Raw genomic sequence first — 144179 nt, forward strand, 5'->3', positions numbered from 1 at the left:
CTCTCTCTCCCTTTACTCCCTCCACTCTCTCTCTCCCTCTCCACTCGGTCACTCTCTCCCTCCACTTCACTCTCTCAACTCCCCTCTCTCGGTCTCTCTCTCCCTCCACTTCACTCTCTCTCCTCTGTCTCTCCCCCTCCACTCTCTCTCCTCTTGGTCTCTCCCTCCCTCCACTCCCCTCTCTCATTCTCTCCCTCCACTTCACTCTCCTCTCTCTGTCTCTCCACTCTCTCTCCTCTCGGTCTCTCTCCCCCTCCACTCCCCTCTCCCCTCTCTCGGTCTCTCTTCTCTCTCTACCGGCTCTGTCCCTGCTCTGTTTATTGCAGGGGTAATCAGTCTGGTAATACGAGACTACTGTTTATTCACTGTCAACAGTGTTTAGGTTTGACTTTCTTCAGGGGAGAGCGGAGTGTTGAACAGAGAGGGAGATAGGGACATGGAGGTGAGAAATAGTACTACATGGATATGCTGTTGTAAACGCAACACAAAATGTTCACATTTCAGTGGAATTGCTGTATACAGTATGAAATGTCATAGGCTACTGTGAACGCAACATGTTCCACTTTAAGTTGCCAGGAGTCCTTTCCTCTCAATGCTTCTCAAGGCAATTATTCTGGACCAGCTCTGATAATAACAGTGTAATAATCTGTGAGCGTGTGATAAACGAGGGACTGTAACTGTGAATAGAGACTGTGCTCCACAGTGTGTAACCAGGCATCATGCTGCTCTAATGACCACCCCTCCGCAGGCAGCTAGCTCTACACCAGTCAGCCAGGCAGATAGCTCCTCCACCCTGGCTCAGAGTCAGGTAGTCAGGCAGGCTGCACCACTCAGCTGTCTTGTCAGCTATTACAGTCCCCTTAGGGAGCTACTCAGGGAGGGGGGGATACCATTATATCAATACAAATAATAATCTATTCAACCCTTGATAAACGCTGAGCAAAAAAAGACTGTATAAAACAAATACCAAGTTATTGTATGCTCCAAAAATGTGAAAATTATATTATTTTATACCAATACAATTGCTAAGAGAAAGAGATTGTTTAATAACAAGTTGTTTTTTTAAATATCAGAAGATTCATGTCAAAATTGCCACACCTAAAGATTCTTGTAAATAAAATACATTAAAATCTGCATTAACATTCAACTTTAAGTTAGTCTCATTTTAAGGAACCGTATTGCAGCCTTCCATGGCTTCCTGTTTCACTAGGGTATAAAAACGAGGTAACACCCATTTAAAATCTGTTTGTCATCCATCACCATTGGGAAAGGCAAAGAACTCACAAATTAAAAGAGACAAATGGTTGTTGACCTTCATAAATCAGGCAACGGGTTTAAAAAAAACTAAAGAAAAACCAAATATATAATTTACCACTATTAGGGCAACCATTAAGAAGTTTAAAACCACTGGAACAGTGGTAAACTTGCTTGGTACAGGACCCAAGAGTATCTTGTCCCCACGCACAGTGGGGAAGATGGTTCGGGAGGCAAGAAATGTCCAAGAGCCACAGAACTTAGTTGTATCTTAGGGTAACCAAGTTGCCAAATCTACAATTTGACACCACATCCATGCCAATAGGCTATTTGGAATGGTTGCCATGAAAAAGCCTTTATCGAGAGCAACCAACAACCAACCGGGTGCTATGGTCAGATGAGAATAAAATAGAGCTCTTAGGCCACGTACATCAGTGATGGGTTTGGCCTCGAAAGAAGAACGCATATGCAGAAAATAACCTCATACCTACTGTAAAATATGGTGGTGGATCTTTGATGTTATGGGGCTGTTGTGCTTCCACTGTTCCTGGGGCCCTTAAAGTCAACGGCATCATGAATTCTACCAAGTACAAGGACTTTTTAGCCCCCCCCCCCCCCCCCAAAAAAAAAAAACTGTCTGCGGCTGCAACTTGGCCACAAGTGGATCTTCCAGCAAGACAATGACCCCAAGCACACATCAGAATCCACAAAGAAATGGTTAACTGACCACAAAAATGTTGCAATGGTCATCTCAGTCTCTGTGGTTTGAAGTCCACAAGTGCAGACCGAAGAATATCAAGAATAAGGAAAGAGTCTGTATGGAAGAATGGCCTAAGATCCCTCCCAATGTGCTCTCCAATCTCATTAAACCTTATAGAAAAAGGCTAAGTGCCATTATCCTCACAAAGGAAGGGTGCACAAAGTATTGACAATTGGGGTGCCAATAATTTTGACACCAAGATCTTTTGGATATTCTTAATTTGAAAATATTTCTCTCAGAGCAACTGTATTACTATAAAATGATATTGTTTTTGAGCATACAATATAGCTCAGTATTTGTATTATAATGTTTTATGCAGTCTTTCTGCTCATCTTTATCAAGGGGGGGCAAACACTTTTGGAGGTGAATGTGTCTGTATGCAGCCTTGTGTATTTGTGTGGGTTTTTTTGTGTGTTCAAGGTGGCGATGAAGGGTACGTCCTGTTCTACGAGGAGCAGATTTTTAGAACTGTTGTCTGCTATTGACACACGCATCCGTACCATCCAGGAGAGGGGTGGGCAGAGAGAGGGTGACATACACACACCGGCCGCGTGAGTCTCACCTGTTCCAGAGAGGCTCTAAATAATTAAACAGCTTAACTGATAGCAGGAGGTGAGCCGGTAGTTTGATGCCTCATCCTCCCCCCTTCAGTCAAACCTCCACCCATGCCTCACCCCTGACGCTCCACCTTCCGCTGTCATATTTTTCTATTTAACCTTATTTATCCAGGTTAGTCTCACTGAGATGAAATCTATTTTCCAAGAGAGATCTGGTTAATGGACACGGAAAACCCGCTATACCCTCCACACCCATTAACATCCATCTCCTCTCTCAACCTGTTTCCTCCCTACCTCCACACCACTCGCCACCTCCCTCCCGTTGACCTGAGGAGTGTCGGCATAGTTATTCGTCTGACACCATCCGCCCTGGACAAGGATGCCGTTCAAATGAAGCTAGTCAGGCTCACACAACGATCCACACTAAATACTCTGTGATGTCAAAGTGGAAGACAAATGCTAACATTTGTTTCAATTAAAATGTAAAATAAAACAATAATATTGATGTTAGAATCACCTTTGGCAGTGATTAGCGTGGTCTTTCTGGTTAAGTCTCGAAGAGCATTGCAACCCTGGATTTTACAATATTTGCCCATCTTTCTTTAAAATATTCTTAAGTTGGTTGTTGATCATTGCTAGACAGCCATTTTCACATCTTGTCATAGATTTTCAAGACGATTTAAGTCAAAACTGTAACTAGGCCACTCAGTAACATTTAATGTCATATTGGTAAGTAACTTCAGTGTATAATTGGCCTTGCATTTTAGGTTATTGTCCCAGTGTCTGTTGGAAAGCAGACTGGGCCAAGTTTTCATCTATGACTTTGCCTGTGCTTATCCTAAAAAACTCCCTAGTCCTTGCCGATGACAAGCATACCCATTACATGATGCAGCCACCACCATGCTTGAAAATATGAAGAGTGGTACTCAGTGATGTGTTGGATTTGCCCCAACCATTATGTGTCGTATTCAGGACAAAAAGTTCATTTCTTTACCACATTTTTTTGCAGTTGTACTTTCGTGCCTTATTGCAAACAAGATGCATGTTTTGGAATATTTTTATTCTGTACAAGCTTCCTTCTTTTCACTCTATCATTTAGACTAGTATTGTGGAGTAACTACAATGTTGTTGATCCATCCTCAGTTTCTCCTTTCACAGCCATTTAACTCGGTAACTGGTTTAAAAATCACCATTTGCCTCATGGTGAAATCTCTGAGCAGTTTCCTTTCTCTCCGTCAACTGACTTATGAAGGACGCCTGTATCTTTGTAGTGGCTTGGTGTATTGATACACCATCCAAAGTGTAATTAATAACTTCACCATGCTCAAAGGGATATTCAATATTTGTAAGGCAATGGAAGACCTCCCTGGTTTTTGTCGTTGAATCTGTGCTTGGAATTCACTGTTCGACTGAGGGACCTTACAATTAATTGTATGTGCGGGGTACAGAGATGGGGAAGTCATTCAAGTCAACAAAATCATGTTAAACAATATTATTGCACAGAGTTAGTCCATGCAACTTATTATGACTTGTTAAAAACATTTTTACTCCTGAACATATTTAGGCTTGTCATAACGAAGGGGTTAAATACTTATCCTCTTTAAGTCATTTCAGCTTTTAATTTTGTATTAATTAGTAAAAATGTCTAAAAACATAATTCCACTTTGACATTATGGGGAATTGTGTGTAGATCTGTGACACAAAATCTAAATGTAATCCATTTTAAATTCAGGATGTAACACAACAAAATGTGATAAAGTCAAGGGGTGTGAATACATTCTGAAGGCACTGTGCACACAAAGTCACACACACCAGGTCTGCAAATACTATGGGAGACAGGAGAAGTGAGCAGACTGGTTTTCCTCCCTCATTTCCTCACTACCTTCTATTTCTCATCAAATAGTGCTCAAGGACCCCTGATCTGTTGGCTTCTGAGTTGAGTTGACACTAAACTTAAAAATGCTGGGTTAAAAACAACCCAATTTGGGTTATTTGGTAACCCAGCGGTGGGTAAATATTGGACAGAACACACGCTTGGTTATTTTACCCAGGCAGCTGGGTCGCGTGAATAACCCAACACATTGGGTGTTAGGATTACCCAAGCATGGGTTAATTTAACCATCAGTTAAATCTGTTTTACTCTCATGCTGGGTTGACCTAGCAGCTGGGTCTTAATGTAATACTTGGGTTATTTTCAGGAGGCGTGGCTTATTAGGGGCAGGCCTTTCAGCTAGATCTTATTGGCCACCGGTGAGAGTAAATGCCATTCCTGTTCATCATGTTAAATGTACCTACTGCAGATTGACATTTTCTTTATTTTCTTATTGCATTTGACACATTGTTCTATAATATTAACATTTTTTATTACATATTATAATATGGTATACCACCTTATTGTATCCCAACAATGGGATTTAAATAGGATTTTAGGGTACTCATGCACTTCTGTAAGCCTCAACGAAACTACAACAATGTAAATGTTCCACTTTAACATGTGATAACTATACAACAGAACGGAAGAACAGGAATGACATTTACTCTCATGGGTGGGTAAAAATAACTATCTGAAAGCCACACCCCTACTACACTATGGCTCCGGTCTTCTGATCTGACACGCTGGGTCATATCTCAATAACCCAGCACCAATAACCCAGCAACCAGCACCAATAACCCAGCAGTTTTTAAAGAAAACTTAGCTAAGTGACCCAATGGCTGCAACCCAGCATTTTTTAGAGAGTAATAATGTGGAAACCACATCTTTCTCTCTCTTCACCTCACCTGCTTGGCTCTCTATGTGTGTCTCTGGCTTTATCGTGTTTCTCATACTGTTTCATTGGCTCCTCCAGCAGCTCTGGGCTCTGTATGTGTTGGTTCTTCCTGGTTGTCTCCATGCCCTGGCACCCTGCCTGCCTCTGGCTGGGAAATGTTAGCTAGCTGCTACAGTCTGGAGGAAGTCACAATCAGCCTCTAGTTTATTACGTATACACCAAGACCATACAGTATGATTGAATGGAACAGTATTATAGCCTACCCACCATAATACAAGCAGTTACAGAAATGGCATATTACATTGGGAATTCTCGAGTTCATACACAAATTCCAATCCGGATTTGATCAATATATCTAGGCCTATAGGTTTGTGCAGAATTGAAGTGTATTGTTAGAACAGGGCTATTAGTAGGCTATAGCCTAAACATTATGGACTGTGCAGAGAATGAATACCAACACATTTTCCCACCTGCTGAATTCAAATAAGCCTATTGTCCTACTATAAAAACACTTAATGTTAAATGTTTATAATATCTTAAAACATAAGCGTTCAATAATTTTCAAACCAATGTTTGATGTGCAAATACAAATGTCAGTACGACGTTCAACGGACATTTGTATTTGCACATCAAACATCTCTACCTAGAGAATGCCATATTATAGCGATTTGATTGTCATTTCGCAACATCAAAAACGACTCACGCATATCGCAAATAAATAGGCTCACATCAAGTCTATGTCAGCGCAGTTAGGCTGGATTAAAAAAAATGCAAACCATTTCATCCTGTCTTCACTTCTGTGTTAAATTGCAGCCTAAACTACGACAGGAGTTATCGCTAGTGGCAAATACGTGGGTGCATCGGTCACATTGTAGAAATGATGAACAAACTTGAGGCAAAGGTGGTCTGTTTGATATAATTCCTCGCTGCATGTTAACTACAAAAATAATAACTCGCATGGAGCGCGGCCGTCTTTAAATGCCTTTCAGAATTGACATGGTATATATCCTTTCTTGGAATTAGCCTGCTAAAAAAAATGCTGCCGTTTACATATGAATATTCTCATTCCTGATCGCATAGCCTAGACTCGCAGCAAAATTAACGGTTCTCTTAAACCGCTAAAGTTTATTATGTTCGTTTTTCTGCAAATAAACTACAACTAAGTATAGCAAAGTATTGCGTAAGAGCACGCCCAAAATTATTATTATTATTAACGTTGAGAGAAACGCAAAACATTAGCCTAGCCTACAACAAGCCAACTTCGCTCCATCTGTCAAAATAGAGAATAGCGCACCTGGTTGGTCGTATCTTGTGGCAGGTTTTTAATGAGGATTTTCCTCCTGTTGCTCAACTCGTGGCGAGTTTTCTCCAGCCTCTTCTCAATCTCCTCCGGTTCCAAATCGGGTAAGTCTCGGAGACTGGTCCCCTCGGAAACTGCGTCCTCATCCTGGCGGGTCTCCGGGCTGTCAGATTCCAGGAAAGGTGCGTTTGCATGGTTTAAAGAGTGAACGATCGGCGGCTGGATGGAGGAAGCTGCCGCCATCTTGAGTAGCTGTGAAAGAAAGTGAGTGGAGGCAGCGGTAGGTGAGCTATGAAAACCGTGGGGAATATTTTATCGCCATCCTGTGGTGGACTATACCCTATGGCTAATTAACTACACGCTACCTGTCAATAAGCACATCATAGAGAGGCTATAGCAATACAGAGAAGGGGAAACGAATTTACAGGTTGCGTAATTCGATTTATGATCAAGCATAATGCATGCATATACTCTATTTCAAATAAATATTGCTCAAATATATACTGAACAAAAATATACAGTCAACATTTCAATGATTTTACAGAGTTACAGTTCATATATGGAAATCAGTCAATTTAAATAAATGAATTAAGGCCCTAATCTATGGATTTCATATGACTGGGTTGGCTTGGGAGGGCATAGGCCCACTCACTTGGGACGGGTTGGACCTACTGCGAAATTCTCTAAAACGACGTTGGAGGCGGCCTATGCTAGAGAAATGAACATTAAATTCTCTGACAACAGCTCTGGTGGATATTCCTGCAGTGAGCATGCCAATTGCCCTCTCCCTCAAAACTTGAGATATTTGTGGCATTGTGTTCATACATGGTGCATCTGTGTAATGATCATGCTGTTTAATCAGCTTCTTGATACCTGTGAGGTGGGTGGGTTATCTTGGCAAAGTAGAAATGCTCACTAACAGGGATGTGAACAAATTTTTGCACACAATTAGAAAGAAATAAGCTTTTTGTGCATATGGAAAAATTTGGGGATCTTTTATTTCAGCTCATGGAACATGGGACCAAACACTTCACATGTTGCATTTATATTTTTGCCCAGTATACATTGCAATGTAGGATAAAAGCCCCAGGCAATACTTTATTTAGCCTATAAATAAGAAATAAATAAGCCTAAAATTAAACCAGGATGAGGAAAATGGAATACCATGTCCCCCTGCTGTACAGATTATAAACATGAATGGCCAGGACCTTTCCCTCAGTCAGCCAAAGTCAGTCAATCCTTTTCCTGTGGGTGGAGACTGTGACTGAGTCAGACTGAGCAGTAAATGGCAGCTTTCCTTCAGGACCCTCACAATGTCCATGTATATGTGTGTGTCAGTGTGCGCCTCAGATCAGAATTTACACATTGCAACCCACTTAGGAAATATTCACAGCACAATTATGTTTATAAAAAGGGATGAAAAAAAAAAATCATCCAAAATAGATATGATGCTCCTTTTTCCTCGTGTGATTTTTGGCAGCTAAATATGTAGGGCTATACGCACTCTCACAATTAAGGGATGGAAAAATCCTGCACGCAACTGGTAAATTAAATGACAGGCTTTAGACTGAAGCGGAACTATACCTCATTTATGCAAAAATACAGTAAATCAAACTAACCCACCTGATGTCTGACAGGAGGGTGAATGGAATAAAGGGCCTATTCCAGGGATACAGGCTATTTACCTGTACATAGCCCATCTATAATTTAGCCCAAACAACTACCTCTCCCCCTACTGCATTTATTTATTTTGCTCCTTTGCACCCCATTAATTCCCTCTACTTTGAACATTCTTCCACTGCAAATCTACCATTCCAGTGTTTTACTTGCTATATTGTATTTACTTTGCCCCCATGGCCTTTTTTTTGCCTTTACCTCCCTTATCTCACCTCATTTGCTCACATTGTATATCGACTTGTTTTTCTACTGTATTATTGACTGTATGTTTGTTTTACTCCATGTGTAACTCTGTTGTTGTATTTGCTCTATCTTGGCCAGGTCGCAATTGTAAATGAGAACTTGTTCTCAACTCGCCTACCTGGTTAAATAAAGGTGAAATAAATAAGAGGGCTTAAATGAGAGCATTCTCTAAACTGTACTGTGTGTCTGCCTACCTGCAGAATGACGTGAAACTGACAAATTGGAAGACGTGAATCGTTGAGAACAGTGTTTTCTCTGAAATGATGGTCGGTGATGCTTGTCAGTAACATAATAATGGACAGCCATGATTCATTCAAAGCAGTGATAAACAACAGAAACTCCCCTCAAGAGAACAATTAATTCATCTATTTTTCTTTCTCTCTCTCTCATTTAGACATGCACACACACACACACACACACACACAGTATCTCCCCTCATCAAAGTCTGTCCCTGTGTTCACCAATGCGAATCAGAGATTCTTTGCACATGTAAAAGGCAACACAGGAAACCCAACTACATAGGTACAATGATACAAATGGGGATGGGGGTGCTGGGTTGAACTGCTATGAGAATGATTCACAGCTCCACCGAGTGGGAGTATGAGAAGACATGAGGAAATTTCAGTGCTTGTTGGGACCTGTGAGTGGGTGTCAGCGAGTGACTGAGCGGGCAAAGCGGGTACCTGGGAGGCATGTATAAGTGATGTAGGCGGACAGAACCTTGAACCCTGAAGGGCTGTGAGCGAGGAGCTGTGTGTGTGTGTGTGTGTGTGCCGAGTGTGTGGGAGTGGAAGAGGAACGGTTATCTCAATTTTCGATCCAGAAGAAGAAAAATTCTTATTTGTAGACCTATCCATTTCATTAATTTACATGCGCTTCGGTCATTTCTTGCTTTTCATCCACGACACTGGATGGTTGTCCTCGTCACACATTTGCACATATCTGGGCTTGAAGAACAGAAAATCACGGATTTCAACAAGATCACGGAATAGACTATGCATGAGCAGGACCACAGTCCGCTCTCATCTACTCAACGCCCTTCAACACAACTTACCCTATGTCCCCTGACGTTACAATTAGTAATGGTATCAGCCTCAACCGGTGGTCCTAAACCACATAGATGAATAGAAGGAGCAGGAAGCAAATAAGTATAGGCCGACTTCAGAATATTGTGGCCGGTTTGATCATGTGTATAATATGCTTACTCCCAAGTTGGCTGGGAACGCCTTGGGTGCACCCAGAATGGAATAATGGCCCGAGGAAAGTAGGAGAACAGTGAGAGTGCTCTAATTCCCGAGCAGATCCCTGGCAGAGAGGGGGAGAAAGATTGAGACAGAGTGGAGCTCCTCTCTTCTCCCTGATGGCCCTGGCCCAGCCTTTAGCACTACAGAACTATAGCTGGTCCACTTCCCTGTCCTGCTACCCACGGTCATTAAGGAAAAAAAAACCTTCAGCATGTCCTTCTCTGCATCTGAAGGAGAAACTTTGTTTAGAAATATGGAGAGACCTGGTTAAATAGAGGACAGACTGGATGGCACTTGAGTATTCACCCATTATTCATACCTGATGAATTATGCATGTCCTCCTCAACCGCTCTACATTCATATACCTACCTATACATTATACTTTGATCATATATATATATATTTTTTTAAACCTTCCAAACAGTGATGCCAAAACATCACTTTGGACGTGCATTCACCACCTCCAAACGAGACGGACTATAACGAAACGTGTTCTTTATTCTACATGCATCAAAACATGTCTTCAAGCTGCAAGGCTGTTCGTTACAGAACTCTATATGGCAATTCAGATAAATAAATGATGCTCTCAGGCAACAATGCATCGCTCTTCCCCAAACCTCCCCCCACCATGGTCAACTGCTAGCTAAAACACGCCGTCCGGGATTGAAAAGTCATTTTGTCTCGTACCTTTCAGTTGACCTAAATGACCTTCCCGACCCAATCTAGTTGGGCCAGTAGCCGAAAGGTTGCTAGGTCGAATCCCCGAGCCGACGAGGTTTAAAAAAATCTGCCGCTCTGCCCCTGAACAAGGCAGTTGACCCACTGTTCCTAGGCCGTCGTTGTAAAGAAGAATTTGTTCTTTAACTGACCTGCCTAGTCAAATAAAAGGTTAAAAGAAAATAAAAAAATATCCAACAACAATAAATATGGGTTGGAGACACACAGCAATTTGGACCGGACACTGAGGATGAGGCTGGATGGCGGAGTAGGTCGTCTCCATCAGTTAACTCCTACTGTATCTGTACTGGGCAGACACGACGTGGTGCCCCACTGACGAACCGAAGAGCATGATGATCCAGTAGTAAAATGTGTCACTTTGTAGGCCTGCCATTGTGTCTGCCATGGGTAGTGTTTAAGGGGTCATGTTATTGCCAAACTAAGAGGAACACTGTCTAAACTAAAAATGACTAATGTTGAATTGAATATTGAATGGAGTAGTACATTATGGTACACAGTGAATTAAATACTGAGGCAGTACACGGTACACAGTGAATTAAATACTGAGGCAGTACACGGTACACAGTGAATTAAATACTGAGGCAGTACACGGTACACAGTGAATTAAATACTGAGGCAGTACACGGTACACAGTGAATTAAATACTGAGGCAGTACATGGTACACAGTGAATTAAATACTGAGGCAGTACACGGTACACAGTGAACCGTAGCATAGTAAATGGACAACACATTGAAAGAGGCACGGGGTTTAAAATGGACTTTTCTTTTTATCACATTCACATTGCAATAAATCTCCGTATTATAACTGTATATGTTACACTGGAAAAAAAGGAATGATATACACACATTGAAGTTCCTTCAGTACATGAATACAATTCATAACGTTCGGTATAAACAAAATTATACTTGCTTACAACAGCTGGTAAATACTGTTAATGCTCTCACCTGTTAAAAATGTTGTTACTACAACGGAACTAAAAACAAAACAAAAAACAACTGTAAAGACAGTTATTCGCAGCACTACTCGGTAAATGTAGCTCCTGTTTTTCCAGAATCAAACCCACTTATGCTTTGGTACCATCCTGAGTAGGGAATATGCACCGACATGACAAAATCAGGGGGTACATTCACCAGAGCGGTGACGTGTTTGGAATAATGTTCAGGGCTACGATATCAGTGGTGGTAGTTAAGAAGAGGACAGTAGATGCTAATTGTGACTAAACCAAATGACTGCTTTTAACTACATTGAGAGGAGAGTACCACAACATCCCATAATGTCAGCTTTAGGGTTAAAGCGACATTGGGGTGAATTCTATTTCAGGAAGTAACCCGGATTAAAACATTTCTAAATTGAAATGAAATTGACCCATAACCTGTCTAGAACTCATTCAAGTCAACAAACAGGGAGAAAGTTCCAATGCAGTCTAAAATGAAATCACTTCCTGTCAACAGATATCGTCATTTGGACCCTACGTGTAATAACAATGTGAGGCTTTTAATTAAAGACGATTGCTCTCCAACTGAAGTGTGTAAAATACCACAATGGCAGTCTGTTTTCCATCCAATATGGACCTAAAGAAAGGTAGACCTAATATCATCGGAATCTCAGTGTATAGTCAGATCGATACCATGTGCTGAAAAATAGCTAAATATACTCAAATATCCGAGCATCATTTTGAGCATTTTCAGCATAGACATATGGAGTGTAACAACACATTAATAGCTATTGGTAATATTTATTTTAACATATGTACACTTTATACTATTCGTTCAGGGGGAAAAAAAAGAGACATTCTTTACCCAAACTAAATGAATGAGGACTAGCACACAGTCATAGGGGGAAACAATTAAAACATGTAATGATGCCTTCAATGGAGATGCTCTGACCACCTTCCTACAATCAGACCAAACACACGCACAAGCAGAGTACACACACACACACCATGACTGTAGCACACGCAGTGTGTACACACACACACACACCATGACTGTAGCACAAGCAGTGTACACACACACACACACACACACACACCATGACTGTAGCACACGCAGAGTGTACACACACCATGACTGTAGCACACGCAGAGTGTACACACACACACACACACACACACACCATGACTGTAGCACAAGCAGAGTGTACACACACACACACCATGACTGTAGCACAAGCAGAGTGTACACACACACACCATGACTGTAGCACAAGCAGAGTGTACACACACACACACCATGACTGTAGCACAAGCAGAGTGTACACACACACACACCATGACTGTAGCACAAGCAGAGTGTACACACACACACACCATGACTGTAGCACAAGCAGAGTGTACACACACACACCATGACTGTAGCACAAGCAGAGTGTACACACACACACACCATGACTGTAGCACAAGCAGAGTGTACACACACACACACACACACACACACCATGACTGTAGCACACACAGAGTGTACACACACACACACACACCATGACTGTAGCACAAGCAGAGTGTACACACACACACACCATGACTGTAGCACACGAAGAGTGTACACGTACACACACATACATCATGACTGTAGCACACGCAGAGTGTACACACGCACATAAACACACACCATGACTGTAGCACACGCACACACACCATGACTGTAGCACACTCTGCGTGTTAATATTATTAATTGACCGCAAAAGGAACATAAAAATGGATGCAGCCACAACAGCTCTCTCTCTCTCACACACACACACACACACACCTCTGTTCAACACTAATAGGTCCCACTCAGGCATAGAGACAGAGAGAGCCATAGCTTGGTCAACCAGGTCCAGATGCCAGTGTGAGGTCCGAAGACAGACCAACCAATTCCACCAAGCCTCATCATTACTCATCACCTTTCTTTTCAGGCAGATAACAGGACACCAAAGCATGGGCACTGTACTTCCTGTGTCTGAGTCATTCTGCCAGGGTCCTTGCATGCCCCTTCCTTATTCAGTCATACAGCAGCCCCAGTGACTGACGGTAGGCCAGGTGATCGGAGTACGACACATCTAGTTCAGACAAGTGGGTGGGTTTCTCAATGTCTTCTATTCAGCTCGTCCAGTCATCGCAAAGAGTTTATCTTCACAACGACTTCTGATTCTCAACTGAAAATAATCAAAACGATAGCGTGAATAACCACTGCCTCGATGCATCCTCGACAGAAAGCGAGGGCAGTGTGCAGGAGAGGCTCTCTGTGGTCCATGATCAGCCACTCTGGTTACCTTAGCGACCAGAGTCCTTTCAGTTCAGCTCCAGCCACACTGTCAGTCTCTACTCTGATCCATCTCAAATCCGGTTCAATAAATAGTCGAAAAATAATCCTTTAATAATCCTTCCTTTTTTATCGCTGTTTACACTTTTAAACAAGTTCAGACCCTTTTAGAATAAGGCCAGCAGCTGCATCTCACCCCCCCAACCCCCAACCCAATGTTCTGAGCTGAGCTCTCAAGGGCTAGTGTTCCTCCTACAGTCTATGATCTTCTAAGGAAACTTCCAACAGGGGGGTAAGGGGGGGGGGGGGGGGGGGGGGGGGTCTGCCCTATTCTCTCTCAGCCCACCTCCCCTCACCCTGGCTGGGCCCAGTGGGAGCCTACATGGTGGTGGAGTCTGGAGGTGACGGTAGTGGTAGCATTGTATGTCAGGGACCCCGCCAATGTAGCGAGGCATAGCCAGGTGGAGGAAGAGGGCCGGTGGGAGTGGAGGAGAGCCCAGGCCTGGGGGGGGGGGCGGGAATGGAGGTTTAGGATCAGCACTCTGCGTCCACACTGTGCACGGTGACGGCCGCCTGCAGGCGGTGCGTGTGGAGCGGGTGGTGGTAAGGCGGGTGGCGGTATGGGTGGAACTTGTGGCTGAGCAGCGCCGCCGTCTGAGGGGGCGTGTCCAGGTCCAGGTCATCGTCGTGGTTACCCACGTCCACGCCGGCCGACAGGGGGTCATTGTTGCAGGGAGGGTTCTCGCTGTCCTCCTGAGGACTCATGGTGCTGTAGCCTGATGTAACAAAACACAGGAACACACATTCAATTCACATACATACATACATACATACATACATACATACATACATACATACATACATGTACAAGCACACAGAAGCACAGTGATGTGTCCCAAACTTGGATGCCATGCGATTGCTTCGCTGCCTCTTCCTGTAATCTGAACAGCGTACTACGACAGAGCAGTAGAAACGTCTGAAGCAAATAAGACTTTTACACGCCAGAGGAGACTCACGGCGATCTATAATTACAGTCTCGGGAACACAATTCTTGGCCATCACGCCTCATTAATTACATCCGTGTGAAATCTCAATCGTTGTAGAAATCTCTGGAGAAAGGGAGCTGTACGTGGGGTGGTTTGAAGGGGCGAGCTAAGGGAAAATGTGTGCCCCCGCAGTGGAGGGGATGAGCGCGCATTCAAGGGGGGGGGGGGGGGGGAATCGTCTACATGTTTGAATCAATCCCTCCATCTTCAACGTCTCTCTATTTATTCCTCCATCCATCTCTCCTCTGAATCCCCGCAGATTATTGCCACTGCAACATCGTACATCTCATCTCTGCCTCAAACTGCCAAACGCCCAACACTCAGCAGCCCTCAGGCCCTTTAGACTCCGGAGAGAAAACATAAACTCTTAGAAAACACCAGAACTGTCGAAAGAAGAGAAACTTGCTGAGCGTAGTGGAAGGTAGATCGGAGTGGATGATGGGTTTAGGAGTGGGCAGTGGTTGGGCATCTATCGGAATCTATCTAAGCGAAACAGAGAGGTACTGAGATAGACTTGCTAGCAGAGCTTCTGAATGGGATTTGGGCTTTCGAAATGTTCCACTGAAAACAGTCAGAGGGAACTTCAATAGGATCCGGGGGAGAGGAAAGATACTGACTTCAGCGCCAACGACTGTATAGCTCCTCTCTCCTACCCAAAACTCCTGCCATCTCCTGATGAGAAGACATTTCAGACAGTGCTACTGCTGTTGTCCTTCGGCGTCAGTCCCCCCCCAGAGGAGCACAGGGTGTGAGAAAACAGAGACCGTGACTGAAACGGAGGATGTGAAAAGGTCAGGAGTGAGGTAATAACTTACACAAAGACATAATACACAGAGAGAGGCTGAATTACTAATGCCCATGGCAGGATGTCTGTTTGCCTGCAGGCTGTTAGACAACATCCTTGACCCCGAACAAACACCAAATGCCCCTCCAATTCCCTGACGGGTGTACCAACAGATACCAGCTCAGTGTTTCCACACACTCAAACACTGTGTTAAACCTGTGAGTGTGTGTGTGTGTGTGTGTGTGTGTGTGTGTGTTCAGAGACCCTTCAACTGTGTGAGTGCGTGGACTGTGGGAGGACACCTCCGACTGGGCCGAGGAATAGAACCGGAACACTTTTCCGTCTACCCCGAAGCCCTTCAGTCCCCTTTCTTACACTCTCTCTCTCTATCCATTTCTCAACTGCCTCTCCTCCACTTCCCTCTCTGATCAGTGGTTACACAACCGGCGGCAGCTAGAAAGAGACTCGTCTCCAGAGGAGAAGCGAGGGAACAACAAAAGGCAGCGTGTTCTACCTGTTATGTGGGTTTTCAGACTTATCCCCCCGTTTAACCACCCCGCTTCCTCGGTGGTCGTCTTGTGGTCTTACCGTGGTCACTCTCCGTCCCTGACCGTCCCCAGTACCTCCTCCGGCGTTCAGGGCTGTGGGTGTGTCTCTCGATCACCGCCGCGATGAACCGGGTGTTGCTGACTGGAAGGCAAGGAACAACAAGGCAACAATCCAGGTCAACTCGAGGGCAAAGGTTAGCGAACACACGGTCAGATCAAGTTAGAGGTGCAATATTTATTCGCTGCTCAGCGGTCATTTCAAGCGGGAAACTAAATCAGGGATTGTGCCTTTAACGAGGGCTCCAAGAGTTCCTTTCAGGATTGCAACGGCTCACCGCCTTACAGAACACTTGAATTACTATTGGAACCCATTGGTGAGGAAAAGCACACGGACACTAATCTACACCGAGTGTACAAAACATTAGGACATAGACTGACCAGGTAAAGCCATGATCCCTTGTCGACGTCACTAGTTAAATCCGCTTCACAAATCAGTGTAGATGAAGGGGAGGAGACGGGTTACAGAATGATTTAAGCCTTGAGACAAATGCGACATGGATTGGGTGTGTGTGCCTTTCAGAGGGTGAATGGGCAAGACAAAACATTGAAGTGCCCTTGAATGAGGTATGGTAGTAGGTGTCAGGCGCCTGTCAAGAACTGCAATGCTGCTGGATTTTTCACACACTCAACAGTTTCCCGTTGTGTATCAAGAACGGTCCACCACCCAAAGGACTTCCAGCCAACTTCACAACTGTGGGAAGCATTGGAGTCGACAAGGGGCCAGCATCCCCGCGGAACGCTTTCGACACCTTGCAGAGAGTCCACGCCCTGACGAGAACTGAAGTTCTTCTGAGGGCCAAAGGGGCTGCGACTCAATATCAGGAAGGTGTCCTGTCCACCTCGGTGTATACGGCGTACTTACTGATCCCCCTGTCTTCGTGGCTGTCCTCGTCTCGCTCGTCTCTCTCGTTATCCAGGTTAGACATCCTGACGGACATCTCTGTAGGGGGGAGAGAGCGATGGATTCTCTTTAGCCAGGGTTAAGAATGACAGATATTACATTTAAGAAGAGGCCCCTCTGTGCCGCAGCGTCTAGGAAGGTCAGCAGTTCATTTTTACATATCATTCCCATGGCGGCCGTAGCAGCTTCCTCTAGCAACACTAAGACTTAAGGCGCTCAGGCAACATCGGAGCAATAATGGTCTTGGAGTTGGCTACACCTTCATAGCGGACTTACACAAACCACAAAGTGGTCTCGAACGACAATAACATTTCCTGTGCACGAGACTTGAATCAAACCTAAATCGGAAAAAGGTCAACCGGCGTCACCGACGTTGTCCAGCTTGCATGAGCCAACCAGCTGCATTTACACAGTCCGTTGTTTCTGGGCGACGGTCATCCTAAGTACGTCACGGTTGTCTTACCCTGTGCAGCCAGAGGGGACATGTGTTGATGTGAGCGTCGGTGGATCTGGTGTCTGTAGGCGTAGACAGCCAACACCAGCACCATGATGCAGCCCATAATACCCCCGGCAACCGGCCCAACCGGGGCACTCTTCATCATGTTCAGAGACACTACCTCTTCATCTGGGAGAGGGGAGAGGGGGAGAGGGGGGGAGAGGGGAGAGAGGGAGAGAGGGAGAGAGGGAGAGGGGAGAGAGGGAGAGGGGAGAGAGGGAGAGGGGAGAGGAGAGTGGGAGAGGAGAGAGGGAGAGGAGAGAGGAGAGAGGGAGAGGGAGAGGGAGAGGGAGAGGGAGAGAGGGAGAGAGGGAGAGGGAGAGGGAGAGAGGGAGAGAGGGAGAGGAGAGAGGGAGAGGAGAGAGGGAGAGGAGAGAGGGAGAGGAGAGAGGGAGAGGAGAGAGGGAGAGGAGAGAGGAGAGAGGGAGAGGAGAGAGGGAGAGGGAGAGAGGGAGAGGGAGAGAGGGAGAGGGAGAGGGGAGAGCGAGAGAAGGGCGAATGGTTACATTCCATCTACAAAAGGAGAAAACTCACCGGACAAGAGTCTATCCCACTAGCTCATTCTGTTTGCATGACCTCGTGACAGCAAGGTTTATGTGAAAAACTCACCCAGCATCCCCATGCCGTCCATGTAAGGGCTCTTGGCCCCCACGATGCCCCCGAAGCACTCTTTCTGCAGGGCACAGTAAGGCTTGTCCAGGTGGGTCTTCCCATCACTGTCCACCATGCACCACTCACAGTCCAGCACGCCAAAACAGTCACTGAGGACCACAGGGTAAAAGGTCAGAGTTAATCAAGTCTATGACGTACAAGGGATTTCCTTCACAGTTCATCCGACACGTTGCTCTTCTGAAATCAGCGTCACTACATTATTTAATCCATCCATGTACCGACAGATGACAAGGTGAGGCCTAAATTAAAGTATTTCCTCCCCGTCGTTCCCCCAGGTTGGTGATGTGGGCTGTAATGGGTCACAATTTCTTTGGCATAGTCCATCTGTAGATGTTATACAAAATGGTCATACTAGCAACCGACAGTCTGTCAATAAGCAAGTGCTTGCTAAGGTTAGGATTAGGTTTAAGGTAAGGTTTAAAAAACAAGGGATTAGGGTAAAGGTTAAGTTGGAGATTAGTAGATTGTGAGTTGAAATTGTTACTGTTTGGTCCGTAGAGCATCTACAGATGGACTACCCAAACAGAGTGTTAAACCCCTTCGTGTGCTCTACCTGCTGGTGAAGAGCATCTACAGATGGACTACCCAAACAGTGTTAAACCCCTTCGTGTGCTCTACCTGCTGGTGAAGAGCATCTACAGATGGACTACCCAAACAGAGTGTTAAACCCCTTCGTGTGCTCTACCTGCTGGTGAAGAGCATCTCTCTACCTGCTGGTGAAGAGCATCTACAGATGGACTACCCAAACAGAGTGTTAAACCCCTTCGTGTGCTCTACCTGCTGGTGAAGAGCATCTACAGATGGACTACCCAAACAGAGTGTTAAACCCCTTCGTGTGCTCTACCTGCTGGTGAAGAGCATCTACAGATGGACTACCCAAACAGAGTGTTAAACCCCTTCGTGTGCTCTACCTGCTGGTGAAGAGCATCTACAGATGGACTACCCAAACAGAGTGTTAAACCCCTTCGTGTGCTCTACCTGCTGGTGAAGAGCATCTACAGATGGACTACCCAAACAGAGTGTTAAACCCCTTCGTGTGCTCTACCTGCTGGTGAAGAGCATCTACAGATGGACTACCCAAACAGAGTGTTAAACCCCTTCGTGTGCTCTACCTGCTGGTGAAGCGTTGGCTGCAGCGGGTGTTGATACACTGGGGCAGGGTGTCCTGCAGACTGGAGTCCATCACCGTCAGAGAGAGGGGCTCCTGGTGCACCTCGCAGCTGGGGTTCCTGAAGAACAACCGCACGTGGTCAGACCACGATGACCGTGGACCACGCGGTCGGGCGCCAGAAATGCATGACCCGGCGACCGCACGGTCAAACAGCAGCAATGTGCAAGCCAAACCATGAAAAGACACCTGGCACCGGCAGTCAGGCTAATGAAGTCGGAGAACCGGCGTGGCCAAAACAGTTCAATCCGTGAACGGAAAAGACAACAAGGGATAAGGACGGTTCAATTATCATTTAGGCTACAGGCTTTCAACAGCTCAACTGAGGGAGAAACTAGCATTATAGAGCAAAGGTCAAAAGAGGGAACACGACACGTGAATGCCGGACTGTCTGCAGAACGATAGCTTTGTGGATGACCTTATATACCACACATTCCTCCATTTCTCCCCCCCCCCAAAAAAAAAAGCCCCTGCCAGCCAGACGTAGAGTTTGTCAGTGGAATGATGCAGTCACAGTGAAATGGTTGACTGAAGACGGGCGTCTCGGTGTGTGTATTACATTTAGAAAATTTAACAGACGCTTAACAGTGCCTCCGGAAAGTATTCAGACCCCTCGACTTTCCCCACTGTTTGTTACGTTACAGCCTTATTCTAAAAATGGATTAAATATATATTTTTTCCCAGCAACACACACACAATACCCCATAATGATAAAGCGAAAACACTTATTTACATAAGTATTCAGACCCTTTGCAATGAGACTCGAAATTGAGCTCTGATGCATCCTGTTTCCATTGATCATCCCTGGGTTTCTGCAACTTGATTGCGGGCCTCCCGAGAGGCGCAGCGGTCTACGGCACTGTATCGCAGTGCTTGAGGCTTCACTACAGCCCCGGGTTCGATCCCAGGCTGTGTCACAGCCGGCCGTGATTGGGAGACCGATGAGGCGGCGCACAATTGGTCCAGCGTCGTCCGGGTTAGGGGTTTGGCCGGCCAGGATTTCCTTATCCCATCGTGCTCTAGCGACTCCTTTTGGCGGGCTGGACGCCTGCAAGCTGACGCCGGTTGCCAGTTGTATGGTGTTTCCTTCGACACATTGGTGCGGCTGGCTTCTGGGTTAAGCGAGCAGTGTGTCAAGAAGGAGTGCGGCTTGGCAGGTTTGTGTTACAGAGGACGCATGGCTCTCGACCATCTCCTCTCCCGAGTCCATAGGGGAGTTTCAGCGATGGGACAAGACTGTAACTACCAATTGGATATCAAGAAACTGGGGAGAAAAAGGATAAAAGTAAAACAACAACAAAAATAATCCTTGATTGGAGACCACCTGTGGTAAATTCAATTGACTGGACTTGATTTGGAAAGGTGTACACCGGTCTCTATAAGGTCCCACAGTTGACAGTGCATGTCAGAGCAAAAACCAAGCAATGAGGTCGAAGGAATTGTCTGTAGAGCTCCGAGACAGGATTGTGTCGAGGCACAGATCTGGAGAAGGGGGCCCAAAACAATGCTGCAGCCCCAAGAACACAATGGCTTCCATCATTCTTAGATGGAAGAAGTTTGGAACCACCAAGAGTCTTCCTAGAGCTGGACGCCAAGCCAAAGTGAGCAAGGGCCTTGGGCAGGGAGGTGACCAAGAACCCAATGATCACACGGATAGAGCTCTTGAGTTTCTCTGTGGAGATGGGAGAATCTTTCAGAAGGACAACAATCTTTGCAGCACTCCACCAATCAGGCCTTTATGGTAGAGTGGCCAGACGGAAGCCTCTCCTCAAATAAAAGGCATAACAGCCCACTTGGAGTTTGTCAAAATGCACCTAAAGACTCTCAGAGCATGAGAAACAAGATTCTCTGGTGTCAGAGGAAGGCCCTAAAAATGGTCAAAGACCCCAGCCGTAGACTGTTCTCTCTACTACCGCATGGCAAGCAGTACCAGAGTGCCAAGTCTAGGACAAAAAGGCTTCTCAACAGTTTTTACCCCCAAGCCATAAGACTCCTGAACAGGTAATCAAATGGCTACCCGGATTATTTGCATTGTGTTCCAAAAATGTCTAAAAACCTGTTTTTGCTTTGTCATTATGGGGTATCGTGTGTAGATTGATGGGGGAAAAAAATGTAAAATAAGAAAAGCTGTAAAATGTACCAGAATGTCGAAAAAGTCAAGGGGTCTGAATACTTTCCGAATGTACTGTATATACAGAGCGGCGTACAGATAAGATAGCTAGGGGAGATAACCACATATCACAGTCCCTGCGTGCACATTTTCCCTCAGTAAAAGTAGTCCTCAGCAAAGTCAGTGCAAGCAGGAAAAGACAAGGGTCCATGCTATCCGGGATCCTTGGGATATCCTTACTCCATTGAAGTTGACATGTTAGACGGTCAGGGGAATGGTTAGGGTAAGGGTTTAGGGTAGGGACATCCCAGGGACCCAAGGATAGCACTGACCAAAAGACAATTGTTTTCTGGGGAGAGAGAGAGACACTCTGTGAAGGGGTAGGTGTTCAGATGTTTTCGGGATGGGTCCTGAGATGAGGCGGAAGCTTGTTCCACCATTGGGGTACCTGAGCAATCATCACAGCCATTTGATTATTATGACAGACAGCCTGATGGAACGATGTTGGAGAAGATGACCAACAGAGAGCTACTAAAGAGTCTGCAGGCACTAATGAGTTGGCACATATACAGTACACACGCGTCTCTTTACCATGTTTAAACACGGCAGGACTGTAATTGTTGTTGGCGGTAGGCTACGCAATACAGAACCGTAATTATGGATCCGAGCACTCACCTGTTTTCAGCGTAGCTAAGGTTGCCAGTACATTCATTGACCTCCAGGGGGCACTCACATGGACACTCACACTCATTCTGCTCCATCCTGCAGCAAAAGTCAGACAAACTTCAAAAATGTTATCAAAAAAGAATCGACTTTTATCTACAGAGATGATACATTTCTTTTTTTTTATGAATAGAGTTTAAATAATGTAAAGCATACTATCCCACCCTGTTCACACAGATAAATCGCTCATTCACAGTAATAAGAAAACCACCGCAGCGCATCTCCCATGCAACTCGGTGCTCGGCGACCGTGTCTGACCTGTGACAGTTGAGACAGAGGCGGTCCACGGTGCTGCAGGCACAGAAAGCCAGCGAGTCGCACGTCTCGTTGACGATGCCCGCGAAAGCGTTGGTCCCTGGGATACGGGTCAGACGGTACTTGGAGCAGTGGCTCCCGTGGACCAGGTTCGTCAGGTCGCCCTGGGGGAAGGCGGTGGATACAGTGAGAGAAAGGAAAATACGCTACTGTACTACGGTTGAACAGAAATGGCTCTTACGAGGAAAGCACCAAGGGCCTACAGTATTTTTGCTGTTATTTCTTCTGAGTAAGCAACAGTGAGCCTGCTATATTATTTCCCACCACTTGGTGGGGCTATGACACTGATAGATCATTACACATGTTGGAATAAACGTTCCCGGGCAAAGTGGTTTTACGAGGACAACACAGTGTGCATCTGTCTAGCAGTCGAACTGGGCTCGCACTCCCCCGTTTGTGTCGCAACCTAACCTCGGTGACCGCGTCATAACCCATCCACTCACAATGATACTGCTGTTGAACTTGTAGAAGCGCTGGACCGTGCGGTCACTGAAGCTGTTGCAGAGGTTCTTCTTGACAAAGTTGGGGTGGTTCAAGATGTCGTTGGCCACCAGCGGTTCCTTGTGGGTGATGTGCTGCTGTTCGGCGGGGGCGTGGCCTTTAGGGTCGATGAGGGTGGGGTGGGCCACCAGGTAACCCCTGTCCTCCATGATGAAACACCTAAACACAGAGAGAGAGAGTGAGACTCCCATTCAAGTACCAATCCGTTTACTGGTCAGTACAATGAATTTGACTTCACGCACTTGAGCCCCAAAAAACGGGAACGCATGCCCACTGAAACCCATCTGACTTCAACACAATAGAACCCAGAGCTCAGAGCGGATGTAGAAGGCAGAGAGAACAGGGTTAAGTCAGAAGAGAGAGGGGGGTGGTAGAGAGAGAACAGGGTTAAGTCAAAAGAGAGAGGGGTGTGGTAGAGAGAGAACAGGGTTAAGTCAGAAGAGAGAGGGGTGTGGTAGAGAGAGAACAGGGTTAAGTCAGAAGAGAGAGGGGGGTGGTAGAGAGAGAACAGGGTTAAGTCAGAAAAGAGAGGGGGGTGGTAGAGAGAGAACAGGGTTAAGTCAGAAGAGAGAGGGGGGTGGTAGAGAGAGAGCGGTGTTAAGTCAGAAGAGAGAGGGGGTGGTAGAGAGAGAGCGGTGTTAAGTCAGAAGAGAGAGGGGGGTGGTAGAGAGAAAGCGGTGTTAAGTCAGAAGAGAGAGGGGGGTGGTAGAGAGAGAGCGGTGTTAAGTCAGAAGAGAGAGGGGGGTGGTAGAGAGAGAGCGGTGTTAAGTCAGAAGAGAGAGGGAGAGCAGGATCTGTAGGTAAAGAGCGCCACATGGGACAGAATCCAGCTCAGCTCATTCTATTGTCCTCCTGAGCCCCATATTACCCCCATCCTGCCTGAGCCAAACACAAATCAACCCCAACCAAGTCCCTCTGAGCCCTAAATTACCCCATATTGCCTGATCCAAACCCATTCAACCCCAACCGACCCCAGCCAGACCCCAGTCTTCTTACCCTGGGTTAATCCTGTTAAACATGAACCACTGAACACCAAGACTCTCAGAGAGAGAGCGAGAGAGAGAGAAAGGTAGAGAAAGAGGGAGGATTGGGGAGAGAGAAAGAGGGAGGATGGGGGAGAGAGAAAGAGGGAGGATGGGGGAGAGAGAGGGAGGGAGAAGGAGAGCGAGAGAGGGAGGGAGAAGGAGAGCGAGAGAGGGAGGGAGAAGGAGAGCGAGAGAGGGAGGGAGAAGGAGAGCGAGAGAGAGAGAGAGGGGGGGAGAGAGAGGGAGGGAGGGAGAAGGAGAGCAAGAGAGAGGGAGGGAGTGAGAGGAAAGGAGGGGAAAGAGACTGAAAAGAGAAAGAGAGAGGGAGAGAATGCAGCAGCATCTAACGTAACAGGATGTCTCTGGAATGCAATTATAATCAGCTTATCTCCTTTTGTCTCCATTTCTCTCCCTCCCTCCCTCCCTCCCTCCCTCCCTCCCTCTCCGCCTCTTCTAACCAGCATAGAGTTTATTTCTGGACCACAACAGAGAACTTCCGCCAGTCTCTTCATATGGTTTCTCCCACTGAGCAGAGGGCATGCTGGGATCCTGGCGAACTAAGTATTACGTGCCATTCAAATCAGATTTGCTTGATTCAAAGTCTTAAAAAAAACAAACAAAGCCACCAGTGGGTCAACCCTCAGCAACCCTATCAGGCATAGCCGCAAACCTTTAACGACGGGAGAGAAGGAGCCCTCAAAGAATGACGTACCGGATCTTGTTACCCTTGTCCTGGTTGCAGATGGGTAGCAGGTCCAGCAGAACCTTGTACAAGTAACGCAGGGTGAAGTCTATGCCCATCACGGCTACCGCATACCCTGAGGCCATCTGAGAACTGCACCGAGAGACCGGAGAGGAGAGAACAATTATTAAAAACGGTACACATTTCCTATTCTCTACCTACCTTCCCTGCTTGTGGATGCAAACCTACCCCCCCCCCCCCCCCCCCAACCAGTGAAGGCTGCTGAGTGGAGGGCGGCTCACACAATATGTCTGGGACAACGCAAATGTGTTTGATACCGTTCCACCTATTCCGCCCCCAACCATTACCGTGAGCCCGGCCTCCCCAATTAAGGGAATACCAACCACCTGTGCCCCCAAACACATGTGCTCACGCTCAAACACGCCTACACACAAACAGCGCCTGCATTATCAGAGCTGTATGTTTGTGTGTGTGTGTGTGTGTGTTTGTGTGTCTTAAAGATAAACAGAATATAAACACACATCTTAACATGCAGCCTGTGTTAGCGCTGCCTCCGGTCTACAGCCTCCACAGAGATTACACAGTAACTACACATGCAGGTCAACTAATAAAACGTCAGTCTCTGGACGCCTTTATGTGCAGGTCACTTGTACAGCTTGAAATGCCGACGCGGCTATTTTTCACTGTATCGTGTCATTCTTTGAAGGGCTCAAAACAAAGTACCTTGAGGCGTGGATGGTGTGGCTGATGGTGACCACGTAGCCAGCCCCGCCCACATCCAGGTAAGGCCCAGTGAACGTGATGAGGCCTGGGTTGGCTACAGCGTGCTGGTACCTGTATGGGTCAAAGGTCAGTGAAGGTGATGAGGCCTGGGTTGGCTACAGCGTGCTGGTACCTGTATGGGTCAAAGGTCAGTGAAGGTGATGATGAGGCCTGGGTTGGCTACAGCGTGCTGGTACTGGTACCTGTATGGGTCAAAGGTCAGTGAAGGTGATGAGGCCTGGGTTGGCTACAGCGTGCTGGTACCTGTATGGGTCAAAGGTCAGTGAAGGTGATGAGGCCTGGGTTGGCTACAGCGTGCTGGTACCTGTATGGGTCAAAGGTCAGTGAAGGTGATGTGGCCTGGGTTGGCTACAGCGTGCTGGTACCTGTATGGGTCAAAGGTCAGTGAAGGTGATGAGGCCTGGCTTGGCTACAGCGTGCTGGTACCTGTATGGGTCAAAGGTCAGTGAAGGTGATGAGGCCTGGGTTGGCTACAGCGTGCTGGTACCTGTATGGGTCAAAGGTCAGTTAAGGAGGTTGGCGGGCAGGGTCAGGGCAAAACAAACAAGTTGATGTGACATGCTAATTCCACGACGACACATGGTGGGTTCCGTACTAACTAAAGACGGGGGAAAATAAAGAGGGGAAGAAAAGTTGACTGACAACCATTCCTACCGGAACATTCCAGGGTGAAAATATATGAACGGCCTACTCTTCAACTGCCGTGCAAAATGAAAAGTGTCACGCAGGGTTTTAGTAGATTCAAAACTTTTCCATACAAATTCAATCATTCTAACTGAAAACAGAGAAAGTTATGTGCTAAGCCGGGCCAAAACGCTGTGCAGTAGGACATAACTTTCTATCCCTCTCTAGGAGTCTGGAATTATTTCAAAGCAGCCCCCCCCCCCCCCCCCCCCTAAATAAACCTCACCATTGTCTCCGGGTTGGGTCGAAGGCTTTGTCCATTAGCGAGCCGGGATAAATCCGCAGCACCCCATTGGGCGTTGCTATGTAACGGCGCACAATGTAGCAGTTGAGGCTACTCATCTCCATGAGTGTCATCCATTCATCTGTGACGTGACTGGTCGCCATCACCTCGTTCCTGACCGACGACTGCAGGGGGGACAAAGAGGGACATGGCAGGGTTTCGTTTAGATGGGCCTGGGAAGAGGAGAGGAGCAGAGCTCTCTCTTTAAGCCCAACTCGGGATCTCAGATACTCTTCTCCTCCCACCCCCCCACCCTTTACCGAGAGTCTCTCAGTTCAGAGGGGGCTATGCACACAGACTGCCAAAAACATGGCGCTTTTCTCCAGCTTCTCCTTTAAAAGACACAGAAGGAAGGGTGAGAAAGAGACTTGAGCGGCAGTTCATTGCCTTTCTGTTGGTGGCGTTCGCTCGTGTGCTGGCTCACGAGTCTTTCCGGGTAGATGTCTGTTTGATGGCGTCTCGATATGGACGCCGCATCCCTCTACGACGATCCCTACTGTTAAACGACTAGCATATTGACAGGAACTTTACAGTTTTCCCCCCATTTACCAATACCTTTAAACTTGGTGTGTGTGTGTGTGTGTGTACCTTAAGGCCAGGGTTGGCTATGAGGCGTGTGTTGTCACTGAGGTAGGCAGTGTAGTGTTCCACCATGCGTTTGGTCTCTGGCTGACTGAGGTGCTCGTAGGGAGAGGAGAAACTCCCTGCAGACAGCATCACCGTAGGGCTCTCTGAGAGACGGGGAGAGAGAGAGAGAGACAGAGAGAGACAGGGAGAGAGAGAGAGAGAGAGAGAGAGAGAGATACAGAGAGAGAGAGAGAGAGACAGGGAGAGAGAGAGAGAGAGAGACGGGGAGAGAGAGAGAGAGACGGGGAGAGAAAGAGAGAGAGACGGGGGGGGGAGAGAGAGAGACAGACAGAGAGAGAGAGAGAGAGGGGGAGAGAGAGGGGAGAGAGAGAGAGAGACGGGGAGAGAGAGAGAGGGGGGGGGAGGAGAGAGAGAGGGGGGGGGGAGAGAGAGGGGAGAGCGGGGGGGAGAGAGAGAGAGACACAGACAGAGAGAGAGACGGGGGGAGAGAGAGAGAGAGAGAGATACAAAAATGAATAACGACTTACAGTTCTACAAACATAGCAAGCTGTGAGACAAAGAACACCCCGGTCGACTTTATGGCCTTAGCTTTGGTTCTTACCGACGGTGGCCAGCTGTTTGAAGTGCAGACAGGAGGAGGGTTGTCCCAGCAGGTCCAGGCGGTGATAGAGCAGCTTGGAGCTGGGAGCAGTGTTCAGGTTCTTCAGGTGTTTCACTGGGATCTCTGGCTGGACGTACACTATACACAGGATGAACGATGTGTCCTGGACCTGGGGAGAGGAGCGGAAGGGGTTAACGAGGCCATCCCTTGGGGCACAGACACAGACAGAGCAGTATAATATAGACACTGGGTGGGACGAAGAGAGGTGGAGGGAGAACAGGAGGGCCGTTTTGTGTTGGCGCTTCGACTTAGAATAGAGACGTACAGAGCAGAGGCGCAGCTTGGTAGCCTAGTGGTTAGAGCGTTGGGCCAGTAACCGGAAGGTTGCTGGATCGAATCCCCGAGCTGACGAGGTAAAAATCGGTGTTTCCCAACGTTCCCCGGTAGGCCGTCATAGTAAGTAAGAATTTGTTTATTAACTGACTTGCCTAGTTAAATAAAGTTTAAAAAAACACATATTTTCCTATGAGATTTGTACGATCCATTGAAAAGATATGACTGATCCGAACTTGTGGTTGAGAAACTCGAGAACTCAGACACGACACATACTCCTATCCGGCTTCTCCTCAAGTGTGTTTACCGTCAGATGTCACAGCGAGTGTTTTATGACCCTGCCGCGCGAGTGTATACACACACACACACACACGGCCCTTTCCCAGCACCGATGCCAATGAGATACATAGATAAATGCGCGGTGCGTCACGGCGGCGCCAGCGACAGACAGCGACTCTCGCGTACGACTCGCCTGGTCCACGTTTTTCAATGAACCACGTGGAGTGGATCTGTCTGGGAGGCTGCGACACACCAGAACCTTTTAGGAGCTCTGGTACAAGACATTCCTCAGCAAAGTTATCCTTTTAACACTGACCTTGACAAAACAATATAGAGACAGGAAGGTCAACCTGAGCATGATCAAATAAAGTCAGTCATTTCCACTTTTATAACTACCCTTCAAGATCTGTACGCTGTAGGAAATTGCATGAATTTTGACCATTTTATTTTTATTTAACTAGGCAAGTCAGTTAAAGAACAAATTCTTATTTACAATGACGGCCTAGAAACAGTGGGTTTACTGCCTTGTTCACGGGATTCGTTAACTGGCCCAACGCTCTAACACCTTAGGCTACCTGCCGCCCTATTACATTCGTGACATTTAGAAAAGAGCTCCCGGAGCTCGTTTTTCCCACTCACAGCTGTCCCCCACTTTTAGTTATGAGGTTGAGATGTTATTGACGCAATACAGACCAAATTGAAGTGTTGCGTTTTGTTTGCGTGTTCTACGGTCCTGTAAAGATAGAGGGGTGGCTGGGACAGGCAGTGTAACGTTCATGCTGTTTTTCCAGGAAATGTTTATCAGCTCTTGAAATTCTCTCTGTAAAGCTAACTTTGATCAAGGTGTTATGGTCTATAATTTGTTTTTCCTTTTCACTGTCAGTATCCCCCCCCCCCCCCCCCCCGGCATTCTGGTGCCCTTAACATCTATAACGGTTGTGGACGTGACAGATCATATCTTGGCGTCGGAGGCTTGTGCATTTGCCACATTCTGTGCGCTTGTTCTGAGATGTAATTCCCCGCACTTTGACTGAAGCAATTGTTGATCTCTTGCAAAAGGATGTGTTCTAGCTAAAGATTCTCTTAGAACATATACACTGAAATGCTTTTCTCATACACGGCACTGTTTTGTTTAGATAGAGAGAGGAGAAGTGTTTCTGTGAATAGTCCTGGAGCGTCTTTTTAAAATCCAGTGTCCAGAAAAGTGGATCGGCAGTATAGGCACATGTATATCGTTGCATTTCTCTATATATAGATATATACATTTCTATACACATATACATACACACATATACATATATATACTTAAAACATTTCTTTTTTGCAATATTTCATAAAATGTTTAATATATTAATATATTATATTTTTTCCTATATTCAACTGGTAAAGGTTCATTTAGATATACATAACGGGGGGGGGGGGGTCTTGGTCTTGTACTCCACTGGTCACACCACATTTCAACGTGGTCATTTTTGCTCATGTTTGATTGAGTTGTTCAAATGAGATTTCAACCTTTATTCGCTCAAAAAGACAGCCAGAAGTGGGTTGAATTCCCAATGTGTATTCACACTGTGATTTCAACCACCTGAAAAGCACAACCAAATTCCAATGGAAAAGCGACGTCTGATTGCTTGTTTAGTGGTCATCTAAGCGTAATACCGCTGCGCTTTCAGCCATTTAAAAAGCACAAAAAAAAAAGATCAAATGGGAATCTAACGTCGGCCATTTTGTACTCATACAACTTAATGTGTTACCACTGTGCTTCATCTAATAGCTCAACCAAATGACATGGATTGTAGTTGAGAGGACATTAAAAAAAGGACATAGTGCAAGTGATCAACGCTGTTCGAGATTCTGCACAGATTATGATATTATTTGTGCAGATCCCCACAGAACTTCCGACTAGGGCTGTGGCGATACCAGTACCGCGGTATTTTTCAACGGCAACAAAAAATGAAAACACGAAGCAGAATCAACTCGTTTGTCCTTTTAAAACCTGCTGTATGACACCTGCTGTACATCTGCTTGAGCTCGGGATAATACATCAAATGTGACTCTGGATGCAACACGATATCAGGAAGGTGCTCTTAATGTTTTGTACACTCGGTGTATTTAGACAAGGGATCTCTCAATAACCATCCTCACGATAGCACATTGGTAGTAGTCAGTGACAAATAACAAAGCTAACCTGGTCTGGTTTTAAAACCCTGGATGGGAGACCAAACGAATAGCTGTAGTTGGATCAACTCTCCAGTAGGAGGTGCTGCCCAGCCTATAGTTTCATTTCTGATAGCGGAGGTAACGTTGAAGATCTGGCGTTGTTTTAAAAGGTACACATTCAACATATTTCGTACAAGGTTTTGGTTACAAGCAGGGCTTAAAATTAACACCCGCCACCTGCCAAATGCGGTTCGATTTGGGCATTGGGGGGTAAAGATGTCTATTTTATTCAGGCTGTAATATCTGTAATTATGCAGCCGTAAGGCACTATGCCTTTCTGCTGGCATATTAAAAAAAACATTCCAAATGACAACAAATTTGTTCGGACAGATTTAGATCAAGAAATGTTCTTGAAAGTAATAGTTGAAATAATATTTTCAAAATGATGTTTTTTGTGTTCAGCCAAGCCTTTTCCTTTCGAAACAGCTCTCTACAAACTAAACAGACTTCTGCTAATATGTTCAATCTACCCAAAAAGCATGTCAATTTCATGTCACATCCAAATTATTTTCTGTGCTTCTCCAACATGCCAATATTTAGAAGTCCGCTTTCTTGGGTATACACTCCGCTCAAGGGTTACTATAGACAAAGAGTTTCATTGATATTTAGTTTGTCCATTCTGTGAGGCATTATAGTTGTGATTTTGCGCGGCAAACGTAATGTCCATAACGCTGCAATTGTCCCTCTAATGCTTGGGCCAAGTAAAAAAATATATATAATAATAATACATTTTTAAAAAAGAGGCCACTTTTAAGATCTGCTAAATGGGAGCTGGAGGGACAGAAAACAAAGACGCAGCACTGCATTGTTGGCTTCCTCTATTAGTGAGAGAGGGGAGAAGAGAGACGGAGAGGGACAGAGGGGAGAGAACGAGAAGAGAGAGCTCTAGCGAGGAGATACACAGAGACAGGGTTAAACGGAGACTTCCTCTATTAGTGAGAGAGGGGAGAAGAGAGACGGAGAGGGACAGAGGGGAAGCTCTAGCGAGGAGATACACAGAGACTGGGTTAAACGGAGACTTCCTCTATTAGTGAGAGAGGGGAGAAGAGAGACGGAGAGGGACAGAGGGGAGAGAACGAGAAGAGAGAGCTCTAGCGAGGAGATACACAGAGACAGGGTTAAACGGAGACTTCCTCTATTAGTGAGAGAGGGGAGAAGAGAGACGGAGAGGGACAGAGGGGAGAGAACGAGAAGAGAGAGCTCTAGCGAGGAGATACACAGAGACAGGGTTAAACGGAGACTTCCTCTATTAGTGAGAGAGGGGAGAAGAGAGACGGAGAGGGACAGAGGGGAGAGAACGAGAAGAGAGAGCTCTAGCGAGGAGATACACAGAGACAGGGTTAAACGGAGACTTCCTCTATTAGTGAGAGAGGGGAGAAGAGAGACGGAGAGGGACAGAGGGGAGAGAACGAGAAGAGAGAGCTCTAGCGAGGAGATACACAGAGACAGGGTTAAACGGAGACTTCCTCTATTAGTGAGAGAGGGGAGAAGAGAGACGGAGAGGGACAGAGGGGAGAGAACGAGAAGAGAGAGCTCTAGCGAGGAGATACACAGAGACAGGGTTAAACGGAGACTTCCTCTATTAGTGAGAGAGGGGAGAAGAGAGACGGAGAGTGACAGAGGGGAGAGAACGAGAAGAGAGAGCTCTAGCGAGGAGATACACAGAGACAGGGTTAAACGGAGACTTCCTCTATTAGTGAGAGAGGGGAGAAGAGAGACGGAGAGGGACAGAGGGGAGAGAACGAGAAGAGAGAGCTCTAGCGAGGAGATACACAGAGACAGAGTTAAACGGAGACTTCCTCTATTAGTGAGAGAGGGGAGAAGAGAGACGGAGAGTGACAGAGGGGAGAGAACGAGAAGAGAGAGCTCTAGCGAGGAGATACACAGAGACAGGGTTAAACGGAGACTTCCTCTATTATTGAGAGAGGGGAGAAGAGAGACGGAGAGTGACAGAGGGGAGAGAACGAGAAGAGAGAGCTCTAGCGAGGAGATACACAGAGACAGGGTTAAACGGAGACTTCCTCTATTAGTGAGAGAGGGGAGAAGAGAGACGGAGAGTGACAGAGGGGAGAGAACGAGAAGAGAGAGCTCTAGCGAGGAGATACACAGAGACAGGGTTAAACGGAGACTTCCTCTATTAGTGAGAGAGGGGAGAAGAGAGACGGAGAGGGACAGAGGGGAGAGAACGAGAAGAGAGAGCTCTAGCGAGGAGATACACAGAGACAGGGTTAAACAGAGACTTCCTCTATTAGTGAGAGAGGGGAGAAGAGAGACGGAGAGGGACAGAGGGGAGAGAACGAGAAGAGAGAGCTCTAGCGAGGAGATACACAGAGACAGGGTTAAACGGAGACTTCCTCTATTAGTGAGAGAGGGGAGAAGAGAGACGGAGAGGGACAGAGGGGAGAGAACGAGAAGAGAGAGCTCTAGCGAGGAGATACACAGAGACAGAGTTAAACGGAGACTTCCTCTATTAGTGAGAGAGGGGAGAAGAGAGACGGAGAGTGACAGAGGGGAGAGAACGAGAAGAGAGAGCTCTAGCGAGGAGATACACAGAGACAGAGTTAAACGGAGACTTCCTCTATTAGTGAGAGAGGGGAGAAGAGAGACGGAGAGGGACAGAGGGGAGAGAACGAGATGAGAGAGCTCTAGCGAGGAGATACACAGAGACAGGGTTAAACGGAGACTTCCTCTATTATTGAGAGAGGGGAGAAGAGAGACGGAGAGGGACAGAGGGGAGAGAACGAGAAGAGAGAGCTCTAGCGAGGAGATACACAGAGACAGGGTTAAACGGAGACTTCCTCTATTATTGAGAGAGGGGAGAAGAGAGACGGAGAGGGACAGAGGGGAGAGAACGAGAAGAGAGAGCTCTAGCGAGGAGATACACAGAGACAGGGTTAAACGGAGACTTCCTCTATTATTGAGAGAGGGGAGAAGAGAGACGGAGAGGGACAGAGGGGAGAGAACGAGAAGAGAGAGCTCTAGCGAGGAGATACACAGAGACAGGGTTAAACGGAGACTTCCTCTATTATTGAGAGAGGGGAGAAGAGAGACGGAGAGGGACAGAGGGGAGAGAACGAGAAGAGAGAGCTCTAGCGAGGAGATACACAGAGACAGGGTTAAACGGAGACTTCCTCTATTAGTGAGAGAGGGGAGAAGAGAGACGGAGAGGGACAGAGGGGAGAGAACGAGAAGAGAGAGCTCTAGCGAGGAGATACACAGAGACAGAGTTAAACGGAGACTGCCGGTGAGCGAGCGGCGGTGCATCGTACCAGTTTCCATGCGTAGCTGACGTTGTAGGCCTCCCTGCTGGGGTCTCGTAGCCGGTTGGTGTGCCAGGACAGAGAGGAGTTGGTGGGCACAGCTATCACCTGACTGCCCAGGGGCAGCCTGGAGTGACACAGGGAGCAGGAGGGTTAGCAACAACAATTAATACTGTTCGTACGATAACACCGAGCGTGAATTGCAGTCCATAAAATTTTTTTAAAAACACCTCAGATTACAATATGTAAATAAAGATTGCAATAGCAGAGAGGGGATGAAAAGGCATCCAACTACATTAGTAGCCCACCTCGAGTTTCCAGCATCTACACAACACTGGTTAACCCTAACTCACCGGAGTATGTTGTCCCGTACTACGGGGAACCCTGGGATGTTTTCATAGTGGATGATGTCAGTGTGCAGCGGAGGCTCGGTCATCAGGTAGGGCCGTGTGAGGGACGGGTGCATCAGGGTGTAACCTGGGTAACCAAAAACAACGGCAGAACAGCGGTGTCAGGGGATCTTCACAGGATCGAAACCCGACTGACAGAGAGACTGACAGAGAGACTGACAGAGAGACTGAAGGAGAGACTGAAGGAGAGATGAAGGAGAGATGAAGGGGAGATGAAGGGGAGATGAAGGGGAGATGAAGGTGAGAGGGGGGGAGAAAGAGATGAAGGTGAGAAGGGGGGGAGAAAGAGATGAAGGAGAGGGGGAGGAGAAAGAGATGAAGGAGAGGGGGGGTGAGAGGAGAATCATTACCTCCACACTATAACAGTCAATTAACATTACAGCATCATTCTCCACGGAACTGTTTACTCTCTGTCTAATTGAGTGGCCTGTTAGTCAGAACACACCTAACAACTTGAATAGCTTCATTAATCATGGCTTGTGTAATAACAGTGTAATAAGTACCATGTTGCAACAAGCCGTCATCCGACAACATACCCATGACGATAACAATACTGCCAGCCATTCAGATTGTTAGCAAAAACCTAACCTTCGCTAGCCAGCCACGGAAACGTCCTCCTTTATTTGAAAAGCATCCGCAAACATTTACTTGTTAAATGCAGCCGTTGGTGACACTCGGCCTCTCTAAAGGCGAGCCTAAAATGAGTGGCAGAGGAGTAGCGAGCCAAAACTCCACCTCTTGCCCCTGACTCAGTCTCTCTCTCCCTGTGTGAACAGAACCACTGTTACCCTGGACAGCCCTGCCCTGCTCCGCTGTGGTGATGTCACCTCGCGGCCTGTCAGTGGGTCTGTCAGTCTGGCCGTGTGTCACAGCCAGGTAGTTCCCCTAATGGGGTGTAAACTTAATGACTTTCCCTCTGAGGCCTGCTGACCTGTCTCACTCAGACCACCACGTTCATATTCCTACTGGACCTCCCAGTCAGTCAGGGCTCTGAAGAGCCACAGACATCTGTCCTGGGACGACTAGAGGGCTGAAACAGGACTTGCCAATGGAACCTGTTCTCCAGGAGAATAATTTCTCCAGTAGGAGTTGTATTAACAGCACACCAGGTTTTTCTGAGCCTGTGCAGAAGTGTGTGTGTGTGTGTGTGTGTGTGTGTGTGCGAGAAAAGCGCTTCAAGTTTTATTCGTCGCCCGACAAAACAAGAAATAATAAAAAGACAAGAACACAAACAAAGGAAAATGTCAGTAGAATAGAAAGAGAAAGAGTTAAGGTACCTTTGTTGTCTATGAGGAAGGTGTAGGAGGCCAAGGAATCCTGGTGGTAGGTGACGTCCTCTAGAATGTAGGCCAGGTTCACGTCTACTCCCACCACGCCTAGCAACAGGTTGCCAAAGTAACATGGCCGGCTCGCCGTCATGATGAAACCTGCAGGGTGGAAGACACAGATAGTTAAACAACCGCACTGATTTATCACCGAGAGCTGAAAATCTATCTGATTCTGTTCATAAATCCTTCTTTACCACTGATCAGCAGCTCACTCTACCATAGCTCCATTATGTGCACGTAAGAGCACATCTGGTCCCAGACCAGTTTTTAGGTCCCAGCTATAAGCTAAAAAATTACAACGGCCATTTTTCAAATGTAACTTAACGGAAACTGGCCCAGGACCAGTTGTTAGCAACCCCCGTCTCACATGGGGCCCTGGTAGGACAGGCCAAAGCAGAACAGGTCTGTCTAGCATATATTTGTTAACACTGATTTAGGATCAGATCGCTGTACCCTAGCTCTAACCTTAACCATAACGACCCTAACAGTAAGACTAGCCCTGGGTCAGTATATAAACACAGTCTCCCATCCCCGGTACGGCTGGCTGAAGCGGACCAAGTCAATCATGCGCTTGGGGGTCAGATTTTATAAACCAAACATTAACAGTGAGCCACTAAAACAAACTGATTTAGGACCAGTTGCTAACCCACCGTCTCCCATGGCGTCCTGGTAGGACAGGCTGAAGCGGGCCAGGTCAATCATGCGGTTGGGCAGGTTGATGTAGAAGCGTCCCACGGTGGTCTCCAGATTACTGAGCTGGTTCAAGACCATCATGCTTCCTTTCACCACCGGCAGCGCCGAGCGGTCGGGCACGCCGTACTTCAGCGAGTTCTGCTCCGCCAGGTCACGCAGGAACGCCAGCTCCTTCAGACCGGTCACGCCCTCTGTGGAGGAGGGGGGGGGGGAAGAGAGATTTTAATCATTTTGCGGCTTCCGGACTCAAAGCGATACGATTCGCTGATACACTGACACACCTACTCGCTCATCCCGATCGTTCTCACTGGGGGCATAAAAAGCAGCCACCTGGGAGATCCTCCTGAATGTGTTGACGTTGACGTAGGGAAAGCGTGCGTAAGTCCCCCAGGCATATTCCTTTATCATAGAGGACACACTAGAACGACCTCTCCAACATGGCTGGCCCGACAGCTGTCATTGGGCACATTTGACAGGGTTTAATGTGGAACGCATGCCAGCCATTTCACCGATTGGATTAAAGGGGGGGGGGGGGGGGGGGGTTCAAGCCTAATGCTTACAGCCCTGGTCTGATCAGAAGATAGGAGGTGAACGGATTCAAGTCGATACAGCCAGGCGTGTGTGGACCGCAGGGTCAGACTGGACATCAGAGCCAGCTTGGTCGTAGACAAACGTTTGGGGTTCTCTGTAAACTCCACGAAAATAATCTGTGGCCGATTTGACTGGTTACTGTTAAAAGCATAAATAAGTCTCCTGTTTTTTCTCTCTCTCGTATCTCGTATCTCCTATCGTATTTGAGAGAGATTGAGTCGGTCCGTGATCCACAATCTGGCAACAGAGACCGGAAAGTATTATTAGATGGCAACAGAGCAGTAACAGCCCATTTCCTCAACATTTCCCTTTCCAGCCATTTGGCCCTTCTGGTTCCAGCACCTCGTCGACACACGCGCACCCACTAAGTTCAAACGTCAGAGTTGATGCTGGAGAAAAGACCATAGATCACCTTTTGATAATCAACAGCTCACATCTAGACACACGGACCTCTATCGACTGATTACAGTCGCCTGCGGGACACAAACAAGAGCTTTCTGGATACAACGCTACTCAACTTAGCACGATTGTATATTTCCCAATCCTTTTCATCGCCGAGCCTTTTAAACAAGCAGCGCTTGACTGTCGCACACACACACACACACACACACTCTCCCTTTGAAGTCTTTAGACTCGAGGCTCTCTCCGAGTCTCTCGTTTTAATTTCCTCATGAAAAAAGTATTTGTGCTAATTCCAGACTAATGCAGGCCCTGTGGAGGGGTCTCTCTGTGTCGGACGTGGACGGAAGGACGAGGAGAAGGGGAGGGGGGGGAGAGATGGGTAAAAGAGAGGGACAATAGAGAGGGGGGAGGTGGACACATCACAGACACACTGCAGAAAACAAAAAGCCCTTTGAGGTTCCTGAGCACCTCATTCACCCAGCCCCCTTCCCATATGACACATCCATCCCAAACCCCCCCCATCCCCTCTCACACCTTCCTCCTCCCCCATCCAGGTGGCTGGGTAGGTCCAGCAATAGCACCCATGACACAAACACATCTACTACTGATCATGAATTGGTACAACATTGGTCACATTACAAAACATACTGGATTCTGAATTCCAATTGTAAAAACCACCCGTGGCACGTTCAGTCAACCATGACATGTCCTTTTCTCTTGACTGAGCGAATCTCGATGTGATTTTCTGGCCGTAGACGAGCGCGTGTGGGGCCGAGGGCGATTTCGACCACAGGCCGACCGTGTGTGGTGGAGGGTGCCTACCGTTCATGAGGGCGTAGGTGAGGATCATGACTGAGTTGTTGAGGTGACGGTTCTCCTCTTTGACCACGCGGAGGGTGTCCCTCTTCTCGTGCTCCGACGCGTCTCGGGACGTGATGCCAGACGACAGGTAGATGATCACCATGTCCGTATCTGACAGGTACACACACAAAATAAAGTAATTACACACTTCCTTGTTCAATATATATTTTTACAAATACATTGCCACAAGTGTTGAAAAATAACAAATTGCCATTTCCTATAGAACAAGCCAGCGGCATCAGTGGCCAATGCTAAAGACTGCATTTCCCATGGTGCCCTGTTCTTACTGGTGAGTTGGCGGGTGATATTGCTGGTGTTCCGGAGCAGCTGGAAGGCCTTTTGGAAGCCCAGTGCGTGCAGGGTAGGACTGTCGGAAGCCTTGAGGTTGTTGACGAAGGTGCTCATCTTCCTCTTGGTCTCGCTGGTGGCAGGAGACAGGTAGCTCTTATAGCACGGGTCCAGCGAACAGGACCTCACCGCCTCCGCTGAGGACAGGATCGAGACCTGGGGGGAGAGGGAAACAAAGACGGACACGCACTTTAGCCTCATCGCAGATGCATTCGAACGACAGAAACGACAACTTCTGGGATCATGATTGTCATCAATGGGCATACGTAGTTCTTAGCGTCAGAGGGAGAGGAGAACGAATATGGATGACTTGTCAGGGGGGCAAAGGGGAATTGGGGCAGGGCAGGAAGTTAGGGATGTGTAATCAAATCAGAAGAGTGCTCCTCACCTTGTCATGTTCGTCTACGGAGCTGAGGACGACGAGCGCAGCGTCTCTGGCGATCTGCAGCTGTGTGTCTGTAATGGTCACGCCGTGATCGATGATCACCACGATGTGTTTCGATTGGGGCCGCACCGCCGACACGTACACTGGCCTGCGAGAACACACACACGGCACACATATACACGCGATGAGGACACACATGGCATACACACACACACCACACGTACACACAAATCTGACACATACACTCAACACAATCCCACTCAAAAACATACACAAACACAATAATCTGTTTAGAATGGTAGTTTGACACCAGACAACATTCTCCCATTGTCTGCCCCCAGGCTGGTAACACTATCCTGCTCTTATATCCCCACTGCTTCATGGTGGCCTGAGCTGAACCGAAAGTTCCCAGGGCTGTCCCCTCTACCTCCGGCTGCCCCGAGCCCTCCGCACACTGTTTTCACAAGAGATCCCCTTCCCAGGACTACTGTTGCTTTTGGGAGGCACCGCCAACGCCTTACCAACCATCACCACCCTTTTGTCAAGCTCCCTATTGCCAAACCCGTGTGTGTCGGACAAACCTAGTCTAGAGTTGAAGTGACCGAAAGTCAGCGGTTGTCTTTTCCTATTAAAAGAAGCTACGTGTAGATTTGTTTTGCATTGTAATTGCTGAAAATGTCCATAGTATATCTGCAGTAATAGTGGAATGATCGTGTTTCCCCGTTTTTATGGCGTGTGTGTGTGTGTTTTTGGGCCCATACAAAGTCGTATTCTGATTATGCAGCCTTCCTTTTTGACAACAAAAGACAGTCCGCCCGTCTTCTACCGTCTTCTATCGTCAAATGGGTAGGCTGCACCCTCCCTCTTTCCCATCAGCGTCACTCAGGGTGCTGGTCATCTCCTCCCAAGCAGAATCAACAACGGCCGATTTGGGCAGTAGAAAACGCTCTGGTTGCTAAAATGTTAAAATCTCTGCTAAAATGTTCAATGTTTCCCCAATTTCAGTTTGTGACAAAGATATTGAAATTGCTAAATGTAAAGACGGTCAGAATGACAGTCTTGGCGGTTCTTGTCTTTAGTCCACATTTGTCTTTGTAGCCAGCCAGGGTGAGGGCGACCTCATTTTTCTCATCGCTGAACGCCAGCTGGCTGGTTGCGAGACACTGGCCTTTGAGTATTTGGGGAGAGAAAGAGAGCGAGAGACCGACAGAGACACGAGAGAGAAGAGAGAGATGTCTTTCACCAGGCTAAGCCAGAGAAACCACAACAGTTGGTGAGAGATTCCAGTGGTCTTCACTGGTCTCAGAACACATTCCTGCCCGGGGCATCAAGGGCATTTGTGGTCAGGGAGTCTGTCTGTCTCAAGAGAGGAGAGGAAACCCCAACAACCCAAGAGCAGAGGATAAATACTATTTACATGTCCTATTCACTGCGCCACACAGGAACAAAGGAGAGGGAGGAGGTGGAATAGAAGAAGAGTGCTTTTCTGTTTCCTCTTTGCCGAGGAGGTGACCATCTTGGAGAGTCAAGAGCAATATCCTTGATGTGGCCCAGCAAAAAGTTAAATGTGTGAGGAATGTGCAGTCAGTGAGGATTTACTGTTACAATAATGACTCCATTCTTGCCCCGTGTGCTTTGGGCTAGTTGACTGTGCTGTTTCTCTGTGTGATAGTGTTGCTGGTCTGCTAGCGTGACAGTACCTGCAGCGGTGCTCGTAGTTGCCCTTGCAGTGGAACTTGTGGGCGGGGAACACAGTGAAGATGCCCTCCTCTGAGCTGAAGTACTGCCATTTGATGCCCGGGTTGGACTTCAGGTTATCTGCCAACACTACAGAGGAGAGAGAGAGAGAGGTCAGTTTTGTAAAACGGTAGGTAGGATTAATACTCCGAGATCCTGAGAGAGAGAGAGCAATCCTGAGAGAGAGCGAGAGCGAGCGAGAGATCCTGAGAGAGAGAGCGAGGTAGGGTTGATAGGGTGCAAAATTGCAAAACAAAGAAAAGAGCTCCTTCCAGGTCTATCATTTCTCTCTCCTTCACCCACTCTATAAAATGAATTATCCTACTCATTCTGGTCTCTCAGACACCAGTCAGAGCCCACTCCTCTAGTCTGTGTGTGAAAGGTGAGAGCGAGCTCACATCCTATAAGGCCCCGCATAAACTCACATTCCCAGGGTGCATGTGTCCCACTGGATATCAGACTAAGCCGCTTATTCCTGCTGTATAACCGAGACGGTTTTTAATCACTATAGTGTGTGCTCTTAGTAGTCATACAAGGCGCCGTTGGCATGCAACACACGACAACACAAGGCCTAGCTATTTTAAGCCAAACCTTCCCGCTCAGAGCATCAACAAAAAGTGATTTTAAATAGATAAAGATAATTTAAGATTTCCAACTAGCAACAGATAATACCAACTTTTACTGGTTCGTTGTACTGCTGCACTGCAGGCTGATATAACGGCAGCATCTGCCAGGGAACAGGGCCAAAGTGGCCGTCTAAACAAACAGACTTATTGGGTCAGAGGAGACGGCAGAATCTTCAGAGAGATCAGATCACAAACCCTGCAGCTTCCTCTCTGGGGGGAGGAGAGAGAAAGAGAGAAAAGTAGGAGAAGAGAGCGGGAGAGACACAAATAGAGCCAGATTCCTGAACCCGTGTCCAGTGGTGTAAAGTACTTAAGTAAAAAAATACTTTCAAGTACTACTTACGTAGTTTGTTTTGGTATCTGTACTATACTTTGAAAAAAAATATATATATATATATATATATATATATATATATATATATATTTTACTTTATTACATTCCTAAAGAAAATGTAGTTTTTACTCCATACATTTTCCCTGACATGTAAAAGTACTCGCTACGTTTTGAGCGCTTAGCAGGACAGGAACATGGTCCAAATCACACAATCATCAAGAGAACATCCCTGGTCATCTACTGCCTCTGATCTGGTGGACTCACTAAACACAATACTTATTTTGTAAATTATGTCTGAGTGTTGGAGTGTACCCCTGGCTATCAGTACATTTTAAAAACAAGAAAGTTTGCTTTAATACAAGAAATTTGAAATGATTTACACTTTTACTTTTGATACTTAAGTACATTTGATCTATACTTTTACTCAAGTATGACAATTGGATACTTTTTCCACCACTGCCCGTGTCAACAAAAACATGTGTGTGTGTGTGTGTGTGTGTGTGTGTCAAGTAAGCCCTTTAAGATAGATAACTGCAAACATGTCACCACTGAAAGCATTTAGCCGCGCTACCTTATAAAAGACAGGCATGTCAGAGCTAGCTACAACACTAACCGTACAGAGTCAACAACATGAACACACAGTACCCGATACACAGACCAACACCACACTCTCCACTACAACATGCTAGAACACGGGAATGGATATGGGTTAGCGGCACGCTAGGATTTCCTACGGCGGCGGTTACTGAGCAGAGGCGCGCCAGCTTGCCATACATCTGCGCTCTAGGCCACTTCATCCATCTCCAGGCCTGGTATAAACAGGAACCACTTGGGATGTTGACCGTCTATAAAAGAGTATGTATATATCGGCTCGGCTGCCAGCGCTTAATCCCGCCACCAGTGTTTAGAAAACACTAGAACCACATAGACGACAGGCTGAGGGAGCGCTGCTTACTCTAACCCCCTCCATCCGCACTCATTACTCAATCACACTTCCCATTCCCGGCTCCCCTCCTCACAGCTCACTGACACTTTGGCTAAGTGCAGAGGGGTTAATGTGTCCACTGGGCGGGGTTGGGAAGCTAACCGCACTCGCATCGAAGCAGTGCCCAGAGCGACGTGGGAACCGCCACTGAGAAAGGCCCTGGTGTGTCAGAGGAGATGAGGAGAACAAGAACCAGAAGGAAAGGACGAGTCCCGGGGAAAAACCAGATGTGAAACATCACCCAACACCTTCTTCGTATTGACTACAACCGGTACCATCGCTCACCTCTTCCTGCCCTCATTTATTCGCTCCCTTCTCTTGCCCCCCCCCCCCCCCCCAGTCATTGCTCGCTCTCCTTCCCTGGATAATCTGTCGTTTCCTCCTCTTCGCCTCTCGCACCCCAACCGTCTCTCTTTCCTTTATTACAGTCTTTGTCCTCTTCTCCCTCCTAACCATCCTCTCAGTCCTCCTCTGGGTAATCTGCCTGCTCCTCCTCCTCCTGGTTGTTTAGACTGGGTCCAGACAAATGGGGACGATGAATGCTAGAGGCTTGAGGTCAAGACAGCCTGAGAAATGGAGGCCTGGTGGTAACATGAACTCCTGATGGCTGCCTTGGGAAAATAAACTCTGGGGAGGGGTGACGATGAATCATCCTAATCTGCTCAGAGGTGGAGCGGCCGTGAATTTGGACGGAGAGGGTGCGAGAGACGAGGAGGCAGGTAAGAGAAGGGGGCTGTTAAAGAGTTTCTACAGTCCTAACAGAGGAAGGGTGTGTGTGTGTGTGTGTGTGAGAGAGCAGTTGGCTTTGCCAGCGTTTCCACACCGAGACCGAAAAAAGAAATTACCATTAACGAGAGTGGGATTAGAAGTAGAAAATAATTGAGGCAAACGCTGCAGCTGCTTCAGTACAGTCGGCAATGGTCATAAACTAACATAACGTCTAACCGCAATCATAGCGCTCGTTGTTGTTTGTTTGGAGTGTGGATGTCGACGGGGAGTGTTCGGGTGCCGAGGTAAAATGTATGACGTCAATCACGTCCGGGTATGATTTTGAGTGATTGGCTAACAGCGGTGCAACAGGGGCATATGGCAAGGCTCGACAAAGCCTCCTGATGTAGAATGATTTTTTCTTTTTTTAAACATCCTCTTACTGAATGGAGAAGCAGAACAGAGATCGAGGGAGGGGGATTTTTTTTTTTTTACATTTTATGTCAGAATTTCCAGCGCATTAAACAAAATCACTATTCTTCAATCAAAAGAGGAGAGAGTGGGAGAAAGAGGAGGGGAGAGAGTGGGAGAAAGAGGAGGGGAGAGAGTGGGAGAAAGAGGAGGGGAGAGAGTGGGAGAAAGAGGAGGGGAGAGAGTGGGAGACAGAGGAGGGGAGAGAGTGGGAGAAAGAGGAGGGGAGAGAGTGGGAGAAAGAGGAGGGGAGAGAGTGGGAGAAAGAGGAGGGGAGAGAGTGGGAGAAAGAGGAGGGGAGAGAGTGGGAGAAAGAGGAGGGGAGAGAGTGGGAGAAAGAGGAGGGGAGAGAGTGGGAGAAAGAGGAGGGGAGAGAGTGGGAGAAAGAGGAGGGGAGAGAGTGGGAGAAAGAGGAGGGGAGAGAGTGGGAGAAAGAGGAGGGGAGAGAGTGGGAGAAAGAGGAGGGGAGAGAATGGGAGAAAGAGGAGGGGAGAGAATGGGAGAAAGAGGAGGGGAGAGAGTGGGAAGAGAGAGGAGGGGAGAGAGTGGGAAGAGAGAGGAGGGGAGAGAGTGGGAAGAGAGAGGAGGGGAGAGAGTGGGAAGAGAGAGGAGGGGAGAGAGTGGGAGAAAGAGGAGGGGAGAGAGTGGGAAGAGAGAGGAGGGGAGAGAGTGGGAAGAGAGAGGGAAGAGAGAGGAGGGGAGAGAGTGGGAAGAGAGAGGAGGGGAGAGAGTGGGAAGAGAGAGGAGGGGAGAGAGTGGGAAGAGAGAGGAGGGGAGAGAGTGGGAGAAAGAGGGGAGGAGAGAGTGGGAAGAGAGAGGAGGGGAGAGAGTGGGAAGAGAGAGGAGGGGAGAGAGTGGGAGAAAGAGGGGAGGAGAGAGTGGGAAGAGAGAGGGAGGAGAGAGTGGGAAGAGAGAGGAGGGGAGAGAGTGGGAAGAGAGAGGAGGGGAGAGAGTGGGAAGAGAGAGGAGGGGAGAGAGTGGGAAGAGAGAGGAGGGGAGAGAGTGGGAAGAGAGAGGAGGGGAGAGAGTGGGAAGAGAGAGGAGGGGAGAGAGTGGGAAGAGAGAGGAGGGGAGAGAGTGGGAAGAGAGAGGAGGGGAGAGAGTGGGAAGAGAGAGGAGGGGAGAGAGTGGGAAGAGAGAGGAGGGGAGAGAGTGGGAAGAGAGAGGAGGGGAGAGAGTGGGAAGAGAGAGGAGGGGAGCAAGGAAAGAACACAAAGTGGTTTAACAACGTGTGAAACAGGCATAGTTCATTATTTCCATCTGGGTCCTTTTCCTTTAAAGATTGAACGATATGGTGAGGAATATTCACTTCTACGGGCTGCTGTTGTCATGGCAATTGTTCGCAAGCAAGGCCATGGCTGTCCATGTTAAGAGGTGAAGACTGCTAGATGAATGGTGGGTTAGAAGGAACCCACATGGTGAACATGATGAAAGGGGGGGTTGGGTGGGGGGTGGTGGTAAGGGTGTGGTAGTGGTAGAAGGTGACCCACCTGAGTTGAGGTCCCGTCCAGGGTTAAAGGCTCGACTGTTGACGGTGGGGGACAGCCGGTCACAGCAGATGGTCTTGGACACGTTGGTGTTGAAGTTACCGTCGAACCTGAATCGAGACAGAACACATCACATTTACGACGGCACCACTGCAAAGTAGATTTAAACTGATCTCACATAGAAGTGATCTCTCTCAGAAACAGCCAGGGCTGGAGGGAGATGCAGAGAGGTAAAGAAAAAGGAAAGGAGTGGGACATTAAGGAGAGGACGGAATCAGGAAATACATAGTGCTGATGGAAACAGTAGCAACCATCTCAATGATGCCCATGCTGTGTGTGGAATATATGCCTCTCTCATTCCCAGTAGACACACCCCTTGCATGCATAGGTGGGGTGCATGTAGTGAGTGAGTGTTTGTGGAGTCCTCGAGGGGGGGGGGGGGGTCCTCTAAGCCCAGTCGATCCCCTATCACGGCATTACAAGGAGTTGGGCAGCCCCCTGGTACCTCCACGCAGTCATAGCAGCTAGTCTCATAGCAGCTAGCTCCCAGAGTGCCTCAGCTTCCCTAATGAAGAGCTGAGAGAGGGATGGGGAGACGAGAGGAGGAGAGGGGGGTCCTCAGGGGAGTAGCCTGCTCCACACTGCACCGCGGCTGGGTCGCTTTGATCCCGCACTCCCTTACCAGCTCCACTAAACCCCGTGCCCCTGCTGCCTCACATTCTGTCCTTCCTTGCACACAGGAAAACACAACCGACCAGCGGTAACCCGCTGACACACACAAATACGCACGCCTGCAGACGCACAGACGCAGCGAGCCGCTATCCTCACCGAACGCACGTACACTCTCGCCTTCCTCTCTTCCTACTGCCCCCCCCCCCCCCCTCCTCCTCCTCCTCCTCCTCCAGAGCATGAGAGAGTGCATTTGATTGACAGCTGCTCTGATGTACCAGCTGCTTTGAACTTCAGACATTAAATTCCCATTAGGCTACATTCATTATTATTCTCCTTCAACACACTTTGCACACGGGGGCTAAGCAAAATGTTGCCGGATAAAAAATACATTTGCAAGAGCTTTGAATTTGACATCAAAACGTGGAGAACGAGAGCGGCGCAGGAGAGAGGGAGGGACGGAGGGAGAAAGGATGAGAAAGGGGAAAGCGAGCGAGAGGAAGGGGAGAGAGAGCGAGAGAGAGTGAGAGAGAGAGAGAGAGAGAGAGGGGAGAGAAAGGGAGGCGAGAGAGAAAGGGAGGAGAGAGAGAGAGGGAGGAGAGAGAGAAAGGGAGGAGAGAGAGAAAGGGAGGAGAGAGAGAGAGTGAGAGAGTGAGAGAGAGAGAGAGAGAGAGAGAGAGAGAGAGAGAGAGGGGGGGGAGAGAAAGGGAGGCGAGAGAGAAAGGGAGGAGAGAGAGAGAGAGAGCGAGAGCAAGAAGGAAAACCTTCCGGCCCCGATTTGGATTCAACATGCAAATGAGGGTCTTGAAAAACATCCCTGCTTTTAAAAGGAGTATAAAAAAAAATATGTGGAGAAAATAAAGAAATATAGATGAAATAACCCCTGAAGCGGCATTGAGAGCGCACCGCTGATACAAAGCGTTTCCTTACACCAGAAACCACACACAATACCGCTCTTCCAGTATCTGAAGCCTCAGCTAGCTTGTGACGAGGCCCCTGCCGGCATAATGTTCAATGACGAAGGGGTTGCTATGCATGTTTCAATACCCTATAGGGAGGAGTTCTCTTTGCCTCGACCCGGGGAGATAACAGGAATACTGCAGAACGCTATCGGTACTATGGCACTGCATGACTGACATCTCCTACACTCCCCTGACAACGGAGCCCTGTGCGTAACATTTCATTTTGACCCATTGCTGCCGACTGCACCAAACCGTTAAAAGCTCAACGCCTGTAGCCCTGTTATCCAGGGTTTGGCATGACGAACGTTGAAATAAATCAATTGTATTACCGTGTGGACGGCGGTATGCACTACTACTGCTTCAGAAGAGCTTGCTGTGCTACCGCATTCAGTCTGACCGGCAGGAATCCAGATATTGTTCTTCTTTCAAGAGTGTTTTACATCATCTCCACAGTGAGTTACAGTATTGCCATAGCCCTGCGGAAAGAAAGACCGACCGACTCCCCCCCCATTTTCCCAAGCCCCCCCTCCCTCTTTTAATCCATCGGTGCACACAGCAATGCGTTTGATTAGCGTAGCTGCCGGGGAGGATAAGAGGGGGGGGGCTCAATGGGGATTTGGGGAGCAGGGAGTGAGGGCGGAGGAAGGTCTCTTAATAGGGACAGAAGCATTTGGTCGGAGAGATAGAGAGGGTTCCTATCAGCCCGGGGTTTAAAGCCTGTTAAGTCTCTCTACCACCCCCCCCACCCCGCTCTCCCTCCCCCTCATGCACAAAACAGAGGTTTCATTAGTTCACTCAGAGCAACAACAAAAAACGGGGAAAACCAGCTGACCCCTGATCCCAGCTCTCCCTCACAGAGATCAGTGAAGGATCAACACGCCACAGCCAGAGGAGAGGAGCTCAGTCACCAGCGGTCAGTTCACATTAAAACTGCTGCAGCATTTCCATTTCCTGTCCCACTGACTAGAAAGTCATAACGACGCGCAGGAGGTAACGTGTTCTCATAATACTCCTCCAGCAACACCTCCCTGGAGACCGTAGCCGGACAAGAACATCAGGAATGGCTGGGTGGAATTTACAACCCTGTATAACCCCTGTCGTTATCGGGAAACACACACAGTTGGCCAGCTTAAACGCCTGCTCTTATCTCCGCCAGCCTACATGGCTGGCTAGCGACCGTTTGTCCTTTCTGAGGTAGTTGTAACCATAGAGATACACACACACACACACACTGAGTATAGCAGTACGTTAGGAACATCTTCCTAATAGTCAGTTGCCCCCTCCTCCCTTTCCATCTACAGTGATTGAAGTGGATTTAACAAGAGACATCAATAAGATATCATAGAAGGTGAATCCAGGTGAAAACTATGTCATGGAAAGAACAGGTGTACTCGTTATTGTGTTTCGTGTAATACTCCGGCCACAGGCGTCCCGTCTGCGTGCGGAGGGGGTGTATGTGTATCTGTACAGCGCTGCGGCTAGCTGACTTACACTGGAGACGGGAGTTCGGGGCTATGAGACGTGCACACGGTTCTTGTCGTCCGCCCCTCAAAATAAGTCGGAAATTATTGTGATCCAGCTGGCACCTGAAGATCAGTCACTAAAACGCGTGCCATTTTCAGGCATTGATTGGTTGATTAGACCTGGAAGCTGTCCCACTGACCGAACACTGATGAAAGCATTGCAGCGTTGTGCGTGCGTGCGGGGGGGGGGGGCTATGGGCTAGCTGACACCACTGTGGTCGCGTGACGGCTGTGAGACATGGTTAATCCTGGGAACCACCTGACACCCCCAGCTATGACCTGCCATATGACCCAGGAGCAGGCAGCAGCAGATGACTCTAAGCCCAACAAAGGACACCCTGACCTGGGGACGGGTGGGTCTAACACCAGCCTCTCTGGAGGGTCCAGCACGGTACCGAGTGTGAAAACAGGCCTCACGTCATTTCACTGGCACACATCAGATGTTTGGATCTTTTACTTTCCCAGGCTGGGACTGGGAGAGCCTGCGGAGAGGAGAAGTTACTCTGTGCTCCTTCAAAACGGTCACGCTCCCAGATTAACTTTTGCAAAAGTGAGAGCAGTCAGCTTCCCCCCCCCCAGTGGGATTCTTTGAAGTCGTGGGAGCGATGCACTGCTATCAGACTGACAGACAAGCCCTCAGAAGTGAGCCTCAATTTTGTTCAACCCTCGCCGCGTCCCTTCCACACCCCATCCGCAACATCACCATCATCATCTTCTTCACTCTCTGTCCACCCTAGCTCTCCCAGCTTCCTCGCTCTCCTCCAGAATAAGTGTGCCTGAGAAAGAAAACCTGGACTGGACTCAATCCGGGTGATATTCTACAGGTATTATTCTGGAGCGGAGTCAGACTGATTGCGGGAGAAGCAGAGACAGACCCTGGAACTCCAGATAAGTCGGGGGAGAAACTTCAGAGAGACGGAAAACACCATCGGACTGAGAGATAGAGGAAGGGAGAGAGAAGCAGAAGAAGACAGGAAGAGGGAGAGAGAGAGAGATACGTAGACAGCTGGAGCTGTAGAGATTAGTGTTGAAAGCAGCTCTCTTGCCCTCTCCACACACACTCTCTCTCTCCCTCCCTCTCTCCCCCTCTGTCTCTCTCGCTCGTTTGACGTGCGTTTGCTCTTGCGGGAAACGGAAGATTGATGGAGGTAGGCCTCCAGACGACTCCATTACCCATAAACAACCGCATCTGTCTGGGAGAATTAAAATGGCCGCCGAGCTGAGCAGTGGCGCGCTCATCACCACCACTGCAGCTCATGCGTGTGAACGAAAGGCTGCTGGTTTGAATCCACGCGTCGATTAGGGGACACATCTTGCCGATGTGCCCTTGAGCAAGGCACTTAACCCGAACTAAGTCGCTCTGGATGAGAGCGCCTGCTAAATGACTAAAATGCCAATTCAATTTGCAGATTTTCCACATGTGGAGGGGACTAGAAAGGATTCAAATACATTTAAACAGGGGAAGGGGTAATGGGGTTGTGTGTGTGTGTGTGTGTATATATACTCACTCCATCATGGAGGGGGGGATGGTGCAGCAGTCCTGGATGGCGGTGAGGGGGGAGGTCAGGTGGGCCGTGTAGGATGCCTCCACCACCTGCTTGTTCCTGTTCACCACGTCCAGGTAACGGTTAAACTTCTCGCGGATCTTCTTCGCAAGCTACAACCAATCACACACACACACACACAGTTGGATATAATCCTGTATAGAACACATCATACGTAAGGTTCTCCTCAACATGGTGGAATTACGAATGGAAAACATAACAGCACACACACACACACACACACACACACACACACACACACACACACACACGATTAATATGATTATATTTTAGTTGAGTACCTATTCTTTTTTTTCATGCTGGGTTGAAGCACATCCTTCAGACCTAGGTCTAAACGCAGTCAGACAGGCTACTCCTCTTTATTCCGAGTTGAGCACGGCCCGTATAAAACAAAACCACAAGTCCTCGTACATACTTGGTTGAATTAACAAGGCAGAGAGCTGTGAACAACATCAAAAGTCCTCCGAACCCCGACTCCGCCTGAAATGCGGTTTCAACTTTGAGAAGACATCATGACGCGCTACACAGTTGGCTGTACGGAAACCCGAGAGAAAAGACAAAGTGTGATTCCTGAAGAAACCAGAAAAAGAAAGAGAGAGAAAAAAAAAGGCCATGATTCAACTTACATACAGCCCTGACAGACATACTGAAACCAGCCGTCTCTACACAGTCCCCACATCCAGGAGGAATTCAAGGCAACGTATAGTATTCGATAGAGCATAGTTTCCCAAACTCGGTCCTCGTTGTTGTTTTTTTGCCGTGGCACTACACAGCTGATTGAAATAATCAACTAATCGTCCAGCTTTGATCATTTGAAATCAGCTGTGTAGTGCTAGGGCAACAAAACACACAAAAAAATGACGTGCTCCCCTTGTGGTTCCAGAGGACATAGTTTGAGAAACGCTGGACGCAGAGCCGTGAGCACACGGAACACGGAACACCACTCTGTCAAACTGGTGCTTGGCTACGGAGCAGCAAGAGGAACTACCCCTGCCTTACCTTCAGGCTCTGCTCAAACCCTAGAACCCAACCCGGGTCTCTTGGCCCTCCCACCCATATGAAATTAAAAATACTCATATCCCAGAGCAAGAAGTACAGCTTCATTTAACACCAATTGTTGTTTTGTAGCACCTACAGATGAAACAAGATGGCGTCTTAAAGGAGGCCTGAGTAAGGCCAAAACGTCAAACGCTACGGACAAATCACAAAGATATGTAAACAATCCCCCCCCCTAAAAAGACCATTCTACGGATTCAATTGTGAAAATCCCCAAAGCCATGGTGTTTTTTTTTTTTTGCTCTGGTTTTGTGAGAAATCACTCAAAAGGAAAAATGTGGTTCATTAAAAAAGGGGCAGATAATTGAATCGTGCTGGTTAGTGTTCGGCCTGACTAGGCCCCCGTCTGTCCTGTGTGTCAGCTAACGCTAGGCATACATTACAGCTCTCAGAGGGGGAGTTATGGCTCACTGCACGCATCGAGGAGCCTCTTTCAAAAAAAAAGGGTTCCCACCTGGGGGACACTAATAACGAGCGCACTAGCAGCTCCTCACAACAGGTTCTTGTTCCTACTCTGGAGCCAATGAAAAACCCCCACAGGGAACCAACCTCGTTAGAACCTACAGGACCGTGGCAACTCCCTACCCACTCCTACGCATTCAAGCACAGGCTACATAGCCTGCAAAACAAGCACTGATAACGCACACAAACTCAGAACACACAGTGGGCTTTAAACAAGACTCAAAGACTCAAATCAAGTCACTACATTCCCTCACCGCCTGGAGAAAAGAAAATGATAACTTGGGAGAACCGCCTCTACCGGCAGCCAGTCTCCACCACCGGCAGCCAGTCTCCACCACCGGCAGCCAGTCTCCACCACCGGCAGCCAGTCTCCACCACCGGCAGCCAGTCTCCACCACCGGCAGCCAGTCTCCTCTACCGGCAGCCAGTCTCCACTATCGGCAGCCAGTCTCCACTACCGGCAGCCAGTCTCCTCTACCGGCAGCCAGTCTCCACTACCGGCAGCCAGTCTCCACTACCGGCAGCCAGTCTACACTACCGGCAGCCAGTCTCCACTACCGGCAGCCAGTCTCCACTACCGGCAGTCTCCTCTCTACCGGCAGCCAGTCTCCACTACCGGCAGCCAGTCTCCTCTACCGGCAGCCAGTCTCCACTACCGGTTAACACAGAAACCCATCCACGAGCCCTGACTGGCCTTTTACATAAATGTCACCGTCAGACTACAGCCTCCACACCTCTGGTCTACTGAGTCTCTGGGGGCTCAGGTACACTGATAGACAGACTGGGCTATTAGACTGGCGTGACCACCTCGTCCTCTGGCTACACACACACACACACACACACACACACACACACACAATGCGTCTATCTATAGGCTGTTTTGACCTCCGGCTAGCTGCCCATTGTCTGCAGTCTCTCTCGCTTTGCTGATTCCATCTTATCTCCCCAGAGGACCAAACAGACATAACGCTGAGGACTTCTAATAGGAAATGTCCACTCCACTGTCTGGCTCAGTCCACGTGGGATCTTCTTCATTTTGGTCTGAAATTCATTTCCTGGTAACACACGCCTTTCTTTACATGCCTCTCTGGGAAGAGAGCAGCAACCTGCACTGTAGAATTACTGTAAAAACACAAGCTAAAGCAAATAAACATCTAGAATTATGTTCATTACACTTTAAACATTCCTGGGATGAGTGGAGATGGCCAGCCTATGTCATTACTCAGTGGCAGATGTCATCACCCTGCTTGTCTCCTGGCTGAGTAACGAGAGGGAGATGGTGAAGGGGAGCCAGGGAGTCAGTCTCAAAGCCAGGCTTCTGTCTCTCTGTCTGTCTTTCAGTCAGTCTTTTTTCTTTGGGCTTCCTCCCCACTGTGGATTCAGCTCTAATTGGTGCTGTTTTGGCTGCCATGGTGCCAAAGTGTCATTTCCCACCTGCCTCCTAGCCGGGGAGAACCATGCCAGCAATGCCAGGGCTGGCACCGTCTGGTCTTGGTGATGCTAAATTAGCGAGAGTCTTAGAGGAACGCAATTGCTGCAGAGACACTGTCGTACATCTTGTCAATATTTTTGATGAATTCGAACAGCTTAAGAATCATTCTTTGAAGAAGAAAAAAGAGAGAAAAAAAGACAGCTACATGGAAAAATCTCCAGCAAACATTTTATCAACCAAAAGGTATCTACTGGTCAGATGCATTTAGCATGATTTCTGGAAATGTAATTCAAAATAAAAAAGTTTTTTTTAAAACATACTGTAACTAAATGTCCACACACCAGGAGTGGTAACCTATGACCTATAACCTAACCTACAGTCCACAGATGGATACTACTGGAGCCATATACTGTTCAATCAGAAAGTACTTCCACATTTAGTTACAGCCTTTTTCTAAAATATATATTTATTTTTTTATCCCTCAATCTACACATTATACCCCATAATGACAAAGCAAAAACGGGTTTATAGAAATGTTTGCTAATTTATTATTTTAAAAAATCTAAAATATGAAAATATTACATTTACATAAGTACTCAAACCATTTGCTTAGTACTTTGTCGAAGCACCTTTAGCAGGGATTACAGCCTCGAATCTCCTGGGGTATGACGTTACAAGCCTGGCACAACTGTATTTCAGAAGTTTCTCCCATTCCCCTTTGCAGATCCTCTCGAGCTCGGCCAGGTTGGATGAGGAGCGTCACTGCAGGGCTATTTTCAGGTCTCTCCAGAAATGTTCAACCGGGTTCAAGTCCAGGCTCTGTCTGGGCCACCTAAGGACATTCAGAGACTTGTCCCGAAGCCACTCTTGCGTTGGTCTTGGTTGCGTGCTTAGGGTCGTTGTCCTGTTGGAAGGTGAGCCCTAGCCCCAGTCTATGGTCCTGAGCACTCTGGGGCAGATTGTTATTAAGGATCTCTCTGTACTTTGCTCCGTTCATTTTTCCCTCAATCCTGACTAGTTCGTGCCTCTGAAAAACATCCCTACAGCATGATGCTGCCGCCACCATGCTTCACCATAGGGATGGTGCCAGGTTTCCTCCAGACGTGACCCTTGGCATTCAAGCCAAATCTTGGTTTCATCAGACCAGAGTCCTTTAGGTGCCTCCAAGCGGGCTGTAAAGGACTGGCTTCCTTCTGGCCACTCTACCATAAAGGCTTGATTAGTGGAGTGCTGCAGAGATGGTTGTCCTTCTGGGAGGTTCTCCCATCTCCACAGAGGAACTCTGGAGATCTGTCAGAGTGACCATCGGGTTCTTGGTCACCTCCCTGACCAAGGCCCTTCTCCCCTGATTGCTCAGTTTTGCCGGGCTGCCAGCTCTAGCAAGAGTCTTGGTGGTTCCAAACTTCTTCCATTTAAGAATGATGGAGGCCACTGTGTTCTTGGGAACCTTCAATGCTTCAATGCTCCCTTCCCCAGATCTGTGCCTCGATACAATCCTGTCTCAGAGCCCTTTCTCAGAGCCCCAAAAACCCTTTGGCTTGGTTTTTGCTCTGACATGCACTATCAACTGTGGGACCTTAAATAGACAGCTGTGTGCCTTTTGAATTTACCACAGGTGGAATCCAATACAAGTTGTAGAAACATCTCAAGGATCATCAATAGAAACATGATGCACTTGAATTTCGAGTCTCATAGCAAAGGGGCTGAATACTTGTGTAAATAACTGTAAATCTGTTTTTTATTTTGGATACATTTGCACAAAAAAATAAAAACCTGTTTTCAGGTTTCAGTATTGTGGGATGAGGGAAACATTTAATTTCATCCATTTTAGAATACGGCTGTAACGTAACAAAATGTGGAAAAAGTCAAGGGGTCTGAATACTTTCTGAATTCACTGTACAGAGAGAGAGAGAGAGAGAGAGAGAGAGAGCGAGAGGGAGAGAGAGAAAGAGAGGGAGAGTGTTAGTTAGGCCAGGTTTAAGAACAGCCGCCATGCTAGCGCCCATATTGAACTTAATTCTTGAAATGTTGGTGATGTAACAACACGACAACTCCCTATGAAATGACCCGCTGTAAACAAGCAACACAGAGCTGTGAACTTCACAGATGTTTTTATTGATTAGCATTCAGGATCAGTAGCTGTGGGGCAGAAACACATCTATCAAATTACCTATTGATTAAAAACTGATCCAGTACCAACCACTGTACTGTATATTATACTGAGCCAGTGGAAATAGTAACCTCCCCTGTTAGTAGCTGGTCTACCAAACCATGCAGTCGAAACATCACCGACCACTGCAGTGCAGGAATGGGCAGTAAGCGAACAGTGCCAGCTTATTTGCTCTGCCAACAGTGACCAGACCCATAAGAACACACACACACACACACACACACACACACAGTGCTCCAAAATCCAAAAGTATTGAGACATTAACAAATGTTGTTGTTTTGGCTCTGTACTCCATGATACAATGACTATAAGGTTAAAGTGCAGACTGTCAGCTTTAATTTGAGGCTATTTTCATCCATATTGGGGGAACCGTAGAGAAATTACAGCACTTTATGTACAAAGTCCCTCATTTTAGGGGACCAAAAGTATTGGGACAAATTCACGTGTGTATTAAAATAGTCAAAAGCTGAGTGTTTCTGAACACTTCCACATTAATGTGGATGCTACCATGACTACGGATAGTCCTGAATGAATCGTGAATAATGTTGAGTGAGAACCTTAGACGCACAAAATATCATATCCCCAAGACATGCTAACCTCTCACCATCACAATAACAGGGGAGGTTAGCATTTTATATCATATCCCCAAGACATGCTAACCTCTCACTATTACAATAACAGGGGAGGTTAGCATTTTATATCATATCCCCAAGACATGCTAACCTCTCACTATTACAATAACAGGGGAGGTTAGCATTTTATATCATATCCCCAAGACATGCTAACCTCTCACTATTACAATAACAGGGGAGGTTAGCATTTTATATCATATCCCCAAGACATGCTAACCTCTCACTATTACAATAACAGGGGAGGTTAGCATTTTATATCATATCCCCAAGACATGCTAACCTCTCACCATCACAATAACAGGGGATGTTAGCACTTTTGGAGGGATATGATATTTGCGACTACGTACAATTCTAAAATCAGGAGATTTTAAACGAATCACCAGAAATTGATTTTAAAAAAATGTAAGCCGACAGTCCGCACTTTAACCTCAATAGTCACTGAATATCACTGTCCCCTCAACACACTGGGCTGGACACAGTGGACGTGGCCTTTCTGAATCGCTCGACGGGATTAATAAAGTTTTAAAAAAAAACACATCTCAGATTCTTAAGTAGCCTCTTTACTGCCAACCATGGGAGAGTGCAGATGAAATGGCATTAACTCAGTCTCTAACGCTGCATTAGAGTACAGGTAGAGGAGCCATGTTTCTATTCCAGCATCTCCTCGTCAGAGTGAAGCCTTCCTGCACAGACACTGTGTAGTGCATTAGAGAATGGGGGAGTGAAAAACAAAGACAACTTCAAAGCCAATGAGACGGCAGCTGTAGAATTTTAATAAGCCCTCCTTTCCTCTGATGATGGCTGTGTGTGTGTGTGTGTGTGTGTGTGTGGTGTTACTGCGGCACAGACAGACACAAGCACACATACTGTGCAAATACACTTGTGCATGTGCACACACACACACACACACACGAGCACCCAGTGACTCACCTGCTGTACTTCCGTCTCTCCGTTTGAGGTCTTCTCTGTGTACACAAACGAGTTGAAGATTCTCTGCAGACAGAGATAGAGAGAGAGACACAGAGAGAGAGAGAGATAGAGAGAGACACAGAGAGAGATAGACAGAGACAGAGAGACAGAGACAGAGACAGAGAGAGACAGAGACACAGAGAGAGAGAGAGATAGAGACACAGAGAGAGAGAGAGATAGAGAGAGACAGAGAGAGAGACAGAGAGAGTCACAGAGAGAGATAGACAGAGACAGAGAGACAGAGACAGAGAGAGAGAGAGACAGAGACACAGAGAGACAGAGAGAGAGATAGAGACACAGAGAGAGAGAGATAGAGAGAGACAGAGAGACAGAGAGACATAGAGACAGAGAGAGAGAGAGACACAGAGAGAGAGAGAGAGAGCGAGACACAGATAGAGAGAGAGAGAGAGAGAGAGAGAGACAGAGAGAGAGATAGAGACACAGAGAGAGAGAGATAGAGAGAGACAGAGACACAGAGAGACACAGAGAGAGAGAGAGAGACAGAGACACAGAGAGAGAGAGACAGAGAGAGAGACAGAGAGAGAGACAGAGAGAGAGACACAGAGAGAGAGACACAGAGAGAGAGACACAGAGAGAGAGACACACAGAGACAGAGACAGAGACAGAGAGAGAGAGAGACAGAGACAGAGACAGAGAGACAGAGAGAGAGAGAGACAGAGAGAGAGACAGAGAGAGAGACAGAGAGAGACAGAGAGAGACAGAGAGAGACAGAGACAGAGAGAGACAGAGACAGAGACAGAGACAGAGAGAGACAGAGAGAGACAGAGAGAGACAGAGAGAGACAGAGAGAGACAGAGAGAGACAGAGAGAGACACATGGTTAGTATGCTGTAGAAAGACACTGCAGCCGTTCATTTAAAAGAAAAGCTAAATCATTGCACACAGATTATTTATTCTGATTGCCTAAAGGCCCACTGCAGTCAAAAAATGTTATTTCCCAATGTTTTAAGCATATTTCCACACCACGAGGTTGGAAAAATACTGTGACATTAAAAAAAGATATGTTTTTTAAGTATAATTCCCTTTTAATGTAAGAGCTGTTTGAAAAGACCACCTGAAATTTCAGCCTGTTTTGGTGGTATGGGGTTTTGGCCTTCCACGGTAACATCGCCATGCGGTAAATGATTTAATAGACCAATAAGAAAGAGCTCCAAACCTCTCTGACAATAACAGCTGGTCAAATGCTGCCTATAGGCTGACTGCCTGCAAAACAACCTGAACCCATTCAACATGTTTGGTGTAGGCAACATACTGTACAATAGACATGTTCCACAAATCCTAAAAACACGTTTGACCTAGACATAAACCCATATTCTGAAGCAAGAGTAGATGTCCTTGTACAACCTCAGCACCAACACAAACTCAATGAGTCCTCAAGAAAACAGTTTAACACCTGCACTGGTATGGGATGGTATACTATTGCATACTGACACACACAAAACACACACCCAAGAACACAACTTGTCCACTGAGTACCACACACACGCCCCCCCGAAACATCAGGCACAACATTTAGTGCAAGGTGGAGGCACACTAAAACAACAGTTAAATAAATGTTGACTTAAAGTGGCAGGTGTTTCACTGTAAGCTTCTCTGCTGCTACACTAGACACACACACCACCCCCCCTGTCCAGTCCTGTCCACACACACACCACCCCCCCTGTCCAGTCCTGTCCACACACACCACCCCCTCTGTCCAGTCCTGACCACACACACACCACCCCCCCTGTCCAGTCTTGTCCACACACACACCACCCACCCCCTGTCCAGTCCTGTCCACACACACACACACCACCCACCCCCTGTCCAGTCCTGACCACACACACACACCACCCCCCCTGTCCAGTCCTGACCACACACACACCACCCCCCCTGTCCAGTCCTGACCCCACACACACCACCCCCCTTGTCCAGTCCTGACCCCACACACACCACCCCCCTTGTCCAGTCCTGACCACACACACACACCACCCCCCCTGTCCAGTCCTGACCACACACACACCACCCCCCTTGTCCAGTCCTGACCACACACACACACCCCCCCCCCCCCCCCCCTGTCCAGTCCTGACCACACACACACCACCCCCCCTTGTCCAGTCCTGACCACACACACACACCACCACCACCCCCCCCCCCCCCCCTGTCCAGTCCTGACTACACACACCACCCCCCCTGTCCAGTCCTGACCACACATGCTGTCAGACACATTACAGAGCAGAGGGGCACCAGCTACCGAGCATGCTTCACTCCACACCACTCCGCCCGCCAATGCAGAGTTCACTCCACTTTATTGCATTACCATGGTAACCAACCAACCCCCCCCAATAAAGGTAGATGTCAAAACAAGAAGTGATTTATGGGACCTCACACAATCAAGAGGAGACTTGTCACGCTGAACTAGGTTCCTAAATATCAACACAAGGAAAACCTAAAAAGCCTGGCTGGTTTGATTCTCTTTACTGTAGTTGAAGTGGTAGGCTTCGGTCGACACTGGGGAGGGATGTGTTAGTAAAAGTTGGGGGGGGGGGGCATAGACACACAAAGGCAAAAAAAAGCTACACATTTCACCCACAGTGTTATTTAGAAAACTACCCCGGCCTAGTCAATTGTGAAATAAACACATGGAGCACAAAAACAAACTGAACCACCACCACAGCTAGCTAGCTAGTGTTAGCGTTAGCTTAACACTGTATCGTTAGCAGGCTGTTTGTTTTTGGATGTGGTCCGGCGGCTTTCACAGCTGTACCCTGGACAGGGAGGAATGCCTCAATCTCTAACCAAATACGGCTCACCCTGGCTGGGCCACCGGGGCCAGTTAATGTGACGCCCCTATTTTCTGTCTGATACCTATAAGTCTTGGGGTTGCCTCTTCAATGACCAAACCCACCCACATCCTAATTGGCCCAAATCAACTAAGTCTTATACACCTTTCACATAAGACTTACTTTTATATGACCCCCCCCTTCAAAATGGCCCATTTTTCTACCACGTTCTTGCCGAGATAAGCCTTCTACACATTCCATGCCATGCTGGCGACGAGTGGGGGGGGGGGGGGGGTGCAGATGCGGGTGGGCGTCTATTTGAATAAATCCAGGGTAAATCCCTTTTGATTTAAACACAACGTTCCATACATGTTTGCACGTTGAAGAAGTGACCAGACAGTGACTTTTTGGACCTGAATGCCCAAAAACATTCAGGGAGATAAATGTCCTCAAACTTGACCCTTTTTTACATACGGGAACTACGTTCTGGTTCCCTGATCTGTTCTACACCGAAACGCATAATGACGGGTATGTGTTTCACATGTTTGGACAGCATAGTCAAGTAGAGTGCAGTACAGTACAATACAGCTCAGCAGAGTAGAGTGCAGTACAGTACAATACAGCATAGTAAAGTAGAGTGCAGTGCAGTACAGTACAATACAGCACAGCAGAGTAGAGTGCAGTACAGTACAATACAGCACAGCAGAGTAGAGTGCAGTACAGTACAATACAGCTCAGCAGAGTAGAGTGCAGTACAGTACAATACAGCATAGTAAAGTAGAGTGCAGTGCAGTACAGTACAATACAGCACAGCAGAGTAGAGTGCAGTACAGTACAATACAGCACAGCAGAGTAGAGTGCAGTACAGTACAATACAGCATAGTAAAGTAGAGTGCAGTGCAGTACAATACAGCACAGCAGAGTAGAGTGCAGTGCAGTACAATACAGCACAGCAGAGTAGAGTGCAGTGAGGTACAGTGCAGTATGGTTAAGCACAGTACAATATATCGTAGTCTACTCTACCGGGGTGGCAGGTAGCCTCGAGGTTAGAGCACTAGGGACAGTAACCAAAAGGTTGCTTGGCTTGGGAAAAAACAAATATGTTGCTGTGCCTTTGAGCAAGGCACTTGAGCCTGATTGCTCCAGGGGTGAGATACAATGGCCATGACTCCACTCCCTGCGGGTGTGTCAGGAGGAGTTGGGATATGAACGAGTGAATGAGAGAGAAAGAATGGCCGGAAGAGAGGGGTTGTCCAGACCGACAGTTTTAACACTTGGTTAGACCGCCAGACAACAGAATTTGCAAAGAAAATCGCTAAGCGCTGAACATAACAGTATGCCAGCGGAAGGTATCACCGTAGCAGGTGACCCAATTGTGGTTTGTGACTTTGATTTCTTATTGTAGCCAATTCAGTTGGAGTAATTGCATTTCAGATTTTTGGGGTAATACCATTACCATAATCACTATAACTAATGAGTATCTCTACCATTACTTGTTACTTCTGTGAACTTCCGTTATCCTCTAAATTAGAAAACATCTTAACGAGGTGTGTATTCGGTAACGGAATTAGGAGGCACAAAATAGTATTTCTTAAACTTACTGACGGTAAACATCTTCAAAGACCACATTTCCATCCGTTTATCCAGAAGTCAGCCTGTACTTCTGCCTAATTTTCAAGACGGAGAAGGGTCGAATGTATCTATGCCTTAATTTACCCCCCCAGAAAATGGACTCTTAGCTTTCATTTGACACCCCGTTTGTTATGCTCCTATAAATAAACACATTGGTGCTCTCATTGGTTCTTTTCAACAGGAAATGCCCACACCACGAGACATCCGCGTCTTCGTCACTGGAAAAGATGGCCTAAGCTTGATCTCATTTAAAAACGTAGTGCTTATTTTCAAACTCTTTTACATAATATGATATCATTATTACATGTTCTAACCTTTTAACATCAATTATCAACAACAACAACAAAAAAGGCGTCAACTTCGGTCATAGTCTCACATACGCTGCAGCATAAGACGTTTGCCGGTTTTGTGTTGAGACAGAGTGGGTGTCATTTCAATTCGGGCTGGGAGATACGGTCAAAATATCATATCATATCGCAATATGCACAATACAGAATGCCGTATTTGACAGTAGTTGATGTTTTTGAGTAATACAAGCTCTAAATTTGCTTTATAAGTCATGCGTGACCCTAGGGTGGCAAGAAATACAGCGCATTCGGAAAGTATTCAGGCCCCTTGACGTTTTCGTCATTTTGTTACGTTACAGATTCAAATGGATAGAAAAATATATACAACATCTCAATCTACACACAACACCCCATAATGACAAAGCAAAAACGGGTTGTTAAGACATTTCACCAAATGTTTAAAATTTTTTTTTTTAAAGTCAAATATCACATTTACATAAGTACTCACGACTGTGGAAACGGCAACAGCGGCTCGGCCGCGAAGTGGTAGGCCACACAAGATTCTCTGGTCTGATGAAATCATGATTGAACTCTTTGGCCTGGAGGAAACCTGGCACAATCCCTGGTAGTAGTAGTTTCTACGCGACTGAAGAGCAAAATAATCCACTTTGATACGCTACATAACGTGATGGCAAAATGTTCTGATCAGTGCTGATACATGAGCCAACTAGATTATCATCATCATGAGCAGCACTCAACTCCCCCCTCCCCACAGCCTAACTTTTTTTTATTTAACCAGGCAAGTCATTTAAGAACAAATTCTTATTTACAATGACGGCCTAGGAACAGTGGGTTGTTCAGGGGCAGAATGACAGAGTTTTACCTCGTCAGCTCGGGGATTCGATCCAGCAACCTTCTGGTTACTGGCCCAACGCTCTAACCACTAGGCTACCTGCCGCCCCATTGTAGCCTAACCAACAGATTCAGTGAAAACTAAAATATGACATTGAGCACAGTTACATGCACACAACAATGGTGACAGTTTTAAAAAATAGCTGACAAACCACAGCCAGAAAATAGAGAATCCTCAAATCATCCAGGCTGGGGAGAGGGAGCGGACACAGGCGGCAAAGCATTTTCATTAGAAGGCTGTGACCAAGGAAGGTTGTGGTGGAGTGGGGAAAATAAACATTAGCAATTCAGTCACCTTCAAAGGCCATTCCGGAGCCTTGAGCCACAGTCATTTCGGGTTGGACTGGTGAGGGAGGGAGTGGGTTGAGGAGGGGGGGGTCAGTCACAGAAAACTACAGGATTTAATCCTCTCTTTAGGGCCGACTGATCAGTGGACCAGGGTTTGGGAGATCCCTGCCGGTCTGTCTCTCTGTCTATCGGTCTGTCTGACACCCTGAAGGGGTGATGGAAACATGGACGCATTGTGTCGGTGTGGTGCACCAAGTTCCCACATACTATGCCTGCATGAATGGGTGCATGTATGGGAGTATATATTCCAAGTGCTTCGCAGAGGGAGGCGATGGTGGGAGCATGTGGGAGCCCAGGGGGTGGGCGGGAAGGACAGACGACTCAAGCGTGGTACAAACATCAACAGACGAAAAGACAGACAGCCTCTAGGAGGCCGAGATAGACTGAGGTAGTTGCTGCATCCTGCTGCAGGTACGCTGGTTCTCTCCTTGCCATCCCCACTCTCAGTGCACGAGAAAGGGCTAGAGCCGGGAGTCAGGCAACCCTAGTTCTGCCTCCGATGTGAAGGTTTTCCTCAGGCTCTCTACCCATACTCTAACATAGATTCCCTGTTATCCACCATTTTGATTGTAGGGTTAGTTTCCATATTGCAGTGTATTTGTTACTTGGAGCATTTTAGCTCTATATGCCGATATCTTGGGATTACTGGAGAAACCAAAGGGTTCACTATAGGGGAGAGTGGGTCCAACAAAGTCCAAAATGCGACACTTCTAAAACCTCAGAAACATGTTCTAGTTTATTCATGTCTGCATTTCAATTCAGCGCCACAGATTAAGGCAACATTTTCTAATTAAAGGACTGGGCCTGTCTGCAAAATACATCACGTAATCGATTTCACTTGTCCATCTTAAGTATGAAAACGCACAGAATCTCAGTGCCGATAGGAGGCCGTTCCTTCTCTTACTCGAACGAAAGCAGTACCACGTGGGAGCAAACAAAAAGGCCGCATTTACATTAACGGATGAGCCAGTCACAGTTTTTTTGTATGTTTTTTTGTAAACCTTTATTTAACTAGGCAAGTCAGTTAAGAAATTCTTATTTTCAATGACGGACTACCGGGGAACAGTGGGTTAACTGCCTTGTTCAGGGGCAGAATGACAGATTTTTACCTTGTCAGCTCGGGGATTCGATCCAGCAACCTTTCGGTTACTGGCCCAATGCTCTAACCACTAGGTTACCTGCCACCCCAAATGCAATGTAGGCTATGGATAGTAGCTAGCTAAGTGGACAGATGCAATGCACACAATACTAAATACTTCCTCCAAGATAGCTAGCTACTATAACTAGTATTGACATAATTAAATCACAATGGATTAGCTAGTTTCCATGAAACAGCTGCCTGTGTTAGCTGCCGAGTTAGTGCAGTGTCCTTAGCTAGCTAGTGAATATACTAACGTTAGCTAGCTAAACATTTGGCTATGGGCTGGAAATGGCAGTACGGAGAATGAATTCAATTGATTCTTTGACATTTTGCTAGGTGTCAACAAGGAATTTCTATAAAATAGCTCAAGATAGCTTGAAATCTAAACCATAAGCAATATGGACGGATATGCATTGCCAAACAGTGCCATTGCCACGTTCTGGTTTGGAGTGATTTAACAAGGCGGAGTGAGTGGCTGACGACTTCCAAGGTCTTTGCTGTGTGAACACAAGAGATTACTTAGCACCTCTGAACAGAGTGTTGGCAGTCAATGTCGGCAGGCATTACTAACAATCCTACCATTGTGTCTGAGCTTTTACTAACGAACCCTCTGACCCTCAGGCTACGTCTCTAAATCCACGTGTGTGTGTGTGTGTGTGTGTGTGTGTCAAATCACATTTTATTGGTCGCATACACGTATTTAGCAGATGTTATTGCGGGTGTAGCGAAATGCTTGTGTTCCTAGCTCCGACACTACAGTAATATCTAACAATATACAACAATCCAAAAGCAAAAATAATTGAATCAATAAATATAGAAATGTTAGGACAACGTCGGAGTACGGAGTCGTGCGCGTGTGTGTACGTGCGTAGCTATGGAGAGAGGGAAAGGAAACACAGCCAAATGAGTTCACATGCAATTAGTTCCACATTTGTTTCTGTATTGTTGAAAATATGCCTCAGTTGTCATGGTACTCTGACTGAACCATAATAGATGACAGGTCAAGTGGCTGATTATTGGATAGAAGGGGGGAAAAAACCCATCTACAACTCAATTTAGGTCGAAAAAACATGGTTAAGCACAGAAATACTGGAAGTCCAGTACGAGTACGTCTGGTAGAGTAATGATCCCAGTTCGTTGCTACGCTAACCTACCGTGGCATGGGCCTAAACATTGAAAGCCCATAAATCACACCGTGCCATTCCAAGGCCTCGGACCCAAAGAACCACATTCGATGGCTTCTCAGCATGGGGATACCCTCCTTAACCATCATGTTATTAAGAACCTTGGTTATAGAATGGAGAATTCAGTAAACAGCAATACAGGCACCCTGCAACAACAAAAAACTAAAATGGCTCCTAAAAATATAACCATAGGGGGAAAAAAACAAGCTATATCATGATCACACCCATGTAGCAGCCTAGACTAGCCTGCCCTTTAAGCCTGATCTCTACTTTGGTGAACTCTGGAGGGGCCTCCCTTCCCCCTGCCTCGCCCTCCTCCCCCAGTCAAGGGAGAGAGGCCTGTCAGAGTGTGCGGCTCTGAAATAACAAACCCCCTTTTGTGCAAACAGCGGGGCCATGGAGAGGCCGGGACACCCAGCACAGAGCAGATCCCCTACACTGATCCCAGACATGTCCCAGCCTCCCAGGCCCACAGCACAGACACTGTTTGCTGCTCTACTCACTGCTCCAGTGGACAGAATATAATGCTTTCCACATGTGAGGGAGAGAGGGGGAAGGATGGAGAGAGAACAATGACAACAGTGGAGGCTGGTGTTTTATTACAAACTTTCACTCTCCACACCTCTCCCCCCGCGGCTACACCTCTCCCCCCGCGGCTACACCTCTCTCTCCGCAGCTACACATGCTTATTGTAAAGTGTCCAAATGAGAAATAATGTATACAGGGAAATTTCAATCCAAATCAGAAACAAAGATAACAATTCTTTTTGCTTGTAACTGAATTTCAACCCGAACAAAATCCACGCATTCTTTCAAGATACGGGGATTTGAGGCGAATAAGCTCAAGGTCTACAAAAAAAATAAAAAATAGAATCTTTCCCGAACCCTTCACTACATACCTACGAAGACAGACACAGACCGACAGACGAGAGGGAGAGAGAGAGGGAGAGAGAATGATCAGTAAATATGGAAGGTGAATGCCAACTGCTGTGCCAAAATAACAGCTCAGTGTTCCATCCACCTGGAGTTCAAATTTACTTTTTTTTAAAAGTCTGTCTGGACTTCCTATAAGGCAGTTTTACATGTACACAGACACACAAACACAAATGAGATGAATTGTTCTCGGCTCCCGTCCAAAAAAAGCACATTGTGAATTTGTGAGTCGTAAGGCTGCTTTGCTGCAGTGGCTGATGGGAGAGTGAAAGCAGCGGCGCCTGCGTCTGATCTCATCCTTCTGAAGGTGTTAGAAATCACGAGGTGAACCTTGCCTCTGCGCCAGCGCCGAACTCTGAGCTTCAAAGAGAAATGCACTGCTCGCAATAGGGCGACAAGTGGAGAGAATGGAAAACGAGAGAGAAGAGAGAGCTCACATCTCCGTCTGACATTCCTCGTACTCATCCATCTCCCCCGGATGGATCACAAAGCCCCCGCTCTCCCTCACTTCCTGCCCCGGACTGGGCTGGGGCCAGGACTACCCCCTCTGCCCTGGTGTCTACTGTTGGTTACCATGCAGCCTTGAGCTTTGGGTGGAGGGGGATCCAATCAAACCCAGATAGCAGTGCTGTAGAAGGGCCCCCAACAGGGAGGACTGGGCTGGTTGTAGTGGGTGTAGGCCAGGGGGAGCCGAGGGGTGGTTGTAGTGGGTGTAGGCCAGGAGGAGCCGAGAGCTGGTTGTAGTAGGTGTAGGCCAGGAGGAGCCGAGAGGTGGTTGTAGTGGGTGTAGGCCAGGGGGAGGAGAGGGCTGGTTGTAGTGGGTGTATGCCAGGGGGAGGGGAGGGGTGGTTGTAGTGGGTGTAGGCCAGGGGGAGCCGAGGGCTGATTGCAGTGGGTGTAGGCCAGGGGGAGCCGAGGGCTGGTTGTAGTGGGTGTAGGCCAGGGGAGCAGAGAGGTGGATGTTGGGTTGGTGTAGGCCAGGGGGAGCAGAGAGGTGGATGTTGGGTTGGTGTAGGCCAGGGGGAGCAGAGAGGGGGATGTTGGGTTGGTGTAGGCCAGGGGAGAAGATGGGTAAGAGATGTGGGGTTGTAAAACTGGAGCCAAGGTGTAGAGAAGTGGAGGGATTCTACCTCAGCCTGGGAATTTTCCATCCTTCCCCATGGGCTTGCCATTTGAGTGGGGAGAAGAGCAGAACTAGCCCTCGTTCTGTAACCAATGACTTGTTAAAAAGGAAACAACCAATCCAATGAGCTGAATGATACACTTAAATGAGTGAGTGACAGAGTTAAGAGAAAACCGTGCAGCGGTCTAGAATGACGTCTGAGAGACAGAGGAGTGATCCAGGCAGCCATTTTATCTCCCAGAGTAGGGACGGAATCCATAAAAGAGACGGTCTGCAATCGGGCAGAGCACACCTGGATCTGACGAACAAGCCCAGCTTAGCCCAGTATAACCACGCCCCAGTCAGACTGTGTTCCATGTTGAGGACGGCAGGCAGAGGCGCTGCCGGAGCCAGGCTAAATCAGACGGAGACGTGTGGCGGCAGAGGCCTTCCGCTCGGTCCCTTCAGGACATCCACAGACGCCAGAAGAAACGGAGAAGTCAGAGGGAGTAACATAAACCCTAGTGATTTAGAAGAAGAGGACTGAATTCTCATACAAAACAATAGGCTACGAAACAATCCATTATGTCCAGAGTTGGGGACATGATACGGTGTTCTGGGATAAGAGGTAGTCCTCTCAAGGAGGACACGTGACACTTCTGTAATGTCTGTGGTCCTCCACCGCTGTAGGGCTATTTTTTACACTAGAGCTTGTCTAAAGGCTGTTGGGGTTACCATGCTCCTTACAGAGACATCCCTTGCACGTCAGGACGACGACCCCAAGTAGACCCCCCCTGCTGCGCACCCCGACGTATAACGTCAAACAAATTGACAACGGAAAGACTTTCCCACCGCGGCTATCAAAGTCTCACAACAACTGAGCTCCGTCCAACTTCTCAGACTTTATCTCACACACACACACACACACACGTCTGGATGGGAATAACAGCATGTCACTAACGTGGGACCTGTTCCAACACAAGCTCAAAACCAAATATATCTAAGCCCTTCCATTAAGCTGATACAAATCCTTGAGAGTTGGGAGGCCAGAACAACCTCCCACTGTATGGAGTTTGGTAACAATCCTGGAATGCACAGATGAGACTACTTGCCACTTTTTACGAGGAGCGGAGTGTAATACTGTCCGGGATATTGGATGGGCCAATAATCGTTCAAAAAGAAGGCGTGTCTGCTGTTAGTACAAGACATTGCACGCCATATGCCAGAGTGTGTATTTTGCATAATGCTATATTGCAGAGCAGCTTTTAGAGTACCTCGAAGTGTGTGTATCGTTTTTTTGTGATTGATAAGGCGCATGGTGTTCGTCGTGTGCACACGTACCCACGCCTGACCAAGCACGTGCGTTTGCCATTATGGGTAACTCTTTTGAACCCTGCCCTGACCCCAGCACCGCCTGGCTCTGACTAAACTACGCCCTCGGTGCCCTCTCCCACCCGCGGTGCTCACAGATGACCAGGGGTCTGGCAGGCCAGGTTACCCTGTGCCCAGGGTCTCACGCACACCTTCTGTAGAGGAGAGACCTCGTGCCAGCCGCCAGCCAGCCGCCCTGGCAGTGCCAGACAGAGTCACACTCTGGTGACAACACCCCATACTGGAGTCTTTCACTGTGAAGAGAGAGAGAGAGAGAGATGGGTGAATGAGAGGTGGGGAAAGAGGATGAATTAGAGGCTGAAAGAGAACAGAAATGGCATCTGTCCATCCTGCTATACAGCGTATGTGGGAAACGTAACTTTTCAACATACTTTGAGGAAGTAAGCGTTTTTCCCACAGATAGAGTAATTCTGATCAAATGTCCCAGAGAACGTGTTTAACAAAAGTCTAACAAAGCAAACACACGGTGTCCGAAGGCTTGTTAACGGCCCCGGCTCAAACCACCTCAGAGGACACAAAGCCAACAGCTCCCCAACCATATCGACGCGTAGAAAGATCTGTCTTCTACTTCAGAAGAAGCTAGCACAGTACTGGCCTGAAGTTCTCTCTCTGAAGCACAACAGAGATCATCAGAACATGTGAGAAGGAGAAAGAGCAGGAGAGGGAGGGAGAGAAGAAAGGGATGAGCAGTAGTCCTGGGGTGGTCCTCATCCTCCACTTTCAGTGTGTGATGTGAGATCTTGTCTGGCTGTAGTTTCGGGGTCTTTGTTATAGAGGTCGACCGATTATGATTTTTCAACGCCGACACCGATTATTGGAGGACCAAAAAACGGCGATACCGATGAAATCGGCTGATTTTATATATATATATATATATATATATATATATATATATATATATTATATATATATAAAACAGAAGAAAGTAAAAGTGCAATATGTGCCATGAAAAAAAGCTAACGTTAAAGTTCCTTGCTCAGAACATGAGGACATATGAAAGCTGGTGGTTCCTTTTAACATGAGTCTTCAATATTCCCAGTTAAGAAGTTTTAGGTTGTAGTTATTATAGGAATTATAGGACTATTTCTCTCTATACCATTTGTATTTCATATACACCTTTGACTATTCTTATAGGCACTATAGTATTGCCAGGCTAATCTTGGGAGTTGATAGGCTTGAAGTCATAAACAGCGCTGTGCTTCAAGCATTGTGAAGAGCTGCTGGCAAACGCAGGAAAGTGCTGTTTGAATGAATGCTTACGAGCCTGATGTTGCCTGCCACCGCTCAGTCAGACATCAAATCATAGACTTGATTATAATATAATAAACACACAGAAAAACGAGCCTTAGGTCATTAAGATGGTCAAATCCAGAAACTATCATTTCGAAAACAAAACATTTTGAAAACGGAACCATTCCGTATTTTATCGAATGGGTGGTAACCCTAAGTCTAAATATTGCAGTTACATTGCACAACCTTCAATGTTATGTCATAATTATGTAAAATTCTGGCAAATTAATTACGGTCTTTGTTAGGAAGAAATGGTCTTCACACATTTCGCAACGAGCCAGGCGGCCCAAACTGCTGCATATACCCTGACGCGAATGCGCTTTTGTTAAATCATCCCCCGTTTGGCGAAGTAGGCTGTGATTCGATGATAAAAGAACAGGCACCGCACTGATTATATGCTACGCAGGACAAGCTAGTTAAACTAGTAATATCATCAACCATGTGTAGTTAGCTAGTGATTATGTTAAGATTGATTGTTTTTTATAAGATAAGTTTAATGCTAGCTAGCAATTTACCTTGTCTCCTTGCTGCGCTCGCGTAACAGGTGGTCAGCCTGCCACTCAGTCTCCTCGTGGAGTGCAGCTGGGCATCCAAAAATGCAGATTACCGATTGTTTTGAAAAATTTCGGTCGACCTCTACTTTGTTATTTAGGACTCACTCACACACTGCGAGGCCAGTTATGGAGTTCTGGACTCTGCCAATCACGAGAAGAGTTGACCCACCCTACAGGAAGAGCTCCGACTGCCTCGTCATACTTAGTCTGGAATGGCCAACACTAAACCCCAGTGACTTAGCCTGCAAGACATCACCTATACATAGAGAACCTTCCCTGGCCTTGATAGCAAAACGCTTGCTTACTGTAGCATTTCCTAGCATTTGATAGCCTGGCATAGAATTTCCTGGCCTGGCCTTGCCGCATGTCCTAGTTTGACATTAGTCTAGCACTGCACAAGACATGATTAACTCCCCACACAATTTGTGTTGGCTAGCAAGGGTGCTAAGGGGAAAGGAAAGGGACTGTGGTGAGCAAGGAAGGAAAACATCAGCCCAGTCTAGGCAAATAAAGGAAACGAGCGCACCGCTCACACATCACCAGAAGACGTTTGGTCATTCCAACTCTGACCCGTTCATGCCGCCACTAGACTGTGACTGCTGCTGGCGTCACATCCACACGCACACTGATAAATTAATTAGCGCCTTCAGAGAAGGATTATGAGCGGCCGAGCCCCTTGTGCGGCAGGAAACCACAATGCCAAAGAACACATGTAAAACACTCAGTGCGCACACAAACAGGCACGCAGAATCTCCATCCACCCCGGCCATGGTTGAGCAGAGAGGGGAGGGAAGTACTTCATCAACCAAGCGACTGCATGGAAAGACACCAGTCGACCTCACACTCACGCGCCAGACAGTAGGAACATTGACATATGTTCACGGGACGTTCCTATAAGGATAAAACTAATCGCCCGTACCGTTTCCTCTGGGACAATGAGCTTCATCTCGACCGACCTAAAGCCTACAACAAAGGGAGATAGAGGAAGGAAGGACAGAGAAAGGCAGGGGAAGAGCTGGAGGCAGAGAACAGGCCTGTGCTTCAGAACTAGCACAGCAGCAATAATAACTAAACCACACAGCTCTATCTAGCACGGCTGTGAGGCATTTAGTATTGAAATAACATTTTTCAACATTTTTTACCAGGCTTCTCATTAAAAATAAACTCATGTTTGCTTTTCTCCCTTCAGAGAAAGAGACAGAGAGAGAGAGAGAGAGCGCTGGGAGCCGAGAGAGAATCTAGAGATGTGTTGCAGCTGGGAAATTCCATGGTAAACGGAATTACACAAAAGTACGAAAATGTATGCACTCACTATTGTAAGTCTCTCTGGATAAGTACACAGGCTAAATTACTAAAATGTAAATGTACGCCGAGACTCAGATTTTTTACTTAAAAAATGTACGCCAAACAAAAAAGTGATTTCAACGCTTAGCAAACCATCCAACTTTGCATAAGGACGACTTTAAAACAATTTACACAGAACTGTGCAGGTGCACAGCAAAAAATCTCTCCGTTTATGCAACCAAGCTTCCCAAAAACGTCGTGATTTTGGCAACGAGGACCTTAATCGACATCCCCAGAGTCAGGTGAACTCGGGGATACCATTGTTAATGTCTCTGCGTGAGGTTTTAAGGAAGTTGCTAACTAGCGTTAGCGCAGTGACTAGGGGTCTATGGGTATCTGCAAGCATGATACTGGGCCATGGCCTCAGTGGGCCTGCTCTGACTTGGGGTAAAGTCAAGGCCTTTTTACATAACAATGACTAACTATGTACACCTTCTCAAACACCTTCTCAATAAGCAAATGTTTTGATTATGCAGGGGTTGTTGATTCTGCTCTGCGCAAGTCTAGCTATGGAAAATGTTTCCCTAGTATTACATCATACACAACTGTAAAACTGGTGTTTCAGTTGAAAAGCACCACTTTTGAAAGTTTGAAAAAAAATATTTTGGTTATTGGACTACAGTAAGAAGTGATTTTACACCCGGTAACAGAATTACAGTAATGGCACTGCATAATGGGTCCCTGGTCTGTAGTATACAGAATTATTACTTTAAAAGAAAAGCCACAATAGTGGACTTTGCATTTAGCCTTCAAAATAAAAGTATGGCATAATTCTACTATTAATATTAATTTGCATCACTGTCAATGACATACTTTTATTTTGAAGGCAAACCGCAAATTCCACTATTGTGCCTAATCCTTATTGTGGCTAGCTTCACAACACATAACCCGGTCCGGTCGAGCATGAAGCTAGCTGGCCAGATGAAGCTAGCTGGCTGCTTATAACGTTAGCTTTAGGCAACAGGGTTAAGTAGCTGGTTAGCTATTTATTTTCATGAACTGAAGTTCAATTTCAATAGGCGAACAACAACACTTAAAAGGATTCCTAAATCATTGCTAAGAATTAGTGGTGTAACGGACCGTAGCTGATCCGTACGGATCACCCCCCCACGGTTTGGCACGCATGTGAACCACGGATCAATTGTGAAGTTGAACCATCAGTGTGAAATACAGTTTTACTGCCGCCGTTACTTTTTATTGTAATAATTCCCGAAATCTCGATGCAGAGATGCAGTGAAAAGATAAAGAGATGCGTGCTGTGTTTTACTCGGAAGCCTGAAGGTTGGTTTGACTATTTAAAAAAGCAGTTGTGTGTACTGTTCACGTGAACGGGGCACGCTGAATCCCAACGAATCAATCCTGGATGCTCGCGTTGCAACAAGCCGAGAAGAAAAAAAAGAGCCGCGGAGGAGCTGAAGAACTGGAAAAGCCTCCCGCTTCATTTAAGTCTTGCGTACGGGAGCATTTTGGCTTCCCTGTCAAATATGATGACAGAAGAAGGGTGGTGGACAACACCATTACGGTTTGCAGGCATTGTGCCACAAGAAAGCTGTATGATCATGGAAATACATTGAGCGAGGCCACACATTTAAAGTGTCATTACCCTGGTGTGTCAGTGACGGGAGCCAACTCAGCCAAGAGACAACTTCTCACCGCGGCATTTAAGCAGCCCTTTGCTGCAGAATCAGACCGGGCTAAAACCATCACCAAATCGCTAAGGGGATGTTTATCGCTGCAGACATGAGGCAGTACTCTGTTGTGGTACACAAAGGGTTTAAAAATGCGGTGAAAGTGCTTCAACCACGCTACGAAATCCCCTGGCGCACCCACTTCGGAATGAAGATCGTGCCAGGTCTTTATGAACAGGAAAATATCAAAATTGTCAACAAACTATCCCAAGACATCCTCTGTGGCCCTCACCACAGATGGGTGGACCTCCAGGACAACGGAAGGCTACGTGACTGACTGCTCACCACATCACAGAGGAGTGGGAAATGCGAAGTCCGGTGCTACAGACATGACCCCTCTACGAGAGTCACACAGGCACAAATCTGCCACAGGTACTGCTAGGTGCAGTAGAAGAGTGGAAGCTAGAGGCGCCAAATAGCAATATCCCAACCACCACAGATAATGCCAAGAACCAAGTAAATGCAGTGGTAGAGGCTGGACTGGGGCCACAGATACCTTGCACATGTGATCAATTTAGCATCCCAAAAGGGGAATCTCAGTGAACCAGATGTTCCGGAAGGTGGTTTCACTTTTCCACCGAAGCACAACAGCCGCTCATGTGCTCAAAACCAAACAAGAAATGTTACAGCTACTGACCCACGAGCTCATACACGATGTCACAACAAGATGGAACTCCACTTATGACATGATGGAGCGCCATCTTGAGCAGCAGGCAGCTGTATACTCTGCAGGAGTACAGGAATGCCTCCATAGAGCGACTGCACGGGATCCAAAGGTTCGAGTCCCTGCCTGTACGAGTCCCTGCCTGTACGAGTCCCTGCCTGTACGAGTCCCTGTCTCACCTAGACCCTGCCTGTACGAGTCCCTGCCTGTACGAGTCCCTGCCTGTACGAGTCCCTGTCTCACCTAGCCCCTGCCTGTACGAGTCCCTGTCTCACCTAGCCCCTGCCTGTACGAGTCCCTGTCTCACCTAGCCCCTGCCTGTACGAGTCCCTGCCTGTACGAGTCCCTGCCTGTACGAGTCCCTGCCTGTACGAGTCCCTGCCTGTACGAGTCCCTGCCTGTACGAGTCCCTGCCTGTACGAGTCCCTGTCTCACCTAGACCCTGCCTGTACGAGTCCCTGCCTGTACGAGTCCCTGCCTGTACGAGTCCCTGTCTCACCTAGCCCCTGCCTGTACGAGTCCCTGTCTCACCTAGCCCCTGCCTGTACGAGTCCCTGCCTGTACCTAGCCCCTGCCTGTACGAGTCCCTGCCTGTACGAGTCCCTGCCTGTACGAGTCCCTGCCTGTACCTAGTCCCTGCCTGTACGAGTCCCTGTCTCACCTAGACCCTGCCTGTACGAGTCCCTGTCTCACCTAGCCCCTGCCTGTACGAGTCCCTGTCTCACCTAGCCCCTGCCTGTACGAGTCCCTGTCTCACCTAGCCCCTGCCTGTACGAGTCCCTGCCTCACCTAGCCCCTGCCTGTACGAGTCCCTGTCTCACCTAGCCCCTGCCTGTACGAGTCCCTGTCTCACCTAGCCCCTGCCTGTACGAGTCCCTGTCTCACCTAGCCCCTGCCTGTACGAGTCCCTGCCTGTACGAGTCCCTGCCTGTACGAGTCCTTGCCGTACCTAGCCCTGCCTGTACGAGTCCCTGCCGTACCTAGCCCCTGCCTGTACGAGTCCCTGTCTCACCTAGCCCCTGCCTGTACGAGTCCCTGTCTCACCTAGACCCTGCACTACACCGGAGGACATAGTCATCTCACCACTGAGACTGTGGCCACTGAAGAGAGAAAAAAAAGTGACTTAATAAATTGAATAAATACACTGCAGTCTAATCTTGGTCTATTGCTATTAGAATCTTCCATTTTTGAATTGGAATAATAATGGCTTTTATTAAATGTTCCTGCCACAATTATAGTTCTATGAAATATGAAAATAAATATTTAGTTAGTTTAATAGATCAAGTCATTTTTTTCTGCAGGGTCAAGCCACCGAGCCGACAGGAGCAGACTGAGGCATCTCCTCCTCCAAAATAGTTTGGCAATGAAGGAGCTTTTCGGGGAGACCTTTGCGAGCAAGGATGCACGCAAGACGTTTGCCAACACCAAAGAGGAGGTTGCATCCTACAAGGCAGCAAGCAGCATTCCAGTGGATGGTGATCCACTGGCATGGTGAAAAAGCAATGAGTGTAAATTCCATCACATTGCCATGATGGAAAGACGCTACCTGGCAGTTCCTAGCGAGAGGTTGTTCTCCAAGACAGGGGACATAGTGACTGCAAAGAGGTCTACCCTCTCCCCAGACAATGTAGACATCCTCATCTTTTTGAAAATTATTTGAAGTTAAGCTCAGGTCTGCTTTTCCTTCTTTTTAAACTTTTTTTGTTGATGTGGACACAGGCTATTTTTTTTCCATTCGCTGTTGTCCAAAGGAAGAAGGTATCATGCCTCATATTGCACTTTAAATTTAACAATTGAGTGTTGACCATTTTATTTTAAGATTTTATTTTAACTTTGAAAAATTCTGTGCTTTAAGTGTTCTTTAAGTAATAAACGGAAGGCGAAGTTATAAGTCTCCCTTTTTTATCGCTGATCTGAAAAATGATGATGATCTGTGACTCAAAACCACGATCCGATCTGAACCCCGAGTTGTGTGATCCGTTGCACCAAAAAGAATAATGAAAATGACTGCCGTTCCTACTGGTCATTGCTTTCAGGCTGGTTGTATTGGTGCTAGCTAGGTAGCAAGCTAAAGCTAGCTAGCTAGCTACCGCAGAAGTTGCGGTCAAACAAATGATGCTTTATTGACAACGCGGTAATGCAAAACACATTGTTCGTGGCCCGGTGTTGGTTTGCAGACTTTTCTGTACAGCTTTGACAGAGCTACTGTATCTATTTTGACACGCAAAAGACCCAAACGGCGTTCCATAGTATGTATGTCGTTAAGCTAATAGCAGTGACGCTATTACTGTGTAAATCCGGTAGGGCAACATCTGAAAAAAAGCGCACTTGGTAGTGTGTACCAGTGCTCGACCAGTCGGCGAAAGCCAACATCGCACACGACAGAGAAGGGTTGATTGTCAAGGTCAATGAATTCCATTATCTTGGCTTTAATGGATTAGGTCTGGGAGTTGTCTTGCTGAAATGTTCTTACTCTTTCAAATCACTGCTCGACTTGTTGACTGCTCGATCCACACACAAACTTTCACGTAGAGTCATTACATCATCACCTACGTTATATAGGTATGCACAGTAACTTTGACATTGTTTTTTTTAACATCAACGTTAAACTAGACATCGGGCCGATACCGACGTGGGCATTTTTAGCTAATATCGTCCGATTCCGATATGTTCACCGATATATCGTGCATCCCTAGATTTTTGGGATCTTTACAAGGCAATGTTTCTTAAACTTTCTCCAAAAAAAGGTGTGACTATTAGTTGGCAGGGGTATTTACTTCACCATTAATGTGACTTCCTGGTAGATGTTTTCTAAGACCTCTTTTCAATCCGTTTGACCAGAAATCAAAGCTATTAGGTATGGACACCTTTTCAGATGGAAAATGGTATCTATGCCTTCATTTCCCCCCAAAAAGAGAGACTCTTAACTTCATTTGACATGCTTATATAAACCTCACCTTGGTGCTCATGGGTCTTTTTACATGGAAATGACCAGCTGTTGGTTTTGGCGCGAGTTGAAATGCCCAATGGAAGCACCGGGGTTCTGACAAACTCACTCACACCTAATCCTTTGTTTTAAACCCAAACAACAATGGCGTCTGGATGAAAGACTAAGACGTGCCAAATCCTGGTTTTAACCCAGCGGGTGCCAGACTCAGCTGAGATAACCAATGCAGGAGAAAAGGCAGAGGCAAATACAATACACTAACCATCGAGAGCTCACCGCACCAGACCCCATGGCCAAGGTCCTTCAACACTGGATTACCAGCTGAATGGAATGAGAACAGGAAAAACATCCGTGCAGTGTTTCACTACGTTCCAGGTAACTAGAACACATTAGGGAACATTTACCCAAGGATAAAGCAACGCGAGGGGGAATTGGTGAATGATTTCACCACACACAAAGATGTGGTATGAGATGTGTGAACCGAAGCGAGCTGTTGTTGTGTCTACATGTGTCAAACACAGTCTACTGACATGACAGCGAGCATACAGGGAAATCTCCCAAAATATGCAGTGTTCTCTCAGCTATTCAGCCACAGTCATTATTGTGGGTACACTGTCATTGTGGATTTGTGTGAGAGAAAGTTGAGACAGATATTTAGGTTTTTCCATTGAGACCCCCACACACACCAGTGTTTTACCTTATTGTAAGCTCTGGGGTCATTGTATACATCAGGAGTGTGACGCTAAAGACAGGTGGCAAGCAGAATCAACAACCTCCGCATCATTCAAGAAGGTATTAACGTTCACAGTTACACTATAGCCACCGGGCGTCCGGCACGTCCCGCAACGCACTCGCGTTGCGTCACGTCCAATGGCAGTGTCCATGCTCAAGAATCACAGAGGTTCAATTCTCGATGGATGACGTGCACATTCCATCTTTGTTGTACATGGCCTCGACTATACACCACTGGTTGTTTTATCATTTATGAAATCAAGAAGCTACTACTAGCAAACTAGCTATATCGACTAGCTAAGTTCGCAATGTAAACAAAAGCAACTTGTGAAATCAGAGTATAATTTAATACAACCACTAGCAACAATTGAATGAGTACCCGCAAAGAAAAACTGGACCAGAGTTATTGTACTTACTCATTATTGATGAATAAGCTACAGTACAAGTAGGCTAAATAGAATAAAAGATGCTGTTCCACTCTCAAAAACACGCCTCCTGTAAAACAGCACATTGCGGCGTAATACAGTGGAGCTGAAGCGTTAGCCGTTATGTAAATGCACGCTGAAAAGTGCCTTGGCTCCAAGTTAGAGCAGGACCGCTGGACCCATGGCCCGGGCAGACAAAAGTCTGAGCCATTTGGGTAAAACAATGGGGTGCATTTCTCAATGCAAATGCGCCGAAAGAGAACGCCCCAAGGACATCCGACACGTTTCTTGAATGCAAATCATGAAAGGGTTTCACACTGTGAGCAATAGAAAGAGGGGTCGAGACACAGGTGGGAGGAGAGACAGCAAGCCTGTGCTTCCATTCTGATGAGGCAGGAAACGTAAATGACAGCTAGCCTCTCATGTTGGAATACTCCATATGGCTTTTCCCCCTCACACTGCAAGGAACCAAAACACTAGGATAGAGGCCTCATTAAAAACACAAGAGACACATGCATGCACACTTTACAGCCCACCTGCATTTCCACAGTGTTCGGCATCTTTCTCCAAGCCTCCTTTACACACAGCATCTCCTTACAGCAGTCGCCAGGGACCAGGAACTCACACAAGCTGTCCCCAAGGCTCTGCTAGAGGCGCGTTGGCACAGGACCAGCCAGCCAACCCGCCTTGGCACAGACAAAACACCTCAATTACCTCGACTAACCGGTACCCCCTGTATATAGCCTCGCTGTTGTTATTTTACTACTGCTCTTTAATTATTTGTTACTTTTATTTCTTTAGAGATATACAGTGGGGAGAACAAGTATTTGATAACCTGCAAAATCGGCAGTGTTTCCTACTTACAAAGCATGTAGAGGTCTGTAATGTTTTATCATAGGTACACTTCAACTGTGAGAGACGGAATCTAAAACAAAAATCCAGAAAATCACATTGTATGATTTTTAAGTAATTAATTTGCATTTTATTGCATGACATAAGAAGTAAGAATTCTGCCAGTTTACCACAGCCTGGTGCTTAAAGACATCTTTTACTTATTATTTATTTTTTTAAACAATATCCCAAGTATAAATACAGTAAGGTACACACATTAAAATGGTAAAAACAAACAACAGGGCATTCAAGGAGATCGTCTGATCGGGAATTTGTGATGGTATCACCATCCCCCCTTGCTTGAGGGACAAAATAGGAAATACCCCCCACCCCCACCCATGTGTTTTGAGGATACCTGGACCACCTACTGAGATGTGCCTTTTGTTAAGTAAATCAGGTGATAAATGTGCTGAAAGGGAGACTGGTGGGGTTGGGGGGACTATAAATCATAGGGCTGGGCGGTATGACCACACTTTCACCAAGACAGGCATATCTACGCCAAATCTCTTTTCTGCATCTAAATAAATCACACCTCTTACTCGTCGGGTCATAAACTTACACACACACACACAGAGACAGAGAGAGAAAGTCTCAACCCAGCAGATCGTAATGGGACACAAAGCGGCCAGCCCATACGTATTCTTCTGACAGCCATGTAATGTTGACATAGTAGCAGGAGGAAATGTACAGCCTGACGTTGAGCAGCGGGCCAGTTTGGTGCTGCTAATGCCCCTTTTGCCATACCCAACCAGCCAGTGAGTCAGTCCAGATAACATGACCCAGTCCTCGGCAGACAGAGCTCCGAGCTTAGAGACACTGATAGCCAAACACAGCTGCTGCTGCGTGTGTGTGTGTGTGTGTGTGTGTGTGTCTCTCTCTCTCACACCTGGTCTCCCCTCTCACTCAAAGCACCCAACACTACTCTATTACCCTTTTCAGAAAGAAGATGTGGTATATTACCTGTAAATAAATAAATCAATAAAATGGCCATGTTTATATGACCCCCTTTTAAACAGCTGGTTATTTACCACTTTCTTGTATGTGTACCCCCATCTATACATATCAGTGGGTAATTGGCACATTGGGAGGGGTGGCAGGTGTTAAACCAGTGGGACTGTTTTGCATTTTAAATTAGGAAGGTGTTAAACAATTGAAGTGTTCATTAATTTACTGTATAGAAGCGAGAACCATTCAGAACCCGATTCCTGTATTTTGGATACAGGGTGTGAAAATGCAGGAATCCTGAAGTATTTTAGAACCCTACCCCTTTATAACAAATAGCAGGTAAAAAGTTGCAGGCATGGTAAATTAGTGGAAACTTTGTCTGTGTATGAAAATGGTCTCTGACTCAGTGAGCTATTCCCCCCCCCCTCTCCTTTCTAAAAAAATAAAATATCCTTTCATCTGCCAAACAACATTGTGTTACAGCGAGACAAGTGGTCAGAGTTCAGCCAGGGTCACTTCCTATTTAAAGATACTCTTTGAAGAGGGTAGGGTTTCAGATGTTTTCGGAAGACGGGCAGGGACTCCACTGTCCTAGCTTCAGGGGGAAGCTGCTTCCACCATTGGGGTGCCAGGACAGAGAAGAGCTTGGACTGGGCTGAGCGGGAGCTGCCCTCCTGTAGGGGTGGCAGGGCCAAGAGACCAGAGGTGGCAGAACAGCGTACTCTGGTTGGGGTGTAGGGTTTGAGCGTAGCCTGAAGCTAGGGAGAGGCAGTTCCTCTTGATGCTCCGTAAGAAAGTACCATGGTCTCACAGTGGACGTGAGCTTCGACTGGAAGGAAGCTAGTGGAGTGTGCGGAGGAGCAGGGTGACGTGGGAGAATTTGGAAAGGATGAACACCAGGCGGGCTGCAGCGTTCTGGATAAGTTGCAGGGGTTTGATGGCACAAGCTGGGAGCCCAGCCAACAGCGAGTTGCGGTAGTCCAGGCGGGAGATGACAAGTCCAAACATCTCCTTTACTTCCCGTTTGCTGCTCATCAGCAGGGCCTGAACACCATCCAAGTCACTTCCACTATAAACACCGTGGGCCCGAGGACTTTGAGAAAAAAACACTGTCAAAAATCAGTTATGCCAAGATGGCAAGAACCAGTGTCTGGAATGCGTTTCATAGGACACTCGTTCTGCAACACCTTGCTACTCGCTAGCATTATCAACTAACACACAAAACGCAGCATGTCGTGTTCATCCCATGTTTCATGAGCTGAAATTAAAGATCCCAGAAATGTTCTATACGCATCTCTTTACGTCCCCGTTAGTGAGCCTCTCTCACTTGCCAAGATAATCCATCCACCTGAGAGAATCACATATCATGGGAGCGAAATAAACACAACGATCATTACACAGGTGCAGCTTGTGCTGGCTACTAAAATGTGCCGTTTTGTCACAACACACCGTCAAGTTGATGTGAGTGAGCAAGTGGCACGCTGACTGCAGGAATGCTCACCAGAGCTGTTGCCAGAGAATTTTATGTTCATTTCTCTACCATAAGCTGCCACCATTGTTTTAGAGAATTTGGCAGCAAGTCCAACCGGGCCTCACAACCGCCAAGTGTAACCACGACAGCCCAGGACCTCCACATCCGGCATCTTCACCTTTGAGAGTCAGACCAGCCACCCGGAAAGCTGATGAAACTGTGGGTTTTGCACAACCGACGAATTCCTACACAAACTGTCAGAAACCGTCTGAGGGAAGCTCAACTGCATGCTCGTCGTCCTCACCAGGATCTTGACCCGACTACAGTTTGGCGTCGTGACCGACTTCAGTGGCCAAATGCTTACTTTCGTTGACCACTTAAGTGTGCTCTTCACGGATTAATCCCAGTTTCAACTCTACCGGGCAGATGGTAGACAACGTGTGTGGTGTCGTGTGGGCGAGCAGGTTGCTGATGTCAACGTTGTAAACAGAGTGCCCCATGGTGGCGTGGGGTTATGGTATGGGCAGGCATAAGCTACAGACAACGAACACAATTGCATTTTATCAATGGCGATTTGAATGCACAGAGATACCGTGATGAGATCCTGAGGCCAAATGTCATGCCATTCATCCGGCGCCACCATCTCATGTTTCAGCATGAAAATGCACGGCCCCATGTCGGAAGGATCTGTACACAATTCCTGGAAGCTGAAAAGGTCCCACTTCTTCCATGGCCTGCATACTCACCGGAGATATCACCCATTGAGCATGGAAGTAGTGGGACAACATTCCACAGGTCACAATCAACAGCCTGATCAACTCAATGCGAAGGAGATGTGCCGCGCACTGCATAAGGAAAATGGTGGTCAGACCAGATACTGACTGGTTTTCTGACCCACACTCCTCATTTTTTTTTTCATGTATGTGCCCAACATAAGCATATCTGTATTCTGAGTCATGTGAAATCCATAGATTAAGGCCCTAATTCATTTATTTCAATTGACTTATTTCCTTATATGAACTGTAACTCAGTAAAACAGTTGAAATTGTTGCGTTTATATTTTCTGGGTCAGTGTATCTAGCTACCGTAACCAACACCAGGCACAGTCTCACGTTTGACAGCCCGGAGAACTTCTGATGTCATACATATCCCGCCCATCTGATTGTTGAACAACTTTACGGAAGCCTATTTTCACTGGAGTAGCTATTTTCAGACCAATGTGTGCATTGCACATCAAGGTTACTACCAAAGATGCACTGTGTTGTCTGGGGAATTCATTTCTGCATGGTACGCCGGAGTTTCTGCTCATTTACCATTCAATTGGTCTTCCTAAGGAGAGGACTCAGCCACGCAAAGCGAACTCGCCCAGTCTTTTCCCAGAAAACACAGTGCCACCAAGTGTTAATAAGCAAAAGGGGACATGAATTGTTGACATAATTGTAATTCAAACCCTCAAGTCATGACAGACACTTACCAAATTACGTTTTGGACGAGACTGACATTAATACAACAATTATCCCATTTACACTTTGTAGTCCATTTTGACTCAAGAATTAACATTTCTGACTCATTATCAATGCCACATAGGCCATTTAAAAGCAGATAAGTTGGTTCTATGGGGCAGTTTAAATCTAAGACAACCTTTTTTCTGCCTGCCAACGTGACATTCTTGCGGTGCAGCTCCAAACGTATCATTAATATCAGCAGCCACTGACTAGCCAGTAAGCTTGCAAACTATTCAACAACGCAAGGGGCGTTTCCTCTAGAGGGCGACCGATTAATCGGAATGGCCGATTAAATCAGGGCCGCTTTCAGGTTTTCATAACAATCGGAAATCTGTATTTTTGGACACCGATTTTGCCGTTTTAAAAAACAAAAAAATGTTTTAATTACAACTTTATTTAACGAGGCAAGTCAGTTAAGAACATTCTTATTTTAAATGACGGCCTAGGAACGGTGGGTTAACTGCCTTGTTCAGGGGCAGAACGACAGATTTTTACCTTGTCAGCTCGGGGATTCAATCTTGCAACATTACGGTTAACTAGTCCAATGCTCTAACCACCTGCCTCACGAGGAGCCTGCCTGTTACGCGAATGCAGTAAGAAGCCAAGATAAGTTGCTAGCTAGCATTAAACTTATCTTATAAAAAACAATTAATCAATCATAATCACTAGTTATTACTACACATGGTTGATGATATTACTAGTTTATCTAGCATGTCCTGCGTTGCATATAATCGATGCGGTGCGCATTTGCGAAAAAGGACTGTCGTTGCTCCGAACGTGTACCTAACCATAAACTTCAATGCCTTTCTTAAAATCAATACACAGAAGTATATATTTTTAAACCTGCATATTTAGCTAAAAGAAAGGTTAGCAGGCAATATTAACCAGGTGAAATTGTGTCACTTCTCTTGTGTTTATTGCACGCAGAGTCAGGGTATATGCAACCGTTTGGGCCGTCTGGCTCATTGCGAACTAATTTGCCAGAATTTTACGTAATTATGACATAACATTGAAGGTTGTGCAATGTAACAGCAATATTTAAACTTAGGGATGCCATCCGTTAGATAAAATACGGAACGGTTCCGTATTTCACTGAAAGAATAAACTTTTTTTTCTCGAAATTATAGTTTCCGGATTCGACCATATTAATGACTTATGGCTCGTATTTCTGTGTGTTATTATGTTATAATTAAGTCTATAATTTGATGAGCAGTCTGACTGAGCGATGGTAGGCACCAGCAGGCTCGTAAGCATTCATTCAAACAGCACTTTTGTATGTTTTGCCAGCAGATCGTCGCTGTGCTTCAAGCATTGCGCTGTTTATGACTTCAAGCCTATCAACTCCCAAGATTAGGCTGGTGTAACTGATGTGAAATGGCTAGCTAGTTAGAGGGGTGCGCGCTAATAGCATTTCAAACGTCACTCGCTCTGAGACTTGGAGTAGTTGTTCCCCATGCTCTGCATGGGTAACGCTGATTCGAGGGTGGCTGTTGTCGATGTGTTCCTGGTTCGAGCCCAGGTAGGGGCGAGGAGAGGGATGAAAGCTATACTGTTACACTGGCAATACTAAAGTGCCTATAAGTACATCCAATAGTCAATTGTATATGAAATACAAATCGTATAGAGAGAAATAGTCCTATAATAACTACAACCTAAAACTTCTTACCTGGGAATATTGAAGGGAATATTGAAGGAACCACCAGCTTTCATATGTTCTCATGTTCTGAGCAAGGAACTTAAACATTAGCTTTTTTACATGGCACATATTGCACTTTTACTTTCTTCTCCAACACTTTGTTTTTGCATTATGTAAACCAAATTGAACATGTTTCATTATTTATTTGAGGCTAAATTGATTTTATTGATGTATTATATTAAGTTAAAATAAGTGTTAATTCAGTATTGTTGTAATTGTTATTATTACAAATATATTTTTTAAAATCGGCCGATTAATTGGTATCAGCTTTTTTTGGTCCTCCAATAATCGGTATCGGTTTTGGCGTTGAAAAATCATAAATCGGTCGACCTCTAGTTTCCTCTACACTTGAATAACGCAACGAAACCATATTACATTCTTGAATAATGCAACAATTCACAAGCATGTTCAGATAATTAAAGGGTTTATTTTCTCATTCATACAGGCATTAGCCTAGCTAAACGTAGCTTGCAAGACAATAACACTAGCTAGCCATGCTAGCTAATAATGTTACCATATCAAACCAACATTTATTTATAAAACGACTAACTAAGATTTCACCTTTCTTACAACTGTTAAATACATACTTCTATGTTTAGTGTTAGAGAAAATGTGCATATTTTCTAAAGGTCTCTCTTGAGCAAAACATCTGCCTCCATCGCTGTGAACTTCTCACAAAGCTCTAGCTCGGCTTCCTGAAATCGTTAGGAACTCGCCTTTGATCTCATATCAATCTATGACAAAAAAAAGTGTTTTCCCGTTAAAAAATTGATGATTATTTTTAATTAATGGCTATAAAAATGGATCTCTGGATGTGTTAGGGATGAAACCGCGGCTCTCCGGCTCCGTTACGATGTAAGGACAGCAGGCATGTGCTTTGTCAGTGGCTGTGGGGTAGGGTTCAGCCAGGAGTTAATGCACAGTCGGAAGACCGAATAAAATGCTAGGAGGGACATCCCAGCTTCAAGTGGTTTTACATTTCACATCCTACGTCACCAAAGAAAATGTTGAACCGGTACCAGAACCACACAGGTCCCCTCAACAGGGACTTGACATCTATTAAGATATGTCAACAATTTTAGAACGTAACAGCTTGTCACTGCAATTTCAGGTAAAACTCAATAAAACAAGTTTAAAATATTGTGAAACGGTCTATGCATTACAGCTGTTTGAAAATAATTGCTCCGTTAGTATTTTGTGCTTCATGAACGTTGAGCTATCGGGCTAACTGTCGGGCAAGTGGCATGCGACCTCCGGAGGTAGCGTTTGAGGCGTCGAAAATAGGCAAGTTCACATTACATCTCTCGATATTCTCCTTCATTTCGGGAGAACAGAGCCAAAGCTAGCGACTGAAAACCAAACTTGGTCCCGTAACAGTAGGGGCTCCAACTCTCCCCTCATTGGGAATGCAAAGCCTCCTGAAGAAGGGTGAGAAGAGAACAGAAGAGGGGGAGGGGGGGGATTCTCAAGAGCTAACAAACGTACGGGGGGGGTGCAGGAGGAGGGAGGGTAGCCATTGATCTCCCTACTTCCCTCAACAGTGTGGCTGCTCCTCCCCATCCCCATCCCCATCCCCCATCCCCCGTTCCTTATTCTTTAACCCTTTCTTTTCTTTTGGGGGGTGGGGGGGGGGGTTCAGTTCATTTTAGCCGAGCCCATTGTGGCGAGTGAAGGGGTGGTATGGAGAGGTCTCTGCCCCTGCTATACTGGGTCAGGCGTGCTGGATCTACACAGAGGGATCCCCCACCCCGAGACACACACACACACAAAGACAGGCTACCATAAAGCTCCTTTTCTGAGAGCAAGAGAGAGAGAGAGAGAGATTGAGAGGAGAGTGTTAGGCTAACTGGATTGTGCCATTTCTTGCTACTGGCCACCTTAATACATTTCAGTTTCTGGGCCTAACTAACTGATCACCTGACGCTCGAAGGGAACATAGCTTTGATGGAACTGATTTAAAAAATAAAAAAATAAAGAAATTCAGGAATGTGAGGAGGCCAAAGCGGGTTTTCTATGAGTAAAGAAAAACAGAAATATAGCACAATGTTTTGGTCCATTTAAGTGAGGCAGTTGCAGAGTAACATTCCCTCCTGATTCTTAACTCCAGCATGGCACCCCAGGGGAAGGTTTGTACGAGATACCAGGAAGGTGGGAGAGAGAGGGGGAGGGGGAGGGGGGGGGGGGATAAGAGCAAAAACAGAAGAGGTAGTAGCGAGCTAACTTTTAAAACATTGAAAGACGATTTGGTCTGAAAGCACAAAAAATATATACTTTTACAAAAAAAAAGTTATGTGGGAATCCCATCAGATAAATGATCTAGTCTACCACGCTGTAGCATACCAACTGATTTAAACCCAGCAGCTGGCCCGGACCAGTCAACTCAGGCGGGAAAGAAAGGAGATCAACTCTGTGGTCATACTGTAACTCACTCCTTTTGTCCAGACCAGATGACAGAATGTCCCAAAATGGCACCCTATTCCCTTTATAGTGCACTACTTTTTGAAAAGGGCCCACAGGGGCCTATATAGTGTGACATTTGGAAAACAGACGTATTCTGGAGACTGGACCGTCAATCCTTCATCTCGAACAATGCTGTTCACCATTTTATTCATTCCTGGCCTTGGTGAGGAGAGATGGGGGGGGGGGGGTTAAAAGGGGCTGAAACAAGGGGATTGAGTATCTCACTGCCTGGAGCAAGGCTGAAACACAAGCAACTCACGTGTATTGAAAATGTTGCCATGGCTAGTCTCCTGCAATATTGGAAGTGAAGGAGCATACTGCTTCAGAACTGAGCTATTTCACACGTTTCTTCTTGACAACCAAACATTTTTACAACCACATTAAAATTGCTCCAATAAGTAAACAAGACCGGTCCCTGGTCCCAAAACCTTGCCTATGAACAAATGCAATGTGGAATCGTAAACAACTGCTTAAACGTTAAAAAAAATATTTAAAAAATGGAATATGAACGAAGACTTCTGTACAATGACAGAGAGCCCATAAACCGAAAAGGAAGATCACCCAGTAACAACGTTCTAGATCTTTTGAACAAACAGAACACAGCTTTTAAGAGGCGAGGTCAGTGGGAGTTCAGGCACTGGAACAAAGGAGTAGCAGCTCACCCTGTCAGAGAAACATGTGCAAGGGAGTAAAGTAGCGGGGGGGGGGGGGGGGGGGGGGGGGGGGGGGCAACAGCCGGAGGCCCCACCACAGAGACCCAGCCACTCTACCCCAGCACGGCTACGAGTGATGGATGTGAAAGCCAGGGTCGGTAACCGCCACAGGATCAGGCAATACTGATGTAGATGAAGCCATCTTTCTGAGTGTACTTGTAGCCTAGCACTGGGTTGTAGCCTAGCACTGGGTTGTGTGCCTCCGAAAGAGTCAATAGCAACCTAAGCTATTACAAGAGGAGCATAGCCAGCTTTGAAGCTGCTCTGCAGAGAAACATCAGGAATTATGAATATTTCGGTGCCTTTTATAGTTTGTCTTTTGGGAGAGAGGAAGAGAGCGAGGAGAGACAGGATGTGTCTAATAATGCATTCCCTACGGTCTGCTTAGGTCGCTAGGCCTAACTGGAACTAAAGCCTATACTGTAGGCCTGGGTCTGTGTTTTTTATTGATAAAATTGTTTAACCTTATTTAACTAGGCAAGTCAGCTAAGAACAAATTCGTATTTACAATGATGGCCTAGGAACAGTGGGTTAACTGCCTTGTTCAGGGGCAGAACGACAGATTTTATAACCTTGTCAGCTCGGTGATTCGATCTTGCAACCTTTCGGTTACTAGTCCAATGCTCTAACCACTAGGCTACCTGACGGTGTGTCTCAACAGCTGAGAGAGAATACACCCACTAGCGCAGTGGCCACCAACCTTTACTGAGTCAACATCACCTAGCAAGCAGAGATGTTCTGCTCAGAATATTTACAGTGCCTTGCGAAAGTATTCGGCCCCCTTGAACTTTGGGACCTTTTGCCACATTTCAGGCTTCAAACACAAAGATATAAAACTATATTTTTTGTGAAGAATCAACAACAAGTGGGACACAATCATGAAGTGGAACGACATTTATTGGATATTTCAAACTTTTTTAACAAATCAAAAACTGAAAAATTGGGCGTGCAAAATTATTCAGCCCCCTTAAGTTAATACTTTGTAGCGCCACCTTTTGCTGCGATTACAGCTGTAAGTCGCTTGGGGTATGTCTCTATCAGTTTTGCACATCGAGAGACTGAAATTTTTTCCCATTCCTCCTTGCAAAACAGCTCAAGCTCAGTGAGGTTGGATAGAGAGCATTTGTGAACAGCAGTTTTCAGTTCTTTCCACAGATTCTCGATTGGATTCAGGTCTGGACTTTGACTTGGCCATTCTAACACCTGGATATGTTTATTTTTGAACCATTCCATTGTAGATTTTGCTTTATGTTTTGGATCATTGTCTTGTTGGAAGACAAATCTCCGTCCCAGTCAACAGGTCTTTTGCAGACTCCATCAGGTTTTCTTCCAGAATGGTCCTGTATTTGGCTCCATCCATCTTCCCATCAATTTTAACCATCTTCCCTGTCCCTGCTGAAGAAAAGCAGGCCCAAACCATGATGCTGCCACCACCATGTTTGACAGTGGGGATGGTGTGTTCAGCTGTGTTGCTTTTACGCCAAACATAACATTTTGCATTGTTGCCAAAAAGTTCAATTTTGGTTTCATCTGACCAGAGCACCTTCTTCCACATGTTTGGTGTGTCTCCCAGGTGGCTTGTGGCAAACTTTAAACAACATTTTTTATGGATATCTTTAAGAAATGGCTTTCTTCTTGCCACTCTTCCATAAAGGCCAGATTTGTGCAATATATGACTGATTGTTGTCCTATGGACAGAGTCTCCCACCTCAGCTGTAGATCTCTGCAGTTCATCCAGAGTGATCATGGGCCTCTTGGCTGCATCTCTGATCAGTCTTCTCCTTGTATGAGCTGAAAGTTTAGAGGGACGGCCAGGTCTTGGTAGATTTGCAGTGGTCTGATACTCCTTCCATTTCAATATTATCGCTTGCACAGTGCTCCTTGGGATGTTTAAAGCTTGGGAAATCGTTTTGTATCCAAATCCGGCTTTAAACTTCTTCACAACAGTATCTCGGACCTGCCTGGTGTGTTCCTTGTTCTTCATGATGCTCTCTGCGCTTTTAACGGACCTCTGAGACTATCACAGTGCAGGTGCATTTATACGGAGACTTGATTACACACAGGTGGATTGTATTTATCATCATTAGTCATTTAGGTCAACATTGGATCATTCAGAGATCCTCACTGAACTTCTGGAGAGAGTTTGCTGCACTGAAAGTAAGGGGGCTGAATAATTTTGCACGGCCAATTTTTCAGTTTTTGATTTGTTAAAAAAGTTTGAAATATCCAATAAATGTCGTTCCACTTCATGATTGTGTCCCACTTGTTGTTGATTCTTCACAAAAAAATACAGTTTTATATCTTTATGTTTGAAGCCTGAAATGTGGCAAAAGGGCGCAAAGTTCAAGGGGGCCGAATACTTTCGCAAAGCACTGTATTTATTTTTAAACATGACTTTATTTTATTTTTTTACATTAACCTATTAAAAACTTTTCTGTAGGAATGAGGTTTGGGCACTAGGCCTAATACATTACCACAGCATAACGGCTATATGCTTGGCCCGCCAATATTGTTCTAAGACCATATCATATTTCAAAACTAGAGCTTTGATAACAAAATAGATCAGTTCGTGTAGCACTTGCGAGGCACAGCTGAACACAAATGTAAATAATTTGCTTTTTTATTTTACTGGATCAAATCATGTCTGTGATCTTCGGGCCGGAGTTCTAGAAATATGCCTGAGTTCCCAGTTGCTTTGAACACAGCATTAGTCTGAGCGGGGGGAGGCAGAGAGCAGCAGAGGGTCTAGCTCTCACAGTCCCTGCTCTCTCCTTTCCTCCTGTGAGACTGACCAGAGAGGGGACATTGTCCTCCACCTGATGCCGAAACTCAATTCACACTGCATCCCCCTCAGGCACAAATTCATGTTGTTCCTATGACGAGAGAAGTTAAATATTCCTTAATATTAAAATAGACACGATGAGCTGCTAATATTAAAATGCAGGCCTATCGATACACTTGGCTACTCATTCATTCCAGCTGCAGCGAGAGTGGAAGTAGGGAGAAGTGTGTTTTATGTTTAGGAAAAGTGTTGAATAAAAACCGTGTTGACAGAGCTGAATAAAATCTTCAACATGAACTCACTCAAAGACAGCATCACATTGCCGTATTCTTTGACAGACTCTCTGGTCATCGTTTAAAAAAAAGTTATGATATGTCAAGTAGGCTAGTATCAAACTTAGCTGGAGCCGGGGTAGTGGAAGCTGTAGGCATGGTGATTTGAGCTCTCCGTTTGAGCCACAGCCAGGTAGCAGGAGTTTGCAAATGACATGGTTCAAAATGAGAACACTTTGCCTATCCAGCGTGCGGGGTTTCTGAATCAAGTGCACCTACAGCCAACGGCGCAACAACATTTTTTTTTTTTTAAAAAGGGAGCACAAGCTTTTCTACAGAAATGTTTGGCGACTGACGAGGAATACCTTGAAGATCGACCAGTCGATCGCCCAGTTGGTGATCACTGCACTAGTGTAGAAAAATATCAACCACAACATCTGTTTGTTTAATTTTAGATTTTAAAACCAGCTAAAAATTGGGTCAACATTTATTCATTCAAAATTATAGCAATTCCTACCACTGAATGCCCTAAAAACGCTTGCAGAGGTAGGGCTACGCACTCATCACCAAAGCTCCTCTCCACAGAAGCACTTGATTATCTACGCATTAAGTTACAAATACGATTGAGAACATAGGGTTGTCTGTGCTACCAGGCTCCCCTTGATAATTGAATAACTCACTGACAGATTGCATCAATTTGACCCATTGACTCAAAAGACCATGACAGGGCAGTGGCACACATCAAATTACAAACAAGACCAGGGCTTGGGGATGGGGTTTGGTTGGTGTTGCATTACATCCACAGATTTGGAGGTTAAGAGGACAAAGTGAGGTTTTTGGCTCATTAAAGAGCAGCAAAAATGGACTGGCCTAAACCTCTGTTAGAAACCACACCATGAGCACAGGAATTTTGTCAGGTTTATCAGATTATATTGTGAATCTTGTCTTTTTTTCCCCCTGTGATATTCCCCCTGGCTTCGCCATGGCTGGAGCACCTCATCCTGACCACAGCATATGGAAAATCCCAGGTAGCATTGCTCGAGACCGTTCTACACACCTGGAGCAACAGGCCCGGGCCAGACCGTGTCTGACTAAGCAGCAACACACAGGTGTCAGGGCAGAGAGCTACCATCCTATAGCCACATCTAGGGATTTATTTACATGGGCAGATTACTGTTTTGATTGGATTCACATCACCTAGCTGTGTGGTCAAAGAGGTCTGACCAAACACAGATTTATATCAAAGCAACGCCTGAATTAAATGAGAAATGAGCTAAAATGCCAAGTTAAGATTTTTTACAGCTTGTAAAATAATATGAGTCAACCTAGAATGTTGCATTTTTTTTAAATATATTTTTTTTTAAGGGAAACGATAAAAATACATTTTTGGCATGAAATGTTTCTGTGGGATAAATCAGAAACAAACAGACCTCAGCCTCAAAGCAGAAGACAGAATATGAGCTTTCATTCAGTCCACTCATTAGAATTACACCACAGCAAAGGCAGGAGTATTTAAAGACATCAAACGTAAAATCAAATGGATAATGTGATATTGTGAAGCCAATATGAAAGAGAAAGAGAGAGAGAGAGAGAAAAGGAGAGAGAGAAAAAGAGAGAGAGAAAAAGAGAGAGAGAGAAAGAGAGAGAGAGAAAAAAGAGAGAGAAAAAGAAAGAGAGAGAAAGAGAGAGAGAGTGAACAAAACAAAAACAGATAGAATGAGAGAGAGAAATCGTGACAAAGGAGGCTCCGGGGATCAGAGCAGGCCTGAAAGCTGGGTCTCAGTGGTAGGATGAAGAGCAGTGGGGAGATGAAACACAATTTGGGCCGGGCCCCCTACTGACCAGAACTATGGGGCCTGCCTCTGAAGTAACCCCCTGCATCACCACCGTCACCACATGTCTCACAGCCACCACTGTAGTATAGTCGGTTAGCCATTTGTTGATCAAGAGACACTACCTTCAAAATTAACAATACAAAACAGTGTTTCCCATTACAGAAGTAGTCTGGGTTATATTTCAAATAACACAGATTCATTTTCTGGGATATTTAGAAAGGTTTACAAAAAAATTAAGTATCAATCTGTAATGGCATGCTATTGTGTATGATACACTTTGTATTTACACAATAACTACACAGTCCACAAAATGTGGAAGCAAAATTAAGGTAGCCTAGTAATTTCAATCCCATCTATAATTCAAATGTACAACTATCAAATAAACAACCCATCGAATTACTGGTGTTCTCATCATAGCCTACCATCATGCAAAGAGAAAATAAGTATAGGCCGAACAATTCGTTTAAAAAAAAGAAAAATCAGGCTAAAATATATTGTTTTTTATTCAAATTAACGGCATATCGAATGAATTCATATGTAGCAGTGGCATACTATTCATTAGAATAGGAGCCGTGGTGACAGGAGAGGGAAATGTGAAACCAGTGTTTGAAGTTCAAAGAAACCCTCTTCCTCCCCTCTCCATTCACACACCAATTTGAGTGTTTTATGTTATAGGCCGCCAAAAACATGTCACGTCAATAACAAGGTTCTGAGAAGATAACGCGGCTAACCAACGTTGAAATCCTGCCAGCCAACCACGTTATCAGAAGAATCGATCCTCTGACCCCTTCAATTAATCCTTCCTGTAAGCGATAAAGGTCCAGATAATGTGTCCCAAAACCAACTACTTCAAGGCGCTGTTCCTGTTGTTACACAGCAACACTGTCAATATCCTTCAAAGAGAAAAGCCTTTCTGAATGGTTGCTACTGAGCCATTCAAAAGGCAAATATACCGCCAGCTAAGAAAGAACGCGGCTGTAATAGATAGTTGACGGTACATGAATTACATTTCTGACAACAAAGTTACAATAATGTAGCCCTGCAACAATGTAGCAACTAAAGATAATGCAAAAAAATAATTCGCCGATTGTAGATTGCAAATGAACCGATTCATGATACAATGCGCAATGAGGACCACATACTTTTTTATATACAAATATATTTATATATTTGTATGTTGTCGAATGATAATGTTTTATTTTTTATGTCGAATGTTGACATTAATCGAAACAGAAAATTGGGGTTACCTGCATGGTGAAGACTCCAAGCTCCTGCGAGGACAGTTTTTTCATTTGTACGGCTAAAACTTGTGCCTCCTCCAAGATCGAAAACTCCGTTTCAGCGCCACAAAATCCACAACATAGAAGCGACAATACTGCCACAGAGCTCCAAAAAACAGCCATGAAGTTACACCAGTGGAGTCTCGAGTTCTTATTCCAAACCGTGGATGGAATTCGTGTTAAAATCACGGATCCTTCTCCCCTTACTCGCCTCGCCATATGATGGCTGGTGTAGTAGTCGAATAGGAAACTGGAAATTCGCTTCGCAGCCCTGAGGAAAAACTTCAAGGGAACTATTTCACAACTTCGTAGCTATATACCTGGCCTTAATTTCAAGACGAAATTCCTCGACTTTAAACGACGACATCAATTCATATTTTGGAAATCCACGAAGGTAGGAGAATACAATCCATAAAAGCGCTGATAGATGTGCATTTCTGTCCATAGATCCTGCTCACTCCGCACCAACTCCAGTAAAGCTTAAGCCCCAGAATCACAATGGGGGTGAAAGTAGGAGTACGGGAGCAAAACAACGGCATGGCGCTTGAGTTGGGAATGGATTGGGATTGTATTTGGAGAACGATCTCCCAAAAACAATATGCTGGACATATGATCTACCAATAGCTGCTGTACATCTGTAGAATCAACGTAGTATTTTATTAAACAACAAACCACAGTATAGACAAACACTGTGGAATATCGTTTTAATTGAAATGTTCATCAAGCAAATATAAATTACATAAGGGCTAAAGCACTTTTTTTACGTGCTTTAGGTTGACTGCTATGTTACTTCAGTAATGGTGGATAGTGTAGTCTTTTGACGGCAGAAAAATAAGAATCTCTAAAGTCGTCCCAGGTGAGGGAGGACCAACTGGCTGCGCAGGAGCCTTACCTAGTCGGTCTGGAACTCACCAAAAGGCTCCATTTCTCATTTGTGAAATTGAAACTAGCCAGTAAAACCAGGACCGGAGTCTCCCATAGAACATACTGTCTTCAGTGTTCATAATGTAAAGCAAGTAAAACCGGGGCCGGAGTCTCCCATAAGAACATACTGTCTTCGGTGTCCATAATGTAATTCACAGAACAGACACACCGGGTTCTAGGCTACTCCAAATACTATACTGTATGTCATTTAAATTATCTCTGTGTTTTATTCTATGCATGTAACTGAGATCTGATAATAAGATGCGACTGTGTTTGGAAGAATATGAGTTTCTAATGACTGTAAAGTCCTGCTCAGAGTAATATACATTTCATGTGATTCTTTAGAAGGGCCACCACATGCCTACTTCCATCCAGTTGATGACCTCCAATCAGCAGCCGCCTTTAAAAAGGGCCTTGCTCTGTTCCAAGCCCTGATTGGAGAATAGTACACATGAGCGTAAAGTCGTGTTCCCCTGCTTCGACGTTGCTGACACATGCCAAATCGTACAATACCTGGATAGGTATTTTGCGTATCAGCTAACCTCATCATATGTTATATCAATTTGGTGCCCGACTGGCGACTGCACAGTCAATGACGTGTCACGCAACCATTGGTTGATGCATGCAACGTCTGAGCTGGGGAACGCAACTTAACTATGACCCAGCTGAGGTCTTTTGGGGCATTCATGTGCTCATGGAAAGTAGGAAACTGAGAAATGGGAAATCCTAAAATCGAATTGTGTTCAAGTGCTTTTGAAGTCGGCCAGTTCTTCAATTCCAGTCCCATATTGCTAATGTGGTAAATTTATGGTAAATCCGGTCTGAGCTCTGCATTTGCCACATTTACTGCGATGTGGCTTCTGCAGAAGTCAGGGCATTCATACTTCTTGCGCTTCGTAGAGCTGTTGTGAAGGAAGTTGTCAAAGAAGTGAGTTTGTGTTTTAGTGCCGTCAACCAATCATGTTAATGCAGAGCTATATGGCGCTATACGGAGCCCTCTTCATTGTTAAAAAATTTGGGAGGCGCACAGCGATGCGGTACAGAGCTAGATTTGACCTCCGCAAGACTCCGGAGGCTCCGCAATTGCGTACAATTCCATACAGAGTCTCTGGACAGCATTGCTGGATCAAGCATAAATCGGCTGTAACACTAGTAAAGTTAGCTAGTGTGCTTAACATTGACAAAAGGTCAAACTAGCTCCACATTATCCATATTGATAAGTGTGTAATTGTCAAAAACAGATTTGTGGTCATCTTTTGGTTAAGAAGGTGAAAGGTCAGTGGTGAAACGTCACAACTCGGCAACTTGGGTAACAGGATTGTCTCTGAGTTTCCCACTTGGAATTACGACTTGGAGGGTCATCCAACTGAAACTTCCCAGTCAGAACTCCGAGCACCCGATTAGCCTCCTCCCTGTCATTACTGTTTCTTTGAATAATGTATTTTCAACAATGAAGCCATGTCTTAACCAGGATTTTACTTTAGGCTACTTTATTACATTTAATCAGCATTTCTGTAAAAATGCCAGATTAATAAGCCTGCCGGCTAATTTTCAACTCTAGTCTCCTCTTTTGCCCTTTAGTCTGGAAGATAAAAAGTAACACTGACCAGGACTGGGTAGCTGGCGCAAATATGGTGGATACTCTATCTATAAGTCTCCAACATTTTGCTCATGTACAGTAGCTACCAACCATGGTCAGAGGTAATGAGGGAGGGGAGGACGTTTTTCACTCTATCCGGATATACACTCTTAGAAAAAAAAGTTGCAATCTAGAACCTTAAACAGTTCTTCAGCTGTCCCCATAGGAGAACCTGTTGTGGAATGTTCTGATCAAGTGAGAGAGACTTTGTCATTTCTTCAAACAATCATTTTTATTCAATATCGATTAATTATTGCAATAATGAGGCTGGTCAACCCCACACCCTTGAGTGTTGGACCGAGTAACCTAACCTTTACACAAATGCAGAGTACTATATATAGCTGACACTAAAAATGCTTAGTCGTGATTGGTTCCACTCATCCCATGCAGATTGGGGCATCATAAGCCACTCTGGGTTCATCCGGTCGTTATCTGCACGGGGTTGTTATCTTAACCCCACCCTGATTTAGTTTCCCAGATGCAAGGATGATTTTGAGACAATGAGGGATTGATCTACTGCTAAACTATCCCTAGTAACACACATTCTTGTCTATGTAATGCAGTCTTTAACTCATTTGTCAGCTCAAGCCATTTCTGGTGACCATATGCCCAGATTAGCTGCAGGGAACTAGAGTGGAGACCATAAAAACACACACTAGTAGGACAGAAATGTCTTACTATTAGTTAAGTATGAATTGTTAACCATTAATAATCAAATAAATCAGATAAATAAGTAATTTTCCTCTCACAAACCCTTTTGAAGAACCCTTTTTGGTTCCAGGTAGATCTCTTTTGGTTCCAGGTAGAAACCTTTTTGATTACATGTAAAAACCTTTTCCACAGAGGGTTCTACATGGAACCCAAAATAGTTCTACCTGGAACCAAAACGGGTTCTACTGTAGCTGCAATCCTATAGAGATGGCCAAAGAACCCTTTTGGACCACTTTTTTTCTACGAGTGTAGCCTGGAACTAGCCTCTCTCCCATTCCCAGTGATCTGATTAGTGTTTGCCTGCCCCGGAGAAGTAGAGAAGTCCCAACCCCAGCCTCAGTCCCAGCCCCACTCCTCAGAGCCTGCTGTGGGAGGGCCAGAGCCGGAGCCAGGGGAGTCAGCCGGTGGGCAGATGGAGAGCACAGACACGCAGCATGAATGAGACGTCTGTTTGTGTGTCCTTGGCCTGAGAACCTGTCAGATGTTTTCATAGTCGTAAAAGATGCTTTTAGACACTTCTAAACAGAAGGATGTTTGCTGAAGAAGGGTCAAATATATGCACAGTGCATAAAAGCGTACATTTTAACAGTAAACAAACCATGGCGAAATATCTGTCCATTTTAACAAAGGCAGTACAGGAAAACATTTCTCCTCTCCTCCTCCTCCTCTCCTCTCCTCTCCTCATGTGTCCAGGTCACAGTGAGGAGACCTCATCTGAGCTTTAATGTCAAGGAGAGGTGTTTATTAATGGAGAGGATTAGAACAGTCAGACAGCTCTCTGCTTCACACCTGCATGGGGAGAGTGCTACAGGTGTATTCTCAGTGGGTGTGTGTGTGTGTGTGTGTGTGTGTGTGCATATGTTAATGAGACAATTGATAGCTACTACATTCAAAGTAGTCGTATTAGTTTTAAGGGTAATATAAACAAAATAACTGTGGTGCACATTAATGATATAAGTGTATGGTTCAAATTATCGCGATAAATCACTACATTTATCGTGATATGGATTTTGGTCCATATCGCCCGGCTCTAGCGTGCGTGCAGGCCCACGTGTCTGGGTTCCTATGAGCATGTGTATGCATCCCATGCCTGACTTTGCACTTCATAAATTGGCAGTCAGCACTTGAAACGATATCAAAGCGTTCTTACCGCCCCTGTTTGGTAAAAACCTGAGGGATTGGTCTGGAGAAACGTGACCACTCTCAAATTCATAGACATAGCTATGGATGGCCTGATCATCCATCATATCAAAATGAACGTTTTAACCTTGTTTTGAGGCTATGGGCTATATTCTAACGCAATGGTAAATGTCACCGGGGGTGTGTCAGAAATATTTGAGCTATTTTCACAACCAGAATTATGGGTGCAGTAGCTGGCGGAAGCGCCAAAGGGGCTGGGTTTTGATGAAGTTTGTTAAATAGCCTGCCCCATATTTGCTAAATACTTAGAACATGTTTGCAGTCCACATTGTTCTCGTTGCACTGCGTCAATATGAACGTACATTGTTAAACATAGGCTATAGCGTTCATACTGATATAGGAGCTAGGCTTACTGTAAATTGCGATCTGCACATGGACATCTCAATCGCAGTCAATAAGCAAGATTCAATTCACTAGGCTATTGATAAGGCCTAAAAAGACAGTGAATAATTCTAATCACATTCTAATAAAAACAAAATCACTTGTTTTAGATAGGCTATGCCTAAATGCAGTTACATGTACCATAATTGCGTATAATACAGACAAGGCAACTTAGACTATGGAGGGTTTTACGCACATCCAAACTTTTCACAGGAGCTGGATAAAGATCCAGAATAAAGACAAAGGGGGAATGTCCACTCTGTGTTATAGCCTACTGCTCGCAAAAGTAACGCTTTATAAACATCATGGAACCATCTTACAGATCATATTTGCACTTCTCCAGATATAGCAGATGATATTGCATTGCATACGAGCCATGTACGTTCTCATCACAAACCCATGGGCAGTGAATCTTTCTCATAAGTTTGATTGTTTTCCGTAAAATTGGATTTAAACCCAATCTGTTTTTTCAAAAACAATATTTCTACGCATGATGGTCATAAATTGCATTTCTCGTTCCATGAGCATAAGGCAGGCAATGTAGGGCTAAGGGTTCTTCAGCAGGAGGCGTGGATGTTTGTCCTATCCATTGAATATAGTTTATTAAATAGTAGGGTCTAGATTAAAAGGGAAACGAGTAGCTCTCGTCGTTGATAAACTATATATTGATAACCAGTTGTTCAGAGACACAAAGACTACTCCATGGTTATTTTAAAAATTACAAAGTTTTCATAGATGAGGAAAATAAACACAATTCTAGCCCGGTTATGGATTGGAATAATACGATAAAAAATATAGCTTTTCTATACATCTTCACATATAACTAATTGAACACACAAGCACTAATTCAACATAGTGAAAATAAAAACTAAGTAAACAGAAAGCACAGTATGTGTGGATGGTGTGGTGTGTGTTTATTTTGATTTGTTATGTTTGTAAGTTGAGTGAGTGAGTATTGAAATGGTTACATATCCCAGAGCCAATGTATTGCTGTGGGCCGGGGTATGAGAGGTCTTTCAATGTTGTTCAGATGATGGATATACTTTTATAATGAATTATACGTCTTATTTATTTATTGTCCTATCATGCTGGAACAGTTTTAAAATAGATGATACATTTGATTTGTTATTGTCCTATCATGGGGAACTACATTTTATAAATAAATTATATCAAATTATTTATTTATGATCCTATTTTAATGGTACGGTCCATGACCCTATACCCAGACACCCACCTGAATGACCATGTGCATGTGGTAAGCGGTCTGTATGCAGCCAAATGATGGTCAGAGACCAAGAGCAGCACTGCCCCCTCAAGATTCTGAGCCTGCTTGGCAGGGTTGGTCCTGCAAAGCCAAAGCCCCCTAAAGGGAGAGCATACTACACAAGGAAATTCTCAAAGCTGCTTATGAGAACCTTGACGACCTTGTACCTAGCCGGTGGGGATTCCGGTGGGGTGCCCCCACCCAGGCAGTGGCAGTGCTGGCAACACTAGCTGCAGTAACCCATGGGGAGGGGGTCACACTCGGACATTCAGAGAGGGGGTATATTATTGTGACCCTAGTGGCACAGAATCAAAGTCGGACTGCATGGAGATGCTTGGGAATATGGTCAATACGGGTGACCGTATTGTGGGTGTTTCAGGGAAAAGGTGTACATTTGACCTCCATCATCTAGGATGTGACAATGGTAAATACAATCTCTCAATTTTTGCCTATTTTTTGTGCGGTCTTGCAGGCCTTCTCATGCAGCTGCAACTGCAAGTGCATTTGTAAATCAATACCTATCTTGAGTTGGGCTCTGGGGTGGTGCAATTGTTGAGTAAGGGAGCTTATGGTAGTGTGGGGGTATGGGTTGAGTGTGTGTGGGTGGGTGTATGTGTGTATCCCACAACTGTTGCGAAGGAGTAAAAGATGTTAGGGACAATAGAGGATGATCCACAGCTACAGTGCCTTGCGAAAGTATTCAGCCCCCTTGAACTTTGCGAACTTTTGCCACATTTCAGGCTTCAAACATAAAGATATAAAACTGTATTTTTTTGTGAAGAATCAACAACAAGTGGGACACAATCATGAAGTGGAATGACATTTATTGGATATTTCAAACTTTTTTAACAAATCAAAAACTGAAAAATTGGGCGTGCAAAATTATTCAGCCCCCATAAGTTAATACTTTGTAGCGCCACCTTTTGCTGCGATTACAGCTGTAAGTCGCTTGGGGTATGTCTCTATCAGTTTTGCACATCGAGAGACTGACATTTTTTCCCATTCCTCCTTGCAAAACAGCTCGAGCTCAGTGAGGTTGGATGGAGAGCATTTGTGAACAGCAGTTTTCAGTTCTTTCCACAGATTCTCGATTGGATTCAGGTCTGGACTTTGACTTGGCCATTCTAACACCTGGATATGTTTATTTTTGAACCATTCCATTGTAGATTTTGCTTTAAGTTTTGGATCATTGTCTTGTTGGAAGACAAATCTCCGTCCCAGTCTCAGGTCTTTTGCAGACTCCATCAGGTTTTCTTCCAGAATGGTCCTGTATTTGGCTCCATCCATCTTCCCATCAATTTTAACCATCTTCCCTGTCCCTGCTGAAGAAAAGCAGGCCCAAACCATGATGCTGCCACCACCATGTTTGACAGTGGGAATGGTGTGTTCAGGGTGATGAGCTGTGTTTCTTTTACGCCAAACATAACGTTTTGCATTGTTGCCAAAAAGTTCAATTTTGGTTTCATCTGACCAGAGCACCTACTTCCACATGTTTGGTGTGTCTCCCAGGTGGCTTGTGGCAAACTTTAAACAACACTTTTTATGGATATCTTTAAGAAATGGCTTTCTTCTTGCCACTCTTCCATAAAGGCCAGATTTGTGCAATATACGACTGATTGTTGTCCTATGGACAGAGTCTCCCACCTCAGCTGTAGATCTCTGCAGTTCATCCAGAGTGATCATGGGCCTCTTGGCTGCATCTCTGATCAGTCTTCTCCTTGTATGAGCTGAAAGTTTAGAGGGACGGCCAGGTCTTGGTAGATTTGCAGTGGTCTGATACTCCTTCCATTTCAATATTATCGCTTGCACAGTGCTCCATGGGATGTTTAAAGCTTGGGAAATCTTTTTGTATCCAAATCCGGCTTTAAACTTCTTCACAACAGTATCTCGGACCTGCCTGGTGTGTTCCTTGTTCTTCATGATGCTCTCTGCGCTTTTAACGGACCTCTGAGACTATCACAGTGCAGGTGCATTTATACGGAGACTTGATTACACACAGGTGGATTGTATTTATCATCATTAGTCATTTAGGTCAACATTGGATCATTCAGAGATCCTCACTGAACTTCTGGAGAGAGTTTGCTGCACTGAAAGTAAGGGGGCTGAATAATTTTGCACGGCCAATTTTTCAGTTTTTGATTTGTTAAAAAAGTTTGAAATATCCAATAAATGTCGTTCCACTTCATGATTGTGTCCCACTTGTTGTTGATTCTTCACAAAAAAATACAGTTTTATATATTTATGTTTGAAGCCTGAAATGTGGCAAAAGGGCGCAAAGTTCAAGGGGGCCGAATACTTTCGCAAAGCACTGTATATATAATACAAATCGAGGTGAGGGCGATGGAAATGCATTTGGCAGTTAATCAACTTCAATTCGGTAAATGGCACTGTGTGCTCTTTTCAAAGGATGGATCCCAGTCGGTTATGGGTTATGGGATACAGGGGGTCGAGGGTGGTCTGCCGGGCATTGGGATGACAACCCAACTCGGGATGAGGAGGGCTTTTAGCGGGTGGAATAGTAGGGACCAATTGGAGGTTTACTTAGTAGAAATGCAAAGATCATGGTACAGCTACAGTGGGGCAAAAAAGTATTTAGTCAGCCACCAATTGTACAAATTCTCCCACTTAAAAAGATCAGAGAGGCCTGTAATTTTCATCATAGGTACACTTCAACTATGACAGACAAAATGAGAAAAGAAAATCCAGAAAGTCACATTGTAGGATTTTTAATGAATTTATTTGCAAATTATGGTGGAAAATATGTATTTATCTCAATACTTTGTTAATATACCCTTTGTTGGCAATGACAGAGGTCAAATGTCTTCACAAGGTTTTCACACACTGTTGCTGTTATTTTGGCCCATTCCTCCATGCAGATCTCCTCTAGAGCAGTGATATTTTGGGGCTGTTGCTGGGCAACACCGACTTTCAACTCCCTCCAAAGATTTTCTATGGGGTTGAGATCTGGAGACTGGCTAGGGCACTCCAGGACCTTGAAATGCTTCTTACAAAGCCACTCCTTTGTTGCCCGGGCGCTGTGTTTGGGATTATTGTCATGCTGAAAGACCCAGCCACGTTTCATCTTCAATGCCCTTGCTGATGGAAGGAGATTTTCACTTAAAATCTCACGATACATGGCCCCATTAATTCTTTCCTTTATACAAATCAGTCGTCCTGGTCCCTTTGCAGAAAAACAGCCCCAAAGCATGATGTTTCCACCCCCATGCTTCACAGTAGGTATGGTGTTCTTTGGATGCATCTCAGCATTCTTTGTCCTCCAAAAACGACGAGTACAGACAGACAATTTAACAAACACCCAAATTGAGTGCACCGAGTTCTATTTCAGTTGTTGTTTATAATTAATAAAAAAATATATTAATTGGATTATAATATTGGAATGAAATATAACTAATAACATTAACATTGGAATATAACATATAATAACAATAACTCATAACTTAACTAATAAATTCAGTGTAACATTGATGTGGCAATTATCTTATGCTCTGCTATTGCATGATTCTAATTTGTACATATGTCACAAATAAGGCGATCTCCAGTAAAATTGGAGCACAACTCATGAGCCCACCTCCTGCACTACTCACGCCTAATCCAGTCCCTCCCTGTGACTGAAAACAGGGGGAGGGATGCCAATTGAAAAGCTCTCTCTTAACAACAACTATCTAGCTATATCACATAAAATGCTGTGTAAAATAGCTAAAAGGCTATAAAGTTGCATTAACAGTAAAGCTATCAGTGACTAGTGGAAACATTTACAACTGCAATTAAGTTACGTTATCTTTTTTAATGTATTTTACTTCAGACGATCTGGTAGTAAGGTTGATAGCTAGCACTCCTAGCAGCTTATGCTAAATAGCTAGTTGGCTAGCATTTACTGCTAGTGATGTTTCAAGCTACCAAGTTAGCATAAACTAGAGCTAACTGGGATGGTCATTGTCTAAAGGTAGAAACACATTCATAACCATTAACGTAACAACATATTACCACTTTACGCAAATGTTATAATATTATGTTATAATGGTAGCCTACCATCACCTGATATGGCCTGTTAGTGACTTTACCATGTGAAAGGTAAATAAATGAACAGGTAAATAGCCTAGGCTACAAAGAGATTCAGCACCAAAGACAGCAATCAGAATTCTGGCTGTGTGGTGCCAGTATAACAACCTCTCCCTCAATGTGAGCAAGACAAAGGAGCTGATCGTGGACTACAGGATAAGGCGGGCCAAACAGGCCCCCATTAACATCGACAGGGCTGAAGTGGAGCGGGTCGAGAGTTTCAAGTTCCTTGGTGTCCACATCAACAATTAACTATCATGGTCCAAACACACCAAGACAGTTGTGAAGAGGGCATGACAAAACCTTTCCTCCCCCAGGAGACTGGAAAGATTTGGCATGGGTCCCCAGATCCTCAAAAAGTTCTACAGTTGCACCATCGAGAGCATCCTGACAGGTTGCATCACCTCCTGGTATAGCATCTGACTGTAAGGCGCTACTGAGGGTAGTGCATACGGCCCAGTACATCACTGGGGCCAAGTTTCCTGCCATCCAGGACCTATATAATAGGCTTTGTCAGAGGAAAGCTCATAGAATTGTCAGAGACTCCAGTCACCCAAGTCATAGACTGTTTTCTCTGCTACCGTACGGCAAGTGGTACCGGAGCGCCAAGTCTAGGACCAAAAGGCTCCTTAACAGCTTCTACCCCCAAGCCACAAGACTGCTGAACAATTAATCAAATGGCAACCAGACTATTACATTGACACCCCCTCATTTGTTTTGTACACTGCTGCTACTCGCTGTTTATTATCTATGCATAGTCACTTCACCCCTACCTAGATATACAAATTACCTTAACTAACCTGTACCCCTGCACACTGACTCGGTACCGGTACCCCCTTTTTTATAGCCTCGTTATTGTTATTTTGTGTAAATTGTAATAATTTTTTACTTTAGTTTATTTGGTAAATATTTTCTTAGCTCTTCTTGAACTGCACTGTTGTTTAAAGGCATTTAAATAAACATTTCACGGTAAGGTCTACACGTCTTGTGTTTGGCGCATGTGACAAATAAAGTTGGATTTGATTTGAATTCCCGCATTTTGACAGTTAGGTCCAACAGATGAAAAACAATAAGCAGTCTATTGTAATAACTTGATGTTCCTAAACAGACTTCCTACAATCACCGACACCTTTCATTCAATGGGCATTGCACATAGGACCAATGAGTCCAAACTTTTCACAGAATCTGCATGGAGAAAAATGATGTCCAATCGAAAGTAAAAACGTGAATGTCTGTTGACTGTTTTGTTGCTCGTGATATTTTAATAAAACAGGCTACTGATTAGGCTACTGAGCACCTCAGCCGGCTACATCGCTGTCATAACCAACTGCGTTAACGCTAAGACCAGCTTTTGGTGAGTCTTAAATGTCACCAGTAGCGCTTCTTGAAATTGGCACATTGGCACACGTTTTTAAGGACACACCTGAAATATGTCCACCCCTCCCACTTCAGCGCAAGCGAGCTGATATAAGACAGGTAAATTACAGAGCAAATAGCAGAGCGCTGGCTAGCAGAGGATGCTGTTGACACGAGAGAGAGAGAGAGAGAGAGAGAGAGAGAGAGAGAGCTGCTCCATTGTGGATTCCAGTGATTCAGGGATTGGATTGGTCCAGTGGATGGGCTAGGCACCAGACAAATACCAAAGCATGTCAGTGCATGCTTATTGTTGACTAGAAGACAGTTGAAAAACATGTCTGTTTTGACACATCGGACGTACGCACACACACTTAACCACACACCCTTATGGGACACAGCACAAGTGTGTGTGTGTGTGAGTACACCTTAATAAACACCCTATGCCTAATTAGCCAGTACTATCGCTCCAAGACCGGTCCACATCAAACACAGTGACACACAAACACACATATTCGACAAACACACACACACACACGCGCGCATGCATACACACAAATACATTAAACAGAGCACTGTTGATCGGTGCGCTGTCACATGCTGGGGTCTCTGTGTGATGTTCCCTGCACCAAGTTCACACACATATGAGCAAACACACACGTGATGACACACACACGATTATCCTCTGGACTAAGCCCCTTTACACACAGAGACCTCACTTTCTCTCTCAGAAGAGAGACAGCCATATGAAACACAGATAGACAGACAGACAGACAGACAGACAGACAGACAGGCAGGCAGGCAGGCAGGCAGGCAGGCAGGCAGGCAGGCAGGCAGGCAGACAGACAGACAGACAGACAGACAGACAGACAGACAGACAGACAGACAGACAGACAGACAGACACAAAGTCGCACTAACAAGCTGGAGGTCACGATCATTACCTTTAGAAAGCCCCATTTCCAGCCCTCCCATTAGTTCCACACTCCACTCATTGGTAGTTGGAACACACATGAAACAGAAATGCCAGCCTGCCTTTGAATTGCTTCTACAGTAAGCAGCAGTGATCTACGGTACATGATTCGAATAGCAACCATGTCATAAATGTTTGACAGGCAATTCAAATATGCCTTTCACTATTCATTAATACTTCGGAGTTATTCGCTACTGACAGGTTATAAATTGGATAGTTTTCAGACAGCAACACACTACCTAAGTACACTCTTAGCGAAAAAAGGTGCTATCTACAACCTTTAAAGGGTTCTTCAGTTGTCCCCATAGGAGAACCCTTTTTGGTTGCAGGTAGAACCCTTTTGGTTCCTTTCTGAAGAGGCTTCTACCTGGAACCCAAAAGGTTCTACCTGGAACCAAAAAAGATTATCCCATGGGGAAAGCCGAAGAACACTTTTGAAATACTCTTTTCTAAGAGTGTAGTGTATTAAACACTAATCCTAATGCCTGGCTGGCCTATCTTCTCAGATGACTGACGAGTCGTTTATTTGGGGGGAAATACTTCATTACACAAGAAGCCAGGGAGGGGTCCTCATTAAGGGGGAGGGATTTGTCTTGTAGGATTATCTCATTTGCATAATGTTAATTATCCCGTGCGGCTACAAAGCCACCTGGTTGGGGAAGATAAAGGGAGAGAGACAGAGAAAGAAGTGAGAGAGGGAAAGTGTGGCTGATTAGCACGGGATCCTAGAGTCGTGAATACATTAACCGGATCCGAGGAGTGGAGAGACGGACAGGCAGGCAGGGAATGGGAGAAATAACTGCTCTGCTCATCTCTCTCTTTCTTTCTCTCTCTCAATTACATTTCAATTGCTTGAAGTAACAATGTACTTTCGAGGTTATTCATGAACAATATCAATAATAACATCATAAAATAATATATAATTAAGATAGTCACAAACAAGACAATCAGTAACAACAATAATCAAGATCTTTCTCTCTCTCTCTCTCTCTCTCTCTCTTTCTCTCTCTCTCTGACCTCTCTCTCTCTCTTTCTCTTTCTCTGTCTCTCTCTCTCTCTCTTTCGCTCTCTGTCTCTCTCTCTCTCTCTCTCTGTGACCTCTCTCTCTTTCTCTCTCTCTGTCTCTCTCTCTCTCTGTGACCTCTCTCTCTTTCTCTCTCTCTGTCTCTCTCTCTCTCTGTGACCTCTCTCTCTCTCTCTCTCTCTCTCTCCTCTCTCTCTCTCTCTCCCTGTCTCTCTCTCAATTACATTTCAATTAAATTTAAGGGACTTTATTGGCATGGGAAACATATGTTTACATTGCCAAAGCAAGTGAAATAGATAATAAACAAAAGGGAACAAAAAATTTGCAGTAAACATTACACTCACGGCCTCCCGAGTGGCGCAGTGGTCTAAGGTGCTTCATTGCAGTGCTAGCTGTGCCACTAGAGATCCTGGTTCGAGTCCAGACTCTGTCGCAGCTGGGTGTCGACCGGGAGACCCATGTAGTGGTGCACAATTGACCCAGCATTGTCCGGTTTAGGGGAGGGTTTGGCCGGCAGGGATGTCCTTATACCCTTGTGCTCTAGTGACTCCTGTGGCGGGCCGGGCGCATGCACGCTGACACGGTTACCAGGTGTACGATGGAGAAGCTGTCATCGCTATCTCTATCTCTCTCAGATATGATAAAAAAGCAGCGGACCATGGCTCTCCTTATAGAGTCTTGTTAGACCTATACCTACACCAATGTACTTTTTACTCAATACATTTTCCCTGGCATCCAATTTAGCAGGACAGGAAAATGGTCTAATTCATGCACTTATCAAGTGAACATCCCTAGTCATCTCTACTGCCTCTGATCTGGGTGACTCATTAAACACACATGCTTCATTAGTAAATTATGTTTGAGTGTTTGAGAGTGCCCCTGGCTATGAATAATAAAAAATACAAATAAAATACAATTGTGCCATCTGGTTTGCTTAATGTAAGTAATTTGAAATGATTTATACTTGTACTTTTGATACTTAAGTATATTTAAAACCAATGACTTCCTTTTATTTTAGTAATTTTATACTAATGTATCTTTACTTTTACTCAAGTATGACGATTACCACCGCTGCTAACATTTTTTCCTCAAATGACTTTCTTCTGAAAATACCTCTCATCTTCTGTGACAACTTCGTCCTCTCCTTCAGTGTCGAACGAAGCATGTAATTATGTGATCTTTGCATGCCGAACAACCCCAGGCAATATCAATCAGTAGCCGAGTCAAACTGCGCTGTTTCGCACGCTGTCCCGCACGCTGTCCAACGAGAGGCAGGCCTATTCCTGATCTGGGAAATCTGAGCGTCACCTTCAGCATTCAAATGTTTTGTAAAATGGCTTGAGCAATATTAGGCTTTATTAGTTGCGTGACAACCAATTCAATTTGCTCTGTTATTTTTGATCAGAGCATCATGAAGAACAAGGAACACACCAGGCAGGTCCGAGATACTGTTGTGAAGAAGTTTAAAGCCGGATTTGGATACAAAAAGATTTCCCAAGCTTTAAACATCCCAAGGAGCACTGTGCAAGCGATAATATTGAAATGGAAGGAGTATCAGACCACTGCAAATCTACCAAGACCTGGCCGTCCCTCTAAACTTTCAGCTTATACGAGGAGAAGACTGATCAGAGATGCAGCCAAGAGGCCCATGATCACTCTGGATGAACTGCAGAGATCTACAGCTGAGGTGGGAGACTCTGTCCATAGGACAACAATCAGTCGTATATTGCACAAATCTGGCCTTTATGGAAGAGTGGCAAGAAGAAAGCCATTTCTTAAAGATACCTATAAAAAGTGTTGTTTAAAGTTTGCCACAAGCCACCTGGGAGACACACCAAACATGTGGAAGAAGGTGCTCTGGTCAGATGAAACCAAAATGGAACTTTTTGGCAACAATGCAAAACGTTGTTTGGCGTAAAAGCAACACAGCTGAACACACCATCCCCACTGTCAAACATGGTGGTGGCAGCATCATGGTTTGGGCCTGCTTTTCTTCAGCAGGGACAGGGAAGATGGTTAAAATTGATGGGAAGATGGATGGAGCCAAATACAGGACCATTCTGGAAGAAAACCTGATGGAGTCTGCAAAAGACCTGAGACTGGGACAGAGATTTGTCTTCCAACAAGACAATGATCCAAAACATAAAGCAAAATCTACAATGGAATGGTTCAAAAATAAACATATCCAGGTGTTAGAATGGCCAAGTCAAAGTCCAGACCTGAATCCAATCGAGAATCTGTGGAAAGAACTGAAAACTGCTGTTCACAAATGCTCTCCATCCAACCTCACTGAGCTCGAGCTGTTTTGCAAGGAGGAATGGGAAAAAATGTCAGTCTCTCGATGTGCAAAACTGATAAAGACATACCCCAAGCGACTTACAGCTGTAACCGCAGCAAAAGGTGGCACTACAAAGTATTAACTTAAGGGGGCTGAATAATTTTGCACGCCCAATTTTTCAGTTTTTGATTTGTTAAAAAAGTTTGAAATATCCAATAAATGTCGTTCCACTTCATGATTGTGTCCCACTTGTTGTTGATTCTTCACAAAAAAATACAGTTTTATATCTTTATGTTTGAAGCCTGAAATGTGGCAAAAGGTCGCAAAGTTCAAGGGGGCCGAATACTTTCGCAAGGCACTGCATATATATATATATATATATGTGGTCATTAGATATACAGGCTAAAGATGATAATTTCATAACAAGGACTGCATTGTCAAAGCAGGAGAGGAAGAGAATCTCACTCAGTCTGTCAAAACATTGCCACACCCACCCACCCCCAATTTATAGTGCGGTGGTAGATGCCCAGTTTCCCTTATGGCTCAGCTCAGGTGCCTACATACACCATAGACGTACGTATACATCATATTTATATATACACACACACACATAAAAGTCTGCTCAGACAGATCCAGCTCAGAGATGTGCCCAGCTCATGAGCTCCATCAGCAGCAGATTTTAAATTTAGAATGGAATAATGAATATGATTACACAACAAATGTTAGTGCATCGATTCATATCACGCCGAACCAAATGGCAGCGATTCGTTTCTCTATGGTATCGGAGACCATGTATCTAGACACGCATCGAACCGTCTTGAAAGGGAAAGATGTACATCCCTAGACAGTAACCCTTCCACTGCTGGATCAGAGAGGGCTGCAGAGCTGCTCACCTCCAAGGGGAAACAGGAGGAGTTGCTGCTCTCTGGGTTTCTAATTTGAGTTAGCCGCCAAGCTAGGCTTAAATAACGCACACAAGGAAATGACCTGCTTAGACATTGTTGAAGTGCTGCTGTAGAGGAAGAGATGAAAAGTGTCTGAGTCAGTTGGAGGGTTTTTAGGACAAATCCTCTATTACCCTCAATTGGTATAGTTTTGGGGGAGGGACACTTTAAAGGAAAGCAGACCCAGTTGCATGAAAATGCGTTTCTTTGAGATTCTGGATCTTTAAAAAAAAAAATGTATTTTTATTTTTACAGAAGAATATAACCAGACCCCCCCCCCCCCCATTTCCCTTCTCTTTATCTACATCAGATTATGCCTTTGAGACGAAGCCAATTCCCAGTTGACACCATTGCTATTTCTGTCTGTATTTAAGACGGTGCCTCAAGCTTTAGTCCATGGGCCAGACCCCCAAATGTGGGCCGTCGGGCTCACTTGGGCTGATGATGTCTCATAGGGATTTTCTTGAAGGTCTATGTCCCTAGAGTTGGAACACGTGTGATAGCAGTGCAGTAATGGCAGCTTTCTCTGGGATATCGCTCTTTCTTTCATCCCTCCATCCCATTCATTTTTCCCATAGGGATTTGACCCTATGACAAACAATGTCAGTATACAACACACATGCCCTTTAATCATAAACTGTATCATTGGGAAGCTTAGATTCACACCTATCCATCAGACACGTTTACCGAATGTGGATTCACGCATTAACCCAACAGAAGCCTTTTCCCAATATGGCCGCCAAACAACTCAATTAGGTCTCATAGGAACCATTTTGCATCACCGTATGAAGATATCATTGTAGTATTTCACTCTCAACAGTTTCCTGTGTGTATCAAGAATGGTCCATCACCCAAAGGACATCCAGACAACTACACAACTATGGAAAGCATTGGCGTGGCGCATTGGAAGCATTGGGGCTCCCGAGTGGCGCAGCGATCTAAGTCACTGCATCTCAGTGCTAGAGGAGTCACTATAGACACCTTGGTTCGATTCCAGGTTGTATCACAACTGGCTGTGATTGGGAGTCCCTTAGGGTGGCGCGCAATTGGCATAGCGTCGTCCGGTGGAGGCCGTCATTGTAAATAAGAATTGGTTCTTAATTGATGTGCCTGGTTAAATAAAGGTTAAATAAAAAAAAATGGCTAAACGAATTGGAGTCAACATGGGCCAGCATCCCTGTGGAATGCTTTCAACACCTTGCAGTCCATGCCCCGATGAATTAAGGCTGTTCTGAGTGCAAAAAGGGGTGCAACTCAATATTAGGAAGGTGTACACTCAGTGTATAAATAGTGAACAATGTTATACAGTATACAATGTTATCTATCCTATTAACAGTTTTCACTATGGGGACTATACACCTGCCCTGTACATTACAATGTGGTCAAATCCAATGTTGGGTCTGTTGAGGCCAATTATATTACCTGATACTTTTAGTATTCTAGTAACAGACAAACCTGCTATGGCCCCATAATAAGAATACATCTTCATTTAGACTAACTATGTGTAATGGTTTGCTGCTCGCCACCATTTTGGGCTGTAGCTGTCTAGTAGTGTGCTTAGTGTGTTTATCGAAGTGTCTACAAAAGGACTATTGAAATACTTAACTAACGTTATTTGACATTTGTGTTAGTTGGCAACTAAAAGAGATGCTGCATAGCTGGCTCTAGCTGAATGGGCAAAGCTAGCTCCATTGACTCACTATTACAGACAGTCATGTAATGTTAGCTATCTACAGAGTCACTTGTCGCTTGCCTTTCGTTTCGCTCAAACGAGACCGCGAAACTGCGCATCTCCTGCTGTTCGTGGCATGGCATGCACAGCAAACTCGCGGGGATTCGCTCTCTAGCGTTCTTCCTCGCTCACGCGCATTTACTTCGTCACAGGGAATGTCCGAACTCTGACCAATCAGCACGGCATGGTTAAATGGACCACTTGGAACAGTTTGCTTTTTTTTCCTGGTGAGACTTGTTTGTGTGTTTGTGTGCCTTTAAAACAGAAACCAAAGTCAGTGGATGAGAAGAGGAGAGTAGGCTAACATGCTGACCATACCGCTCTCGTTGCGTGAGCAAGAATTGCAACATAAATGTACACATACATGTTATTCAATCATTGCACCCACACTGCTCGGGAGCGTCTGCATGTCCAGGCCTAAAATAGAAATTGGTTCTCGATGCAAGTCCGGCCTCCCATCTCCTCATTTGGTTTTTAGGGGCATATACCCACGTGCCATCTCCTCATTTGGTTTTTAGGGGCATATACCCACATGGGTAATTGAAAGATGAACTGAGGTCCACAATCAGTTCATCTTTGTGGTAATGCACCGTAAAGTTGGTTGCCAACCGCCATATGAAGTCCAAAGAAGAAAAAGAAGCCTGGAGGAAGGAGGAGAGATGAGGAGAAACAAATGTATTGTTTTATCTGTGGATTATTTGTCGCAGTAGAGGACCTTGAGCATTTCAGGTAAAATAACAACCCAATGTTTATATCCCAGGACAAATGAGCTAGCAACAGCAAGCTAGCTAGATAGCTAAATTGCCATAAATGTTTAATGCTTTTTGACCTGTCCTCAAATGAATATATTTGGTTCAGAGTTTGTTTTGATATTTCAACCTGCGTGTCCTGATCGCGCCAGGTGTGGGTGAACAAAACAACTTGTGCGCGATTGCGTGCATGCGGTTTGGTCAGCATATAATGCTGTGGTATTATGCATTCATCACTGGGCCTCTGATTACAGGTACAGATCTAATATTAATCCATGCACCTACAGCCACTTCAAAAAGCCCATAGAGGATATGAGCTCTCTCTCTCTCTCTCTCTCTCTCTCTCTCTCTCTCTCTCTCTCTCTCTCTCTCTCTCTCTCTCTCTCTCTCTCTCTCTCTCTCTCTCTCTCTCTCTCTCTCTCTCTCTCTCTCTCTCTCTCTCTCTCTCTCTCTCCATATTCAATATTTCCCTCCTCTGTGAATAATGCAGAAGGAGCTTTGTTCACTTCCCACTTAACTAGCAGGAAATGAGTAATCGTCTATGATGGAGAGGGAAGAGAGAGATTCAGATCTGGCTGATGAAAACCATGTCCATTACTGAGAGTTAACACATTCTTCTTCCAGTAGAGTGAAGACTTATAAATCGTCATGGAATGGCAGCCAGTTGTAAAAATTTTGTTTTCAACAGAATGTAGTCATTTAGCAGACACTCTTATCCAGAGCAACTACCATTAATTGCCTTGCTCAATGGCACATCAACATTTTTTTCACCTAGTTGGCTCGGGGATTCGAACCAGTGACCTTTCTGTTCCTTAACTGCTAGGCTACCTGCCACAGTTTTTATGACATGTATTGGAGGTGTGATGAATAGTTTGTGCCAATAGAGGTATTAAGCTCTCCGAGGTGGAGACATGTTTCGTTGGTGTTATCACCTCCAAGCTTTCCTCTTTCAGGAACAAATGGATACAAGAACTGGAAAGGGTTACTCTCAACCAAAGAGCATAACAGTGAAGACCGGCAGGAGATATTCTGTACTCGCTCAACCCATTTCTGTCATCGCAATATTACCACTTCATCATACAAAAAGGCTGACTGGTGTGGTCTTCATGTTCACTCCGCCATCATGACACCACTTCATTACTGTAAAATAAAAACTCCCTGGGTACAATTAGCTCCTCTCTAAATACCATAAAACTTTTAGCACATAAACTATACTCCATAGGTGTTTTCTGCTTTACAGTAGATCAGTCAGATAGATGGTGGTGCACACAGAAAGTTACAGCTACATCCAAAGCAGTTATTAAATGCTTGTCCTCCTCAGTGTTATCATATGTGAGCACTTACAGCTTGTGAATGGAACTGGCTACATGATTTCCTGTTAACGGCAGGTGCGCTGAATAACTACCCATCATAAGGCTATTCACAAACCTTTGTATTCATTTACTAGGAATCCTTTTCTATGATAATGTCCCTCTTCTTGAGATACATACAGTTGAAGTCGGATGTTTACATACACTTAGGTTGGAGTCATTAAAACTCGTTTTTCAAACACTCCACAAATTTCTTGTTAACAAACTACAGTTTTGGCAAGTCAGTTAAGACACCTACTTTGTGCATGACACAAGTCATTTTTCCAACAATTGTTTACAGACAGATTATTTCACTTATCATTCACTGTATCACAATTCCAGTGGGTCAGAAGCTTACATACACTAAGTTGACTGTGCCTTTAAGCAACTTGGAGAATTCCAGAAAAGGATGTCATGGCTTTAGAAGCTTCTGATAGGCTAATTGACATCATCTGAGTCAATTGGAGGTGTACCTGTGGATGTATTTCAAGGTCTACCTTCAAACTCAGTGCCTCATTGCTTGACATCATGGGAAAATCAAAAGGAGTCAGCCAAGACCTCAGACAAAAATGGTACGTACAATAGCACGCAAGTATAAACATCATGGGACCACGCAGCCGTCATACCGCTCAGGATGGAGACGCATTCTGTCTCCTAGAGATGAACATACTTTGGTGCGAAAAGTGCAAATCAATCCCAGAACAACAGCAAAGGACCTTGTGAAGATGCTGGAGGAAACAGGTACAAAAGTATCTATAGCCACAATAAAATGAGTCCTATATCGACATAACCTGAAAGGCCGCTCAGCAAGGAAGAAGCCACTGCTCCAAAACCGCCATACAAAAGCCAGACCATGGTTTGCAACTGCACATGGGGACAAAGATCGTACTTTTTGGAGAAATGTCCTCTGGTCTGATGAAACAAAAATATAACTTTTTGGCCATAATGACCACCGTTATGTTTGGAGTAAAAAGGGGGAGGCTTGCAAGCCGAAGAACACCATCCCAACCGTGAAGCACGGGGGTGGCAGCATCATGTTGTGGTGGTGCTTTGCTACAGGAGGGACTGGTGCACTTCACAAAATAGATGACATCATGAGGGAGGAAAAGTATGTGTATATATTGGAGCAACATCTCAAGACATCAGTCAGGGAGTTAAAACCTTTTTGGGATAGGGAGCAGCATTTTCACTTTTGGATGAATAGCGTGCCCAGAGTGAACTGCCTCCTACTCTGTCCCAGATGCTAATATATGCATATTATTATTAGTATTGGATAGAAAACACTCTGAAGTTTCTAAAACTGTTTGAATGATGTCTGTGAGTATAACAGAACTCATATGGGAGGCGAAAACCTGAGAAAAATCCAACCAGGAAGTGGGACATCTGAGGTTTGTAGTTTTTCAAAGCTTGGCCTACCGAATACACATTGAGATATGTATGAGGTTGCACTTCCTAGGGCTTCCACTAGATGTCAACCGTCTTTAGAAACTGGTTTGAGGATTCTACTATGAAGGAGGGGCTCATGAGACCTCTTTGAGTCAGTGGTCTGGCAGAGAGCCTTGCGCGCTCCCGACAGAGTTACTTCTCGTTTCAGTGCTTTTCTGAAGACAAAGGAACATTATTGATGTTTTATGTTAAAAACATCCTAACGATTGATTCCTTGACATGTTTCTAAAGGACTGTAACGGAACTTTTTGAGTTTTTGTCTGAATGAAGTGCCTGCGCCTCATGAAGATGGATGACTGGGCTGAACACGCTAACAACAAGTGGCTATTTGGACATAAATGACGGACTTTATGGAACTGTATGGAACAAATCAGTCATTTATTGACGACCTGGGATTCCTGGGAGTGCCGTCTGATAAAGATCATCAAAGGTAAGTGAATATTTGTGGTGTTGTTTCTAACTTTGTTGATTCCAAAATGGCGGAAATTCCTCTGGCTCTTTTGGGTTCTGAGCGCCATTCTCAGATGATGCTTGTTCCGTAAAGTTTTTTTGAAATCTGACACAGCGGTTGCATTAAGGAGAATATCTTTAATTCTGTGAATAACACTTGTATATTTTATCAATGTTTATTTTGAGTATTTCTGCAAAATCACTGGATGTTTTGAAATGAAAACATTACTGCACGTAAGGCGCCAATGTAAACTGAGATTGTTGGATATAAATATGCACATTATCGAATAAAACATACTTGTATTGTGTAACGTGATGACCTATGAGTGTCATCTGATGAAGATCATCAAACGTTAGTGTTTAATTGTATCTATATTTCTGATTTTTGTGACTCCTATCTTTGGCTGGAAAAATGGCTGTGTGTTTTTTCGACTTGGCTATCACCTAACATAATCATATGTAGTGCTTTCGCTGTAAAGCATTTTTGAAATCGGACACGATGGGTAGATTAACAAGATGTTTATCTTTCATTTGCTGTATTGGACTTGTTAATGTGTGAAAGTTACATATTTCAAAATGAATTTCGCCCACTGCCTTTTCAGAGGAATGTTGTCGAGGGGTTCCACCTGCCCTAGAAAGGTTAAAGGTTGGTCACAAATGGATCTTCCAAATGGACAATGACCCCAAGCATACTTCCAAAGTTGTGGCAAAATGGCTTAAGGACAACAAAGGCAAGGTATTGGAGTGGCCATACCAAACCCCTGATTGTCAATCCCATAGAAAATTTGTGGGCAGAACTGAAAAAGCGTGTGCGAGCAAGGAGGCCTACAAACTTGATTCAGTTACACCAGCTCTGTCAGGATGAATGGGCCAAAATTCACCCAATTTATGGTGGGAAACTTGTGGAAGGCTACCCGAAATGTTTGACCCAAGTTAAACAATTTAAAGGCAATGCTACCAAATACTAATTGAGTGTATGTAAACTTCTGACCCACTGAGAATGTGATGAAATAAATAAAAGCTGAAATAAATAATTCGCTCTACTATTAGTCTGACATTTCACATTCTTAAAATAAAGTGGTGATCCTAACTGACCTAAAATAGGGAATTTTTACTTGGATTAAATGTCAGGAATTGTGAAAAATTGAGTTTAAATGTATTTGGCTAAAGTGTATGTAAACTTCCGACTTCAACTGTATGTACATAGAAACACAGTGTTGAACATCCATACCATCCCAGTCCCAGCCCCCAACCCAATGTACTGTAGTTCCAGGTTGCAGGGGCCCGACCCTCCCTTTTGCTCCAGGCCAGGGGCCCCGATGTGGGGAGGAATGTAGGGGCTTAGTGGAACCAGACTTGGGGGTGTGGGCTAGGGAGAGGGGGAGAACGCTGTGCTCCGTCTCACCCCTGGAGCCCACAGCACAGCCAGATGGAACATATTAGCCAAGCCTCTGCCTCCATTCCAACAAGGAGATGGATGGATTAGAGTTAGTGGACCCTGCAATCTAGAGACTAGAGACAGGGGAAAGAAGGGAACATCATCCCTACAGGACACACACAGGCTGGACACTTAAAGGCTGATACAACCCACAGAAAGGGGACATGAGAGGGACATTAAGCTGGTCGCAAGGACACAACAGGCTACAGTGACAGGAAATAGTTTGGTGAATCTTTTTACGTTCAAATAATTATTTAACAAAATGGTGCATATATTTGGTTGTTTTGACCTGTTAAACTCACACACACACAGATCATGCTGATGGTGATATTTATAGAGAATGCAATGTAGGTAAAGTCACTAAAAGTGCAGACATTTAAGTATACATGGAAAGGGTACACCTGATGGTCATTGTAAAGCCATGCATTTCCTTCTCCATCCACATGACACAGGAGGTTGTGGTGGTAATGACTGGAGCGGAAATCAGTGGAATGGTGTCAAATAGATCAAACACATGGTTCCCAGGTGTTTGATGTCCTTCCATTTGGTCTGTTCCGGACCTTATTATGAGCCGTACTCCCCTCAGCAGCCTCCACTGCCACATGATCTTGTACGGATCCTCCACATGCACTGCTAATCTAGCTCATTGTTTACAATAGGAAAAGTGAAATGGGGAAAGGAGTTTGAGTTTGATGTTTCCTCACCTGTCTGTCTTATTTTAAAAAAAAAATAATCTAACTCCATCACTTGAAAGCCCTGATTGCTGTGGCCATTTTAAGTTGACAGGCTTGAAAATCTGTGCAGTCGTTTTGGCACAGTGACTCACTACCCAAACCAGATGCAACCGGTTTCAAGTGTTCAAGAGACGTCATGTGATCTCCTACTGCTATCAAGTGGAAGATCTGGGATTCAGACAGGGGATATATTTACGTCAATGGATAGGTAGAGACTTCAGCTTTTTCCTATGTATGTCATTCCTGTAAGACAAAATAAAAAATGTTTCCTATGGGAATTTGCACATGTTTAGAGTGCCACCATCAAGTAAAAGAGCTGACTTTTCCCCCTTTTAAAAAAAATCCCTTTGGAACAGTTATTTGGAACATTTTATTTGGAACATTTTATTTAAAACCTAGACTTTCAAATCTCTTATTTGGGGGGGTGGGGGTGTACTTTATTGGGGTAGTATACAATATTATGCGCCATTTAGAAAATGCCACGAGAGGGCGCCAGAGTTTTATTGGATCCCAAAGAAAGAAAAAAAGCAATTAGTAGGTTATTACAGTTTTATGATAATTGTAACCTTTTTTAGAAAGTACCTAGTAAAACTAAGTGCTACCAGCATCTCTATGATGATGATAGTATTACACAGCCCAGGGAAAATTGTCTTAGTCATGAGCTGTAGTACATTCCCTTCTTCTTGTCCTCTATACCCCAGAGTGACTCAGGAGGGGTCCTTTGTGCTCACTAACTGCAGTGTCATGGTACGGATTACCTTCCTCTGTCATTGACCCTGTTTTGCCTTCTTAAATGTCCTCCTTCCTGCTCATCCTTAAAGAGAATCCATCGTGTGTGTGTGTGTGTCAATGTCTGCCTTTACTCTCCTTACACAGTTTTGTGTCCCTAACCCAAAAAGCCAGAACATTCCACAGTCACATTCCACCTGGAACTCTGTGTCCTAGTAGGCTTGATTGTTCTCTGAGCGTTCATTGCATTGTTCAATCACAATTGTTTCTGTCCGTTCACATGGACTTAACTGCAACCAAGGTCCTATTAAATTACTAGTATTGTGTTACAGGTGTTCTGAGCTCTCTGTTTTTGGTTATGAAGTCCTAAGGAAGGAGTTTATTTTGTCAGGATTGGGTTAAAAAAAACTTTTACACATTCATACGCATACAAACATTGAAGCGCAGGTAGCCTAGCAGTTAAGAGCGTTGGGCCAGTAAGCGAAACGTCATGTGGTTTGAATCCCTGAGCCAGCAAGGTGGAACAAAATCGACCATTCTGCTCTTAAGCAAGGCAGTTAACCCCCAACAACAACTGTTGTTATTACCTATTACAACTGTTGTTATTACCTAAAATAGCATGTTTCCTATTGGTGAATTGTGCCCTTGTATTGGTTCATTAGCATCATCATGGATTACTACTGGAGCTCTGAGAGTTAATAGTCAGAGGCAAAGTCTCTGTTGAAGCCTGGTTCAATGCCCTGAGACGCACGAGGTAATGGACTGAGATTATCCAACAGCGAGAGGAGAGTAGAGAAGAGAAAGACCCTAACCCGAGCTTCACGTCCACACCCCAGTTTAACCATAGCCCTAACCCTAACCTTGGCCCTAACACATCCAATAAATCGCAAGCAATTATAGCCCAGGGTTTCTATTCCCTCAACAATAAACCCACCCTTTTCTCAAAACAGATGCCTCCGGACAGGTCTGAGAGTATACTGTATATCACCAACTAACCACACACCGTTTAACAATCCACTAGAATGGCTTCACCAGGAGTTACTAGAGGTCATTCAAAACAGTACTTGGCCAAGTGATGAGTTTCCAATTAAGTTCTTAAAAAGACTTCAGTTAACGGCAAAATAGCTTCTCACCCTCAACGCTTGATGACGATAATATCTGTCAGTAATTAGGGCAGGCATGATACCCATCATCTCGCTGTCTGTCTCGCTCAGTCTCTCTCTGTCTCGCTCAGTCTCGCTCAGTCTCGCTCAGTCTCTCTCTGTCTCTGTCTCCCTCAGTCTCTCTCTCTGTCTCTCACTGTCTCTCTCAGTCTCTCTCTCTCTCTCTCTGTCTCTCACTGTCTCTCTTTGTTTCGCTCAGTCTCTCTCTCTCTCTTGCTCTCTCTCCGTCTGTCTTGCTCAGTCTCTGTCTCTCACTGTCTCTCACTGTCTCTCTCTGTCTCTCTCTGTCTCTCTCTGTCTCTCTCTGTCTCTGTCTTGCTCAGTCTCTCTCTGTCTCAGTCTCTCTCTGTCTGTCTCGCTCAGTCTCGTTCAGTCTCTGTGAAAGTTTAAATCACTGAACGGAATTGACTTGGCATGCAGAAATTAGGTCCAGATTACAATACAACAATGTCACACACAGGACCAGTTTACTACTTGAATATTACTACTGTCTTCCAAAACAATACAGTAGTAACTAACCAGGAGTAGCGTTTTGTTTTCGCTAATCAGACGTACAAAACTATTTTGTCTACACAGTAGTACATTTCAGGCTCACATCAAAATATTAGACATCTGTGAACTATTTCCATGAGTAACCAGTAACCACAGAGACAAATGGACAGCCAACAGTAGCCCAGGAGGAAAAGTTTGAAAATTATTGGCCACTTGAGAGTGTTCAAGGGGCTCGTGTTCACTTCCTAAGTCCAAGGTCACAGTGTTACAGCCTGGACAGTAGTCTCCTTTAACTAGGGGTCAACTGCCTATCAGCCCTCAACAATAACACTCCATGTTCTCTGACAAACAGGGGCTTGTGTGAGGCATCGCAGCCATCACAGACAGATGAGGAGGAGGTGAACCGGGCCCCAGAGAGAGGGGTGAAACTTTATACCTCTCCCTTTTTCCCCTCTCTTCATTCTCTTGGTCCCTCCCTTCCCCTAGCCCATCCTGTCTTTGATCTTCTGACAAAGCTAAATCTGCTGTCACAAACTGGGGGGTTTGGGAAGGGGGGAGGGTATAAAGAGGAGTGGGAGTTTAATCTGAGCACCTTTATCCCACCTGTCTGTCTTGTCTGACCTTTTTGTCTGTCTTGTCGGACTCTGGAGCAATGGATGGCTTCTTCTCCAAGCATGATGACACCCTCTGGCAGCAGGTTGCCTAGCGGCTAGAGCGTTGGGATGTTAACCAAAAGGTTGCTTGTTCAAATCCCAGAGCTGGCAAGGTGGAAAAATCTGCCGTTCTGCCTTTGAGCAAGGCAGTTAACCCCCACAACAACAACTCCCTGGACACTCATGATGTGAGAGCATGACTGTAAGTAGAGAAGCCGTTATTATTATTAAACAATAAATGTGTTTTTTCCCCCCCTTCTCTTTCACCTCGTGTACATCACATTCTGCGAGGGGCCCCTCCACAATATCCATCTCTCTTCTCCTTCTGACTCACTTGTTTTTCTACCCTCCATATTCCCCTTTCTGTCTAATTATTCCTCCCCCAATACCCAATTTCCCTGCAGTCATCTACACTGCAATAGCTAATTCCACAATACTGCTCCAGCCCTCTATCACCCTCTGTTAGCCCTTTTCATCTCCCTCTCTCTCTTTCTCTTTCTCTCTTTTTCCCTCTCTCCCCCCTCTCTTGATCCTCACTGGTGGTGACATGGACCATGCCAGATCCCTCAGCTGGAAGCCATTGGATCCTGAATCCCTTTGCATTGCGGTACTCTGAGCTACAGTTCATATAAGGAAATAAGTCTATGGATTTCACATGACTGGGAATACAGATATGGATCTGTTAGTTACGGATACCGTGGATCAGAAAACCAGTCAGTATCTGGTGTGACCACCATTTGCCTCATGCAGCGTGACACGTCTCCTTCACATAGAGTTGATCATGCTGTTGATTGTGGCCTGTGGAATGCTGTCCCACTCCGCTTCAATGGCTGTGCGACGCTGCTGGATATTGGCGGGAACTGGAACACGCTGTCGTACACGTCGACCCAGAGCATCCCTGACATGCTCAATGGGTGACATGTCTGGTGAGTATGCAGGCCCTGGAAGAACTGGGACATTTTCAGTTTCCAGGAATTGTGAATAGATCCTTGCGACATGTGGCAGTGCACTATCAATCTGAAACATGGATGGATGCAGATGTATGGCAATGGGCCTAAGGATCTCGACACGGTATCTCTGTGCATTCAAATTGCCATCAATAAAATGCAATTGTGTTCATTGTCCATAGCTTATGCCTGCCCATACCATAACCCCACTGCCACCATGGGGCACTCTGTTCACAACATTGACATCAGCATACCGCTTCCCCAGTGTGCCAGTGGCCATCGAAGGTGAGCATTTGCTCACTGAAGTCGGTTACGACGCCGAACTGCAGTCAGGTCAAGAACCTGGTGAGGACGATGGGTATGCAGACGAGCTTCCCTGAGACGGTTTCTGACGGTTTGTGCAGAAATTCTTTGGTTGTGCCAAACCCACAGTTTCATCAGCTGTCCGGCTGGTCTCAGATGATACCGTAGGTGAAGAATCCGGATGTGGAGGTCCTGGGCTGGCATGTTAAATGTGGTCTGCAGTTGTGAGGGTGGTTGGACGTACTGCCAAATTCTCTAAAATGACAAAACTGTGGCTTATGATAGATAAACCTTACATTCTCTGGCAATAGCTCTGGTGAACATTCCTGCAGCCAGCATGCCAATTGCACGCTCCCTCAAAACTTGAGACATCTGTGACATTGTTTTGTGTGACAAATCTGCACTTTTTAGAATGGCTTTTTATTGTCCCCCAGCACAAGGTGCACCTGTGTAATGATCATGTTATTTAATCAGCTTCTTGATATGCCACACCTGTCAGGTGGATAGTGTTGTGTATTGATATTCTAGTTTGTCCCTTTAGGGCACCTGTAACGCCCCCCTGCTTACATACATTGGAATGCTTGGAATGTTTTTGTCCTGTGAAACGCATCAAACAATGCCCACGTTAGTTTCTACACCCGTCTCATGTCCTGTCCTTATATTAGTTGTATTTGTAACAGTGTGCTGTACAACTGATTATCTTGTGCACAGAATTAAAGAGAAATACGCTTTTTGTGCATATGGAAGACATATGGAAGATTTTTTTATTTCAGCTCATGAAACATGGGACCAACACTTTACATGTTGAGTTTATATTTTTGTTCCCTACTCCACCTTCCTCTCAGCTCCGGGTGTAAGGTTTCCCCTGGGTACAGATCTAGGTACAGCCTCCCCTGCCCCAATCCTAACCTTAACCATTAGTAGGGTCAACTTCACCCTACCCTACACCTTCCATACTGCCATTGGGATTGTTGTGTTCAGGCTGTTGGACCCTGGACTAGATGTAACATAGTAAATGTACACCTGGGACACTCAAGGCAGGGAGGCCCCAGTAAATCACTGGGGCCTCCCTACCATCCAGGACGAGGCAGTCAGAGGAAGGCATACGCATACAGTATGAACAGTACATAGCTACCTCAATTACCTCGTACCCCTGCACATCGACTCGGTACTGGTACTTCCTGTATATAGCGATGTTATTTTTTACTCGTTATTGATATTCGTTATTCACTGTGTATTTATTCATTGGGTCACTATTTCAAATAAAACTGCAACAAAATTGTTATCTTTAACTCTGCGCTGTTGGAAAAGGACACATAAGTAAGCATTTCACTGTTAGTCTACACCTGCTGTTTACGAAACATGTGTTTACGAAGCTAATGACACGTCTCTGACAGAGGAGAGCCAACCCTGGAACCCTATAGCTGTGCCTCTCCTTCCAGACCAACACTCCTCTCTCCAGAACTGTATCAATCATAGCTGCCTGTCCCTGCATTCCCACTCGTTTCTCTCTGCTTTCTACTTTCTCCTTCTCCGTGTCTCTCTCTCCAGGACTGTATCAATCATAGCTGCCTGCCTTCCCCCTGCTCTTTCCCCGCTGTCAGTTTTTCTGGTGTCTGACTCTCTCTCTCCATGACTGTATAAATCATAGCTGCCTGTGCCTGCATTCCCCCTCTATCCATTTTCTATCTCTTTCTGTCTCTTCCCCGCCTCCCTCCTCCTCCGAAGCGGAGGCTTATGGGAGGAGACTCAGAGGGGTTGAGGAATGCAGACGAACTAACATGTCATGCACTGGGGGGGGCACATCAACATTTAAGGCCTTATCTATATTTAATTCATGATGTGTGTGTGTGTGTGTGTGTCTGTGGTTAGGTAAATGTGTGGGTTTGGAGAAGGTGGTATTGGTTTTCTATCTGTCTGTCTGTCCCAGACTCTTCTAGCTGGCCTGCTGCAGCCTGCCACTCACCAACCTGGTCTCAGAGCATTTTGTATTATTCTGTATGTAAATCTGAGACACTCCATTTAGTATGATATGTTAGGTTTCGTATTGTTACATAAGAGAGATGGTTACTGAGGGCAAAAACATAAAGAGGGTGGTTGTCGGCGTATGAAACTAATGTCTAGCAACCCAAAGGTTGCGAGTTCAAATCTCATCACGGACAATTTTAGCATTTGAACTAATTACTACTTTTCAGCGATTTTACAACTACTTAGCATGTTAGCTAACCCTAACCTTACCCCTTTTAGCTAACCCTTCCCCTAACCTTAAACCTTTAACCTAACTCCTAAATGTAACCCTAATCTTAACCCCAATCCCAAGCAACATATTGTACGATTTGCAAATTCGTAACATATAAAACACATTTTCATTCGTAATATATAATAGGAAATGTGTGATTGACATCCACAAATGAAAACATACAGTACCATACGAAATGTAATATGCCACACAAAATTCAAATCTCAGATTTATGTAGAGAAAAATAAGAAATGCTTTGAGACCAGGTTGCACTCACAGATAGACACAGCGTGTGATCAAGTCTTCTGCCCTGAGACTGCGGCTGGAGAGAGCAGGCTAGTCATAATGGGCTAGACCTCCCGAGTGGCGCGGCGGCCTCAAGCACTACATCGCAGGTTTGATCCCAGGCTATGTCACAGCCGGCCGTGACCGGGAGACCCATGAGGCGGTGCACAATTGTCCCAGGGTCGTCCGGGTTAGTGGAGGGTTTGGCCGGCCGGGATTTCCTTATCCCATCGTGCTCTAGCGACTCTGGCCACCTGCAAGCTAACTTTGGTCACCAGTTGTCCAGTGTTTCCTCCGACGCATCAGTGCGGCTTGGCAGTGTTGTGTTTCGGGAGAAAGCATGGCTCTCGACCTTCCCCTCTCTCCGCACGGGAGCTCAGTGCAGCTTGGGCTCAAGCAATGCAGTTCCAGTCACCTTGATTACTGAACACATTTGTAAACTAGTGAGGACAATCTGCATGGTTGACTTCATGATAATTATAGTGAAAAGTACAATAATGAGCCTCATAAAATCACTGACAAAACAAGTACATAGTTTACTTCAAAACCACACAGTACAAACAGCCCAACATCAATCAAACTGGACAAAGGGATTGATTCAATCCGGACCGTGGAAGATCCGCGTTACAGCGTGATTGACATTTAAAGGTAATTTTCCGATTGAGGTGACGTGCAGCGTTTACTGTGAATGCAGTCCCGGCTGAACTCGGGAACATTGCCTTTAAATGTCAATCCTACTATGCCGCAGATCTTCCATGGCCCCGATTGAATCTAGGCCAAAGTGTGCTGCTCATATTATGTTGTGTTTGTGAAATAGCTAAACTCAGCAAAAAAATAAATGTCCTTTCACTGTCAACTGTGTTTATGTTCAGCAAACTTAACATGCGTAAATATTTGTATGAGCATCACAAGATTCCACAACTGAGACATAAACTGAACAAGTTCCAGAGAAATGTGACTAACAGAAATGGAATAATCTGTCCCTGAACAAATTTGCCAGTTCTTGCTGTGAGATGGTAATCCACTCTTCCACCTAGGCACCTGCAGGTTCCCGGACATTTCCGGGAACCTGGGGGGGGGGGGGGGGATGGCCCTAGCCCTCACCATCCGATCCAACAGGTCCCAGACGTGCTCAATGGGATTGAGATCCGGGCTCTTCACTGGCCATGGCGGAACACTGACATTCCTGTCTTGCAGGAAATCACTCACAGCACGAGCAGTATGGCTGGTGGCATTGTCATGCTGGAGGGTCATGTCAGGAGGGTCATGTCAGGATGAGCCTACAGGAAGGGTACCACATGAGGGAGGAGGGTGTCTTGCCTGTAACACACAGCGTTGAGATTGCCTGTAATGACAAGGAGCTCAGTCCGATGATGCTGTGACACACTGCCCCAGACCATGACTGACCCTCCACTTCCAAATCAATCCAGCTCCAGAGTACAGGCCTCGGTGTAACGTTTATTCCTTCGATGATAAACGCGAAACCGACCATCACCCCTGGTGAAACAAAACCACAACTCGTCAGTGAAGAGCACTTTTTGCCAGTCCTGTCTGGTCCAGCGACGGTGGGTTTGTGCCCATAGGCTGCCTTACAACAGGCCTACAAGTCGTCAGTCCAGCCTCTCTCAGCCTATTGTGGACAGTCTGAGCACTGATGGAGGGATTGTGCGTTCCTGGTGTAACTCGGGCAGTTGTTGTTGTCATCCTGTACATCTGTCCCGCAGGTGTGATGTTCGGATGTACCGATCATATGCAGGTGTTGTTACACGTGGTCTGGCACTGTGAGGACGATCAGCTGTCCATCCTAGCTCCCAGTAGCGCTGTCTTAGGCATCTCACAGTATGGACACTACAATTCATTGCCCTGGCCACATCTGCAGTCCTCATGCCTCCTTGCAGCATGCCTAAGGCACGTTCACGCAGATGAGCAGGGAAACTGGGTATCTTTCTTTTGGTGTTTTTCAGAGTCAGTAGAAAGGCCTTTTTAGTGTCCTAGGTTTTCATAACTGTGACCTTAATTGCCTAAGCTGTTAGTGTGTTAACGACCGTTCCACAGGTGCATGTGCATTAATTGTTTATGGTTCATTGAACAAGCATGGGGAAACAGTGTTTAAAACCCTTTCCAATGAAGATCTGTGAAGTTATTTGGATTTTTACGAATGCCCTTTGATAGACAGGGTCCTGAAAAAGGGACGTTTACTTTCAGAGAGCAGTGGTGTAGAAACTGGTTGAGAGCGCGCAACATTCCAGAATCATAGCAGAGAATTCCGTGATTGCTCCAAATGGGAACAGTTGGAGCTGGACATAGTACTGATTAAAAACATTCCCCACATCACACTCACTCACGCACGCACACACACATACTCCATGAGGACCAACTCTCCCTGCCAGGAGTGTGTTCATCTAAGCATCTCTCCATATGTGCACCATTACTCTCCCTTTTCCTTGGCAAAACACACACACTCCTTGTTCTTTTTTACAGAAAGTGATTCCAGCCAGGATTGAAGTTAAACTCACACACACCTAGATACCACACACATTCACAGAAACACACACACACACACACGGATAATGCGAGCAAGGGTATTTTCCCAAAAAAACAAACATAAACAAGTATTCATTTGAACTATCTTACTATTCAAATGTATTTCAAGTGACGTGAGCTGAGACTCACCAACTAATACTGGACGAACGCTATTATGACAAAAAGCTGAATTGCACCACCGTGTGGTCGAAGATGGTTTTGAAGCAAATATATTTTGGACATTATGGTTACCAATGCTGGGGATACAGATTAAGCAATTGCTGCTCCCTTGTGGACCTATATAGTCAACACAACACTGTTCAACCAGACAGTTCTGGAATATATATCAACCCGACAAACTATTATTCAGACCCTGCAAATGTAACAATGCATAGATAATAACATAGGCTTTTCCAGGAATAATGATACCACCCAATATGACAAAAACATTGAATTATTTAATAATATTTTGCCATACAAAACTTCTGTGCAAATATCTTCTGACAAATACAAAGACAAGGCCTCTTGGTCAATAGAATATTCTGCATGTAAACCTTTCTTATGAATACACTGTAATACTGAAATCTAAACAAGTTTTATGAAAAGACTATCTTAGACTGTTTTATGAAAAGAAACTGATCTACATTTTTTTTTTTTTTAACTACACAAAATAGCCAGTCCCAAGATTCACAGTCTTGTGTTTAAGTGGTTTTGAACTGGTATATATGCACTTAAATTCATATACATTTATCAAAAGATACCTGTATAAAACTCCAGATACCTAGGAAGGTAAAAACCTGTTTTTAGAAAAAAAATATAAGATATGTGGAATTTAAACAAACCAAAACCTTCATCTAAAGAGCAGGTTTGTACCTCTCGACAGTATCGGACTAATTGACACATCACAGAAAATGTCAGGATAGTAGACTTTGTACCTTGATAAAAGATAAGGATGCTCTTAACATTACAGAGTTGTGTATTATACCAAAGTTAACATGGAAGGCAAGTGCTACCAAGGGTAAACCGACGATTGTCCTCTTTCTGTACGGGCGTGCGTCTTTTTAACTAAACAGTTGCATAGCAACAAACACATTCAACTGAGGTGAAATATACTGTATTGTAGCTGCTTCTGTGAGCTGTGTGCTAAAATGTGGAAGGATTTCTCATTCACCCCCCTGTATTTTATCAAAAGCCTTATATCATTCATTCAGTCTATAGTAGAACATACTTTTTTATATCGTGGATCGTTTTGACAAAGAAGTTGTAATGATCGGCATACATTTGTTAGTCCCACTTCTATATATCATCAAAAGACAATAAGATTATCCATCAAAGTCTGCATAGCCAATGTAAGAGCCATATTGCATAGCTGAATGTACCAGATATGAGATGATAAGAAAGAGGAGGACAGACATGGACACAGACTGGAGAGAGAAGTACGGCTGGTTTAAACACTGTTCTGATTTGTTCCTAGTAGCTACAGTATATCATTGCATACGAGTTGACAGAACCCTGTATTGAGAACGAGAGAGAGTCTAGTGGAGGCACATAGCTGTAGAGGCCCACATCTGTGGAGGCACATAGCTGTAGAGGCGCACATCTGTGGAGGCACATAGCTGTAGAGGCACATAGCTGTGGAGGCACACATCTGTGGAGGCACATAGCTGTAGAGGCACACATCTGTGGAGGCACATAGCTGTAGAGGCACACATCTGTGGAGGCACATAGCTATAGAGGCACACATCTGTGGAGGCACATAGCTGTGGAGAGTGAAGCAGAGGGTATGAGTGCTATGTCATTGCATAGCGTTGCGTAGGTAGGGCCTCGTCCCTTCTCCACAGGCCGCTTTGAAGTCAAATCAGAAGTCTTTGAAGTTCACATATCCCTAGAGGGGGGCTTAGCCTCCTGGAGGAGAGAGGTGCACTGTAGGGATGCCAGCCAGGCAGATGTGCTGACACAGGCTCAACTGAATATAAAGCCCTACTGACGCCACAACCGGGGACTCCCGCTGCTTCAGTACGGGGCCCCTCCAGTCCAAGCAACAACACACCCTGCTTCAGTACAGGGCCCCTCCAGTCCAAGCAACAACACACCCTGCTTCAGTACATATTGTAGCTACCAGAAGGGCTCCGTGCAGCTCGGACTTCCGCCGAAATCATTCTGACGTCAACGGGAGTCTTGGAAGATTTATTGACGTCAATGGGAGGTTATTCACAATGATGTCCGAGTGATAGAGTCATTATATTGACAGGTGTGTTATTGTTGACCTACTCTGAGCTTAGAAATCCCGGTGTCCAGGCAGGCACACGGAGTAGCATCACTAAAAAAAAGTCTATCGAGGCAGTTTGAGTTTCAGAGTAGGGGGCAGGACACACTTGATGTCTCTTTTTAGTTTTTTTTAGTTATTTTGAATATAAATCTTTGCATCTCGTTCATTCAGGATTTACGTGCATGTATTTACAAGTAAAAGTAGAAAGTTGAAACAATTATTATAATAACTTTCTTACAAAAAAAACGAAACAAAAAACATCAAATCAACCAGGTGATATACAGTACAGGTATGCAGTGTATTTACAGATCTGCAGTGATGACCGATTCACTATACATGAGTCTGTTGGCGTCGGCCAGCAGTGCGGACGTCTGTGAGGGGTCCATCTGTTGCAAAGCCTTCTGGGACATGTGTCCATACACCTGCATGGTCCCGCCCCCTGGCAGGGCGGATATTGCCACACAGTGTGACAGCAGAGGCGTGTTCGCATCCTGATTGGACCCCGTGGATGGCACGCTTGTCACGTGACCGGTGCTGGTGGAGCCGCTAGCGCTGCTGGGAGATCTGCTCTTGGGCGGGGGGAGGTGCTGCACCACCCTGGGGGGGCCCTGGGTCTGAAAGTGGGCCGCAGGGAAGGCAGCGTAGCCTGGGGGGATGGGGTACCCGTTGACAGGGATGAAGCGTTGGTGCTGGTTCTGGGCCATGGGCGCTCCATGGGTCATAGGGGTCCAGCCTGCCATCTGGTGGCCTGGATGACCTTGCGCAGGCATCCCCTGGGCCGGGTAGAGGTAACCTGCAGCGGCGGCATAGCGCGGGTTGCTGAGATTACTGACCGGACTGGCGCTCAATGAGGTGGTCTGAGTTGTGGCGTTGCCCCCGCCTCCTGATGGGGTACTAGAACTAGCGTGGGATGACAGCCCCTCCCAGGCCCTCAGGCGGCCATGGATATCTTTGAAACGTGGTCTTCTCGTCGGGCCCTCCTGCCAGCACTCTGTCATCAGGCCGAAGACCCTGGGGGGGCAGTCCTCTGGGCAGGGCAGCAGCTGACGTTTCCTCACCATCTCCATGACCTCCTGGTTACTGAAGCCGTAGTAGGGCTGCAGGCCGTAGCTGAAGATCTCCCAAAGCACCACACCAAACGCCCAGATGTCTGACTCCGACGTGAACTTCCCATAGGCAATGGACTCTGGAGGCATCCAGCGGATAGGGAGTAAAGCCTTGGGCTGGACCCTGGAATAATAATAATACAGTTATTTATAAAAAATAAATACAAAATAAATGTAAATACCAAAAGTTACTTTATATACTTTATATACAAGATTAATCTAAATCAGTGGGAACGTAAAGGCAGACTAAACATAACAGCAATGACAAACTAACCAGGTGAGTACACTAAACATAACAGCAATGACAAACTAACCAGGTGAGTACACTAAACATAACAGCAATGACAAACTAACCAGGTGAGTACACTAAACATAACAGCAATGACAAACTAACCAGGTGAGTACACTAAACATAACAGCAATGACAAACTAACCAGGTGAGTACACTAAACATAACAGCAATGACAAACTAACCAGGTGAGTACACTAAACATAACAGCAATGACAAACTAACCAGGTGAGTACACTAAACATAACAGCAATGACAAACTAACCAGATGAGTACACTAAACATAACAGCAATGACAAACTAACCAGGTGAGTACACTAAACATAACAAAACAATGCAGGTGCTTCTACACCTGCATTGCTTGCTGTTTGTGGGTTTTAGGCTGGGTTTCTGTACAGCACTTTGAGATATCAGCTGACGTAAGAAGGGCTATATAAATACATTTGATTTGATAACCCCAATGACAAACTAACCAGGTGAGTACACCAAACGAGGAAGTGAGCCCCATGCATTGAATGCACTGACTGTAAGATGCTCTGAATCAGAGTGTCTGCTAAATTACAAAACGTAACTGAGTTTGGGTAATCCAAAGGTTTGGGTAATCCAACTGTAACAGATTACATTTAGAAAGCAACCTGCCCAACCCTGGTTGGAGGTGTAGATCTTTCTGGACAGGCCCAGGTCAGAGATAGGGCTAGTGCTAGGGTTAGGATGTGTACATACCTGTAGTAGTCTGAGGTGTAGATCTCTCTGGACAGGCCCAGGTCAGATATCTTGACGTGGAGCTGTTCTCCCACCAGGATGTTACGGGCTGCTAGGTCCTTATGGACGAAGAAGTGACTGGCCAGGTACTCCATCCCAGCAGCCACCTAGAATAGAATATAATTTTCTGAGTAACAGAAATGTATCTCCTGCCTATCTCAACACCACACCACCTCCACGCAAGTTCCTGAGGCAAAGGATCTGCTACGGAACAGCGCCCCTGGATGGAGAGCAATTTGTGCAAGTTATGGTAGTTACCTGTAAGGCCAGGTGCAGGAAGTCTCCGTGGTCCAGGCTGGACTTGACGGTCCCGTCCTCGTCGCTACTACAGCCCACGTCAGAGTGAGGAGAGCGCATGATGAGGAACTCATGGAGGTCCCCTTGGTTCAGGAACTCAAACAGCATGCAGACAGGCTGTTCCTGGGTCACTACACCCAGCAGACACACCACGTTGGGATGGTGAAGCTCAGCCATGACCGACGCTTCCTAAACAGACCGATAGATAGGTACATTATTAACACACAGTGACACATTTCATGTGAAACAGCAGTAGAGGAGGGGGGGGGAGGGGGGAAAGTAGCTGACTAGCCGGATGGTCTGGGGGTAGAAGCTATTGGCCAGTCTTACAGTTTTTGCCATGATGCTCCTATACTGCCTGCATCTGAGTGAAGGAAACGGGGCTCGGGTGGCTGGGGTCCCTGATGATCTTCTTGGCCTACCTGCGACATGTGGTGTTGCAGGTGTCCTGGAGGGCAGGCAGTGTGCGCCCATAGGTGCGTTTGGCTGAGCGCACCACCCTCTGTAGCGCCTTGCGGTCCACGGCGGGCGGAGTTGCCGCACCAGGCTGTGATGCAGCCAGACAGTACGCTCTACATGGTGCTCCTGTAGAACACCGTGAGGGCCCTTTCGTCTGTAATCCGTGATGGTCAGGAGCCCCTGCCACATCGAATCCGACCCACTGAATTGCTTCTTCACTTTATCCCTGTACATGTGTTTCGCCATGTTGATCGGTGTGAGTAGGTCGTAATGGTTCTGTTCAACGATACCATTGTCCCCGGTCACCTTGCAGTGTTTATAAGCAGCGTACCTCTCCTTCAGTTTCCCTACAAGCCTCTACCATCAATCTACGGTTTTTGATTCGGGTAAGTTTTGAAAGTCACCATCGGTATCACGTCATCTATGCATTTTTTAAAATGAAACCTGTGACTGAATCGACATAATCATTGGTGTTATCCACAGGGGCGACCCGGGAAACATATCCCAGTCCACGTGATCAAAACACGGCCTTGGACCGTGTATTCTGATTGGTCGGAGCAACGCTGTACAGACCGGACCCCCGGAACTTCCCTCTTGAATCTTTGTTTGTAGGCAGGGATAAGCAAAATGGCATCAGGGTCAGGTTCACCGAAAGGAGGACGAGAGACGGCCTTATACCTGTGTCTAAAAGACGTGTAGTGGTGGTCAAGCGTGGAATTTCTGCGAGTAGGACAGTCAATGTGATGGTAATCATTTGGGAGCACAGACCTCAAACTACCTTTGTTAAAAAAATCGAGCCCATTGTTCCACCGTCTCCGGGAAATCGAGTACCCAGCTATTCATGTTCCAATAGTTATGCCAGGGTGTACGAAGTAATGCACGAAAAAAAACATAAAAATTAAAAAAACTAAAAGAATGTTGAAACCTGCATTGTTTAATAGGGGGCTCGGAGCGAGGCGCTATCTTAGCCAAGGAAAAATAAGAATCAATAAGAATCAATCAAAGATCAAAGCATCAATGAACATTACAATACAATGTCATCAATGTTAACATGCCTGTTGGAATTCACCCCACTGGCCAGGGCTGGAGTAGTCCTTCAGGGTCTTGATGGCAACCAGCTGGGCTTGCTCCATACCAGGCAGGTACAGGTGGCCCTTGTAGATCTTACCAAATGCACATTCACCTAGCTCCTCCATGAACCGCACTGCAGAGAGGGGGAGCTCCTTGGCCTTACTCTGGAGAAAGAGAGAGAGGTGAGGGAGGATGGAGGGAGAGAAAGAGAGAGAAGGAGTGAAAGGGAGAAGAAAGAGAGAGAGAAAAATGGAAGGGGCGAGAGAGGGGACAGAGAAGGGGAAGAGAGGTTACATGCTGACCACACCGCTCGTGTTACGTGCGGGAGCATTGCAAAATAAATGTACACATACATGCTATTCAATAATTGTATCCAAACTGATCGTGCGCGTCAACGAGTGTCTGTATAGCCAGGTATTTTTTACGCGTGAAGCGCTGCAAGTTCAGACTCTCCCTTCTCCTCATTGGTTTTTAGGAGCATATACCCACGTTGGTGATTGAAAGCTGAACTGAGGTCTACACTCCAGTCCAGTTGGTGGTGGTAATGCACCTTAAAGTTGGTTGCCAACCGCCATATAAAGTCCACAGAATATATCTGTGTGTGTGTGTGCACGTACACACGTGTGTTATCGCCTAGGGACATCATAATTACCTATTATTCTCGTACTGTATCCATTATCTCCTTTCTTCAGCTCAAATCGTCAATAAATCCCTTAAACCCCAGACACAAAATACATAAGCGCACCAACACTCCAGCTAAGAATCTGGCAACACACTACCAACATAAACAACAATAAACTGACAGGTTAGTGCCGATTTGAGAAATTGCCGGTAATGAATGTTCTCCAGAATTATTAAAGTGGAATGAAGTGGCCCAGTAATAACAGAAGAAGGTAAACATTTGGTTTAAGGGATGACAGACGTGTAATTATCTATCCAGCTGGGGACTGAACCATGAAAAACAGAGGGGAAGCCAAGAGGGCCAGCCAGTTGCATGGTTATGAATTTGAATGCAGAAAACTGACAATCCCCCTCTCTCAAACAAATATGTATGGACCAAACTCCACAATTACTCAACTTGTACAAAACATAGAGCAATCTTCACATCACATGTTGGAAATCAAGGTCAAATTCCATATCTATTCCAGTCAATTCAGAAAGTAAACCAAATTCCAATTCCACATTTTCCTGATTGAAAAACATTGAAGAGAATTGGCATTGCAGTGTACTTCCTGGATTGAATGGAATTGAAATGGAATTGACCCCAAGCCTTGTTCATCTTCAATCATGAGTCAGATGCACTACAGTAAAGGGGACTTCACCATTTTATCTTTCTAATTCAACATAGTCTTTGACGTTTTACGTTCCATAACCTTTCATATTGTCTTGTCATCCCAACAGCCTTCAGATAGCCTCTCCTGTCCTACAGTCTCATATCTCTGAGCTGTCCAGGTGATCTTACAGGGAGGAGGGGGGGGGGGGGGGGGGGGGGGGGCGGGTTTACAGGGGGGCTCACAGCTCAGGACAGAAAGAGATAAAAGGTGAAGAGAGGAGGCGATGAGAGATTCCAGGAACTCCCAAATAAGAAATTAAATTCCTGACAGAGGCCACAGTCAGCTGGGGGGAAGGGGGGTTTTGCTGGGGAAGGGGAGGAGTGTTTGGGGGAGGGGGCTGGTTAGCAGTGGAATGGTGAATAGGGGATGTTACTGTTATGATGAAAAGGGGGACAGATGTTTTTGGTTTGGGTTACTCCCTCCCGCGGACAAACCAGGCTCATCCCTGGAGCGAAAAAACGCAGGGGCCGCGCTGCGCCACCGCCCCGAACAACGACTCCCCGGGTGACCCTGGAACAAGGCCCGATGGCTTACGGTGACACTGAGGAGGAGGACATGAGCAGTGGGGCAGATGTTTTTCGTACTGTGACAAAAGAACACAGTCTGCCTCGGGACAGGAATGCGTGTGTGCGTGCGCGTGTTTACTTGCGTGTGTGACGGGGACCACAACACAGCACTGTCTAATACACCGAGCCAGCCCACAGCTGTAGCGTGGACGGGGACCACAACACAGCACTGTCTAATAGACCGAGCCAGCCCACAGCTGTAGCGTGGACGGGGCAATAACACTGTGGACGTATGTCGAACAGCATCAGTTTACACCATAACACAGCCAGGATAATCTGCTGAACAGGTTGGAGACAGATATGAACATAGAAAGAATGTTGGGCTGACTGTAGTATGATCCGCAGAAGAATATGAAGTATGCAATACATAGCTGTCAAAACACTGATACTGCTGTCAAACATCACAAAGAACCCCAGTGAGAAGTCGAGAGAAAGAGAGAGAGAAGGAGCTGCAGCTGAACATTCCTCATCCTGCTGAGCTCTGATAGAGATCTTAGGCTCTGGCATGAACGGGGTCACACACGTAGGTAAACACACACACACACACACAAAAGTGCACTCACGTCCGCACGCACGCAATAAAAATATGCACGCACACACGCATGAAATACTTAATTTGAATCCACCAATCAAATTGACAACAAAAAAAAGGATCCCAACATTTCAAAAGTCCCTGTTTGTATTGCACTGTAAAGGGTACAGAAAGCACTTCCTTCTCCAAACGGCGAGGCTGCCCACGACAGCTGAAAACAGAGCAGTACCTAGCCAATTGCTTTTGCCCTAGTTTTTTTGTCAGGCCCGCAATCTGGAGGCCACGCACCGCAAGGCTGTGTACGTGGCCAAGACTGCCGTCTAACAGCGCCACCAGCTTGCCCCTCCACCGCAGGCTGTCCGAGCGTGCCACGAGCGGATGGTACTTAAACAGCTTCTTGGCAAAGGCCTGCTCCGTGTAGCCGTCCAATGAGCAGCCCACTGCCACAATGAGCACCTCCCCCCAACAACAACAATATCTGCCGTATATGGCGCACAGGAAAACTCATCGTCGTCAACATCCAACCAGCTTCCCCTTCACACAAGGATGTTTACGCATGCGTGCTGTTGGTGAGACACACACACACGCACACACACACCATAGAGCTTTTCCATTCTTCTGCAGTGTTTGTCTTCGGGAGTCATAATAGCATACTTCAGAGGGAGTCAAAACACTGGCCCGAACCCTGTGTCTTTGAACTGGGCTGGGCCGGAGCAGGCTGGGGTGAGAGGGCTGTTTGTGTGTGTGTGTGTGTGTGTGTGTGTGTGTGTGTGTGTGTGTGTGTGTGTGTGTGTGTGTGTGTGTGTGTGTGTGTGTGTGTGTGTGTGTGTGTGTGTGTGTGTGTGTGTGTGTGTGTGTGTGAGAGCAGTATGGGGGCTGTTGCTGCTGCCATGTAGTTGGAGGAATGCAGGGAGGCAGCAGAAACAATAATGCTGGTGCAGTGATGCTGGGGTGGGGTGACTGGTTCCTGGATCTGGGCTTGGGGAGATTGTCTCCACATATGTTGTCTCCACTGGAAGAGGCCCTACTAACCTGATCTGAGATACGGACGGTAAACTGACTCCACCAGCGCTGCTTACAAAAAACGAATACAAACTCCCTAAAACAAAGAAGAGGTTCTCCCGAGTGGCGCAGCGGTCTAAGGAACTGCATCGCAGTGCTTGAGGCGTCACTATAGACCCGGGTTCGATCCCAGGCTGTGTCACACTCGGCCGTGGACCGGGAGACCCATGAGGCGGCGCACAATTGACCCAGCGTTGTCTGGATTAGGGGAGGGTTTGGCCGGTCGGGATTTCCTTGTCCCGTCGCGCTCTAGCAACTCGCTGTGGCGGGCCGGACGCCTGCAAGCTGACTTCTGTTGCCAGCTGGAAGGTGTTTCCTCTGACAAATTGGTGCAGCTGGCTTCCGGGTTAAGCGAGCCGTGCGGCTTGGCAGGGTCATGTTTCCGAGGATGCATCTCTCTCTCTCTCGTCCGTAGGGAAGTTGCAGCGATGGGACAAGAACATATCAAGACCATTTCAAGGACAGCTTTTTTCCATCTACGTAACATTGCAAAAATCAGAAACTTTCTGTCCAAAAATGATGCAGAAAAATTTATCCATGCTTTTGTCACTTCTAGGTTAGACTACTGCAATGCTCTACTTTCCGGCTACCCGGATAAAGCACTAAATAAACTTCAGTTAGTGCTAAATACGGCTGCTAGAATCCTGACTAGAACCCAAAAATTTGATCATATTACTCCAGTGCTAGCCTCTCTACACTGGCTTCCTGTTAATGCAAGGGCTGATTTCAAGGTTTTACTGCTAACCTACAGCCCATTACATGGGCTTGCTCCTACCTATCTCTCTGATTTGGTCCTGCCGTACATACCTACACGTACGCTACGGTCACAAGACGCAGGCCTCCTAATTGTCCCTAGAATTTCTAAGCAAACAGCTGGAGGCAGGGCTTTCTCCTATAGAGCTCCATTTTTATAGAACGGTCTGCCTACCCATGTCAGAGACGCAAACTCGGTCTCAACCTTTAAGTCTCTACTGAAGACTCATCTCTTCAGTGGGTCATATGATTGAGTGTAGTCTGGCCCAGGAGTGGGAAGGTGAACGGAAAGGCTCTGGAGCAACGAACCGCCCTTGCTGTCTCTGCCTGGCTGGTTCCCCTCTTTCCACTGGGATTCTCTGCCTCTAACCCTATTACAGGGGCTGAGTCACTGGCTTACTGGGGCTCTCTCATGCCGTCCCTGGAGGGGGTGCGTCACCTGAGTGGGTTGATTCACTGATGTGGTCATCCTGTCTGGGTTGGCATGATGACTCCTTGCTGTCCCCAGTCCACCTGACTGTGCTGCTGCTCCAGTTTCAACTGTTCTGCCTTATTATTATTATTATTCGACCATGCTGGTCATTTATGAACATTTGAACATCTTGGCCATGTTCTGTTATAATCTCCACCCAGCACAGCCAGAAGAGGAATGGCCACCCCTCATAGCCTGGTTCCTCTCTAGGTTTCTTCCTAGGTTTTGGCCTTTCTAGGGAGTTTTTCCTAGCCACCGTGCTTCTACACCTGCATTGCTTGCTGTTTGGGGATTTAGGCTGGGTTTCTGTACAGCACTTTGAGATATCAGCTGATGTACGAAGGGCTATATAAATACATTTGATTTGATTTGATTTGATAACTGCCAATTTGCTATCACAAAAACGGGAAGAGGAGCGGGAGGGAGGAAAGGATGTCATTGACCACTAGAGGATGAGAGATCCTACCCACTCTGCCTCACTTTAACATCCACAACACATAACTCTGCCTCATAGACTGGATTCTGTGCTTTTCACTCGTTCTACACCTCCAACATTGAGTCTTAGTGACATTCTCCCACTCACATGTAGTGTTGTAAACAGGGTGCCACTCAGCAGGCCTTTACCCATAAAACCTATTTAGCCGAGATATGTAGGTGTCATGGCCCTGACTCCTCTAACCCTAGTCCTATCACCACCAGGAGAGAGAGACTTGAGTCTGGGTCTCTGGGTCTCTGGCTGGGCCAACAGAGTTCAGGCCCACTGGGACCAGTGTGTGTGGGGGACCGAGAACATTCTGTTTGTGAGTGAGTGAGTGAGTGAGTGAGTGAGTGAGTGAGTGAGTGAGTGAGTGAGGAAGAGAGTGAGAGTGAGTGTGCACATGCCATGTGTGTTCTGTTTTGGAGAGTGCACATAGTGTGAGCTGTGTGTGTGTGGACTGAGTGGACTATAAGAGGGTGAGGAGTATGGGACTAGAGATGGTGCCAGCTAAATGTTGTACCTTGGGTTTGTAGTTGGTGAGCATGGACATCTCTACATTCTGTCCTCTGACAGGTTTGGGCTGTCTGGGCGCCGGGGGTCGGGCAGCCTTCTGGTTGTTACGACACACACAGATGAAGAAGAAGAGGGCGATGGCCAGAGGGATGGCTACGCTCGGGACCAGGATGTAAAGAATCTCCATGTTACTGCCCCCACGGTTCTCCTTATAATCTTCATGGGACATAGATAACACAGGGTTAATGTTCGAACTCTATGTTTACTGCCCCGCCGCTTCTCTTTCTAACCCAAACAGCACACTGTACACTGCAAAAACAATGTGGCGCTGCGATTTAGTGTTAAAACACCCATAACATACAAAGATCAAAAAAATAACAACTAATGTGTCTTTTTGATAGGTTGCAGCATTGGCTCCCAATAATACCCAAACAGCAAAAGACATCAATGAGTTTATAACCCCCTATGTCGCCTTATGTCTCACCACAGACGGGGATGTCGCACAGCTCCATACGGACTCCCTCGTCCAGGGTGAAACACCATGGTCCCTCCTGCGTGTTGCCGGGGTTACGGCAGTAAGAGTGGCCTCCGCTGAGCTCTGGGTAGCGCAACGCCAGGTAGGTGTGGCTGTGAGGGTACTGAGAGTTCCAGGGCTGGCACTGACGACCCGACTTGGTCTTACTGACCGTCCCACGGTAGGCTGAACCACTGCCGTTGAAACACTTGTGGTCTGGTTGAAGTACGGGGGACAGAAAACAAGTGTGTGTGTTAGACCAAATTGTAGAGCCAAAGAAAAAACAATAATAGCAATTTTCTATCATCCACTCAACTGAAATATTTTTAAAATATAATTGGATTGAAATACAAAAAAATAAAGTGCAAAAATCTATTAATCAAAAACAACACTTTGTTTAAGGAGAAGTAACATGCAGTGAAAACAAATATTAAATTTTAACTTTTAAACTTGAACTGAGTAAAAACTCTAAATATGTGATTGCACAGTAATGTTCACTTGTTTGAGGTTGAGGGTGATACTTGGTGGTGTCCCATCTTTTCCACAAGTTCATCAATGTTCGGGGTAAGGCTCTGAGCTGAAGAAATCCTCAGAATTGAGTGGAGGTGTTCAGCAGTAAGTCGACTTCTGTGTGATGTTTTGTTCAGGTTCATCAAAGAAAACAGTTGTTCACACAGGTATGTGTTGAAACACTTGTGGTCTGGTTGAAGTACGGGGGACAGAAAACAAGTGTGTGTGTTAGACCAAATTGTAGAGCAAAGACGTGTCGGAATGAAGGATATTATTTTTTGTTGTTGTTGTTTATTGTTGCTGATACTGTACAGTATGTTCAATTAGGATTTGCTGTTGCCTAGCAATACTGTTGGTAGTGGACGACAGTATGTGGATGCCAATGGGTTAGCTATAAAAGCGGATTTAAGATAACAACAGAGACTCTTCTTTATGGGCCACGTACAGACTATTGATACTGGAAGCACAGTTTACAATATAGAATGTCTTACTCTTGTTGATGGGCTCGGCCATGGGGATTCCTATCCTCATACAGATCGCAGCCTCTGGGCTGTCGTGTGCTGCCAGGTCCTCACAGTTCGGCAGCTTCAGTCTCTTCAGGATGATGGGGTTGGAACGGGCGATGATGTACTCGGTCTTACACAGGTCATTCTCCAGGATCTCGCATTCATCCTTGCGGACAGGGAGAGAAGGGGGAGAGGGTTTGAGACTGACACAAAGATTGCAGTAGAAGCAACACAACGTTGTAACACGTGCTAGGCCACTCCAGAGGGTGACCGCTACTACTAACCTAAATAGAGATATTTCTCACTTACTAAATGGTATATTGTGTCCACTTGTCAATGCTAGCAAGTCGAAATATATCCAGCTTTATATTGTGTCACACTGACTGTCTTCAGTCAGTGTGACAAAGCTACATAGACAATTACCTTACACAGGTCCCTGGGCTTGTCAGTCCCAGAGCTGCGGTCACATGTCGGGAAGGCAAAGTGGCACAGAGACGGGATGGCGAACTGGGAGCAGCGGTCCGACAGGTGGCTGGACGTTCCGATCATAGTGAAGGCGGCTGGGTGGGGAAAGTGGCCATGCGTAAGGGCATAAGAAGTCTGAAGTTTAGGTATACATACAACTATAGCTATAGCCCTATAGCAATTTATCAAACTTGTATTTCTCCACCGAGATCAAGTATGACCGAGATCAAGTACGATCCAAATCAAGTATCATATGGGACAGTCGTAACCTTTGTGGGGATTGCCTACATCCAAACTTTTGGGGGACATTTTCCCCGTCCAGTCGGACACAAATAACTCACAGTTCATGTCTGGTCCTGTAGTGTGTATATTTGCTCTAGAGTGCAATCGCAGTTTAGGACAGCAGCCTGTCTGTCTGTATTTACAGGGGCCTGTACAGACTGTGGTTTACAGGGAAAGTATAGCAGCTACATACTCCACATCGTCTCTGGGTTGGGACTGACCACCACAGACAGTGGCAGGCAGCTCCGACACACTCGACTATGAACGGACACATAATGTCACCAGGAAAATAAACAGAGCCAGCACGCACGCACACACACACACACACACGCACACACACACACGTATGAATGCTCTCTCAATCTCTCACACACACGCACACACACACACGTATGAATGCTCTCTCAATCTCTCTCTCTCACACACACACACACACGTATGAATGCTCTCTCAATCTCTCTCTCACACACACACATATGAATGCTCTCTCAATCTCTCACACACACACACGCACACACACACAAACGTATGAATGCTCTCTCAATCTCACACACAAACACACACACACATGAATGCTCTCTCAATCTCACACACACACACCCACACACGTATGAATGCTCTCTCAATCTCACACACACACACACACACACACACACACACACACACACACACACACACACACACACACACACACACACACACACACACACACACACACACACACACACACCCACACACACACACACACACAGTGATGTTCAGACATGTCTGATGAACTATACTTGGGATACCCAGAAACAAAGCGTAGACTGCGTGTGTACCATACTGTGACGTTAGCATCCTGAACTCTTATCCTTCTATCAGATATCCTCTCATCATCCTAGCTGACACTGACTCAACCTGGGTCAGATTGGAGCTGGAAAGGATGAGTGTCTGGTTGGTTTACACGAAGGACCAAATCTGGACCATGACCCTTATCCCTGTACACTGATTTCACTCACAATACACCCACATGGGACAGACGGATACGGGAAATGCACACACACACACACACACACATCACACACAGGGAGGCAGATAGCGTACCTGTGATCTGGGTCTCGATCTCGCCCTGCATCTGCAGGGAGTCGACGAAGATGCTGCGGTTCCCTATGAAGCGAGAACAAGCTACGCCCCTGTACGGCTGGCAAAACCCCTCTTCATCAAAATCATCCCTGTTAGAGAGAGAGGGAGAGAGAGAGAGGTAGAAAGTGGGAGAGAGAAATAGATAAGAGAGAATGAATGTACATTACAGTTCACAGAATGGCCACTAGAGGTCAGAACAGCATGCATTACACTTCATAAGCATGTGGCACAAACACTTCTCTCTCTCTCTCCCTCTGCACAGCTCTTCACAGCGGAACTTGGGTCATGGAATGCTGGATGGCGGTAATTGACCAGCCAAATGACCGTGGTCACCGTAATAGCAGTTCATTCTAATTCTACATAGGCAAGGTCAACAATATAGGCTGTCTACTGCAGTGCAAGTGTTTGCAGAGCAAGCAGTTGCCTGCAAAAGTGACCCTCAGTAAATATAGTGTTGAATACATTTGCCATCAAAAATTTGCACATCCAAGAGGAAAACAATTAGCGGCCTAGCAACTCCAGCAAAGTTTGCAAGTGCATGAGCGTTATTTGGCTGTAGGCTAATCACCCACTGGTAGGCTATGCACATTTGCAAGCAATCATGTGTGGATCTTTCTGTTTGCTAGCCAGCTAAATTAGCTAGCTAGCTTGCTTCACCAGTAGACAGCGCGTCCAGCATAGTGTCCAGCATGCTGATCGTGCTAAGAAGTCAGAAATATGGTCCAACTAGCAAGTGTTGCACTAGGAAAATATTCTCAGTCCCATTTCATTCAGAAACTCAAGCTAGCAGCATCAAAACAACTTTGTAACGACAGACCCACTAGTGTCTTCAAATCTGCGCAGGCCCATCGTCAGCTGTCGCACAGACAGGCAGACGCACAGATGGACTGACAGCCTGGAGCCAATTACGAAATGCATTTGTCAGCTGAATTG

The 144179-nt window shown here is 45.8% G+C and overlaps 3 protein-coding genes across 3 annotated transcripts in view; all 3 read right to left on the reverse strand.

The window, feature by feature from the left end:
* Positions 1 to 6897, reverse strand: part of LOC139407980 (ribonucleoprotein PTB-binding 2-like) — a 41064-nt gene extending 34167 nt beyond the window's left edge. Inside the window, exon 1 of the mRNA XM_071151834.1 lies at positions 6634 to 6897. Within this exon, the coding sequence (XP_071007935.1) occupies positions 6634 to 6882 (249 nt within the window). The 5' untranslated portion in view covers positions 6883 to 6897. The remainder of the gene's footprint in view (positions 1 to 6633) is intronic.
* Positions 6898 to 13910: 7013 nt separating this feature from the next.
* Positions 13911 to 94360, reverse strand: LOC139406802 (VWFA and cache domain-containing protein 1). Its single transcript, XM_071149851.1, has 26 exons — positions 93848 to 94360; positions 56636 to 56698; positions 49897 to 50045; positions 45238 to 45344; positions 40587 to 40713; positions 38890 to 39034; positions 38441 to 38657; positions 38115 to 38264; positions 36257 to 36490; positions 35556 to 35705; positions 34222 to 34345; positions 33878 to 33995; positions 27777 to 27945; positions 27176 to 27318; positions 26531 to 26712; positions 25561 to 25671; positions 24847 to 24969; positions 23052 to 23268; positions 22552 to 22712; positions 22246 to 22332; positions 19405 to 19521; positions 18230 to 18381; positions 17588 to 17749; positions 17086 to 17163; positions 16204 to 16305; positions 13911 to 14561 (listed from the first exon to the last, which is right to left on the reverse strand). The coding sequence occupies exons 1-26, from the start codon at positions 94097 to 94099 to the stop codon at positions 14320 to 14322; spliced, it is 3882 nt and encodes a 1293-aa protein (XP_071005952.1). The 5' UTR covers positions 94100 to 94360; the 3' UTR covers positions 13911 to 14319.
* Positions 94361 to 128372: 34012 nt separating this feature from the next.
* The window catches only part of LOC139407691 (inactive tyrosine-protein kinase transmembrane receptor ROR1-like), a 188848-nt gene continuing 173041 nt past the window's right edge, over positions 128373 to 144179 (reverse strand). Inside the window, exons 5-13 of the mRNA XM_071151539.1 lie at positions 143208 to 143335; positions 141798 to 141934; positions 141360 to 141540; positions 140329 to 140574; positions 139852 to 140060; positions 134119 to 134298; positions 132566 to 132793; positions 132269 to 132414; positions 128373 to 131380 (exon numbers count right to left, since the gene is read on the reverse strand). Of these exons, the coding sequence (XP_071007640.1) occupies positions 130453 to 131380; positions 132269 to 132414; positions 132566 to 132793; positions 134119 to 134298; positions 139852 to 140060; positions 140329 to 140574; positions 141360 to 141540; positions 141798 to 141934; positions 143208 to 143335 (2383 nt within the window). The 3' untranslated portion in view covers positions 128373 to 130452. The remainder of the gene's footprint in view (positions 131381 to 132268; positions 132415 to 132565; positions 132794 to 134118; positions 134299 to 139851; positions 140061 to 140328; positions 140575 to 141359; positions 141541 to 141797; positions 141935 to 143207; positions 143336 to 144179) is intronic.

This window comes from Oncorhynchus clarkii, chromosome 4 (genome assembly GCF_045791955.1).
Source record: "Oncorhynchus clarkii lewisi isolate Uvic-CL-2024 chromosome 4, UVic_Ocla_1.0, whole genome shotgun sequence".
Classification (NCBI taxonomy): Eukaryota; Metazoa; Chordata; class Actinopteri; order Salmoniformes; family Salmonidae; genus Oncorhynchus; species Oncorhynchus clarkii.

What these genes read in the sequence shown, in the direction of transcription:
- LOC139406802 (XM_071149851.1), bottom strand. Translation starts at nt 94,099, where the DNA reads ATGGCGAGGCGAGTAAGGGGAGAAGGATCCGTGATTTTAACACGAATT. An exon ending in CTTCCTCATAGACAACAAAG is followed by an intron (nt 34,346 to 35,555) that starts GTACCTTAACTC and finishes TTGGTTACCCAG; the next exon opens with GTTACACCCTGATGCACCCG. An exon ending in CTTAGCTACGCTGAAAACAG is followed by an intron (nt 19,522 to 22,245) that starts GTGAGTGCTCGG and finishes GTTGTTCTTCAG; the next exon opens with GAACCCCAGCTGCGAGGTGC.